At 43.0% G+C, this 114,345-nt stretch overlaps 3 protein-coding genes and 1 pseudogene across 4 annotated transcripts; 3 read left to right on the plus strand and 1 right to left on the minus strand.

The window, feature by feature from the left end:
* Positions 1–4,416: 4,416 nt before the first annotated feature.
* Positions 4,417–31,667, plus strand: LOC135531286 (oxysterol-binding protein-related protein 3-like; the record flags this gene model as incomplete). The annotated part of the gene is made up of 13 exons (XM_064959408.1): positions 4,417–4,527; positions 5,876–6,013; positions 7,021–7,111; positions 7,307–7,431; positions 8,074–8,193; positions 11,903–12,040; positions 12,161–12,224; positions 13,862–13,940; positions 16,346–16,490; positions 18,459–18,603; positions 21,721–21,847; positions 25,720–25,842; positions 31,031–31,667. Coding segments are annotated over 13 exons (1,503 nt in total), but the record flags the coding sequence as incomplete, so codon positions are not given.
* Positions 31,668–42,410: 10,743 nt separating this feature from the next.
* LOC135531284 (gasdermin-E-like) lies at positions 42,411–57,318 on the plus strand. 2 transcript variants are annotated; one of them, XM_064959406.1, is made up of 10 exons: positions 42,411–42,608; positions 43,224–43,479; positions 51,719–51,923; positions 53,869–54,043; positions 54,157–54,277; positions 54,565–54,690; positions 56,028–56,155; positions 56,339–56,510; positions 56,618–56,691; positions 56,786–57,318. In XM_064959406.1, the coding sequence occupies exons 2-10, from the start codon at positions 43,248–43,250 to the stop codon at positions 57,017–57,019; spliced, it is 1,467 nt and encodes a 488-aa protein (XP_064815478.1). In that variant the 5' UTR covers positions 42,411–42,608; positions 43,224–43,247; the 3' UTR covers positions 57,020–57,318. The 2 variants fall into 2 exon arrangements, with proteins under 2 accessions (XP_064815478.1, XP_064815479.1); XM_064959407.1 differs by lacking the exon at positions 42,411–42,608 and adding an exon at positions 42,750–42,918.
* Positions 57,319–59,153: 1,835 nt separating this feature from the next.
* LOC135531283 (DELTA-sagatoxin-Srs1a-like) lies at positions 59,154–70,627 on the plus strand. Its single transcript, XM_064959405.1, has 3 exons — positions 59,154–59,377; positions 67,789–67,941; positions 69,603–70,627. The coding sequence occupies exons 1-3, from the start codon at positions 59,313–59,315 to the stop codon at positions 70,018–70,020; spliced, it is 636 nt and encodes a 211-aa protein (XP_064815477.1). The 5' UTR covers positions 59,154–59,312; the 3' UTR covers positions 70,021–70,627.
* A 14,278-nt stretch (positions 70,628–84,905) lies between these two features.
* On the minus strand, positions 84,906–95,392 carry LOC135531285 (gasdermin-E-like; annotated as a pseudogene).
* Between the last annotated feature and the right edge of the window lie 18,953 nt (positions 95,393–114,345).

Below are 114,345 nucleotides of genomic sequence, written 5' to 3' on the forward strand. Positions count from 1 at the left end.
GAGGACTACCAGGTAGTAGGACTCAGAGGACTACCAGGAAGTAAGAAAACACTAGAGTTATTTATACTGAGACTCAGAGGACTACCAGGAAGTAAGAAAACACTAGAGTTATTTATACTGAGACTCAGAGGACTAGGACTCCAGGAAGTAAGAAAACACTAGAGTTATTTATACTGAGACTCAGAGGACTACCAGGTAGTAGGACTCAGAGGACTACCAGGAAGTAAGAAAACACTAGAGTTATTTATACTGAGACTCAGAGGACTACCAGGAAGTAAGAAAACACTAGAGTTATTTATACTGAGACTCAGAGGACTACCAGGAAGTAAGAAAACACTAGAGTTGAGTGTAGAGTTAGGTACTGAGACTCAGAGGACTACCAGGGGGTTTATACTTTTTCTATTGTTTCCCATGTGAAAGAGGTCTTCTGAGTTCAATGAGAGAACCTGGTTTTCTTTTTCTATTGTTTCCCATGTGAAAAAGTGAACCTGGTTCAAAAAAAAAGTTAACATTACAACAAAGTGCAAGATGATATATTTTTCCCTTTGCACAATGCTCTGCACTAGACACGTGTCCATAAGACTGCAGCTGTGCTTGGTTGGGGCATGTTCTCCTCTCTTATTTAACGAGGCAAGTCAGTTAAGAACAAATTCTTATTTTCAATGACGGCCTAGGAACAGTGGGTTAGCTGCCTGTTCAGGGCAGAACGACAGAGATGTACCTTGTCAGCTCAGGGATTTGAACTTGCAACCTTTCGTTTACTAGTCCAACGCTCTAACCGCTAGGCTACCCTGCCGCCTCAAATAATCAGCATCCAATGTTCTAAAATATAGATATAAGCCTTATGCAAGTTCTCATCTCGTCAACCGGGTACAGTGGGGCAACAAAGTATTTAGTCAGCCACCAATTGTGCAAGTTCTCCCACTTAAAAAAATATTTAATAATTTGCTATATAAATTCATAAATAATCCTACAATTTGATTTTCTGGATTTTTTTTCTCATTTTGTCTGTCATAGTTTAAGTGTATCTATGATGAAAAAATTACAGGCCTCTCTCATCTTTTTTAAGTGGGAGAACTTGCACAACTGGTGGCTGACTAAATACTTTTTTGCCCCACTGTATAGGTTATTCCAAACGTCATTTTTGGGACTATAAATTGACTGTCAACATTTATTTCCAATAGTATTGTACTTAATGAGGTAAAAACTGCTGAGATGTATTTATTTAGATTATATACCAGAAATCACCTAAATGGGTTTGCCCTGCCTATCATGAGCCACATCATTTAACATTATTTGAATGAACATTCAACATTGCCAAGGGAATTATTGCATCACAATACCAGGTAGCCATTGCGAGTGTACCAATTAGGTTATCAGTCAAATTGACCCTTTGCTCAGCCCTGCCCCATACTTTTGAGCAACCAATCGCAGCGCTCCAATGGATAGCAACTGTCGTTGAGTCCCGACTCCTCGGACAAGCTCATGTTGAAATCAAATCACATACAAGCCATTGAGGGCTATGACAAAAAACTGAGAGTTTTCTTTAAAAATAAATGGCAAAATAATGTAACAGTTCACCAGGGGCACCTGCTACTGTGATTCCTGAAACACAGAGCCTGTTAATGAAGTATTTTTCACATAAGAAATTATACTTTTGTTACATTGTTTGCTAGCTCAGCTGATTATCTAGCTAGCTCTCAGTCTCATTGACCACAAAACGTTGTGTCAAGCTAAAATAGCTCCTCTACAGGATTAACAACTCAACTCGAACCTGTCTACCTATAGCAATTAGTTATTCCTTGTTATGAATCCTCCAGACCTGATGGATGCTGCTCTGCCTTACAACTGAGCTAGTTTACAGCTAGGAACTGTTCCTCAACCTCAACAGTAAAGCCCTACAGTAAAGTGGGCTATCCTCATAGCCTAGTGTTTATGCTGCCTCACTCCCGTTCCACCTGGGGCCTTCTCAGGATCGTCCAGGCCAGAGCTTCCACCGTAGACCACAATACGATAAGAGGCCCCTATTTCCTGTGTTGACTCCGCCCAGAATCACCCCTCCTATGACTCCTTACCAATGCACTCAGTGCTACTAGTCTAGCCTCAAAGGCCCTTTACTCTAGTATCTCAGATTCCCAATTGACTAATAAACCAGATGCTTCGATTTAAAACCTAGAGAAAAACAGTATGCTCTTGATGACACAGGTTTCAGAACAATAAAGCAAGTTTATTCAAAATTCCCAAAAAAGACAAAGTCCCAGCTCAATTATGATAAGCTAAAATGGACCATGGATTAGATACCCCCACCGTCCTTATCTGAATCCCTATGAGGAGCACAGCATTTAATAACAAGAAGCATGGTCTCTGTCCTTCTACAACTACTGTATAAACAGAATTTGATAACCTTTATTTAACTAGGCAAGTCATTTAGTGATTCAAAACTCTAACAGCTACTTAAAAATTGTATCAATAAGGTAACCTTAATGATTCCTTCTGTGGAAAGGGTTCTTCATGGAACCCAAAAGAGTTATACCTGGAACAAAACTTTTTTTTTAAAGGGTTATCCGATGGGGACAGCCGAAGAAACATTTTAGGTTCCAGAGAGCCTCTGCAAAATATATATTGTACCAGTCAAAAGTTTGGACACACCTACTCATTCAAGAGTGGCTAGTTTGAAGAATCTGAAATATAAAATATATTTTGGTTTGTTTAACATTATTTTGGTTACTACATGATTCCATATGTGATATTTCGTAGTTGTAATGTCTTCAATATTATTCTACAATGTGGAAAATAGTACAAATAAAGAACAATCCTGGAATGGGTGTCCAAACTTTAGACTGGTACTGTATGTTTTTAAATAAATACATACAGTACCAGTCCCTTAACCCTACCATCCCTCCCCTATTTGGAGTAAATTAATGTACAATAACATTTAGGCTTCTACTTCCAGCTTATACATACTATATACATTTTACTGACACAGTATATTTTACATTAGTGTTGTTGTTTTTTGTCCCTCTACAAGATCTTGCATCTGTAATCCCGCTCTTAACCCTTAAAGGGGATTTTTCAGTCTTAAAGGGGCCTTTTTCAGTCAACCACTTACCACACATTTTTCCTTACCCTTTCTTAAAGCACAGGCTCCTGCGAGCCGTGACGCAAGTTGCCCCTAACCCCTGAAGAGGGTGTGGGTTCCAATACCAAATGATATGAGCATTATCTCATAATGATCCGAGCCCCCTATCACTGTGGTTACCTCTCCTCCTTTTAGAAGGAGTCTGACCTGGGGATATTCAATGTCCATTATTTCTCTCAATGTTCATACTCCTCTGTGCTCCGTTTGAGAGTTTAAGTGAAACTTCTTCATGGGTGTGTGTGAGATTAGGGCCTTCCTGTCAGCACTTCCTGCCCACGCTCTCTGCTTACTAAAAATGACTCTGAAAACTAGGCCTAAACAAACTTACTCTGACGCTAGCTAGCTAGCCACTTAATACAACTTGTTTTCTCTAGATGTATACTAACATTCAGAAGTTTGGGGCCACTGAGAAATGTCATTATTTTTTAAAGAAAAGCTATTTTGTTGTCCATTAAAATAAAATAAAATTGATCAGAAATACAGTGTAGACATTGTTAATATTGTAAATGACTATTGTAGCTGGAAACGGCAGATTTTTCTGCTGTTTCCAGCTGGATGAAGGCATTTGTGGGTGAAGGCTTTTCCATGTGAGAAATTGCCAAGAAACTGAAGATCTCGTACAACGCTGTGTACCACTTCCTTCACAGAACAGCGCAAACTGGCTCTAACCAGAATAGAAAGAGAGTGGTAGGCCCTGGTGCACAACAGAGCAAGAGGACAAGTACATTAGAGTGTCTAGTTTGAGAAACAGATGCCTCACAAGTCCTCAACTGGCAGCTTCATTTAAATAGTACCCCCAAAACACCAGTCTCAACGTCAACAGTGAAGAGGCGACTCCGGGATGCTCATCACATCTCCCCACAGCTCTGTGTTCATACAGCACCTGTTTTCAGTACATGATGAATCCATTGACATAATCTATAAGTGGTTGGCTGTATTTGTGCAGAATCAAAAATATTTATATTTTTGAATTGGTAGAAACAGTATTGCGGAAAATGTTTGATAGAAAATGTTTGATTAGGAAAATAAAAAAGTATGAATCATACCAATCAGTAGAGATAAGTGGTGTTTTGGTGTCCCAGGGTCATATTCACTATGCACCAAACAGAAGATAACAGACTGCAACACGGAGGATATGTCCAATAAGAAACACTCATTTTCATTTTTCTGCTGCAAAAGGTTTTGCTACGATGTGCACTAATGAATACGTCCCAGCATTCTGTGTGTGTGTGGCTGTGTGCTGAAACAGAACACTGGTTGTTTGTTGTTCCATCCAGGCTATAGCCCAGAACTCTGAACTGAGAGAGCGGCTGAGCAACATTCACGCTGAGTCCAGCTGCGTCCCAGAACCCTCCACTGGGCTCATAAACCTCTCTGGTCCCCTACAGGTGGGTGTGGGACGTGCATGATGACGTGCATGATGACACACCCTCCCTCCCACATCAGCATCATCAGGTTTACAAAATTCCGCTAACGTGTCAGAGGATTCTGGGTGTCAGAGGATTCTGGATTCCAGAGGATTCTGGATTTTATGAATATTCCCTCCCAATTCTAGGAATCTAAACTGTGATTTCTGGAAAAACCTGGAAACTTAACAGACTTTTACAACCGTGATCATCATCATTGGCATTATTATCCACTGAGAACAGGCTATATGATTATAATAGCATCTGACACATTTTATAATCTGCTGGCCTTAGTCCCAATACAACAGGTGTTGTCCCACTCACTGCTTGTTCAGCCCCTCTGTAATGATGAGTGGTTATCATCACAACATCTCCTTAGTTGTTACAGAGTAACAGGTTCAGCAGTGTTTTCTACTCCTAACTGTTACAATATGGATGCTTAGTGTTGACAGCTCCAACTCCTACTTATCAAGCTGAGTGTTGAGACAACAACTGATTAGACTGAGGGGATTGTTAGTTGTAAACACCTCTCCTTCTGTTCAGAGTCATAAGAGTCATTTGTTATCCTTAAGAGCTCTCTCTCACACACACACACACACACACACACACACACACACACAAACAAACAGGGAGTCCATTGGTACCCTCCGGAGCTCCCAGTACTGTCTGGGTCCCCCTCTGGGCCCTCTGTCAACAGTACTGTCTGGGTCGCCCTCTGGGCCCTGGTCAACAGTACTGTCTGGGTCCCCCTCTGGGCCCTGGTCAACAGTACTGTCTGGGTCCCCCTCTGGGCCCTGGTCAACAGTACTGTCTGGGTCCCCCTCTGGGCCCTGGTCAACAGTACTGTCTGGGTCGCCCTCTGGGCCCTGGTCAACAGTACTGTCTGGGTCCCCCTCTGGGCCCTGGTCAACAGTACTGTCTGGGTCCCCCTCTGGGCCCTGGTCAACAGTACTGTCTGGGTCCCCCTCTGGGCCCTGGTCAACAGTACTGCCCTATAACAGGAATAAGGTACATTTGAGACACAACCTGTATGTGTGTTCAATTCACACAGTCATGCTATTCTTTGGAAATGTACATGTTTAATCATGGTTTATTGTTTCAGACAGTAACAGAAGAATGAGTTAAAATTAATCTAAGCCTAAACCTAGCTGAATTAATCTGAGCCTAAACCTAACTGAATTAATCTAAGCCTAAACCTAACTGAATTAATCTGAGCCTAAACCTAACTGAATTAATCTAAGCCTAAACCTAACTGAATTAATCTGAGCCTAAACCTAACTGAATTAATCTAAGCCTAAACCTAACTGACATTATGTTCTCCTCTTATTAGAAGCAAGACTCCACCGATGGATCCCACCCCCTAGTTCACCAGGCGTCCAATGAGAGCAGAGCGTCCATCACAGAGTCTCTGTCAGAGTTTTTCGATGCTCAGGAGGTTCTACTGTCTGCCAGCTCCTCAGAAAACGAGGTCAGTGTCTGACTGGGCTGCTCTCTCTCTGTTGTTGAAACCAGTCAATACTGGAGGAGGAGAGGAGGAGGGAGCAGGAGGAGGGAGGAGGGGAGAGAGAGGAGGAAAGAGAGGAGGGAGGGAGGATCGGGGAAGAGAAGGATATAGAGGAGCAAGGGGAGGCTACAGGGTGGGAGGGGGATGAGGAGAGAGGATGAGGAGGAGAGGGAGGAAGATGAGGAGGGAGGATAGAGGAGGGAGGGGAATGAGGAGGATGAGGAGAGAGGAGGAGGGAGGAGGGAGAGAGAGAGGAGGAAAGTGAGGGTGGAGGGGGATGAGGAGGGAGGAGGAGAGAGAGGAGGAAAGAGAGGAGGGAGGGGGATGAGGAGGGGAAGAGAGAGAGAGAGGAGGAAAAGAAGAAGGAGGGGTTGGGGAGGGAGGAGGAGAAAGAGAGGAGGGAGGGGGATGAGGAGGGAGGAGGAGAGAGAGGAGGGAGGAGAGAGAGGAGGGAGGGGGGGGATGAGGAGTGGAGGAGGAGAAAGAGAGGAGGGAGGGGGATGAGGAGGGAGGAGGGAGAGAGAGGAGTAACAGACAGAGAACTGGAGGATACTTTGTCTGGACCCACTTCTGGCTTCAGACTTAATGAGGCACCTCCAGTCAGAGCTCTGAGCTACAGGACATGTTCAGTATGTTTTCTGTTCCTGTGTGAAAGTTAATTACCCCCATCTAAAAATAACATACCCTTACTGCAGAGAGGAGAGGAGCTGAGGTGTACATTAGTCAGTGTCTTCTCTGGGACCGACCGTCTCCCTCCCCCTCCGTTCTCAAACCCACTGAATGCATCCCAAATGGCATCCTATTCCCCATTTAGGGCACCATTTAAAGGATGTTCCCATATGTTGTGACAGGATGTTGAAAGGGACCTGACAGCTTCCTGTTTCCTGGTTCTCACATCTCTCAGGTGGGCGCTGTAAAAAAGGTATATTTGACCACTAATGATAATCTGGGATTTATTCTTTATCCTGCAGGCCTCTGATGATGACTCATACATCAGTGACAACGTCAGCGACAACATCTCCATGGACAACTTCAGCAACGAGACGGAGAGACCTAACTCGGGTAAGGGGACACTCTACCATGTGTGTTTCAAGTGGCGCCCTATTCCCAGTATAATGCACTCCTGTTGACCGGGGCTCATAGCTCTGTTCAACACTAGTACAATAGGGTGCAATTTGGGACATGTTTTCCTGGTTATGTATTGACATACAGTAGTTATGACCACTAATATCCTGATCATAACCCTCCACCCTCCAGGCTGTGAAGAGACCGGGGCCCTTCTGAGAAGACGCAGGTCGTGCCTCCCGTCGGCCAGCCCCAACACCAGTAACATCAGTCTATGGAACATCCTTAAGAACAACATAGGGAAAGACCTCTCCAAGGTATCCATGGACTTATAGCTTTATTTCTGTCTCCTGTGTGTTGGTTTATTTCTGTCTATTGTGTTGGTTTTTAGTTGTGTTTGTGATTTGTCTCTGCCTACTGTAACGGCTTTCGTCTGGTGGAAGAGAAGCGGACCAAAATGCAGCGTGGTATTTCTGATACATGTTTAATGACGATGAAAAAACGAACTATACAAAACAACAAACGGAAGGTGAAAACCTATACAGCCTATCTGGTGACAACAAACACAGAGACAGGAATAATCACCCACGAAATACTCAAAGAATATGGCTGCCTAAATAGGGTTCCCAATCAGAGACAACGATAATCACCTGACTCTGATTGAGAACCGCCTCAGGCAGCCATAGACTATGCTATACACCCCCAAGACAAAACACACCACAAAAACCCATGTCACACCCTGGCCTGACCAAATAAATGCAGACAAAAACAATATACTTCGACCAGGACGTGACACCTACGTAGAGCTCTAAACATTACTAAATGTCTTATTATGTTACTTACATTATTCTATTTGGTTTACGTGACATTATTACATAATTACTACATTTGTTTTCTTATGAAGGTGACCAAATCTAGCTTTGTGATTGCTGTGTAAATGTGTTCTTGTGATTATTCAGGTGGCTATGCCTGTTCAGCTGAACGAGCCCCTCAACACCCTGCAGAGACTGTGTGAGGAGCTGGAGTACAGCGAGCTGCTGGACAGAGCTGCTAACACACAGGACCCCTTTGAACGCATGGTGAGAGGGGATGTGTACACACACACACACACACACACACACACACACACACACACACACACACACACACACACACACTGGACTCCTTTGAGGGTATGGAGAGAGAATATGCTCTAAATACACACACACTGACATAGTAGCACTTTCACAATGGGACCCAGCACATACACACACCGAACAGATTCACACATCTGAGCACACAAGACTCCTTCTGCACAAATGGTGAATAATACACACTCTTCACGGTAGTGCTGTAATGTCCTATGGACATTTGAGGAGAAATTACATTTCATTCCCACTGGCTGGATCCTGATTGGACACTTCAGCTGTAGCCAGTAGTGTGCCTCGGCTCGCTCCGTTTTAAATACTTGGTACAAATGATCTGTTTGGTTTTCTGCTTTTGTGCATATAATTGTTTATCAGCAATTGTATATGACTCCTAAAATGGATTGAGGATTTAGGATCAGCACTTCGCTGATTTGATGGCACTTTGTATTCACTGACCAGTTTTTCTAAAGCGAGAGACATTTGATGAAAGCCTTTGAAGACATGGGACCTCACTGCGGTAATAAATCTGTGTGGAATATATTTCCTGCAGAGCGTTTGTTCCATTTGAAATGATGAATGTGTGTTACCGGCTGCAGTAGCTCAGTGTGAAGGACCAGAACGAGACCCACAGCTTCCAGACTCCCCGACCAATAGAAGTTGAGTGGAGTTTGTCAGTTTGTCAGAGAGGTGGGCGTCATAGCGATGATACATGAGGTGAACTAGAGAAAAGGGAAGAGGTGTCACTAAATACAGGCTGCGTTCCAAATGGCTCCCTAATACCCATTAAGACTCTGGTCAAAAGTAGTGCACTTGGGAATAGGGTGCTATTTGGGATGCAGCCTATATTTATTGACACCTCTGCCCTTTTCTCTAGTTCACCTCATGGATCATCGCTATGATTGTGTGTTCTCTTCCTCCTCTCACTGCATTATCAGCAGGCAGAGCCAAGCATCAATCAACAGTTAGGCATTAGTTACAGACAGAGGTACAGTAATGCTACATCAATCAATAGCTAGGCATTAGTTACAGACAGAGGTACAGTAATGCTACATCAATCAATAGCTAGGCATTAGTTACAGACAGAGGTACAGTAATGCTACATCAATCAACAGTTAGGCATTAGTTACAGACAGAGGTACAGTAATGCTACATCAATCAATAGCTAGGCATTAGTTACAGACAGAGGTACAGTAATGCTACATTAATCAACAGCTAGGCATTAGTTACAGACAGAGGTACAGTAATGCTACATCAATCAATAGCTAGGCATTAGTTACAGACAGAGGTACAGTAATGCTACATCAATCAATAGCTAGGCATTAGTTACAGACAGAGGTACAGTAATGCTACATTCATCAATAGCTAAGCATTAGTTACAGACAGAGGTACGGTAATGCTACATTAATCAATAGCTAGGCATTAGTTACAGACAGAGGTACAGTACTTGTGTTTAATTACAACATGCTCCCAAACCCAGTCCTCCTTGGCCCCCCCTGTGTGCACATTTAGTTTTTTCCCCAGGCACTACACAGCGGATTCAAACAACCAACTCATCATCAAGCTCAGATTATTTGAATCAGCTCTATAGTGCAAGGGTGATGACTAAATGTACGCTTCTTGGTGTCCCCAGGACTTAGTTTGGGAAACTGATTTAACACAACTGACGCAATTACGCGTGGTTTTAGTTCTCGGGTTTCCGAGATCACCACAGGTGTAAAGGACTGTATCATCAGCATACATGCGGGTGTCCACTCCCTTTCACATAGAAGACAGGTTGTTGATGTAGAGGCTGAAGGATAAGGACCTAGGATGGAGCCCTGGGGCTCTTCAGCGATGCACCTCCTTGGTACAGCTCAGTACATATACTCATATAGTAGATGACATTACATAGTTCTTAAAGATTTCTGAAAAACCTGGGAATTTTGCAACTATCATCTGTGTTAAAGAGGAGAGGTAGCAGTCAGTTGAAGACAGCTCTAATCTGTGTTGAAGAGGAGAGGCAGCTGAAGACAGCTCTAATCTGTGTTGAAGAGGAGAGGAAGCTGAAGACAGCTCTAATCTGTGTTGAAGAGGAGAGGAAGCTGAAGACAGCTCTAATCTGTGTTGAAGAGGAGAGGAAGCTGAAGACAGCTCTAATCTGTGTTGAAGAAGAGAGGCGAGTCAGCTGAAGACAGCTCTAATCTGTTTTGAAGAGGCGAGGAAACTGAAGACAGCTGTAATCTGTGTTGAAGAGGAGAGGCGAGTCAGCTGAAGACAGCTCTAATCTGTGTTGAAGAGGAGAGGAAGCTGAAGACAGCTCTAATCTGTGTTGAAGAGGAGAGGCAGCAGGCAGATGAAGACAGCTGTAGTCTGCGTTGAAGAGGAGAGGCAGCAGGCAGCTGAAGACATCTGTCCCATCAGGGTCTTTGTGGAGTGGAGGAGATGGTGATGATGATGATGATGATGAGTGCTTTTTCCCCTGGCCCAGTGTGGCCTATCAGAGGAAACATCCAGATCCAGACAGCATCCACTCAGCCAGCCAGCCATTCTGGCTTCCTCTCAAATGACACCCTATTCCCTATGGGCCGTGATTAAAAGTAGTGCACTAAATAGAGTTCCATTTGGACACAGCCTCTCCCATTCAGTTTCACATTACTGAGGTCATCAGGCCCATTCTACTCAAATGGAGAGGAAATTATTTACATTTTATTAATTTAACTAGAAAAGTCAGTTAAGAACAAATTCTCATTTACAATGACCAAACCCTAACCCGGACGACACGCCCTATGGGACTCCCAATCACGGCCAGTTGTGATACAGCCTTGAACCAGGGTCTGTAGTGACACCACTAGCACTGAGATGCTGCGCCACTCGGGAGCCCAATTATATCTATATATGTGGGAAATTGAGTGGGAATTTCACCAGCAATGATCAGATGTTAGAATGAAGGGTTATTGAATGGTCCATTGGACACAAACTCACTACAAACAGTTCTCCTGCGGACCCCCAGGGGTAATTATGGTGGGACGACCTCTTATCTCATAGAGATGTACCAGAGGGCTCATCTCCGGCTCGGGTCATCTTTGGAGAATGGAGAGCACAGACAGCGCCATTGAGGGCTGAAACAGGCTTTGGGCCAAGTCCTCTATCCAACTGGTTCCACTTTGCACTTTCTGTCATCCATAAAAACTGTCATCATGTCATTCTTGGGTTGATATGTGTTTTGACTCACTAACTACTGTGTGTGTGTGTCTGTCTGACTGTCTGTCTGTCTGTCTCTGTCTGTCTGTCTGTGTCTGTCTGTCTGTCTGTCTGTCTGTCTGTCTGTCTGTCTGTCTGTCTGTCTGTCTGTCTGCCTGTCTGTCTGTCTGTCGTTAACTGTCTGTCTGTCTGTCGTTAACTGTCTGTCTGTCTGTCGTTAACTGTCTGTCTGTCTGTCGTTAACTGTCTGTCTGTCTGTCTGTCTGTCTGTCGTTAACTGTCTGTCTGTCTGTCGTTAACTGTCTGTCTGTCTGTCGTTAACTGTCTGTCTGTGGTTAACTGTCTGTCTGTCTGTGGTTAACTGTCTGTCTGTCTGTGGTTAACTGTCTGTCTGTCTGTGGTTAACTGTCTGTCTGTCTGTGGTTAACTGTCTGTCTGTCTGTGGTTAACTGTCTGTCTGTGGTTAACTGTCTGTCTGTAGGTGTACATAGCCACGTTTGCAGTGTCGGGGTACGCGTCCAGCTACCACCGAGCGGGAGGGAAGCCCTTCAACCCGGTCCTGGGGGAGACCTATGAGTGTGACCGCCCCGACAAGGGCCTCCGATTTGTAGCAGAACAGGTACTATACACAGACCCACATGTCCTAAATATGACCTGGAAGTATTTGTCCCACATCTGAAGAATTCATAGGGTTTGATCCATCAAGTACAAGCCTGCCATTCTTTATCTCTGTTCTCAGGTCAGCCATCACCCACCTATATCAGCATGCCACGCTGACTCTAAAAACTACATATTCTGGCAAGGTAAGTCAACACCATGGTCCTCTACAAACTATTACCCTTTCACCTGATACTCACCCTTTCACCTGATACTCACCCTTTCACCTGATACTCACCCTTTCACCTGATACACACCCTTTCACCTGATATTCACCATTTCACCTGAAACACACCCTTTCACCTGAAACACACCCTTTCACCTGACGCTCACCCTTTCACCTGATGCTCACCCTTTCACCTGATACTCACCCTTTCACCTGAAACACACCCTTTCACCTGATACACACCCTTTCACCTGATACACACCCTTTCACCTGATACTCACCCTTTCACCTGAAACACACCCTTTCACCTGATACACACCCTTTCACCTGATACACCCTTTCACCTGATACTCACCCTTTCACCTGATACACACCCTTTCACCTGATACACACCCTTTCACCTGATACACACACTTTCACCTGATACTCACCCTTTCACCTGATACTCACCCTTTCACCTGATACACACCCTTTCACCTGATACTCACCCTTTCACCTGATACACACCCTTTCACCTGATACTCACCCTTTCACCTGATACACACCCTTTCACCTGATACACACCCTTTCACCTGATACACACCCTTTCACCTGATACACACACTTTCACCTGATACTCACCCTTTCACCTGATACTCACCCTTTCACCTGATACACACCCTTTCACCTGATACTAACCCTTTCACCTGATACTAACCCTTTCACCTGATACACACCCTTTCACCTGATACTCACCCTTTCACCTGATACTCACCCTTTCACCTGATACACACCCTTTCACCTGATACTCACCCTTTCACCTGATACACACCCTTTCACCTGATACTCACCCTTTCACCTGATACACACCCTTTCACCTGATACTCACCCTTTCACCTGATACACACCCTTTCACCTGATACACACCCTTTCACCTGATACTCACCCTTTCACCTGATACGCACCCTTTCACCTGATACTCACCCTTTCACCTGATACTCACCCTTTCACCTGATACTCACCCTTTCACCTGATACGCACCCTTTCACCTGATACTCACCCTTTCACCTGATACTCACCCTTTCACCTGATACTCACCCTTTCACCTGACACAGACACTGGGTTTATAACTAGGGGCAAGAGATTTTCCTTACCAGCTATTACAGCTAGTCTAAAGCTGGAGTCCCTAACCAACCATACCAGCTATTAGTCTAAAGCTGGAGTCCCTAACCAACCATACCAGCTATTAGTCTAAAGCTGGAGTCCCTAACCAACCATACCAGCTATTAGTCTAAAGCTGGAGTCCCTAACCAACCATACCAGCTATTAGTCTAAAGCTGGAGTCCCTAACCAACCATACCAGCTATTAGTCTAAAGCTGGAGTCCCTAACCAACCATACCAGCTATTAGTCTAAAGCTGGAGTCCCTAACCAACCATACCAGCTATTAGTCTAAAGCTGGAGTCCCTAACCAACCATACCAGCTATTAGTCTAAAGCTGGAGTCCCTAACCAACCATACCAGCTATTAGTCTAAAGCTTTAGGCCCTAACCAACCATACCAGCTATGAGTCTAAAGCTGGAGGCAGTTCCTCTTGGATGCACTAACCCTGCTGTTGTCTTTCCTGTGATGTCTTTAGACATGAGGTGGAAAAACAAGTTCTGGGGGAAGTCTATGGAAATAGTTCCTGTGGGCACCACCCATGTGATGCTGCCAGGGTGAGTGCTTTACTGTCCCTCTCAATTTCACTCTACCTGACCACCCGTACTGACCAACTAGCCACTGTCTCCATGGTCCAACCAGGCCCCCTTACTGACCAACTAGCCACTACATCCATGGTCCCACCAGACCCCCTTACTGACCAACTAGCCATTACATCCATGGTTCAACCAGACCGCCCTTACTGACCAACTAGCCATTACATCCATGGTCCCACCAGACCCCCAAACCTGTTTGTCAATGTCCAGATATCACTCAAATAAATAATAGACTGATAATAGACTGATAACAGACTGATAACAGACTGATAGTAGACTGATAGTAGACTGATAATAGACTGATAATAGACTGATAGTAGACTGATAACAGACTGATAACAGACTGATAACAAACTGATAGTAGACTGATAACAGACTGATAACAGACTGATAACAGACTGATAACAGACTGATAGTAGACTGATAACAGACTGATAATAGACTGATAATAGACTGATAGTAGACTGATAATAGACTGATAATAGACTGATAGTAGACTGATAACAGACTGATAATAGACTGATAACAGACTGATAACAGACTGATAGTAGACTGATAGTAGACTGATAATAGACTGATAGTAGACTGATAGTAGACTGATAATAGACTGATAACAGACTGATAACAAACTGATAGTAGACTGATAACAGACTGATAACAGACTGATAACAGACTGATAACAGACTGATAGTAGACTGATAGTAGACTGATAGTAGACTGATAATAGACTGATAACAGACTGATAACAGACTGATAACAGACTGATAACAGACTGATAACAGACTGATAGTAGACTGATAATAGACTGATAATAGACTGATAGTAGACTGATAGTAGACTGATAGTAGACTGATAACAGACTGATAATAGACTGATAGTAGACTGATAATAGACTGATAGTAGACTGATAACAGACTGCTAATAGACTGATAGTAGACTGATAGTAGACTGATAACAGACTGATAATAGACTGATAACAGACTGATAGTAGACTGATAGTAGACTGATAATAGACTGATAACAGACTGATAACAGACTGATAACAGACTGATAACAGACTGATAGTAGACTGATAGTAGACTGATAATAGACTGATAACAGACTGATAACAGACTGATAGTAGACTGATAGTAGACTGATAACAGACTGATAGTAGACTGATAGTAGACTGATTACAGACTGATAATAGACTGCTAATAGACTGATAGTAGACTGATAACAGACTGATAATAGACTGATAGTAGACTGATAACAGACTGATAACAGACTGATAGTAGACTGATAATAGACTGATAACAGACTGATAACAGAATGATAACAGACTGATAACAGACTGATAATAGACTGATAGTAGACTGATAGTAGACTGATAGTAGACTGATAGTAGACTGATAGTAGACTGATAACAGACTGATAACAGACTGATAACAGACTGAGAGTAGACTGATAACAGACTGATAACAGACTGATAACAGACTGATAGTAGACTGATAACAGACTGATAGTAGACTCATAGTAGACTGATAACAGACTGATAGTAGACTGATAGTAGACTGATAGTAGACTGATAACAGACTGATAGTAGACTGATAACAGACTGATAGTAGACTGATAACAGACTGATAACAGACTGATAGTAGACTGATAGTAGACTGATAGTAGACTGATAGTAGACTGATAACAGACTGATAGTAGACTGATAGTAGACTGATAGTAGACTGATAATAGACTGATAACAGACTGATAACAAACTGATAGTAGACTGATAACAGACTGATAATAGACTGATAACAGACTGATAATAGACTGATAATAGACTGATAGTAGACTGATAGTAGACTGATAACAGACTGATAACAGACTGATAATAGACTGATAGTAGACTGATAGTAGACTGATAATAGACTGATAGTAGACTGATAGTAGACTGATAGTAGACTGATAACAGACTGATAACAGACTGATAGTAGACTGATAATAGACTGATAGTAGACTGATAGTAGACTGATAACAGACTGATAGTAGACTGATAGTAGACTGATAATAGACTGATAGTAGACTGATAGTAGACTGATAACAGACTGATAATAGACTGATAATAGACTGATAGTAGACTGATAGTAGACTGATAGTAGACTGATAACAGACTGATAGTAGACTGATAGTAGACTGATTTAATTCTATTAAAGGTACTTTTGTTGTTTTATACAGTGACCTGCGTCTTATCTCGTGCGCATGCGCGCCCGCGCGTGCACACACACACACACACACACACACACACACACACACACACACACACACACACACCACACACACACACACTGAAACACAAACATATTGTGACACGCCCTCTCCCCGTCCTGCAGGTTTGGGGACCACTATGAGTGGAACAAGGTCACGTCCTGCATCCACAACATCCTGAGTGGGCAGCGCTGGATAGAACACTATGGAGAGATCTCCATCAGGAACACCAGCACTGATATCTGCCAGTGTAAGGTCACCTTCATCAAGGTGAGAGACGGGGGGTGTGTGTGGGGGTGTAAACCGGAGGGGATATTCCACCTGTTTAACCTGATATTTAGAGCAGTCAGTATCTGGGTGTGTGAGTCCCCCCTGGCCATGGCAGTAATAAAGCTGCTTTTCAGTGAGAGATATCCAGCCACTCTCCAGTCTAACTGGACACTGGAAAGCTGCAAGCTGAGTGGAAATGCTTCTTTATAAGTGATGCAGGTTGATGAAAGGGTTGTTAAAAGCTTAAATTAGTCAAAACTGTGTTCCACATACACACACACACACTGTGCATGGCCTTCCCCCTGAATGAACAACAACTCCATGCATCTCTGCGTTTTGAAGTTGAACTTCGTAGAGGCCATTCCAAAAGCTGACAGGTAATTGGTGTTCGTCTCTGAGGAGTTGAAAGGTCTACTGCAGTGTAGAAGGATGCCAGGTCAAGACATGTAGGAGCTCATTATGCAATATAACCTCTCCTGTCCTGTCCTCTTTCCTCTCCTCTCCTGTCCTGTCCTTTTTCCTCTCCTTTCCCCTCTCCTGTCCTCTACTGTCCTGTCCTCTCCTCTCTCCTGTCCTCTCCTTTCCTCTCCTCTCCCCTCTCATGTCCTCTACTGTCCTGTCCTCTCCTCTCTCCTGTCGTCTCCTGTCCTGTCCTCTCCTCTCTCCTGTCCTCTCCTTTCCTCTCCTCTCCCCTCTCCTGTCCTCTACTGTCCTGTCCTCTCCTCTCTCCTCTCATGTCCTCTCCTCTCTCCTGTCTTCTCCCTCTCCTGTCCTCTCCCTCTCCTGTCCTCTCCTGTCCTCTCCTTTCCTCTCCTCTCCCTCTCCTGTCCTCTACTGTCCTGTCCTCTCCTCTCTTCTCTCCTGTCCTCTCCTTTCCTCTCCTCTCCCTCTCCTGTCCTCTACTGTCCTGTCCTCTCCTCTCTCCTGTCCTCTCCTCTCTCCTGTCCTCTCCTCTCCTGTCCTCTCCCCTCTCCTCTCCTTTCCTCTCCTCTCCCCTCTCCTGTCCTCTACTGTCCTGTCCTCTCCCCTCTCCTCTCCTGTCCTGTCCTCTACGATGCTGTCCTCTCCTCTTTCCTCTCCACTCTCCCCTCTCCTCTCTCATCTCTACCCCCTCTCCTCTTTCCTCTCCACTCTCCCCTCTCCTCTCTCCTCTCTCATCTCTACCCCCTCTCCTCTCCCCACTCCTCTTTCCCCTCTCCCCTCTACCCTGTCCTCTCTTTCCTCTCTCCTCTCTACCCTGTCCTCTCTTTCCTCTCTCATCTCTACCCCTCTCCTCTCCCCACTCCTCTTTCCCCTCTCGCCTCTACCCTGTCCCCTCTTTCCTCTCTCCTCTCCTATCACCCCGCTCATCTCTCCCCTCTCTCCTCTTTCCTCTCTCATCTCTCTCCTTTCTCCTCTCCTCTCTTCTCATGTCCCCTCATCTCCTCAGTGGTTCTCATTGTAAACTACTGTACTCTACTGGTTCAGCATGTTGCGTTTGAACATAGATAACTCAACACTGCCATCCACTGGCTGGTATATAAAGATGAAAATAAAGATCTATTATGACTCTTCTTACCCACAGTGACTCATAGATCAGAACGACAGACAAACTAAACCTGATAACTATTAAATAAGATTAATTTAGGGCCTGTCCCCAATGGAAACCTATTCCCTATACACTCTTAGAAAAAGGGTCCAAAGTGTTCTTCAGCTTTCCCCATAGGAGAACCCTTTTTGGTTCCCGGTAGAACCCTTTTTGGTTCCAGGTAGAACCCTTTTTGGTTCCAGGTTGAACCCTTTTTGGTTCTATTTAAAAACCCTCTGTGGAAAGGGTTCTATATGGAACCAAAAAGGGTTCTCATATGGGGACAGCCGAATAACCCTTTAAGGTTCTAGATAGCATATTTCTTTCTAGGTGTATATTGCAATATTTTGTCCAGGGCTTGATATTCAATAACAATGTTATGCATTCCTCCCTGTGTACAGGCCAAGTACTGGAACTCGAGTGTTAACGAGGTGGAGGGCACCATCACAGACCACAAGGGGAAGGTCATCCACAGACTGTTTGGGAAGTGGAACGAGGGGGTGTACTGTGGAGACCCCCCCTCTGCCACCTGCATCTGGAGAGCCAGTATGTATGATTGTAATAACAGCCTGCACCTGTTATACTGAGCCCAGTGTCTTGACCTACACATGATACAGATCAGGGCTTTACATGTTTAGCCCATCGGTTGGGAGTATTCATACTTTTCTTATCCGTACAGTTGATTTTTAAATGATCTCTTTATCTTGATGTCTACTAGTAGATACAGTTCAGACCCCTTGTGTCTTTATCTTGATGTCTACTAGTAGATACAGTTCAGACCCCTTGTGTCTTTATCTTGATGTCTACTAGTAGATACTGTTCAGACCCCTTGTGTCTTTATCTTGATTTCTACTAGTAGATACAGTTCAGACCCCTTGTGACTTTATCTTGATTTCTACCAGTAGTTACGGTTCAGACCCCTTGTGTCTTTATCTTGATTTCTACCAGTAGATACAGTTCAGACCCCTTGTGTCTTTATCTTGATTTCTACCAGTAGATACAGTGCAGACCCCTTGTGTCTTTATCTTGATTTCTACCAGTAGATACAGTGCAGACCCCTTGTGTCTTTATCTTGATTTCTACCAGTAGTTACAGTTCAGACCCCTTGTGTCTTTATCTTGATGTCTACCAGTAGATACAGTGCAGACCCCTTGTGTCTTTATCTTGATTTCTACTAGTAGATACAGTTCAGACCCCTTGTGTCTTTATCTTGATGTCTACTAGTAGATACAGTTCAGACCCCTTGTGTCTTTATCTTGATTTCTACTAGTAGATACAGTTCAGACCCCTTGTGTCTTTATCTTGATTTCTACTAGTAGATACAGTTCAGACCCCTTGTGTCTTTATCTTGATGTCTACTAGTAGATACAGTGCAGACCCCTTGTGTCTTTATCTTGATTTCTACTAGTAGATACAGTTCAGACCCCTTGTGTCTTTATCTTGATTTCTACTAGTAGATACAGTTCAGACCCCTTGTGTCTTTATCTTGATTTCTACTAGTAGATACAGTTATCTTGATGTCTACTAGTAGATACAGTTCAGACCCCTTGTGTCTTTATCTTGATTTCTACTAGTAGATACAGTTCAGACCCCTTGTGTCTTTATCTTGATGTCTACTAGTAGATACAGTTCAGACCCCTTGTGTCTTTATCTTGATGTCTACCAGTAGATACAGTGCAGACCCCTTGTGTCTTTATCTTGATGTCTACTAGTAGATACAGTTCAGACCCCTTGTGTCTTTATCTTGATGTCTACCAGTAGATACAGTGCAGACCCCTTGTGTCTTTATCTTGATGTCTACTAGTAGATACAGTTCAGACCCCTTGTGTCTTTATCTTGATTTCTACCAGTAGATACAGTTCAGACCCCTTGTGTCTTTATCTTGATTTCTACCAGTAGTTACAGTTCAGACCCCTTGTGTCTTTATCTTGATTTCTACTAGTAGATACAGTTCAGACCCCTTGTGTCTTTATCTTGATTTCTACCAGTAGATACAGTTCAGACCCCTTGTGTCTTTATCTTGATTTCTACCAGTAGATACAGTTCAAACCCCTTGTGTCTTTATCTTGATTTCTACTAGTAGATACAGTTCAGACCCCTTGTGTCTTTATCTTGATTTCTACCAGTAGATACAGTTCAAACCCCTTGTGTCTTTATCTTGATTTCTACTAGTAGATACAGTTCAGACCCCTTGTGTCTTTATCTTGATTTCTACTAGTAGATACAGTTCAGACCCCTTGTGTCTTTATCTTGATTTCTACTAGTAGATACAGTTCAGACCCCTTGTGTCTTTATCTTGATTTCTACCAGTAGATACAGTGCAGACCCCTTGTGTCTTTATCTTGATTTCTACTAGTAGATACAGTTCAGACCCCTTGTGTCTTTATCTTGATTTCTACTAGTAGATACAGTGCAGACCCCTTGTGTCTTTATCTTGATTTCTACTAGTAGATACAGTGCAGACCCCTTGTGTCTTTATCTTGATTTCTACTAGTAGATACAGTTCAGACCCCTTGTGTCTTTATCTTGATTTCTACTAGTAGATACAGTGCAGACCCCTTGTGTCTTTATCTTGATTTCTACTAGTAGATACAGTTCAGACCCCTTGTGTCTTTATCTTGATTTCTACTAGTAGATACAGTGCAGACCCCTTGTGTCTTTATCTTGATTTCTACTAGTAGATACAGTGCAGACCCCTTGTGTCTTTATCTTGATTTCTACTAGTAGATACAGTTCAGACCCCTTGTGTCTTTATCTTGATGTCTACTAGTAGATACAGTGCAGACCCCTTGTCTTTTTCCACATTTTGTTACGTTACAGCCTTATTCTAAAATGAATTAAATAGTTTTCCCCCTCATTAATCTACACATAATACACCATAATGACAAAGCAAAAACACTTATTTTATTTTATTGTTATTTTTTTCTACAAAAAATGAAACTGAAATATCACATTGACATAATTACTCTCTATCTCTATATCTTTATTTATACCAGTAAATATCTTAGAACAATATGTGTCTGAAGCTAAACAATATTAATATACTGTAAGTAAAAAGTGAAAGTGAAAATCACCCAGTAAAAGTCTAACAGTATTTGGTTCTAAATATAATTAAGTATCAAAAGTAAATGTAATTGATCTAATATACTTAAATATCAAAAGTAAAAGTATAAATCATAAAATTCCTTATATTAAGCAAACCAGACGGCACAATGTTCTTGTTTTTTCTTTACGGATAGCCAGAGTCACCCTCCAACACTCAGACATCATCTAAAAACAACGCATGTTTGTCCCCCAGATCAGGCAGTAGGGATGACCAGGGATGTTCTCTGTTTAGTGAGTCCCCCAGATCAGAGGCAGTAGGGATGACCAGGGATATTCTCTGTTTAGTGAGTCCTCCAGATCAGAGGCAGTAGGGATGACCAGGGATGTTCTCTGTTTAGTGAGTCCTCCAGATCAGAGGCAGTAGGGATGACTGAAGTATTTTAAAGTATTTTTACTTCAGGACTTTACACCACTGTTGCTAATTACATAAATGGCATTCCTTACTCTGTAGTTTATAGAATCATCTCCCTGGGATGTAAAAGAGTGTCTCTGGTGTGTGTGTCTGTGTGTGTCTCTGTGTGTGTCTCTGTGTGTGTCTCTGTGTGTGTGTGTTCTCAGATGCCATGCCGGCTGACCACGAGCAGTACTACGGCTTCACTAAGTTTGCTATGGAGCTCAATGAGCTGGACCCTTCACTGAAACTGCTGCTGCCTCCCACAGACACCCGGCTACGGCTCGACCAGAGGTGAGAGACAGAGTGCTACTGTACAGTAACACACCGTTGTCTTAGTATGGTGTAGGGACCAGCATGGCGTAAAGACCAGCATGGTGTAGGGACCAGCATGGTGTAGGGACCAGCATGGCGTAGGGACCAGCATGGCGTAGGGACCAGCATGGCGTAGGGACCAGCATGGCGTAGGGACCAGCATGGTGTAAAGTCCAGCATGGTGTAGGGACCAGCATGGTGTAAAGTCCAGCATGGTGTAGGGACCAGCATGGTGTAGGGACCAGCATGGCGTAGAGACCAGCATGGCGTAAAGTCCAGCATGGTGTAGGGACTAGCATGGTGTAGGGACTAGCATGGTGTAGGGACTAGCATGGTGTAGGGACCAGCATGGTGTAGGGACCAGCATGGCGTAAAGTCCAGCATGGCGTAAAGACCAGCATGGTGTAGGGACCAGCATGGTGTAGGGACCAGCATGGTGTAGGGACCAGCATGGCGTAAAGTCCAGCATGGTGTAGGGACCAGCATGGTGTAGGGACCAGCATGGCGTAAAGACCAGCATGGTGTAGGGACCAGCATGGTGTAGGGACCAGCATGGCATAAAGACCAGCATGGTGTAGTGACCAGCCTGGTGTAGGGACCAGCATGGTGTAGGGACCAGCATGGCATAAAGTCCAGCATGGCGTAAAGACCAGCATGGTGTAGGGACCAGCATGGTGTAGGGACCAGCATGGCGTAGGGGCCAGCATGGCGTAGGGGCCAGCATGGCGTAGAGGCCAGCATGGCGTAGAGGCCAGCATGGTGTAGGGACCAGCATGGCGTAGGGACCAGCATGGTGTAAAGTCCAGCATGGTGTAGGGACCAGCATGGCGTAAAAACCAGCATGGTGTAGGGACCAGCATGGCGTAGAGACCAGCATGGCGTAAAGTCCAGCATGGTGTAGGGACTAGCATGGTGTAGGGACTAGCATGGTGTAGGGACCAGCATGGTGTAGGGACCAGCATGGCGTAAAGTCCAGCATGGTGTAGGGACCAGCATGGTGTAGGGGCCAGCATGGCGTAAAGACCAGCATGGTGTAGGGACCAGCATGGTGTAGGGACCAGCATGGCGTAAAGTCCAGCATGGCGTAAAGACCAGCATGGTGTAGGGACCAGCATGGTGTAGGGACCAGCATGGTGTAGGGACCAGCATGGTGTAAAGTCCAGCATGGTGTAGGGACCAGCATGGTGTAGGGACCAGCATGGCGTAAAGACCAGCATGGTGTAGGGACCAGCATGGCGTAAAGACCAGCATGGTGTAGTGACCAGCCTGGTGTAGGGACTAGCATGGCATAAAGACCAGCATGGTGTAGTGACCAGCCTGGTGTAGGGACCAGCATGGTGTAGGGACCAGCATGGCATAAAGTCCAGCATGGCGTAAAGACCAGCATGGTGTAGGGACCAGCATGGTGTAGGGACCAGCATGGCGTAGGGGCCAGCATGGCGTAGGGGCCAGCATGGCGTAGAGGCCAGCATGGCGTAGAGGCCAGCATGGTGTAGGGACCAGCATGGCGTAGGGACCAGCATGGTGTAAAGTCCAGCATGGTGTAGGGACCAGCATGGCGTAAAAACCAGCATGGTGTAGGGACCAGCATGGCGTAGAGACCAGCATGGCGTAAAGTCCAGCATGGTGTAGGGACTAGCATGGTGTAGGGACTAGCATGGTGTAGGGACCAGCATGGTGTAGGGACCAGCATGGCGTAAAGTCCAGCATGGTGTAGGGACCAGCATGGTGTAGGGGCCAGCATGGCGTAAAGACCAGCATGGTGTAGGGACCAGCATGGTGTAGGGACCAGCATGGCGTAAAGTCCAGCATGGCGTAAAGACCAGCATGGTGTAGGGACCAGCATGGTGTAGGGACCAGCATGGTGTAGGGACCAGCATGGTGTAAAGTCCAGCATGGTGTAGGGACCAGCATGGTGTAGGGACCAGCATGGCGTAAAGACCAGCATGGTGTAGGGACCAGCATGGCGTAAAGACCAGCATGGTGTAGTGACCAGCCTGGTGTAGGGACCAGCATGGTGTAGGGACCAGCATGGCATAAAGTCCAGCATGGCGTAAAGACCAGCATGGTGTAGGGACCAGCATGGTGTAGGGACCAGCATGGCGTAGGGGCCAGCATGGCGTAGGGGCCAGCATGGCGTAGAGGCCAGCATGGCGTAGAGGCCAGCATGGCGTAGGGACCAGCATGGCGTAGGGACCAGCATGGCGTAGGGACCAGCATGGAGTAGGGACCAGCATGGCGTAGGGACCAGCATGGCGTAGGGACCAGCATGGTATAACAATGTAGAAATGTGCATTTGCCAATGCAGTTTCGTATTACAGTGATCATTATTACACCATACACCAGACATGGGCAAACTACGGCCCGCGGGCCACATACGGCCCGTTAGGCTTTTTAATCCGGCCCGCCGAACTTGTCCAAATTATAGTAAAAACCTCCTTTTTTCCCCTTTCCCTGCAATACCCACGTTTCCCCAATAGATGGCGCACTCAAAACACATTGACCGTTGTTGGAGTGGCGCGTATTTCTCTTTATTTCACTTTAATTTTCACTTCGTTTCACGTCACCATTAAGCCCTTCTGTGAAAATGAGCGGACCAAAGAGAAGGAAAGTGGACAGCGAATGCCGAGTGTTTAATAAGGAGTGGACAACAAAATACTTCTTCACTGAAGTCCGATCAACGGCTGTATGTCTGATATGCCAAGAAGCTGTTGCGGTTTTCAAAGAGTACAATATCAGCCGTCACTTTGCCATGAAGCATGCAAACTATGCTAGCAAGCAGTCAACACAAGAACGGGCGGCTACAGCTCAGAGGTTGGCAGCTAATTTACAGAGTCAACAGAACTTTTTCACCGACAAACTGCAATTCAAGAGTCAAGTACCAAGGCAAGTTATTTGCTGGCATTCAAATTAGCAAAGGCTAGCAAGCCTTTCTCCGAAGGCGAGTTTTGAAAGAGTGCATTTTTGAAAGAGTGCATTATGAAAAAATGCATATGGAAAGTTTGGAAGTGCGTCTTTTAATTAAGAGCAATGCGCATTTACGCACAGCAGCGGTACAGTAGCTTAATTAACACGCCGCACATCGCTCTTAATTTAAATTTAAATTTTCAGCTGATATTTAATACAGCCTATGTCTGTGTGCTTGGCAACGATACACGTGTACTGTTTGCGCGTGAAGGCGAGGGCGTCCGTGGCGAGTTTGTAGAGCGCGCGGTCAGGACAATCCATCCATGATTTTGCGGAGTTTAACACAAGTAGATATTATTGAGCTTGAGTATTTCGTTGTGTAATAATATGTTTTGAATGTTGAAAGTGATTCCATTTTTCAATAAATGTTGATTTCTTTAACTTTGCACCTTCGATTGAAACTTATTAAAAACAGACGCAATCTTGATAAATCACAGTGCGTATGTTATTTTAATCTATTTACATTTCCTCCTCCCAGTATCTCCGAAATAGTATGTAAATGCCATATCTTGCATATTCCTTGAGACAAATTTATTAACTGATAAGGGCTATTTTTCACATTTGAAAGACAGTTAATAAATTGGGTTGTAGTGTTCTTACTGTGCTATGAGGTTTGCACACACTACATTTAATGCTTTAGTATATCCGGCCCAAACACTCCCTCCAAATGCTCCTGGCCCGGCCCCTCTGTCAAATTTTAGAACCCATTGTGGCCCGCGAGTCAAAATGTTTGCCCACCTCTGCCATACACAGTTGGGTTTGCTTTATTGTTTATCCAAATGAATCCATTTGTGTGTGTGTGTGTGTGTGTGTGTGTGTGTGTGTGTGTGTGTGTGTGTGTGTGTGTGTGTGTGTGTGTGTGTGTGTGTGTGTGTGTGTACCAGGCTGCTAGAGGAGGGCAACGTAGAGGCAGCAGAGGAACAGAAACAGAAGATAGAACAGCAGCAGAGAGACAGACGCAGAGTCCTGGAGGAAAACACCATGACACATCAACCCACATTCTTCAGGTGAACTCCTACAGCTGTATACAGGGCGATGCCTAAACTGTCACGGACGTGGCCATTTGACAGACAGGATATGAGCACTCTACATTTACATTACATTTAAGTCATTTAGCAGACGCTCTTATCCAGAGCGACTTACAAATTGGTGAATTCACCTTCTGACATCCAGTGGAACAGCCACTTTACAATAGTGCATCTAAATCATTTAAGGGGGGAGAAGGATTACTTTATCCTATCCTAGGTATTCCTTGAAGAGGTGGGGTTTCAGGTGTCTCCGGAAGGTGGTGATTGACTCCGCTGTCCTGGCGTCGTGAGGGAGTTTGTTCCACCATTGGGGGGCCAGAGCAGCGAACAGTTTTGACTGGGCTGAGCGGGAACTGTACTTCCTCAGTGGTAGGGAGGCGAGCAGGCCAGAGGTGGATGAACGCAGTGCCCTTGTTTGGGTGTAGGGCCTGATCAGAGCCTGGAGGTACTGCGGTGCCGTTCCCCTCACAGCTCCGTAGGCAAGCACCATGGTCTTGTAGCGGATGCGAGCTTCAACTGGAAGCCAGTGGAGAGAGCGGAGGAGCGGGGTGACGTGAGAGAACTTGGGAAGGTTGAACACCAGACGGGCTGCGGCGTTCTGGATGAGTTGTAGGGGTTTAATGGCACAGGCAGGGAGCCCAGCCAACAGCGAGTTGCAGTAATCCAGACGGGAGATGACAAGTGCCTGGATTAGGACCTGCGCCGCTTCCTGTGTGAGGCAGGGTCGTACTCTGCGGATGTTGTAGAGCATGAACCTACAGGAACGGGCCACCGCCTTGATGTTAGTTGAGAACGACAGGGTGTTGTCCAGGATCACGCCAAGGTTCTTAGCGCTCTGGGAGGAGGACACAATGGAGTTGTCAACCGTGATGGCGAGATCATGGAACGGGCAGTCCTTCCCCGGGAGGAAGAGCAGCTCTGTCTTGCCGAGGTTCAGCTTGAGGTGGTGATCCGTCATCCACACTGATATGTCTGCCAGACATGCAGAGATGCGATTCGCCACCTGGTCATCAGAAGGGGAAAGGAGAAGATTAATTGTGTGTCGTCTGCATAGCAATGATAGGAGAGACCATGTGAGGTTATGACAGAGCCAAGTGACTTGGTGTATAGCGAGAATAGGAGAGGGCCTAGAACAGAGCCCTGGGGGACACCAGTGGTGAGAGCGCGTGGCGAGGAGACAGATTCTCGCCACGCCACCTGGTAGGAGCGACCTGTCAGGTAGGACGCAATCCAAGCGTGGGCCGCGCCGGAGATGCCCAACTCGGAGAGGGTGGAGAGGAGGATCTGATGGTTCACAGTATCGAAGGCAGCCGATAGGTCTAGAAGGATGAGAGCAGAGGAGAGAGAGTTAGCTTTAGCAGTGCGGAGCGCCTCCGTGATACAGAGAAGAGCAGTCTCAGTTGAATGACTAGTCTTGAAACCTGACTGATTTGGATCAAGAAGGTCATTCTGAGAGAGATAGCGGGAGAGCTGGCCAAGGACGGCACGTTCAAGAGTTTTGGAGAGAAAAGAAAGAAGGGATACTGGTCTGTAGTTGTTGACATCGGAGGGATCGAGTGTAGGTTTTTCAGAAGGGGCGCAACTCTCGCTCTCTTGAAGACGGAAGGGACGTAGCCAGCGGTCAGGGATGAGTTGATGAGCGAGGTGAGGTAAGGGAGAAGGTCTCCGGAAATGGTCTGGAGAAGAGAGGAGGGGATAGGGTCAAGCGGGCAGGTTGTTGGGCGGCCGGCCGTCACAAGAAGCGAGATTTCATCTGGAGAGAGAGGGGAGAAAGAGGTCAGAGCACAGGGTAGGGCAGTGTGAGCAGAACCAGCGGTGTCGTTTGACTTAGCAAACGAGGATCGGATGTCGTCGACCTTCTTTTCAAAATGGTTGACGAAGTCATCTGCAGAGAGGGAGGAGGGGGGAGGGGAGGAGGATTCAGGAGGGAGGAGAAGGTGGCAAAGAGCTTCCTAGGGTTAGAGGCAGATGCTTGGAATTTAGAGTGGAAGAAAGTGGCTTTAGCAGCAGAGACAGAGGAGGAAAATGTAGAGAGGAGGGAGTGAAAGGATGCCAGGTCCGCAGGGAGGCGAGTTTTCCTCCATTTCCGCTCGGCTGCCCAGAGCACTGTTCTGTGAGCTCGCAATGAGTCGTCGAGCCACGGAGCGGGAGGGGAGGACCGAGCCGGCATGGAGGATAGGGGACATAGAGAGTCAAAGGATGCAGAAAGGGAAGAGAGGAGGGTTGAGGAGGCAGAATCAGGAGATAGGTTGGAGAAGGTATGAGCAGAGGGAAGAGATGATAGGATGGAAGAGGAGAGAGTAGCGGGGGAGAGAGAGCGAAGGTTGGGACGGCGCGATACCATCCGAGTAGGGGCAGTGTGGGAAGTGTTGGATGAGAGCGAGAGGGAAAAGGATACAAGGTAGTGGTCGGAGACTTGGAGGGGAGTTGCAATGAGGTTAGTGGAAGAACAGCATCTAGTAAAGATGAGGTCGAGCGTATTGCCTGCCTTGTGAGTAGGGGGGAAGGTGAGAGGGTGAGGTCAAAAGAGGAGAGGAGTGGAAAGAAGGAGGCAGAGAGGAATGAGTCAAAGGTAGACGTGGGGAGGTTAAAGTCGCCCAGGACTGTGAGAGGTGAGCCGTCCTCAGGAAAGGAGCTTATCAAGGCATCAAGCTCATTGATGAACTCTCCGAGGGAACCTGGAGGGCGATAAATGATAAGGATGTTAAGCTTGAAAGGGCTGGTAACTGTGACAGCATGGAATTCAAAGGAGGCGATAGACAGATGGGTAAGGGGAGAAAGAGAGAATGACCACTTGGGAGAGATGAGGATCCCGGTGCCACCACCCCGCTGACCAGAAGCTCTCGGGGTGTGCGAGTACACGTGGGTACAGGGGTTCCCAACCTAGTGGTCGCGGGACATTCCTTGATTTGAGGGATTTTTTTTCTTTTTTTACTATACAGTATATGCAGTATTTTTATTTTTATTTTTTACAAATGAGCAATTGTATAAACCGATCTATAATGACACATAACTCTGCGATGCTAGAAACAAGTGGTTGACTCCCAGAGGAAGACACTGATGCACATGGGGTTGTCTTTGTTTGGGAAGTCTGATACAATGTGCGATTCGGTTGCTATCAATTGGATCTATTCACTTTGGGCCCGATTCCGACTTTGTAAATGACCCGTTTTCTTACGCACACCTTTCCTACCCACCTCTCAGGCTTTTGCGCTGAATAAATGTAATCCCGTTTACCAACACATTTTCTTGTGGAGTTTTCTGTGAGAAAGTTAACATGTTGAAATGTTTCCGTTTGCTGCCATATGACTGGTTTCACATTCGTCTCCAGTGATTATAATGTCAAATAGATCTAAAAACAAGTGTCATTTATATTTACAATCCCCTCATCCAAACTGATTACTCATTTACCAAGCTCTAATCAATAGCTCTTATCAAGTACTCCTTTACCTAGCTCTAATCAATAGCTCTTATCAAGTACTCATTTACCAAGCTCTAATCAATAGCTCTTATCAAGTACTCATTTACCAAGATCTAATCAATAGCTCTTATCAAGTACTCATTTACCAAGCTCTAATCAATAGCTCTTATCAAGTACTCGTTTACCTAGCTCTAATCAACAGCTCTTATCAAGTACTCATTTACCAAGCTCTAATCAATAGCTCTGATCAAGTACTCGTTTACCTAGCTCTAATCAACAGCTCTTATCAAGTACTCATTTACCAAGCTCTAATCAATAGCTCTTATCAAGTACTCGTTTACCTAGCTCTAATCAACAGCTCTTATCAAGTACTCATTTACCAAGCTCTAATCAATAGCTCTGATCAAGTACTCGTTTACCTAGCTCTAATCAACAGCTCTTATCAAGTACTCATTTACCTAGCTCTAATCAAGTACTTATTTACCTAGCTCTAATCAATAGCTCTGATCAAGTACTCGTTTACCAAGCTCTAATCAACAGCTCTAATCAAGTACTGTTTACCTAGCTCTAATCAAGTACTCATTTACCTAGCTCTAATCAATAGCTCTGATCAAGTACTCGTTTACCAAGCTCTAATCAACAGCTCTAATCAAGTACTCGTTTACCTAGCTCTAATCAAGTACTCATTTACCTAGCTCTAATCAATAGCTCTGATCAAGTTGTAAATTACAGTGCATGGAGAATGGTTCTTTTTTGATTGGAAAGCAAAAGCAATCTGATGCTTTTTCCACTTGGAATCGGTAGGTTTGCTAGACCTTATTCATAGTTTCCTAGCGCATAAAAGTGGTCAGAATCCCCCGTATCTGCAGACACACCTCTGCCACACCTTCATGTATTCAATCTCCACCCAAAACGAATAGCAGGTGAACATCACGCTATTCTCATGCTTCAGTTCAAGTTCAGATAATTATGTTCCATTTACTCGCGCTTAACTCAGGTCGGAATCGGGCCCTTTCTGTAAAAGAGAATACGTACAATTAAATTGAGGGTTCATATAAATGATAATAACAAAACGTATTTGGTAGCAGAATAACATTGGGTCTAGACTTTATTTTTCTTATAAAGGGGCCCTGTTCTAATACATCTCCACAGCTAAACTCCACCTGCATTTATTCCCACTGGGTTTATTAAAGCAATAAGGCAGGAGGAGGTGTGGTATATGGCCAATATACCACGGCTAAGGGCTGTTCTTATGCATGACACAACGTGTCTGGATACAGCCCTTAGCCGTGGTATAATGGTCATTTTCAGCCAATCAGCATTCAGGACTCGAACCACCCAGTTTATAACACAATATGGATGTACCTGTATAGATGTACAAGTACCACAACAGACACACTAGTCACGTAACATGTCCATGGGAACATTAGGTTTCTCCATTTTCAGTAGCTGGTTCTCAGTTTCCATTCACTTCTGTTGGCAAGCTTGTGAGTGTTGAAGGCATAGTTACAAAACAGTCACATTTGAGTATTTTGTTCATTAGTCCACTGTTAATCCACACATGTCAACAGTCAAGGTTTCAAGAAAGAGCACTTATAGTAAAAAGCAAAAATGTGGTGATGATGATGAGGCTGATGATGATGATGAGGCTGTGTTTTGCATCATGATCTTTTTGTTGTTGATTCTTTTTAGAAGGTATTTCATTATTCAGTTCAGGTAAAGAATATATCTTTCTGTTGTCCACAGGAAATCAAAGGACGACACCTGGGTTAGCAACAACACTTACTGGGACCTGAGAAGGGATCCAGGCTTTTCCCACCTGGACTGTCCTGTGTTGTGGTGACCTGAGGAGGGAACCAGGCTATCCCCACCTGGACTGTCCTGTACTGGGGTGACCTGAGGAGGGAACCAGGCTATCACCACCTGGACTGTCCTGTGTTGTGGTGACCTGAGGAGGGAACCAGGCTATCCCCACCTGGACTGTCCTGTATTGGGGTGACCTGAGGAGGGAACCAGGCTATCCCCACCTGGACTATCCTGTATTGGGGTGACCTGAGGAGGGATCCAGGCTTTTCCCACCTGGACTGTCCTGTGTTGTGGTGACCTGAGGAGGGAACCAGGCTATCCCCACCTGGACTGTCCTGTATTGGGGTGACCTGAGGAGGGATCCAGGCTTTTCCCACCTGGACTGTCCTGTGTTGTGGTGACCTGAGGAGGGAACCAGGCTATCCCCACCTGGACTGTCCTGTATTGGGGTGACCTGAGGAGGGAACCAGGCTATCACCACCTGGACTATCCTGTGTTGTGGTGACCTGAGGAGGGAACCAGGCTATCACCACCTGGACTGTCCTGTGTTGTGGTGACCTGAGGAGGGAACCAGGCTATCAACACCTGGACTGTCCTGTGTTGTGGTGACCTGAGGAGGAACCAGGCTATCACCACCTGGACTGTCCTGTGTTGTGGTGACCTGAGGAGGGAACCAGGCTATCACCACCTGGAATGTCCTGTGTTGTGGTGACCTGAAGAGGGAACCAGGCTATCACCACCTGGACTGTCCTGTGTTGTGGTGACCTGAGGAGGGAACCAGGCTATCACCACCTGGACTGTCCTGTGTTGTGGTGACCTTAGTGTGACTTTTGTGGCCACTGGTCACACACCTGGGTCATGTTTATTAGGCCCAGGACTGAAACAGGGAGGGACGACCTGAACGTGTCCAGTAAGAAACACTTGTGTGTTCAAAAGGCACCAAACACAGAAAACAAGAAAACAGACTGCAACTTCCAGTCCAATAAGAAACTTCATTTTTTTGTTTTCAGTTGCAAAACGTTTTGCTACGGTGTGCACTTATGAACACGACCCTGTTTGGACTTCCTGTCTGTACTGTGACCCAGGCTGGTTCTGGGGGCTGGAATCCTGCTGCTCTATCCGTCTCATTGGTTACGCGTTAAATGGCACCCTATTCCCTACATAGTGTACTGCTTTTGACCAGAGCCCTGTGGGCCCAAGTAGTGCATCATACGCTAAAGGGAATAGGGTGCCATTTGGGACGTACGGTCTTGTACATGTCCATCTACTGTCCATCATTCACATGTCCATCTACTGTCCATCTACTATCCATCATTCACATGTCCATCTACTGTCCATCATTCACATGTCCATCTACTGTCCATCTACTGTCCATCTACTGTCCATCTACTATCCATCATTCACATGTCCATCAACTGTCCATCTACTATCCATCATTCACATGTCCATCTACTATCCATCATTCACATGTCCATCTACTGTCCATCTACTGTCCATCTACTGTCCATCTACTATCCATCATTCACATGTCCATCAACTGTCCATCTACTATCCATCATTCACATGTCCATCTACTGTCCATTTACTATCCATCTACTGTCCATCTACTGTCCATCTACTATCCATCATTCACATGTCCATCAACTGTCCATCTACTATCCATCATTCACATGTCCATCTACTGTCCATTTACTATCCATCTACTGTCCATCTACTCTCCATCATTCACATGTCCATCTTCTGTCCATCATTCACATGTCCATCTACTGTCCATCTACTATCCATCATTCACATGTCCATCTACTGTCCATCATTCACATGTCCATCTACTGTCCATCTACTGTCCATCTACTGTCCATCTACTATCCATCATTCACATGTCCATCAACTGTCCATCTACTATCCATCATTCACATGTCCATCTACTGTCCATCTACTATCCATCTACTGTCCATCTACTGTCCATCTACTCTCCATCATTCACATGTCCATCTTCTGTCCATCATTCACATGTCCATCTACTATCCATCATTCACATGTCCATCAACTGTCCATCTACTATCCATCATTCACATGTCCATCTACTGTCCATCTACTATCCATCTACTGTCCATCTACTGTCCATCTACTCTCCATCATTCACATGTCCATCTTCTGTCCATCATTCACATGTCCATCTACTGTCCATCATTCACATGTCCATCTACTGTCCATCATTCACATGTCCATCTACTATCCATCATTCACATGTCCATCTACTGTCCATCAACTGTCCATCTACTATCCATCATTCACATGTCCATCTACTGTCCATCTACTGTCCATCTACTGTCCATCTACTATCCATCATTCACATGTCCATTTACTATCCATCATTCACATGTCCATCTACTGTCCATCAACTGTCCATCTACTATCCATCATTCACATGTCCATCTACTGTCCATCATTCACATGTCCATCTACTGTCCATCATTCACATGTCCATCTACTATCCATCATTCACATGTCCATCTACTATCCATCATTCACATGTCCATCTACTGTCCATCTACTGTCCATCTACTGTCCATCATTCACATGTCCATCTACTGTCCATCTACTGTCCATCATTCACATGTCCATCTACTGTCCATCTACTGTCCATCATTCACATGTCCATCTACTATCCATCTACTGTCCATCATTCACATGTCCATCTACTGTCCATCTACTGTCCATCATTCACATGTCCATCTACTGTCCATCTACTGTCCATCATTCACATGTCCATCTACTGTCCATCATTCACATGTCCATCTACTGTCCATCTACTGCCCATCTACTGTCCATCATCCACATGCCCATCTACTATCCATCATTCACATGTCCATCTACTGTCCATCTACTGTCCATCATTCACATGTTCATCTACTGTCCATCTACTGTCCATCATTCACATGTCCATCTACTGTCCATCTCCTATCCATCATTCACATGTCCATCTACTGTCCATCATTCACATGTTCATCTACTGTCCATCTACTATCCATCATTCACATGTCCATCTACTGTCCATCTACTGTCCATCATTCACATGTCCATCTACTGTCCATCTACTATACATCATTCACATGTCCATCTACTGTCCATCTACTGTCCATCATTCACATGTCCATCTACTGTCCATCTACTGTCCATCTACTATCCATCTACTATCCATCATTCACATGTTCATCTACTGTCCATCTACTGTCCATCTACTGTCCATCTACTATCCATCTACTATCCATCATTCACATGTCCATCTACTGTCCATCTACTGTCCATCATTCACATGTCCATCTACTGTCCATCATTCACATGTCCATCTACTGTCCATCTACTGTCCATCATTCACATGTCCATTTACTATCCATCATTCACATGTCCATCTACTGTCCATCATTCACATGTCCATTTACTGTCCATCTACTGTCCATCATTCACATGTCCATCTACTGTCCATCATTCACATGTCCATCTACTGTCCATCTACTGCCCATCATCCACATGTCCATCTACTGTCCATCTACTGTCCATCTACTGTCCATCATTCACATGTCCATCTACTGTCCATCATTCACATGTCCATCTACTGTCCATCTACTATCCATCATTCACATGTCCCTCTACTGTCCATCATTCACATGTCCATCTACTGTCCATCTACCGTCCATCATTCACATGTCCATCTACTGTCCATCATCCACATGTCCATCTACTGTCCATCTACTGTCCATCATTCACATGTCCCTCTACTGTCCATCATTCACATGTCCATCTACTGTCCATCTACCTTCCATCTACTGTCCATCATTCACATGTCCATCTACTGTCCATCATTCACATGTCCATCTACTGTCCATCTACTGTCCATCATTCACATGTCCATCTACTGTCCATCTCCTATCCATCATTCACATGTCCATCTACTGTCCATCATTCACATGTCCATCTACTGTCCATCTCCTATCCATCATTCACATGTCCATCTACTGTCCATCATTCACATGTCCATCTACTGTCCATCTACTGTCCATCATTCACATGTCCATCTACTGTCCATCTACTGTCCATCTACTGTCCATCTACTGTCCATCATTCACATGTCCATCTACTGTCCATCATTCACATGTCCATCTACTGTCCATCTACTATCCATCATTCACATGTCCCTCTACTGTCCATCATTCACATGTCCATCTACTGTCCATCTACCGTCCATCATTCACATGTCCATCTACTGTCCATCATCCACATGTCCATCTACTGTCCATCTACTGTCCATCTACTGTCCATCATTCACATGTCCCTCTACTGTCCATCATTCACATGTCCATCTACTGTCCATCTACCTTCCATCTACTGTCCATCATTCACATGTCCATCTACTGTCCATCATTCACATGTCCATCTACTGTCCATCATTCACATGTCCATCTACTGTCCATCTCCTATCCATCATTCACATGTCCATCTACTGTCCATCATTCACATGTCCATCTACTGTCCATCTCCTATCCATCATTCACATGTCCATCTACTGTCCATCATTCACATGTCCATCTACTGTCCATCTCCTATCCATCATTCACATGTCCATCTACTGTCCATCATTCACATGTCCATCTACTGTCCATCTACTGTCCATCATTCACATGTCCATCTACTGTCCATCTACTGTCCATCTCCTATCCACCCCCTCACGCATGTTGCTGCTTTATAATTCATTGTTGTTTTCATTTGAGAGTTTCTCCAGTTCATTGCCTTAATAGACAACATTTATCCGAGTAGTGTATTAATGCAGCGTCTTTGCGAGCGTAACCCTTCGAATGCAGAGACTATTATGCAAAAATGGCGTCCTGTTTTTCCACCTGTGGTGTCTCATCGTGCAGAATAGAAGACATAAGAAATACTGTATACTTCAACAAGGTACTAAAGAATGAATTACTAGCCTTGTGGGTTCTGCAAAGACTGTCGAATAATCCTTCCCTTTTCGTATTGCCGCGCCTCGCTAACTTAGCTACTAGTCTACATTAACACAGCTGTTGACTGTACAACACTGTCTTAATACACGCGGTTTTCTACCTCTGAGATGAGATTCCATGGTACTTGTAACACCGTTGAGAAGGTGTACGTGTCAATATTTATTCTGCACCTGTCTAATGCCTTACTGGGTGAACTATATTACGTTTTACTCTAATTCCTGTTTGAAAACAAACTGAGATGTTTCAGAAGGGCACGTGTGTTTCGTGCGAGGAGGAATTCTTTAAAGGTGAAGTATGTCTATGAAGTTTCATTCTAAAATGATATATATCCATTTTCAGAGATGTTGGTGTTTAAAAGGTCATGAACAGTCAAAATCATGTTTTTCATGAACTTGGATGATATTTGAAGGGAACCAGATTAAAGTATTGATGACCAAAGTATGAAAATGACCGTTGCTTCTTTATTGATCAAGTTTGATCATAAAGTTCCTGGCCCCTCCCCCATGTCAAACACTGGTAACATTATATTCTCTTACCTCATTTACATAAGTACCGCCGGGGAACCAACGTTGGAGAAGGCGAGTTTGCGGAGGGGTGTGGTTTATATAGCTAGGCTAGATAGATACTGTAGGGGTCAGCAAATATAATTACAAGTTTACCCTATTCATCTATAGCAAAGATACAGTATTCAGACCCCTTGACATTCATCTATAGCAAAGATACAGTATTCAGATCCCTTGACATTCATCTATAGCAAAGATACAGTATTCAGACCCCTTGACATTCATCTATAGCAAAGATACAGTATTCAGATCCCTTGACATTCATATAGCAAAGATACAGTATTCAGATCCCTTGACATTCATCTATAGCAAAGATACAGTATTCAGACCCCTTGACATTCATCTATAGCAAAGATACAGTATTCAGACCCCTTGACATTCATCTATAGCAAAGATACAGTATTCAGATCCCTTGACATTCATATAGCAAAGATACAGTATTCAGATCCCTTGACATTCATCTATAGCAAAGATACAGTATTCAGATCCCTTGACATTCATCTATAGCAAAGATACAGTATTCAGATCCCTTGACATTCATCTATAGCAAAGATACAGTATTCAGATCCCTTGACATTCATCTATAGCAAAGATACAGTATTCAGATCCCTTGACGTTCATCTATAGCAAAGATACAGTATTCAGATCCCTTGACATTCATCTATAGCAAAGATACAGTATTCAGATCCCTTGACATTCATCTATAGCAAAGATACAGTATTCAGCTCCCTTGACGTTCATCTATAGCAAAGATACAGTATTCAGATCCCTTGACATTCATCTATGGAAAAGATACAGTATTCAGATCCCTTGACATTCATCTATGGTAAAGACACAGTATTCAGACCCCTTGACATTCATCTATACAACATAAAGTGGGACATTACAGAAGGGGGGTAGTTTATTAGGACCCCACTAGATAACACAACTTAAAGTGGGACATTACAGGGGAGGGGGGGGTTAGTTTATCCCTTGAACCTTGATTTGATCATATTACTCCAGTGCTAGCCTCCCTACACTGGCTTCCTGTCAAAGCAAGGGCTGATTTCAAGGTTTTACTGCTAACCTACAAAGCATTACATGGGCTTGCTCCTATCTCTCTGATTTGGTCCTGCCGTACATACCTACACGTACGCTACGGTCACAAGACGCAGGCCTCCTAATTGTCCCTAGAATTTCTAAGCAAACAGCTGGAGGCAGGGCTTTCTCCTATAGAGCTCCATTTTTATGGAACGGTCTGCCTACCCATGTCAGAGACGCAAACTCGGTCTCAACATTTAAGTCTTTACTGAAGACTCATCTCTTCAGTGGGTCATATGATTGAGTGTAGTCTGGCCCAGGAGTGGGAAGGTGAACGGAAAGGCTCTGGAGCAACGAACCGCCCTTGCTGTCTCTGCCTGGCCGGTTCCCCTCTTTCCACTGGGATTCTCTGCCTCTAACCCTGTTACAGGGGCTGAGTCACTGGCTTACTGGGGCTCTCTCATGCCGTCCCTGGATGGGGTGCGTCACCTGTGTGGGTTGATTCACTGATGTGGTCATCCTGTCTGGGTTGGCGCCCCCCTTGGGTTGTGCCATGGCAGAGATCTTTGTGGGCTATACTCAGCTTTGTCTCAGGATGGTAAGTTGGTGGTTGAAGATATCCCTCTAGTGTTGTGGGGGCTGTGTTTTGGCAAAGTGGGTGGGGTTATATCCTTCCTGTTTGGCCCTGTCCGGGGGTGTCCTCGGATGGGGCCACAGTGTCTCCTGACCCCTCCTGTCTCAGCCTCCAGTATTTATGCTGCAGTAGTTTATGTGTCGGGGGCTGGGGTCAGTTTGTTATATCTGGAGTACCTCTCCTGTCCAATTCGGTGTCCTGTGTGAATCTAAGTGTGCGTTCTCTAATTCTCTCCTTCTCTCTCTCTTTCTCTCTCTCGGAGGACCTGAGCCCTAGGACCATGCTCCAGGACTACCTGACATGATGACTCCTTGCTGTCCCCAGTCCATCTGGCCGTGCTGCTGCTCCAGTTTCAAGTGTTCTGCCTTATTATTATTCGACCATGCTGGTCATTTATGAACATTTGAACATCTTGGCCATGTTCTGTTATAATCTCCACCCGGCACAGCCGGAAGAGGACTGGCCACCCCACATATGCTCTCTCTAATTCTCTTTCTTTCTCTCTCTCGGAGGACCTGAGCCCTAGGACCATGCCCCAGGACTACCTGACATGATGACTCCTTGCTGTCCCCAGTCCACCTGGCCGTGCTGCTGCTCCAGTTTCAACTGTTCTGCCTTATTATTATTCGACCATGCTGGTCATTTATGAACATTTGAACATCTTGGCCATGTTCTGTTATAATCTCTACCCGGCACAGCCAGAAGAGGACTGGCCACCCCACATAGCCTGGTTCCTCTCTTGGTTTCTTCCTAGGTTTTGGGCTTTCTAGGGAGTTTTTCCTAGCCACCGTGCTTCTACAACTGCATTGCTTACTGTTTGGGGTTTTAGGCTGGGTTTCTGCACAGCACTTTGAGATATCAGCTGATGTACGAAGGGCTATATAAATAAGTTTGATTTGATTTGGTTTATTAGGATCCCCATGAGATAATACAACATTGTTCTCAACTAGCCTATCTGGTTAAATAAAGGTGAAATAAAAAATAAAAAAATAAAGTGGGACATTAAAGGGGGGTTAGTTTATTAGGAACCCCATTAGATAATACAACATGAAGTGGGACATTACAGGGGGGGGGTTAGTTTATTAGGATCCCCATTAGATAACACAACATAAAGTGGGACATTACAGGGGGGGGGGGTAGTTTATTAGGATCCCCATTAGATATCACAACATAAAGTGGGACATTACAGGGGGGGGTAGTTTTTTAGGATCCCCATTAGATAATACAACATAAAGTGGGACATTACAGGGTTTATTACAGTAGTTTATTAGGATCCCCATTAGATAACACAACATAAAGTGGGACATTACAGGGGGGGTAGTTTATTAGGATCCCCATTAGATAACACAACATAAAGTGGGACATTACAGGGGGGGGGGGTAGTTTATTAGGATCCCCATTAGATAACACAACATAAAGTGTGACATTACAGGGGGGTAGTTTTTTAGGATCCCCATTAGATAATACAACATAAAGTGGGACATTACAGGGGGGGGGGTAGTTTATTAGGATCCCCATTAGATAACACAACATAAAGTGGGACATTACAGGGGGGGGTAGTTTATTAGGATCCCCATTAGATAATACAACATAAGGTGGGACATTACAGGGGGGTAGTTTTTTAGGATCCTATTAGATAAAACAACATAAAGTGGGACATTACAGGGGGTAGTTTTTTAGGATCCCCATTAGATAATACAACATAAAGTGGGACATTACAGGGGGGGGGGGTTAGTTTATTAGGATCCCCATTAGATAATACAACATAAAGTGGGACATTACAGGGGGGGGGGGTTAGTTTATTAGGATCCCCATTAGATAATACAACATAAAGTGGGACATTACAGGGGGGTTAGTTTATTAGGATCCCCATTAGATAATACAACATAAAGTGGGACATTACGGGGGGGGGGTTAGTTTATTAGGATCCCCATTAGATAACACAACATAAAGTGGGACATTACATGCAGCAGCTACTCTTCCTGAAGTCCACATGAAACATACAAATGCATTACAAATTACAGAACGGTTATAGACAAGAACAGCAGCTGATATTACATTACATTAAAATAATAGTTATTCTCAGAGTGTACAAAACATTAAGAACCCCTGCTCTCTCCATGACATAGACTGACCAGGTGAATCCAGGTGAATGATCCTTTATTGATGACACTTGTTAAATCCACTTCAGTCAGTGTAGATGAAGGGGAGAAGACTGGTTAAATGACGATTTTCAAGCCTTGAGACAATGACGACATAGATTGTGTGTGTGTGTGTCATTCAGAGGGTGAATGAGCAAGACAGAAGACAGGGGTCCGACACATTGTCAAGTGACCCGCATGTCAACAACAGAAACAGAATCCTGTTCAAAATACTGTTCAACAGAATCATGACCAAAGAACATTCAAAAACATTTCTGTGAAGTCCGTTATCATTGTAGACTCATTTGAAAGTGTAAACGTTCTCACATTACTGTGCTACCAGGTTCAAAAAGTATAAGAGGAAGTCCAGCACCGTGGTAATCTTGATGTCTAGAATACCAGTGTGATTAAGTTGTTATTCTTTTTAATAATGATTCTTTACTCAAAGATAACATCCCCAATGCTGAATATGTGGAGTCAGTATGATGGTCCATTCCTGTGATGTCTGATTCACAGTGTTTGAACAACATAGACATGTTGTCATCAGAAACCCTGTACTACAGTATGTTATTACTGCTCGGCTCCTGGGTTTTGTTCAAACTGAAACGAACACTTGACCTTGAGAACTGTTACTGCACTTTGGAACTGATAAGTGTCTGTTGGTGTTGGACTCTCCTACAGTACAGTGGTGAAGTATATGGATGTGACTTTCTGACCCTGTAGTAACAGTTAGGCCCCGTACACACTCAGGTTGGACAACTGATTTACCACACGTTGGGACACAAAGGTTGTAAATTATACTTAAAAAATACAAATATATTTAACCTTTATTTAACTAGGCAAATCAGTTAAGAACAAATTCTTATTTTACAATGACGGCCTACCCGGGCCTCCCCTAACAAGGACGATGCTGGGCCAATTGGGCCCCTATGGGACTCCCTGTAACCACGTTCTTCGTTTGTCGCAAGAAAGTCGGACCGAAATGCAGCGTGTTGGTTACTCATGTTTATTAGTGAAACAAACAACGGAACTATACATGAAATAACTAATAAATACAAAACAACAAAACGGAACGTGAAACCTATTACAGCCTATCTGGTGAACACTACACAGAGAGAGGAACAATCACCCACGAAATACAAAGAGAAACCCAGGCTACCTAAATACGGTTCCCAATCAGAGACAACGAGAATCACCTGACTCTGATTGAGAACCGCCTCAGGCAGCCAAACCTATGAAACACACACCCCTAATCAGCCACAATCCCAATAACTAAAAAAAACCACTAAGAATACAACAAACAATAAACCCATGTCACACCCTGGCCTGACCAACTAATGAACTAAAACACAAAATACTAAGACCAAGGCGTGACAGTCCCGATCCCAGCCAGTTGCGAACCAGTGTTTGCAGTGACGCCTGTAGCCCTGAGATACAGTGCCTTAGACCACTGTGCCACTCAGGAGCCTTAAAATACAGTAGGCTAATACTGATATTCCTAAGAGGGTTCATCCACACAAAATATTTCACACAACCTTTGTACAATGTCTCCATAACACTGTTTGTGCAGAAACACTCTGTTGTATTAAACCAGTTTTACCAAGCTCATTGTGCATTATTAGTTCTACAACTTCAGTGTGTACAGGGCCTTAAAGGAAACATTCCTCATCAAATCAAACCTTATTTGTCACATGCGCCGAATACAAAACAGGTGTAGACTTACAGTGAAATGCTTATTAACAAGCCCTTAACCAACAATGCAGTTCAAGAAATAATTAAGAAAATGTTTATCAAATAAACTACAGCAAAAATGATAAAAAAGTAACACAATAAAATAACAAAAATGAGACTATATACAGAGGGTACCGGTTAGTTGAGGTAATTTGTACATGTAGGTAGTGGTAAAGTGACTGTGCATAGATAATAAACAGGAAGTAGCAGCAGTGTAAAAACAAAGCTGTGCTTCGGTAGCCTGAAGTGAAAGTGAAAGTGGATGAGTTACTGAGTTATTACATGTAAGACCAGGAGCATTATTCTCTGGTAACTGTAATAACCCTGAGTCTGTGTAGGAAATAGAGGCGTTGTTGGACACTGGAGCAGACACTCTACTTGGACTTTCCAGCGGTGCACATTCTTCATACGGACATCCAGGTACTTGCAGGAACTAACGTCTGCTTGGTTGAAGGATGCTATGAGGATGACAACACATCAAACAAGAATATACTTCCCAGTAATTTGTCATGTAGCTCTAACTACTTCTAGAGAAGTTATTTTCTCATTAAATAAAGCAGAAGTGAAGAGCAGGAATGTAAGAGTGGAACAGGACAGTTTCCCAGTAAAAGAGACTCCTCCTACTAGTATGTAATGAACTCTTAGCTGATGCATTTCACACATATTCCTATCTCATTCATAACGTATCTTTAAGTCATAAGGACCAAGAGGAAGAAGCAGTGGGAACCAGGTATTGAAGCAGTGTTGCGATCAGAATAAAGTACAGCATGCTTTGGATTGTCTTGAATGACCAACAATTTTGACAGAAATTATTTCCTGTCTGTATTCCTGTCTTGTCAAAAGCAATGCTACTCTGTTCTGATCCACTCTTTTCCCAGGGAAAGTGAACCGTGTGTTTTCATTATTGAGTGTCTTGCCAACTGTGAAATGTATTTAGAATGCTCTTCTGAAGCTGTTGTATTGAGTGTTCATGTTTTCATCTTAGTTTTGTTTCTTAGACATCTTTGTCATTTGTGTCTTTGTCATCTGCTGCAGCCAGAAACACGATCCACCACCATCATGATTTCCAAGGCCGTAAAATCCATGTTGAAGGAAGTAGATTCTAACGGTAGCCTGATTCCAGTGTCCAGTCTGAACGACAGCTCTGGTAAACTGAATCTCCTCTCACTCATTGTGAAGACCAGGCCCAGATGTGGATGCTTCTGGCAGGAACCGAAATACCAGTCCAGAGGCTTTTCCCTGAGTGATGTGCTGAAACCCGGAGAACCTGAAGACAAACCTTTAAACCCAGGTAAACACCAGAACATTGGACTAGCGTTTGACTATTAACCGAAAGGTTGCAAGATCGAATCCCAGAACTGACAAGTTAAAAATCTGTCGTTCTGCCGGCCGAACAAGGTAGTTAACCCACTGTTCCTAGGCCTTCATTGAAAATAAGAATTTGTTCTTAACTGACTTGCCTAGTAAAATAAAGGTAAAATAAAAATAATTAAAAAACAGCCCCTCTGGCAGGGTTGCCAGGTCTAGAAAAAAATTCCCAGGCGTTGACTACGCAAAACCCACCCAAAAGGCCTGAAAACTAGTCCAACCTTTATTTCCGTCAGCAATAAACCTTTTTTCCATTAACGTTATCGAACCAAATAGAAGGAATATTGACGATACTTGTAATGACGTTAGAAGCAAAATTCGGTTTTCATCCAAATAATATTTATTGCAAACTATAACATGATAAAATATAGGAATTTGAATATGTCGCAAGAGAAAATATAATTTGCCCTTATTAAACTCACCAGATAATTTTCCATCAATGGATGTTGATATTAAACTCAAAGACAGACCATATAAACAATACACGGCAGTACAATAATGACAAGATAAACAATAAACTCTTATAAGACAGGGATCAATAAGCGTGAGCGGGATGTGGTATATGATGTGGTATATGGCCAATATACCACGGCTAAGCCATATACCACAACCCCCCTGAGTGCTGTTCTTAGAAGCACGATGCAACGCCAAGTGTCTGGATACAGCCCTTAGCCGTGGTATATTGGCCATATACCACAACCCCCCTGAGTGCCTTATTGCTATTATAAACTGGTTACCAACGTAATTAGAACAGTAAAAATACATATTTTGTCATACCCATGGTACACTGTCTGATATAGCTTGGTGGTCAGCCAATCAGCATTCAGGGCTCGAACCCGGTTTATAATTGTAAATAAATCCATTTAGCGCATGTACATAATTATAGATCTTTTAAACCCAGGTAAACACCATTACAGCCCCTCAGGCAGGGTGCTTGTGTTAACCAATAGCCTGCTGGAATAGGCTACTGGGGAAGAGGTCATAATTATAGATCTTTTAAACCCAGGTAAACACCATTACAGCCCCTCAGGCAGGGTGCTTGTGTTAACCAATAGCCTGCTGGAATAGGCTACTGGGGAAGAGGTCATAATTATAGATCTTTTAAACCCAGGTAAACACCATTACAGCCCCTCAGGCAGGGTGCTTGTGTTAACCAATAGCCTGCTGGAATAGGCTACTGGGGAAGAGGTCATAATTATAGATCTTTTAAACCCAGGTAAACACCATTACAGCCCCTCAGGCAGGGTGCTTGTGTTAACCAATAGCCTGCTGGAATAGGCTACTGGGGAAGAGGTCATAATTTCAATCACTGAATTAAATATGAATAATATGTATATGAACTGAATATGCTTGTCAACAACAGCCAGAGTTTGTTTACCTGTAGCCTAATCTGACTGACTGTTACTGTCAATCTATTGCATTCTAACAATTGATGACAATTGCGATAGAGCTTTGATAATTTACAATTTAATAAACTAAACATGGCCATTAATAACTTCATAATAACACAAGGTTACAACAACATTAAACTGAAGTTACAGGCTATTTATTAAATCCGTTTTCCAGCTCCAAGTAGGCTACACAAGTGGCACAAATTGATTTGCATCGACTCCAGCAACTCCATCTCAACATATTTATTTTGTCAAATTATATTCTACAGTAGCCTACAATGGCATATCAATTAATAGGCTAATAGGTCAACGGATGCAAACGTGTCATTCTTCACATTTGTCTGTTTCATTGAGGACTTTTCCCAATCACAGAATCAGCGAGGGAGTTCCAGAACATCCATTTAGGATTTCCACTAGCACATCCCCGGAAACCCTAGAACTGAGCATGTGTAAAACACAGTCCACATTAGAAGGGAGTTTAAACCACCTCCACGTGAATTATTCTAATTTGCCCAAAGTGGTTATCCTGTGTTTTGTCACCGTTATTTCTTGATGCGCATCAGTTGTAGCATGTTAACATGTTTTATTGTAAAATGGTTGGAAAAAATAGGTGACTCCATAATGGCATTCTAAATAGCCTACCTACAACTGGTAAAAAGTTGTCATAAAGTGTGTGTGTGCTGCTTTGTCTCCTCTCACTCATGTGACTCAGCCAATAATGGACTAAGCTGCCTGCAGCAGTTATCTCTCAACTACCCTAATCCAGTGTCTCAACATACACACCCTTCCAGCACTCCCCTAACTCACTCACTCAGCAACAGCCTGCCTCACTGCCTGAGTCAGTTGCAGCAGGTCACAGTGAAATAAATATTATATATATATATATATATAGTCGTGGCCAAAAGTTTTGAGAATGACACAAATATACATTTTCACAAAGTCTGCTGCCTCAGTTTGTATGATGGCAATTTGCATATACTCCAGAATGTTATGAAGAGTGATCAGATTAATTGCAATTCATTGCAAAGTCCCTCTTTGCCATGCAAATGAACTGAATCCCAAGAAAACATTTCCACTGCATTTCAGCCCTGCCACAAAAGGACCAGCTGACATCATGTCAGTGATTATCTCGTTAACATAGGTGTGAGATTACAAGGCTGGAGATTACTCTGTCATGCTGATTGAGTTCGAATAACAGACTAGAAGCTTCAAAAGGAGGGTGGTGCTTGGAATCATTGTTCTTCCTCTGTCAATCATGGTTACCTGCAAGGAAACACGTGCCGTCAGCAAAGAAGCCACTTCTCTCCAGGAAAAACATCAGGGACAGACTGATATTCTGCAAAAGGTACAGCGATTGGACTGCTGAGGACTTGGGTAAAGTAATTTTCTCTGATGAATCCTCTTTCCGATTGTTTGGGGCATCCGGAAAAAAAGCTTGTCCGGAGAAGACAAGGTGAGCGCTACCATCAGTCCTGTGTCATGCCAACAGTAAAGCATCCTGAGACCATTCATGTGTGGGGTTGCTTCTCAGCCAAGGGAGTGGGCTCACTCACAATTTTGCCTAAGAACACAGCCATGAATAAAGAATGGTACCAACACATCCTCCGAGAGAAACTTCTCCCAACCATCCAGGACAGTTTGGTGACGAACAATGCCTTTTCCAGCATGATGGATCACCTTGCCATAAGGCAAAAGTGATAACTAAGTGGCTCGGGGAACAAAACATCAATATTTTGGGTCCATGGCCAGGAAACTCCCCAGACCTTAATCCCATTGAGAACTTGTGGTCAATCCTCAAGAGGCAGATGGACAAACAAAACCCCACAAATTTTGACAAACTCCAAGCATTGATTATGCAAGAATGGGCTGCCATCATGTGGATCAGAAGTGAATTGACAGCATGCCAGGGCGGATTGCAGAGGTCTTGAAAAAGAAGGGTCAACACTGCAAACATTGACTCTTTGCATCAACTTCATGTAATTGTCAATAAAAGCCTTTGACACTTATGAAAAGCTTGTAATTATACATCAGTATTCCATAGTAACATCTGACAAAAATATCTAAAGATACTGAAGCAGCAAACATTGTGGAAATGAATATTTGTGTCATTCTCAAAACTTTTGGCCAGGACTGTATATATAGTTGAAGTCGGAAGTTTACATACACCTTAGTCAAAGACATTTATACTCAGTTTTTCACAATATCTGACATTTAATCCTAATAAAAATTCCACTACTTTGGTGATTTAGGATCACCACTTTATTTTAAGTGAAATGTCAGAATAATAGTAGAGAGAATTAGTTATTTCAGCTTTTATTTCTTTCATCACATTCCCAGTGGGTCAGAAGTTTACATACACTCAATTCGTATTTGGTAACATTGCCTTTAAATTGTTTAACTTGGGTCAAGCGTTTCGGGTAGCCTTCCACAAGCCTCCCACAATAAATTGGGTGAATTGTGGCCCATTCCTCTTGACAGAGCTGATGGAACTGAGTCAGGTTTGTAGGCCTCCTTGCTCGCACACACAAACGTTCTATAGGATTGAGGTCAGGGCTTTGTGATGGCCATTCCAATACCTTGACTTTATTGTCCTTAAGCCATTTTGCCACAACTTTGGAAGTATGCATGGGGTCATTGTCCATTTGGAAGACCCATTTGCGACCAAGCTTTAACTTCCTGACTGATGTCTTGAGATGTTGCTTCAATATATCTACATCATTTTATTTCCTTCCACATAATGTTATGTCCAATTCCAGTACTTCCTCAAATATCATTATTATTGATAACCCACATCATCAAAATAATTCACACTTGTCTTCCTATTTCCACATAATCTGCAATGGTTTACCACCCCAACAGGGCACACAACTAACCTTCCATTCACACACACTTTCATGGCCAATACAACACACCCCGTTATAGCTATGCAGGGAACCAACCCCGCCGGGATTTACCCCCTAGAACTCACCCTTCGTAGGTTCCAAAATCAAAATCAAATCAAATTTATTTATATAGTCCTTCGTACATCAGCTGATATCTCAAAGTGCTGTACAGAAACCCAGCCTAAAACCCCAAACAGCAAGCAATGCAGGTGTAGAAGCACGGTGGCTAGGAAAAACTCCCTAGAAAGGCCAAAACCTAGGAAGAAACCTAGAGAGGAACCGGGCTATGTGGGGTGGCCAGTGTTCTTCTGGCTGTGCCAGGTAGAGATTATAACAGAACATGGCCAAGATGTTCAAATGTTCATAAATGACCAGCATGGTCGACCAGCATAATAATAAGGCAGAACAGTTGAAACTGGAGCAGCAACACGGCCAGGTGGACTGGGGACAGCAAGGAGTCATCATGTCAGGTAGTCCTGGGGCATGGTCCTAGGGCTCAGGTCCTCCGAGAGAGAGAAAGAAAGAGAATTAGAGAGAGCATATGTGGGGTGGCCAGTCCTCTTCCGGCTGTGCCGGGTGGAGATTATAACAGAACATGGCCAAGATGTTCAAATGTTCATAAAAGACCAGCATGGTCGAATAATAATAAGGCAGAACACTTGAAACTGGAGCAGCAGCACGGCCAGGTGGACTGGGGACAGCTAGGAGTCATCATGTCAGGTAGTCCTGGGGCATGGTCCTAGGGCTCAGGTCCTCCGAGAGAGAGAAGGAGAGAATTAGAGAACGCACACTTAGATTCACACAGGACACCGAATTGGACAGGAGAAGAACTCCAGATAACAAACTGACCCCAGCCCCCCGACACATAAACTACTGCAGCGTAAATACTGGAGGCTGAGACAGGAGGGGTCAGGAGACACTGTGGCCCCATCCGAGGACACCCCCGGACAGGGCCAAACAGGAAGGATATAACCCCACCCACAATTAGGAGGCCTGCGTCTTGTGACCGTAGTGTACGTGTAGGTATGTACGGCAGGACCAAATCAGAGAGATAGGTAGGAGCAAGCCCATGTAATGCTTTGTAGGTTAGCAGCAAAACCTTGAAATCAGCCCTTGCTTTGACAGGAAGCCAGTGTAGGGAGGCAAGCACTGGAGTAATATGATCAAATTTTTTGGTTCTAGTCAGGATTCTAGCAGCCGTATTTAGCACTAACTGAAGTTTATTTAGTGCTTTATCCGGGTAGCCGGAAAGTAGAGCATTGCAGTAGTCTAACCTAGAAGTGACAAAAGCATGGATACATTTTTCTGCATCATTTTTGGACAGAAAGTTTCTGATTTTTGCAATGTTACGTAGATGGAAAAAAGCTGTCCTTGAAATGGTCTTGATATGTTCTTCAAAAGAGAGATCAGGGTCAAAAGCAGCACTAAGGTCTAGGAGCACGAGGACAGATGCAGAGCCTCGGTCCGATGCCATTAAAATGTAATTTACCACCTTCACAAGTGCAGTCTAAGTGCTATGATGGGGTCTAAAACCAGACTGAAGCATTTCTTATTCATTGTTTGTCTTCAGGAAGGCAGTGAGTTGCTGCGCAACAGCCTTTTCTAAGATTTTTGAGAGGAATGGAAGATTCGATATAGGCCGATAGTTTTTTATATTTTCTGGGTCAAGGTTTGGCTTTTTCAAGAGAGACTTTATTACTGCCACTTTTAGTGAGTTTGATACACATCCGGTGGATAGAGAGACGTTTATTATGTTCAACATAGGAGGACCAAGCACAGGAAGCAGCTCTTTTAGTAGTTTAGTTGGAATAGGGTCCAGTATGCAGCTTGAAAGTTTAGAGGCCATGATTATTTTCATCATTGTGTCAAGAGATATAGTACTAAAACACTTGAGCGTCTCTCTTGATCCTAGGTCCAGGCAGAGTTGTGCAGACTCAGGACAACTGAGCTTTGAAGGAATACGCAGATTTAAAGAGGAGTCTGTAATTTGCTTTCTAATAATCATAATTTTTTCCTCAAAGAAGTTCATGAATTTATCACTGCTAAATTGAAAGTCATCCTCTCTTGGGGAATGCTGCTTTTTAGTTAGCTTTGCGACAGTATCAAAAAGGAATTTCGGATTGTTCTTATTTTCCTCAATTAAGTTAGAAAAATAGGATGATCGAGCAGCAGTAAGGGCTCTTCGGTACTGCACGGTACTGTCTTTCCAAGCTAGACGGAAGACTTCCAGTTTGGTGTGGCGCCATTTCCGTTCCAATTTTCTGGAAGCTTGCTTCAGAGCTCGGGTATTTTCTGTGTACCAGGGAGCTAGTTTCTTATGAGAAATGTTTTTAGTTTTTAGGGGTGCAACTGCATCTAGGGTATTGCGCAAGGTTAAATTGAGTTCCTCAGTTAGGTGGTTAACTGATTTTTGTCCTCTGGCGTCATTGGGTAGACAGAGGGAATCTGGAAGGACATCAAGGAATCTTTGTGTTGTCTGTGAATTTATAGCACGACTTTTGATGTTCCTTGGTTGGGGTCTGAGCAGATTATTTGTTGCAGTTGCAAACGTAATAAAATGGTGGTCCGATAGTTCAGTATTATGAGGAAAAACATTAAGATCCACAACATTTATTCCATGGGACAAAACTAGGTCCAGCGTATGACTGTGACAGTGAGTGGGTCCAGAGACATGTTGGACAAAACCCACTGAGTCGATGATGGCTCCGAAAGCCTTTTGGAGTGGGTCTGTGGACTTTTCCATGTGAATATTAAAGTCACCAAAGATTAGAATATTATCTGCTATGACTACAAGGTCCGATAGGAATTCAGGGAACTCAGTGAGGAACGTTGTATATGGCCCAGGAGGCCTGTAAACAGTAGCTATAAAAAGTGATTGAGTAGGCTGCATAGATTTCATGACTAGAAGCTCAAAAGACGAAAACGTCTTTTTTTTTTGTAAATTGAAATTTGCTATCGTAAATGTTAGCAATACCTCCGCCTTTGCGGGATGCACGGGGGATATGGTCACTAGTGTAGCCCGGAGGTGAGGCCTCATTTAACACAGTAAATTCATCAGGCTTATGCCATGTTTCAGTCAGGCCAATCACATCAAGATTATGATCAGTGATTAGTTCATTGACTATAATTGCCTTTGAAGTAAGGGATCTGACATTAAGTAGCCCTATTTTGAGATGTGAGGTATCATGATCTCTTTCAATAATGACAGGAATGGAGGTGGTCTTTATCCTAGTGAGATTGCTAAGGCGAACACCACCATGTTTAGTTTTGCCCAACCTCTGTCGAGGCACAGACACGGTGTCAATGGTGATAGCTGAGCTGACTACACTGACTCTTCTGGCTCTTCGGAAGTAAGGGATCTAAGGTTCCAGCCTGTGCGGGCTTACCTTCCGGGACTCACCCTATATTTATAGTAATCACAGTAATTAACCCACTGGGATTTACTATTGACTTTATAGTAATAGCAGGAACCAACCCACTAGGGAGTTACCCCCTAGGACTTACCCTACAGGTACCAGCCTGTATGAGTTTACCTTCCGGGCCTTACCATTTACTAAAAAGCTACGACCGGTTGTTACACAATGGGCTTATATAATTAACCTCAGGCTCTCCAGGTCCGTATCCCATAATTAGTTCAGCCAACGATTCTCATCTCCCCAAGATGTCAAAATGAGTGGAAACAGATATAGGACGTAGACTACCTTGTTTGTTGCCAGCTCTGCTCCACTGATGTGGACTCTTTGGTTTGATGACAAATCATGGTGAACTCTGCTCGCAGCGCCATCTGTTAGGTCCTTATTTTTCAGAGTAACTCGGGTCTGAATTCCCACTTTATGAAAAAATGATGAAAATGATCATGTGTCTATTCTAATGTTGAATGTTCCCTCAGATGTGAAGGAGTCTGACTTCGTGGACCACAGTGGGACATTTGCTGACAAGAAAGAAATGAAGGCAGGAGGAAATGTGGAGGGATTGTTGGCTGATTTAAAACTTAACTTGGGCTTAAAATGCATCAACGAACAAGAGTCGTCCTTTGGAAGACTGAAGAAGGAGGAGGTGAAAGTGAAGGAGTTGGTTAACTACTCGAAAGACAAGTGAGTTGCCCTACACTGTACATACACTGAGTGTACAAAACATTAAGAACACCTGCTCTTTCCATCACAGACTGACCAGGTGAATCTGGGTTGCAATTAGTAACATATCATACGAATAGTAATTCATAACATATCATACGAAATGAATGATGGACATCCACAAATGAATACATACGAAACGTAACTTATTACACTAAATGGAGAGAGACAGATTTACGTTCACTTCAATCCCTGAGTCCAGGTTGGTATGTTAACTACAATCATACAGTTCACCTGCCCAAGGAGTCCAGGTTGGTATGTTAACTACAATCATACAGTTCACCTGCCCAGTCCAGTATGTTAACTACAATCATACAGTCCAGGTTGGTATGTTAACTACAATCATACAGTTCACCTGCCCAAGGAGTCCAGGTTGGTATGTTAACTACAATCATACAGTTCACCTGCCCAAGGAGTCCAGGTTGGTATGTTAACTACAATCATACAGTTCACCTGCCCAAGGAGTCCAGGTTGGTATGTTAACTACAATCATACAGTTCACCTGCCCAAGGAGTCCAGGTTGGTATGTTAACTACAATCATACAGTTCACCTGCCCAAGGAGTCCAGGTTGGTATGTTAACTACAATCATACAGTTCACCTGCCCAAGGAGTCCAGGTTGGTATGTTAACTACAATCATACAGTTCACCTGCCCAAGGAGTCCAGGTTGATATGTTAACTACAATCATACAGTTCACCTGCCCAAGGAGTCCAGGTTGGTATGTTAACTACAATCATACAGTTCACCTGCCCAAGGAGTCAATATTTAGACCCAAGACCAGCAGGCAAAATGGGTTGCAATGTGGTCATGCTGGCATCTAATCTGACATCATGGTCAGGTTGTATACTGGTTGTAAAAAGGGCGTTTTCTGGTTGAGGTTCTGTCAGATGACAAAGAAGTGGAACTGTACTGATTTAGCAACTTCCTCATACTTGGAATACAGCTTAGAATCCTCACTGCTCTCGCAATCAGCATAACACTAAAGAATCGCAGGGTCTAGATTCAATCCGGACCATGGAAGGTCATTTACACTTGAGACGACATGTACAGTATGCAGCGTTTATGTCCAAATCTAAGGTCATTAACCTTTTAAAAAATAGTTTACTAAAGAGATATGATTAAGTATTTTGCTCACCATGTAATTTCCCTTCATTTAAATTGAGTAACAGCAAATACACTTTTTATTTAGACACACACCAAATGATCAATAAAATACTCAAATGTCTGACATACTCTACTTAAAGGGTGTGATTAGCTAGTATAACAGTTTGCCACTTGAGATAATGCTTAATGTCCTGTGATTTATAAGGTGGCAACACTAATGACATAAGGCTTAAGGACACATTATATTTGTTTAAAAAAAAGTATTTTAATAGCCTTCTTTGTTTTTATTGATCTATACAATATATGAAATACTTTTACTTCTATCATTCAAAATAATAGATAGATGTCTTTAAATCCCTAATCTCTAAACTCTACACATCAGTACTGGGACAAACCAATTTGCTTTCCTTAAGATCTTTAAACAATAAAAAACATAACAATAATGTTTTGCATTATATAGGACTTGTTTTCACATTGATAAACAGTTCAATATCAACTAAAACTATTTGTCATTTTAGGGCTGTACTCAATCCGGATCGCGGAAATTCATCTTTGCAGTGTGATTGACATGATTATTTCCCTGGTAAACGCTGCATATGACTTTTACATTTCTTTGGCGTAATCCGTAACGCTTCAGTGTTACAGACTGAAGAGAGCCTTTAAAGGGTTTTTCATGGTGGCAAAGGCGAGGGAAGTAAAAGACATTGCAGTTCAAGTATGACCTCTAGTAAGAAGCATAACTAGTACCTTTAAATAATATTTCCTCATCCACTGTATCATTTATTTGGGTCCCTCCTGCAGAGTTCTGGACATGACCCACCCTGTGATCAAGCAGACCCAGGAGAAGCCCAGGGCAATATTAGGGGTGTTGACGGAGAGGATTATGACATCACAACCTTGCCCGGTCACAAACAAAGTCCGTAAGCATGGCAATGCAGCAGCCAAGATGAGCTCCTGCGTGGCCCTGAGCGTTAAGGTAGTAGGAAAGATTACTAGGCGTTCTACTGAACTGAATTATGCTTTTATCATATTTTCATGAGTGGAAACGGGCACCAAACGTCTCTGACTGATTTGACATTTCCTCCACAGGCCTCTATGAAGCAGAGCGGCAGTACTCAGACAGATAGTGATGTGTCACTGAAGATTCCTGAATATACTGTCGTGGCCTTCAGTCTGATTGAACTCAAGGTCAAACGCAATGGAAAGTTTGGTGAGGAAGTGTATGGTTTGTCAATCTCCCAGGTATAGCTGCATGGTTAAGTACCATGGTAAAGTACACAGCCAGCGTCTATGTTCCTCAGTGTATTTAGTATATCCACTGTATTTAGTATATACACTGTATTTAGTACAGCCACTGTATCTAGTATAGCCACTGTATTTAGTACAGCCACTGTATCTAGTATAGCCACTGTATTTAGTACAGCCACTGTATTTAGTACAGCCACTGTATCTGTCTGTGTGTTACTGTTTATGACTGTTCTCTGCTCTTGTCCACAGAGCTGTGCCTCTTCTCCAACAATGGGGGCTTTGAAAAGGTTAGGTCAAATTACGAGATTGAAGAGGATGGATTTATGGACCTGGTAGGCGACTTTGATGCCAACAGCCCCTTAAATCTGAACAAAGGTAAAAATGCCAGTGGAGGGTAATGTCTCCTGTCTAGTGGTCACTGTATTTAGTATATCCACTGTATTTAGTATATTCTCCATCTGGTCAACATGTATTCTACTGAATACATCTGGTCAACATGTATTCTACTGAATGGAACATCTTATGTAGTCTACTATGGAACATCCACTGTATTTATCTGGTATATCCACTGTATGTAGTTACTGAATATGGTCAACCACTGTATTTAGTCTACTGAATGGAACATCCACTGTATTTACTGAATGGAACATCTGGTCAACATGTAATGTAGTCTACTGAATGGAGCATCTGGTCAACATGTAGTCTACTGAATGGAACATCTGGTCAACATGTAGTCTACTGAATGGAACATCTGGTCAACATGTAGTCTACTGAATGGAACATCTGGTCAACATGTAGTCTACTGAATGGAACATCTGGTCAGCATGTAGTCTACTGAATGGAACCACTAGTCTACTGAATGGAACATCTGGTCAACATGTAGTCCTGAATGGAACATCTGGTCAACATGTAATGTAGTCACTGAATGGAATGTCTGGTCAACATGTAGTCTGAATCTGGTCAACATGTAGTCTACTGAATGGTTACATGTAATGTTTACTGAATGGACATTCTCTACTGAATCATTGTCAACATGTAGCTGAATGGAACATCTGGTCAACATGTAGTCTACTGAATGGAACATCTGGTCAACATGTAGTCTACTGAATGGAACATCTGGTCAACATGTAGTCTACTGAATGGAACATCTGGTCAGCATGTAGTCTACTGAATGGAACATCTGGTCAACATGTAGTCTACTGAATGGAACATCTGGTCAACATGTAGTCTACTGAATGGAACATCTGGTCAAAGTCACTGAATGGAACATCTGGTCAACATGTAGTGTACTGAAATCTGAACAAAGTCTACTGAAAAATGCTGAATGGAACAGTGGATGGTAATGTCTCCATCTGGTCAGCATGTCTACTGAATAGTGGTCAACATGTAGTCTACTGAATGGAACATCTGGTCAACATGTAATGTAGTCTGGTCAACATGTAGTCTACTGAATGGAACATCTGGTCAACATGTAATGTAGTCTACTGAATGGAATGTAGTCTACTGAATGGAACGTCTGGTCAACATGTCTACTGGATGGAACGTCTGGTCAACATGTAATGTAGTCTACTGAATGGAATGTTCAATATTTAAGTTGTTCTTTTTGATTAGTAATTATGAAGTTACCACACTTTTGGTATATAAAAAAACCCATTGATCAATATTTTACAAAGTAACACGTTCTGGTCTGTCTGTTGTTTGTGTGTTGACAGAACTGGAGAAACTGAGTTGTCATTTCCAGCTGCTGTCAGTCCTGCCAGCAGACACACGTTCCTCTCTGCTCCAGCTCCTCAAGACAACCATGGAGGACAGAGAGGCAGTCAGTGCGCTGGAGAGTGTGGTGAATGAGACGTACAGAAACAGGGGCACAAACACACACACACACACACACACACACACACACACACACACACACACACACACACACACACACACACAACTAATAGCAGGAATGAATATCTCACCCTGAATATCTGTAACATTCTCACTGTCTTTCATATTCTCTCTCTCTCTCTCATCACAGCTGGATCAGTTGTGTGAAGGTGAGACTCCTGACCTGGGTGATCTGGAAGAGTCTGAGAGGGAAACAGTCCAGGCCATACTGGATCTTGTAGACCAATGTGTTGGGAAGGATGAGGACGAGATCCGATCCTCACTTCTCAGTGCCGTCCACCTCATTGTCAGTGCCATGGACGGTGAGATAGAGAGCAGTTTTCACAGGATTCTCCAGTTATTATTTGATCAGTTCCTGGGAAACTAGGTTCACTACTGTGGTTTTATGTGTGTATATTTATTCATTCAGGAATGACAGATGAAGGTCTCTCTGTGTTGGGATCCTGTTGCAGTCCTCCAGTCTTACAGGCCCTGCAGATCCTGGTGAGTTCACACCTGCTTGATTGAGCCTCCAGTCCTATATGGCCTTTTAGAAAAGAGTGCATGTAAGCTTATTCCTGTGCTGCTTGTCCTCCAGGTGCAGCATGTGGCAGCAGGGAGTGAGGAGACCCTCTCTCTGAGAGATGCAGGTCTGGCTGTTCTGACTGAGGAGGAGCTGTATCAGAGGACAGAGAGTCTCTTTGGTCACTCTGAAGTTACACTGAAGAGAGAGGAGGACACACTGAGGACAGAGATGAAGGACCAGCCTGGATACCTTCCTCTAGTCATGAGTATCGCTGTGAATGGCCTGGCCTCTTTAGGAAAGATTTAGCTGAATAGAAACATTCCTTGTGCTACAAAGTGGATATATAAACTGCACCGCCAGGGATGAATTTCAGAAATGTCACATTTTATAATGTATTGTTGACGATTGCAAAGATACTTGGAGCAGGAGTAAAAAGTATAAAAAACAAGATAATGCACGTGAAGAAAAATGTATAAAACAATATGTGCTATAGCTGGTATATTAGCGTCCATGTGTTCCTAATGTTATGGTTTCAGATGGTGTTACAGGAATTAAATTCCTCTGTTTTATAACCAATTAAAATTAATCACTCTGTCAATTCATAAGAGGTTGTAAGACTCTTATTGGTATAAAATGGACAGAGACCAGCCTTTGAAATCAACCAGCTGCGTTTATTCTCGTGAGTACTGCTCATTACACATTTTACCACAGGTTATAAACTGAAAATGACGTCAGCGTTTTCTAAATGTTCCGTCTCTTCTTGACACTGGTAGAAAGGCTCTATAGTTCTCAAGCCTTCCCACCTCGCCTAGAGCCTGTGTAGATAGGCATTCTAGCCAGTCTGGCGATATAGTTAATTCATTTCTACCAAGGAACAGACAGTCATTGTTCTAATTCTTGATTATATTTACACACATTATATTCAGTACTAGGATTAAAAAGAAAATTCATACATATACAGTAACATAATATTATTCTGATTAGTACATATACAGTAACATAATAGTATTCTGATTAGTACATATACAGTAACATAATATTATTCTGATTAGTACATATACAGTAACATAATAGTATTCTGATTTGTCAGTCCTGATTGAAATGTATACATAATTAGTCATTATTGATAAAAATCTCAACTTCAGGTCCACATTTGATCAAGTTGTTGTCATATAAATCAATACATAAATTCCAACTACTGTACATTAATTAATGACACATTCCTACGTCATACTTCCATGATAATGGCTTTCATCAAAACGCAGTTGTATTTACTTCTGCCAGATGGCTTTCATACATTTTTGCCCATTGAAGACCATTCAAAAAGCGTTCAAAATTCAAAAACTACAAGGCTATTTTCAGAGTCACTTGCATAGCTTATTGTTGTTATAATGCTTTTTAATGTATTGTTAGGTAGCCCATAACCCATAACGTTACATCTAGGGGTCCTAGACCTAGTTACATGGTCTGTAACCAGACACGTTACGTCTAGGGGTCCTAGGCCTAGTTACACGGTCTGTAACCTGACTCTGACCAAGGCCTTTCTCCCCGATCGCTCAGTTTGGCCGGGTGGCCAGTTCTAGAAAGAGTTTTGATGGTTCTAAATGTCTTCCACTTAGGTATGATGGAGGCCACTGTGTTATTGGGGACCTTCAATGCTGCATAAATGTTTTTGTACCTTTCCCAGATCTGTGCCTAGACACAATCCGGTCTAGGAGCTCTACGGACAATTTCTTCGACTTCATCACTTGGTTTTTGCTCTGACATGCACTGTCAACTGTGGGACCTTATATAGACAGGTGTGTGCCTTTCCCAATAATATCCAACCAATTGAATTTACCATAGGTGGACTCCAATCAAGTTGTAGAAACATCAAGGATGATCAATTGAAACAGGATGCAGCTGAGCTCAATTTCGAGTCATAGCAAAGGGTCTGAAAACTGATGTAAATAAGATTTGTATTTTATTTTTAATACATTTGCAAACATTTCTAAAAACCTGTTTTCACTCTGTCATTATGCGGTATTGTGTGTAGATTGATGACAAAAAAATACAACACATTTTTGAATAAGGCTGTAATGTAACACAATGTAGAAAAAGTCAAGGGGTCTGAATACTTTCCAGACTCACTGTATGTACAATGAGTTAAGTCCACCAAACTTTGTGCACTCTTTTTGTTACAGATTCTAGTTTTGGAAACAGAAAACTGTATGGAGATCAAATGTTTCATTGATAATAAAATTAGCAGAATATCGGGCAAAATCCATCTCGAGTCGCTCCATCTTCACCCACTGCCGGTCACTGGGCTTCCTCACCACCATAAACGCCAACCGGATGCTTCACGTTTATACATCCGGTGAAATATATGTCTAATAGCTCGCGGTCCAAACACTTAAAGACACACCCTCGTCCACTCACCCTCTTATTCCTTTGGGGAAATCGCCATCGCCATTTTGGCGGGCGGTCCCAATGATTAGCCAAGCAAGGGAAGTTTGCAAAGTAAGCCCCTCAGCCCTCCTTTTTAGTCGGCTTTGCGAGTGTACAATTATGTTCACTCCGGGACCTGAAACTCCCCATTAATTCAATTTGTGACGATTGTATGTCTGCTAAGAAAAGTCTGCAAAAACTTAAAAACAACATCAATGGAGAAGTCAACATACAAGTGTAAGTAAAAACAAATACAAATAAGTTAGAAACTGTGCTACTAATGCACATGACGGCACAAACATGTCTCGTAAAAAGTACATATGTTTTTGTTTGGTTAACTTTTGGAAATTGTAGAAATAAAACATTTTCCTTCAGAAGTTCCAGCTAGATAGGCTAACGTTAGTTTGCTAATTTATTTGCTAGCTATCATACAGTAGTTGTATATTAATATTTATATAGTTAATATAAGTAGACATGCAATCATAATTGACTGTAGCACATATGGGGCGGCAGGGTAGCCTAGTGGTTAGAGCGTTGGACTGGTAACCGAAAGGTTGCAAGTTCAAATCCCCGAGGTGACAAGGTAAAAATCTGTCGTTCTGCCCCTGAACAGGCAGTTAACCCACTGTTCCTAGGCCATCATTGAAAATAAGAATTTGTTCTTAACTGACTTGCCTGGTTAAATAAAGGTAAAAAAATATATATATAAAGCACCACAAGTACTGGTGGCTGAAAACACAATCATGGCAGGATGAACAAGTGAAGAATTTCAGGCCAAGGGTGGTCCATTTAAAAAGTCATTCCTTCCTCTCTCGCCCTTCGCCTTGCAAGTGTATCGTCGTCAGAAGTGTCCATTTGAGGGCTGAAGGGATGGGGTGCATCTGTTAAGCAGTCATGATGCATCAGAAGCTTCATTTGAGGGCTGGGGGGATAGGGTGTGTCTTTTAAGTGTTTCCTCCATCCTTTTTGCTTTCTCCACAGCTGCAAATTTTCAGTTTCATCTTGCGCTCTACACTGTGACTGGCAACACAATGTGTGTGTTTGATTTTCATTATGATTAAATCATCTACTCTTAGGGTGGGTTGCACCAACATGGTGAAAATTAATCTAGGATTAGACCTAATCTACTAGGATTTGTAAATCTAGTTTTATAATTTATCAGATATGTGTTGCACCACTTAATTTAAAATCTGGATCAGTAAATTTATGATTAATGGATTTAACTCTGAGTAGTGACATGTTACACCAATATATTAGGTATTTCATGAGTTGAAACGAAGGTGCTGTCCCTTGATTAAATAATAACAATTTAGAAGTACTGCAACTCCATCGTGAAAGGATCTCATGGGTTGGCTGATTTGAAATATATTCCATTATTTGCCAGTACTAGACAGAAAAGTCATTCGGTTAGCGTTAGCTACTGTAGCTAGCTAGATTATAAACTAAGCTAGCTAGCATGAAATATAACTTAATATTGTCATTACTTAACATTGTTGTTTAGTCATGTATTATTTGTCTGCTAGCCACCTGATCATGGCACGTAAAATATGTGATGGGAGGAATTTAGTAATGTACTGGAAGATAAAAAGACAGACAACATAACTGTCAAAAAGAAGGAAGACACGGGCCGTTTTATGCGACAGATCGACTCGGATTAAAGAGAAGAGGGATGAAGGCGTGCTGGAAAAACTTAAAAGCGAAAGGCAAAAAAAGATGCGGCAGAGAGAGGCGGGGGCTATTTCTGACGGGAGGGGGCCTCCGTCCAAAGGAATTGATCCTCTCTTCCAGAAGATATGTGAGATGATTCCCCAGCAGTTTGCCTCCCTTTGATGACAGTGGAAAAATCGACCCACCAATATTTAGTAAACATAAATAACTGGTAAATATGAATGACTATAATGCACGTTAAAACTAACGTTAATGCTACTTTACTACAATGTTACCGTAATCAGGCCCATTACAGCATGTTGCATAACATCATTTGTACCAAGGCTGGGCATATCATAAGCCTCAATTCAATTAATGTACCAAATGGTCACGTAAATAGCCTACGAATAATGAGTTAATTTTCTTTATTTCCTTTAGTTGAGCCTGTGCCATGGAGAAACAGCAGTGCGTGGATCTTGCAACATCAGCAAAAACGTCACAGGCCAAGGAGACGCCCCAGAACTGACAGAAATCAAACTCATATTGATGTTTTGGAGCTGGAGAGAAGAATCTACTGCAGATTAAGGTTCTGAATTTACAAAAAGAGCTACTGCAAATTCAGAAACAAAAACTCCTTCAGGGAAACAAATGCTTAATGCTGGTCTTTTTATTTATTTAAACAATTATTTATTAAAACAATCCTTTCCCAAGCAATTTGCTGTCCTCCAGTCTTGTCCCCACTCTTGTGTTCTGGTGCCTCCAGTTCCACCCTGTGTGGTATTGAGAATAAGTCTTAATAATACATTTTTAATACAGATAGACACATACAATTATAGACACGTACAATTGCTAATTAGGTTATCAAAATATAATATTGCTTTTTACATGTTACCAATGCTACATTATACACCTTAGACTGCAAAATGATTCTCAATCAAGATTTTCCTCACAGCATTCTATTTCCATTGTTGCACCTGGCTCTCTCCATTCTCCTCAGGTAGGTCCTCCTCAGTCTCCTGCCAACGTTATACAGAACTGCCACTGCAATAATGATTGTCATTGTAGTGTCCATCGTCATGCGGAGCCCCTCCTGTAGGCACGGGATTCTATTTTTCCACACTACAAAAACTCTGAGACCTCATGCCATCTAGCTACGATGTTGGGGAGCTGACATTTGTCATCACAGACAGCCTGCACGTTGATGGAGCAGTAGGATGTTGGAGAGCTGACATCTGTCATCACAGACAGCCTGCACGTTGATGGAGCAGTAGGATGTTGGAGAGCTGACATCTGTCATCACAGACAGCCTGCACGTTGATGGAGCAGTAGGATGTTGGAGAGCTGACATCTGTCATCACAGACAGCCTGCACGTTGATGGAGCAGTAGGATGTTGGAGAGCTGACATCTGTCATTACAGACAGCCTGCACGTTGATGGAGCAGTAGGATGTTGGAGAGCTGACATCTGTCATCACAGACAGCCTGCACGTTGATGGAGCAGTAGGATGTTGGAGAGCTGACATCTGTCATCACAGACAGCCTGCACGTTGATGGAGCAGTAGGATGTTGGAGAGCTGACATCTGTCATCACAGACAGCCTGCACGTTGATGGAGCAGTAGGATGTTGGAGAGCTGACATCTGTCATCACAGACAGCCTGCACGTTGATGGAGCAGTAACCTTTCAGAATACGGAATAGTTGGGAATAGGAATGTGTGTAAAGTCTATTGCCCCTAATACACCTGGGAATCTAGCTCTCTTGTAAAATCCAGCTGCCGTTTCCTCTGTAGAATTGAACGCTATGTACTGATTCTTCAGACCGGCAATAGCACTGGACACTGATTACAATCCTGCAGACGGTTGACTTGTGGAGTCCAAAAAGGTCCCCATCCACCATCTGGAAACATCCAGGTGTGTAGAACCCTAGGGCCACTAGGAGGTACAGCCGGGTTCCTTTCACTCCCATGCTTAATGGTTGGTTCAACCTTTCTTTCTAGTTGCATTACCGCTTCTCCAAGGACTCTGTATCTCCTTTAAAACGTATCATTATCATAAAATTTAACAGGATTCAACCTGTCTCCAATCATTCTCTGAGGAACTCTGTCGTTTGGGTCTCTCCACAGTAGATATGCTGACATTTGATCAGTTCAACCACCTCAAGTGGCAGTTTAGAATCTCCAATCTAAATTTATATTTTTATTTATTTATTTAGCAACAAGCTTAATATTAATCTAGGTTTAAAGTGAAAACTAAATTTAGATTAGAGGAAGGATTTAATTGAACCTGGATTAATTTAGAACCAGATTTAAAATTTGGTGCAACAAGATTAATTGATAAACCTGGATTTTAACCCAGTTTAAGAGTTATTCCATGTTGGTGCAACCCACCCTTAATGACAAGCTAAATATACCTGTCACGATCGTCGTCCTCCTAATCTGAGGAGGAGTAGTTGGCAGGATCCGAGGACCAAAATGCAGCGTGGTATGTGTCCATCGTGAATTTAATAAACAGGGAACAGTGAACAAAATATACAAAATAATAAACGAGCAACGAACGTGAAGTATCATAGAACTGTGCTGACACAAGCAACTAACGTAGACATACAACACAAAATTGGGCGTGGAGGTGATATGGTCCTTGACTAGTCTCTCAAAGCACTTCATGATGACGGAAGTGAGTGCTACGGGGCGGTAGTCGTTTAGCTCAGTTACCTTAGCTTTCTTGGGAACAGGAACGATGGTGGCCCTCTTGAAGCATGTGGGAACAGCAGACTGGTATAGGGATTGATTGAATATGTCCGTAAACACACCAGCCAGCTGGTCTGCGCATGCTCTGAGGGCGCGGCTGGGGATGCCGTCTGGGCCTGCAGGCTTGCGAGGGTTAACACGTTTAAATGTTTTACTCACCTCGGCTGCAGTGAAGGAGAGACCGCATTTTTCCGTTGCAGGCAGTGTCAGTGGCACTGTATTGTCCTCAAAGCGGGCAAAAAAGTTATTTAGTCTGCCTGGGAGCAAGACATCCTGGTCTGTGACTGGGCTGGATTTCTTCCTGTAGTCCGTGATTGACTGTAGACCCTGCCACATGCCTCTTGTGTCTGAGCCGTTGAATTGGGATTCTACTTTGTCTCTGTACTGACGCTTAGCTTGTTTGATAGCCTTACGGAGGGAATAGCTGCATTGTATGTATTCAGTCATGTTACCAGACACCTTGCCCTGATTGAAAGCAGTGGTTCGCGCTTTCAGTTTCACACGAATGCTGCCATCAATCCAAGGTTTCTGGTTAGGGAATGTTTTAATCGTTGCTATGGGAACGATATCTTCAACGCACGTTCTAATGAAGTCGCACACCGAATCACAGACAAACTGAATTGGTCCACCCACACAGACAGCATCGTGAAGAAGGCGCAGCAGCGCCTCTTCAACCTCAGGAGGCTGAAGAAATTCGGCTTGTCACCAAAAGCACTCACAAACTTCTACAGATGCACAATCGAGAGCATCCTGGCGGGCTGTATCACCGCCTGGTACGGCAACTGCTCTGCCCACAACCGTAAGGCTTTCCAGAGTGTAGTGAGGTCTGCACAACGCATCACCGGGGGCAAACTACCTGCCCTCCAGGACACCTACACCACCCGATGTTACAGGAAGGCCATAAAGATCATCAAGGACAACAACCACCCGAGCCACTGCCTGTTAACCCCGCTATCATCCAGAAGGCGAGGTCAGTACAGGTGTATCAAAGCTGGGGCCGAGAGACTGAAAAACAGCTTCTATCTCAAGGCCATCAGACTGTTAAACAGCCACCACTAACATTGAGTGGCTGCTGCCAACACACTGACTCAACTCCAGCCACTTTAATAATGGGAATTGATGGGAAATGTTGTAAATATATCACTAGCCACTTTAAACAATGCTACCTTATATAATGTTACTTACCCTACATTATTCATCTCATATGCATACCTATATACTGTACTCTATATCATCGACTGCATCCTTATGTAATACATGTATCACTAGCCACTTTAACTATGCCACTTTGTTTACATACTCATCTCACATGTATATACTGTACTCGATACCATCTACTGTATCTTGCCTATGCTGCTCTGTACCATCACTCACTCATATATCCTTATGTACATATTCTTTATCCCCTTACACTGTGTATAAGAAGGTAGATTAGGAATTGTTAGTTAGATTACTTGTTGGTTATTACTGCATTGTCGGAACTAGAAGCACAAGCATTTCGCTACACTCGCATTAACATCTGCTAACCATGTGTATGTGACAAATAAAATTTGATTTGATTTGATGTGTATGCCGAGGAACTTAAAACTTGCTACCCTCTCCACTACTGTTCCATCGATGTGGATAGGGGGGTGTTCCCTCTGCTGTTTCCTGAAGTCCACAATCATCTCCTTAGTTTTGTTGACGTTGAGTGTGAGGTTATTATTATTATCACCACACTCCGAGGGCCCTCACCTCCTCCCTGTAGGCCGTCTCGTCATTGTTGGTAATCAAGCCTACCACTGTTGTGTCGTTCGCAAACTTGATGATTGAGTTGGAGGCGTGCATGGCCACGCAGTCGTGGGTGAACAGGGAGTACAGGAGAGGGCTCAGAACGCACCCTGGTGGGGCCCCAGTGTTGAGGATCAACGGGGTGGAGATGTTGTTGCCTACCCTCACCACCTGGGGGCAGCCCGTCAGGAAGTCCAGTACCCAGTTGCACAGGGCGGGGTCGAGACCCAGGGTCTCGAGCTTGATGACGAGCTTGGAGGGTACTATGGTGTTAAATGCCGAGCTGTAGTCGATGAACAGCATTCTCACATAGGTAATCCTCTTGTCCAGATGGGTTAGGGCAGTGTGCAGTGTGGTTGAGATTGCATCGCCTGTGGACCTATTTGGGCGGTAAGCAAATTGGAGTGGGTCTAGGGTGTCAGGTAGGGTGGAGGTGATATGGTCCTTGACTAGTCTCTCAAAGCACTTCATGATGACGGAAGTGAGTGCTACGGGGCGGTAGTCGTTTAGTTCAGTTACCTTAGCTTTCTTGGGAACAGGAACAATGGTCGCCCTCTTGAAGCATGTGGGAACAGCAGACTGGGATAGGGATTTATTGAATATGTCCGTAAACACACCAGCCAGCTGGTCTGCGCATGCTCTGAGGGCGCGGCTGGGGATGCCGTCTGGGCCTGCAGCCTTGCGAGGGTTAACACGTTTAAAGTTTTACTCACCTCGGCTGCAGTGAAGGAGAGGCCGCATGTTTTGGTTGCAGGCCGTGTCAGTGGCACTGTATTGTCCTCAAAGTGGGCAAAAAAGTCTGCCTGGGAGCAAGACATCCTGGTCCGTGACGTGACGGGGCTGGTTTTCTTTTTGTACTCCGTGATTGACTGTAGACCCTGCCACATACCTCTTGCGTCTGAGCCGTTGAATTGAGATTCTACTTTGTCTCTATACTGACGCTTAGCTTGTTTGATTGCCTTGCGGAGGGAATAGCTACACTGTTTGTATTCGGTCATGTTTCCGGTCACCTTGCCCTGATTAAAAGCAGTGGTTCGCGCTTTCAGTTTCACGCGAATGCTGCCATCAATCCACGGTTTCTGGTTTGGGAATGTTTTAATCATTGCTATGGGAACGACATCTTCAACGCACGTTCTAATGAACTCGCACACCAAATCAGCGTATTCGTCAATGTTGTTGTCTGACGCAATACGAAACATATCCCAGTCCACGTGATGGAAGCAGTCTTGGAGTGTGGAATCAGATTGGTCGGACCAGCGTTGAACAGACCTCAGCGCGGGAGCTTCTTGTTTTAGTTTCTGTCTGTAGGCAGCTGTCGTGGTCAGCTTTTCCGAAAGGAGGGCGGGGCAGGGCCTTATATGCGTCCCGGAAGTTAGAATAGCAGTGATCCAAGGTTTTGCCAGCCCTGGTTGCGCAATCGATATGCTGATACAATTTAGGGAGTCTTGTTTTCAGATTAGCCTTGTTAAAATCCCCAGCTACAATGAATGCAGCCTCAGGATGTATGGATTCCAGTTTGCAAAGAGCCAAATAAAGTTTGTTCAGAGCCATCGATGTGTCTGCTTGGGGGGGAATATATACGGCTGTGATTATAATCGAAGAGAATTCCCTTGGTAGATAATGCGGTCTACATTTGATTGTGAGGAATTCTAAATCAGGTGAACAGAAGGATTTGAGTTCCTGTATGCTTTTGTGACCACACCACGTCTCGTTAGCCATAAGGCAAACGCCCCCGCCCCTCTTCTTACCAGAAAGATGTTTGTTTCTGTCGGCGCGATGCGTGGAGAAACCAGCTGGCTGCACCGACTCCGATAGCGTCTCTCCAGTGAGCCATGTTTCCGTGAAGCAAAGAACGTTACAGTCTCTGATGTCCCTCTGGAATGCTACCCTTGCTCGGATTTCATCAACCTTGTTGTCAAGAGACTGGACATTGGCGAGAAGTACACTGGGGAGTGGTGCACGATGTGCCCGTCTCCGGAGTCTGACCAGAAGACCGCTACGTTTCCCTCTTTTACGAAGTTGTTTTTTGGGGTCGCCGGCTGGGATCCATTCCGCTGTCCTGGGTGAAAGGCAGAACACAGGATCCGCTTCGCAAAAGTCATATTCTTGGTCGTACTGATGGGGAGTTGACGCTGCTCTTATATACTGTTAATACAAATGGTTGTTTTGGTTATTTATTAATTAAAATAATTAATAGAATTTTCAAATAGCAATGCAAATACATGTTGGAATTTGATCCAGCTCTGCATATAACTAACAATAATGTATTGTTAGAGGTTGACTTTACAGCTCTTTTCATTTATGCCATAAAGTGACTGATTTATAGGAGTTCTATACTAATAGGTGAAACGGTAGGTGTCAACAGGAGTTTCATACGGCTCGGTGAAACTATAGTTGTCAATAGGAGTTGTATACTGCTAGGTGAAACTATAGGTGAATGTGTAACTGAATGTTGTTGTGCCATTGTGCTGTGTCTGTCTCCACAGGCTAAGGGCCACCATCGCTATTACAACCGCCATCATGTCTATTCCTACCGGGGCTGAGTCGCTTATGTTGATTTCTTCAAGCATTCCGACTAACCGGAACTGCACCATTGAGACTACAAATTATTGCAGTTCCCATGTTCTCGTCAACCCAAAGTAACTACTTTTTTTATTCTGTGATCTCTAACCCCCAGTAGCATTTACTTTGCCTGGCCCAGCCTATGAATTGTTCATTCCTCCCCCTATTATTATTTTAATTGGTGATTCAGTGTATGACAGCACTTCAAACACGGAAGACTGCCAAATTGTAGACCCAATCAGGCCAATCGGCATTCTTTCAGAAACCGATAGGCTGGCCTAACCTACAGTGTATTCAGACCCCTTAACTTTTTCCACATTTTTCTTTCGTTACAGCCTTATTCTAAAATGTATTACAATCGTTTTCCGCACCTCATCAATTTACACACAATACCCCATAATTACAAAACAAACAGATTTTTAGACGTTTTTGCAAATGTATAAAAAAAACAAAATGGAAATGTGACACTTACATAAGTATTCAGACCCTTTACTCAGTACTTTGTTGAAGCACCTTTGGCAGCGATTACAGCCTCGAGTCTTCTTGGGTATTTGGATGCTACAAGCTTGACACACCTGTATTTGGGGAGTTTTTCCCATTCTTTTCTGCAGATCCTCTCAAGCTCTGTCATGTTGGATGCACAGCTATTTTCACCAGGTTCAAGTCCGGTCTCTGGCTGGGCCACTCAAGGACATTCAGAGACTTGTCCCGAAGCCACTCCTGCATTGTCTTGGCTGTGTGCTTAGGGTTGTTGTCCGGTTTGAAGGTGAACATTCGCCCCAGTCTGACGTCCTGACTGCTCTGGAGCAGGTTTTCATCAAGGATCTCTGTACTTTGCTCCGTTCATCTTTCCCTCAATACTGACTGGCCTACCAGTCCCTGCCTCTGAATAACATCCCCACTCCATGATGCTGCCACGACCATGCTTCACCGTAGGGATAGGGCCAGGTTTCCTCCAGACGTGACATTTGGCATTCAGGCCAAAGAGTTCAATATTGTTTTCAACAGACTAGATAATCTTGTTTCTCACACTCTGGGAATCGTTAAGGTGCCTTTTGGCAAACTCCAAGCAGGCTGTCATAGCTTCCGTCTGGCCACTCTACCATAAAGGCATGATTGGTGGAGTGCTGCTGAGATGGTTGTCCTTCCGGAAGGTTCTCGCATCTCCACAGAGGAACTCTGGGGCTCTGTCAGAGTGACCATCGGGTTCTTGGTCACCTCCCTGATCAAGGCCCTTCTCACCTGACTGCTCAGTTTGGCCTGCGGCCAGCTGTAGGGGGAGTCTTGGGGGTTCCAAACTTCTTCCATTGAACAATGATGATGGCCACTATGTGTTTGGAGACCTTCGGAGCTCTTCAGACAATTCCTTTGACCTCATGTCTTGGTTTTTGCTCTGATATGCACTTTCAACTGTGGGAGCTGTGTCCCTTTCCAAATCATGTCCAATCAATTGAATTTACCAAAGGTGGACTCCAAGTTGTAGAAACATCTCAAAGATGATCATTGGAAACAGGATGCACCTGAGCTCAATTTAGAGTCTCATAGCAAAAGGTCTGAATACTTATGTAAATAATGTAATTGTTTAATTTTTTATATACTGGAGAGAAATTCTACAAACCTGTTTTTGCTTTGTCATCATGGGGTAGTGTGTAGATGGATTTTTGCTCTTACAAAAAGTGTGATTGACTTCTATTTTGGTGCTTTTTGGAGTAACCTTGTGATGTTCTTTTATCATTAGGGTCCACATGCACAGTGGCTACAACTTAAGTCCCTTGGAGCCTACTGTAGGACCCTCAAAGAGAGACGTCAGCACGTTCACCAAGACCGCCGGTACAGCAAGGGGAGCTGTTGGTGTTTTCACCTATGAGCTCTTCAATCCCTCCAATAATAATGATACTGAGATAATAGCTGTCATGTTCTCTGTGCCCTTTGACTATAACTTGTACTCCAACTGGTTTGCAGTGGGAATCTTTAACAACTGCAAACTATGTGATCAAACTCTTTATCATGAGATGTATAACAGTGTGGAGAGAAAATTTGTTAGGGGTGAAGGAGATGGCTCCAGTATCACTTATAAAGGTGATCATGTGACCATCAAGGCCTCCATGTCATGCGGTAGTAGCGCAGTCATGAAGGTGGAGGTGTGTGACAGTTGAGAGCGTAGTCATTACTAACCTTAAAACACTGATGGTGTCTAACTGTATGACTCATATGTGAAGATCTGAAGTTCAATTAACAATTTCAATGTGATGTTTCCAGAATAACTTAAATACTAATCAATAAATGGCAAACTAAACTGAGAATGGGTTTGGTTCTGCCTTTATGAAAACAAGGCAAACATTATACTGAACTAATGAAATGTATGTTGTTTTTATTTTGCACAGAGTAGCTGACTTGACAACAATGTTAAAATGAATAAATTTATCCAGTTCAGATATACTGTAAAAATATGCATTTTGCTGCTTCATTCAAGTTCAAAGTTAAATTGCCACGTGCACAGGATACAACAGGTTTAATAGTGTGAAATTCATACTATGTGAGCTCTTTCCCAACAATGCAATGATAATAATAATAATAATAATAATAATAATAATAATATGAAATGGGAGGTTCGGATCCTGGATGCTGAATGGTTGATATGCAGGAATTGTTATGCAGTTGATATGCAGGAAAAGTACCATGTGTTAATCTCATAATTCTACTGTACCGGAGCAGCACTGTACAAGGCAGAACATGAATAAACTTATTCTCCCTCTGAAAAAAGCATCTATACATTATTTGCAACAGTTAGGGGTTGTGTAAACCTACCAGTTTGCCTCTGACCTGTGCAAAAATGTATTTACAAATGCGATCTCTCCCGTGCCAGTAGGATAGCAAGCCCAAGGATGAACATGGAACTAATAATTCACCAGGAAAACAGTAAGCAATCAGAATTCCTTTCATTAATTAACCAGTGCAGCATATTGGATATTTATTAAAATAATTATTTATTGAAGTTCTTCTGTCTCATCATTGAATCTCTTCTAGATAACTACATGTCAAATGAGTAAATAACATAAGACCAGCCCTCTTGGATGGCAACTTCAAAATAAAAAATAAATTTACTTGTTAAAATAAGGTTTTTAATGAAAACATTTAAGATTGTTATAAATATGTTGCAAACATTTTTATAAAAATAAATGCCCTCGAACCCAGGGATTAGCGTGTGATAACTCCCCCCTAAGAGTTGTCACCGACTCTAGGCGAACAGCCCTTAGTTGGGAGTTATCATACGTTATGCAATGGCATTGTTGAATAATCCTTTCTGATTGGCTTGAAGAGCATTCTATTCACCTCATTTTCAACGGAAATATGGGTAGGGTCTATTTATTTTTGTCGTGGGGGACTTCCGGGCCAATAGGTAGCTAGCTAGTGAAAACTAACTCAGTTCCACTCCTCAAAACGTGGTAAGGGGATGCCACAATAACTGGCAGAAACGGAACCTGAGCAAGAGTGTTTTGAACACCAAACTTTTTTGAGGAGCAAGTGCAGTTGTGAGGCGCCTCTTGATTTGCACTCACCTCCTAATAGGCTGGACACATGACATATTTTAGCAATGCATTTTTTATTTTTTTAAATAAAAAGTTAACTGCATCTGCCGTGAAGCCCAGTTTCATAATATTACCATATGTCCCAGCTGCTTGCCGTTGTTTAGAAGTAATCATTTTTTTAAAAACAGGCCTTATTATAGGGCATTTTTCTCCCTGCCAGCTCCTATGAGTTCTATTGAGCCCTGTGGCACCAACCCGCCTTCCAAACGTTCTATTCCCAGCCTATTGTTCTACTTCACAATGCCTGATTTGCTATTGTTGTATAGGAGACCTGCTCACATTGCTGGTAGTTTAAATCTAAACAAAAAATGTCTCATGGAACTCTGAGGTTGTCCCATTGTTTCCTATAAGGAAATATCGGTATGTCTGTCTATTTTGCCAAATATCTCGCAATGTGTATATTTAGATTTTAAATTGGACACCATTTTCATCACAAGAGAATCTCCTCTTTCTAATTATGTAAATTGGGCAGTGTATTCCGTTGACATCAAATGCTAGACTAGAAATAGTCAGAAGTTGCCATGTTTTTCCTCCTCCCTTATTATGCAGACATAAGCACCATCGAGGTGCGGATGTTTACTTTCTACACAACTTATTTCTCAGTTTCATCCTAAGAACAGTTGTGTGGGTTGAACTGAAAAGTTCAACCCACACAGACAGTGTGGTGAAGAAGGCGCAACAGCGCCTCAACCTCAGGAGGCTGAAGAAATTTGGCTTGTCAGCTAAAACTTTTACTGCGCAGAAGAGAGCATCCTTCGGGCTGCATCAGCTTGGTATGTCAACTGCACCATCCATAACCACAGGGCTCTCCAGAGGGTGGTGTGGTCTGCACAAAGCATCACCGGGGTAAACCTCCTGTCCTCCAGGACACATACAACACTTGATGTCACAGGAAGGCCACTGTCTGTTCACCCCGCTACCATCCAGAAGGCAAGGTCAGTACAGGTGCATCAAAGCTGGGACCGAGAGACTGAAAAATACCTTCCATCTCAAAGCCATTAGACTGTTAAACAGCCATCACTAACACAGTGAGGCTGCTGCCTACACACAGACTCAAAATCATTGGACACTTTAATAAATGGATCACTAGTCACTTTAATTATGCCGCTTTAATAATGTTTACATATCTTGCATTACTCATCTCATTAGTATATACTGTATTTTATACCATCTATTCCATCTTGCCTACGCCACTCGATCATTGCTCATCCATATATTTATGTGTATATATTCTTATTGCATTCCTTTACTTAGATTTGTGTGTTAGGTAGTTGTTGTGGAATTGTTAGATTACTTGTTAGAAATTGTTGCACTGTCGGAACTAGAAATGTGACCAACAAAATTTTAATTGATTGTTGTAAAATATAAAGGGATACATTTTTAGGTGCCATTTAGGCGAAATGGGATTCTAAATTTAACTCCAGTCAGACGAGGCTCTGCGAACATTCGATTCCGTTCATTTGCTATGGGCTCGCGCTAATGTTCCAGCTTAGCCGTTCTTTTGCCATTCGTCAGCCTTGGATGAATTTTGACTCGTTCTATTGTCCAGCCTACTCCTAAGGACAAGGACTCTCTTCGGCATTGGCTCAAACCGACCCTGTGTGTTCCTATCACTTCGTGGACAAGAGGCCGAGTGAAGAGCATCCATTCCCTGAGAAGCGGGTGAGCTAAGATGCTCCAATACAGACCAGGAGGCGACAGCTCATCAGGCCATCAACACATACATTAACGAGCTGCTACTCGCTAGCGATCGTAACAGATGGGTGTCCTGAATCATGCAGAAGTTAGCTAGCTTAGCTAGAATAGTTAGAATAGTCAATCACAGTACATAACACTAGTTTACATGATTTTCACAGCTGACTAATTTACAGTTTCCTTGTAACTACTAGGTTTAGGTTACGTTGGTAATTTCCTATTTGATTGTAAAACTCACCTTGATTCTGTACCATCTTTGTCATTCGAAAATAGACTGATATATTTACACAATGTACAATTGAAACCAGGAACCGTGTGTACATTTTGTAATAGTTAATGGTATCAGTTCTGGTGGTGTCATCACAATTACCTAGCTAGCTAAGTAACTAGCTAACGTCAAACGTATCAGTCATAGAAAGTGTTATGATAAACAAAAAGCCAGCGAGCTAGCTACCTAACATAGTATTGCAGCTGCATGACTGCAATACTTCCTCTGCCCTGCAACACAATAACACCTGCAGTCTCCACTGTGCCGACAGATGATACAAAAATCCAGGCAGACTGATGGTCTATTTTGCTCTGACTGGGCAGGACATCTGCTTTCAGGAACACCCGGTTGTCATCCTCAAGACAGGGAATACGCACCCGCCCAACTTCACCGCTATGGAGGTATTGAAATGCTTTTGTAGCGCCTCATCTCTGACCCATCCACACCAGAGATGAGACAAAATAATTGAAGATGTCTTCGTAGGTGATGTGGCCACACAATATGGGCTGACTGGATTCTAACTGCTCAACACCATGTTGCCTGACTGTTATCTTGCTGCCAAACACTGTATAGGCTGACTGTATTCTAACTGCCCAACACCATATAGGCTGACTGTATTCTAACTGCCCAACACCATATAGGCTGACTGTATTCTAACTGCCCAACACCATATAGGCTGACTGTGTTCTAACTGCCCAACACCATATAGGCTGACTGTATTCTAACTGCCCAACACCATATGGGCTGACTGTATTCTGACTACCCAACACCATATGGGCTGACTGGTGAATACGAAAACAAATAAAAAATAATACATCAACATTGACCTTCAACAAAACCTTAATTATCGCATAAACATTTGAGGTTGTAGCTATAGTTAAAACATAGATGTATAAGACTGTTAAGGGAATTTTTATCAATGATGACTAATTATGTATACATTACAATCAGCACTGACTAATCAGAATACTATTATGTTACTGTATATGTACTAATCAGAATACTATTATGTTGCTGTTTTTGTATGAGTTTTAATTCTTGATCCCAGTACTAAATATAATGTGTGTGAATGAATCAAGGATTAGAACAATGACGGTCTGTTCCTGGGTAGGAATGAATGAACGATATCTTCAGACTGGCTAGAATGCTTATCTACATGAGAAGACCTTGGCTTGTAAATTATATTAAATTGGTAGTGAGACGGATGTGGGAAGGCTTGAGATACAGCCTTTGTACTGGAACGGAAATGGCACGGGTTGGTGCTGAAACTAATGACGCCATTTTCAGTGGTAAACCTGTGTATCGTATTCAGAACTCTCGTGAATTGGCTTTAAGACCGGGCTCTGTCGATCTCTATAAAACAAGGGTCATACAAATTCTTATGAATTGACAGAGTGTTTAATTTTAATTGGGAATTAAAACAGAGGAATTAAATTCCTGCAACAATTGGTCCTTCGAACCGGGATCTAAAATACCCGTCTCTGCCATCTCGTGCACGAGCGGGTCTGGTCCCGTTATTTAAGACCTGGCCCCTAAATTGAGGTTAAAAAACAGGCTGGTATACACCCCAGACGGCAGGTACGGTGACTAGATCCAACGAACAATGCCTTTCCCAGTCGGCGGCAAGGTTAGTAGCCTATATTCTCGATTCTGGGGGGATTTGAGTCCTTTGATTGATGTTCTAAATTTTTTAGAATTCATCAATAATGGGAGCTTTGCTATTCCCACAGGGTTTTGTATGACCAACATACACAGGGTTTTGTATAACCGATATACAATGAGCAGGTTCGAAAATAACCTGTGGTAATGTGCACTACCGTAAATAAACTAAACTTAATCATGAGAAGCACACCTGCCCGAGATTAAGGCAGGATATTAAATAGGTCCTGGGGGATAGGACGGTGATCTTGTACAAATACTAGGCGTGGGGAGACAGGAAGGGAATGCTCAAGATAACTGGAATGGTCATTGAATTGTGGCAGTATTGATCATCGTTCCGATTCAACTAATACTACTGAAATATCCAAATAAGGAGGAGAGGGAACCTAAATCTAAAGGAATGGGATAAAAGCCAAATCTATAGACAAGAGGTTCCATGCAAGAGGGAAGCCTAACAATTAGTGGCGTGAGATAACGATTATTAGCGTTCTTTAAAAGCCCTCTGACACAACCGGAAAATAAGATATTAACTAGGGATTTACAAACCCTGGGCTAAGGTAAGACCTAATATCTGATTCAAAAGTCAAAGCTATTGATAAGATTTCACACACAGAGACACACACATAGTCAGACAGAAAAGCACTAAAAGTAATTAAGTAACGGTAAGTTGCTAATTTGTAGAAAGACACGCACATAGAATGTAAAATGAAATATAGAAAGGCATAGATAAGTGATTAAATACCATAGCTAAGTAACGGTAAGGATGTTTAGAAATTCCTCAAAATTAGTGTCGGAAACTAGCGGGAGATTACTGTTATCGGAGAACAAAGAGAATGGAAGGGAGGCGTCCAAAATCTGACTCAGACAAAGAACCTGAATGGAAGCTGATATTACTAATATAGCCAGGAAGGGTTTTAAATTAGGACGATTTTCTGGGAATTCCCGATGTCGAAGTTTTGCGACTACGGACAATTATAATAATATAATTATTGGCGGGGAAACACAATCATTTTAATAGAGGAACATCAAGGTACAGTATTTCAGCTTTGAAACCGATAGACTAAAATTGATTTTAGATTGTAATTCACCTATTTGCATGTTTTGCCCGAAAAATACAGTCGCCAGTGTTAGTATAAAATATGAACTGAAACTTAAAATGTGTTTAAGATAGAAAAAAGAAAGATGAAAAAAAAACAAGATACTCTGCCCTCTGCTCCCACAGCGGGAAAAAGTGGTCAATTGGGTGGGGGTGGGGATCAAAACCTATATTCTTCTCTAGTGAACCAGGCGTACAGAGATAATCCCGACGATGAGGTGGGGATGGCTCAGAGGAGAGTGCAATTGCCTCTCCATGCTGAGCCTCCCCCTGCTTATGATCTGGGAGTGGATGGTGTGAGTCCAGAGGGGCAGAAAGGCACAGAGAGAGAGCAGGAGCTGATTAGGGCAGTATTGAGGAAGGTGCAGACGGAAAGAGCATTGGTAGAGACTCAGATAGAGGAGGAAAATAGGTCGGGGAGGGAAAAATATCAGACACCTTCACCGAATCAGAACCGATCAGGGCTACTCAGAAAACCCTCTGATATAGGAGGAAAAAATAGACCAAGGCATAGGAGAGATTCCCAGTATTATAGCAGGGAAGAAGATAGTGTAGAGAGAGAAGAGCAATTTCCCCTGATAGAGCTACCCAACCCTCAAGCTGGGATGGAGGGCAACGAACCCACTGTTCGGGTCTATCGACCCTGGACACAGAGGGATATAGAACAGGCAGTAGAAGGAATTCCACACCCTAAAACCGGAATGGCAGGTTTTGAGAGAGATCTAATCGGACTGGCGTCCAGTTTCAGGCTAAACACAGGGGAGGTGGAAAGAGCAGTTCGAACCATAGTGGGAAAGGATTGGTTTGCTGTGCGCGGAGCCTGGGTGCCAACGGGGAATAATGGGGACATTATACAGTGGAGCGCGGGACTTGGGGAGCCATTTAGAGCAAAAATGACAGAACTCTGCGCTAACCGAACTGAACATTACCACCGACACGCCGACTTCTCTAAGGTAACTGAATGTAGACATGGAGAAAATGAGACAGTCAGTCAGTACCTAGAATGTTTAAAAGATGTATTTAATGCCAACAGTGGTACGCCAGAACCAGCCCCCAGGGGGGATCAAAATAATCCCTATCATCAGCAACTAAAAATAGCCTTATTAACTGGTATGCGCGTTGAAATCAGTAAGGAGGTGAAAAAGAACTTAGTGGGGTGGGGGTTGGCAACTCTTGCAGAGGTAAAAAGATATGCGGTCCACCACGAACAGCACGGACAGACAGAAAAAAGGAAAAAAAGATGTGGATGATATCCTGTTGTCCAACTCCTCACAGGAGGCCTGTAAAGAGGACACTCTTGCTCTGTTCCTCTTCTTAGCTGACCAAGGTCACAAAGTTAATAAGGGGAAGTTACAGCTCTGGCAGAAACAAGTTCTCTATTTAGGACACACCATAACTCAGGAAGGGAGGACTCTCAATTCAACAAGGAAAACAGCCATTCTAGAAGCACCCAAACCATTGAACAAAAAACAGATGATGAGTTTCTTGGGAATGATTAACTATTGTAGAGCATGGGTCCCACACTTTGCATTGCACACAGGGTTACTTAGTAAATTGATCTATGGTAAGGCTGTCACGAATCCCGCTTCCTGAGTCTGTGTTTGCCTGTGTTTCTGTCCTGGAGTGTGTTTCCGGTGTCCTGGAACGCACCCTGTCTGGTTGCCGGGCGAATTAGCTTGTTGGGAGATCGATGTTCACCCGCACCTGTATCCCATCAGTAATCTGCACACCTGTCCTGATCATCACCTCTCCCCTTCAAAAGCTCTGACCTGACATCCATTCCCTGCCGGATCGTTAGCCATGAACAGTATGTCGTTGATAGAGGAATTCTAAATTCCTATGTTTTGTAGCCAAAACCAAATTCGCACTCTTATCTATTTCATGATAAGTTGTAAGTTTATCATTTTGCATGAATTAGCAAGAGACCAGTCTTAAAAACAAGTTCAGCATTTATTCTTGATGAGTACTGACCCAAAATACAAAGAACATTACATTTTAAAGAGAGAACATAAAATGACGTCATCAGTTTCACACTCTCTCCCATCCTTACAATAGCGTAGTATACTCAGGCCTGCAGATCTTCTACTCCCCTCATAAAACAGACATTCCAATCTGTCTAAAAGATATACTTTTTCTCCCCTAATGGAACATAACCCAAACATTCTTATCTTGTCTGAAAAGCTATTTCATCTCTCCCCCTTAAACTTCCCAAGAGGCACAGACAATTAATTTGTTCTGCTTACATTTTCAGTAACAGCTTAACCAAAAACTCATACTTTTCATATCATAACATAATAGTATTAGAATAAATGATTCTAATCAATAATGTATACATAATTAATCATTTCAACTATAATTTTCTCTAACAGTCGTGCCATAATATCAGCCTCAAGTTAGATAGAATTTGTTTTGTTGTTTTTTACGTATTGCTTGCCTTAAACTTACCTCTGTTTGTTCTGTCTTCAGTTACTCACCCGGATCATTTATCCCATTCCCGCCTGGTCGTCGGAGAATTCCGCTACCCCATTGGATCCACCTATTTACTCTCATCAACTCACCACCGCTGCCCGCTACGCCACCTGGATATATCTACCCATTCATATTCACTTGTAAATAAATACTCACCTTCTTCCTACTCTCCTTGTCCTGGTCTGCTTCTGGGTCCGATTTTGAAAGAACGTGACAAAGGCTATGACAGCTAAAGACAAAATAGTATGGACAAAAGTGGTGGACGAACAGTTTGTGGCTATTAAACATCTATTGATATCTGACACTGTTCTGGCATTCCCTAGGTATGACCGTGAATTGACACAGACTGTGGATTGCAGGGAGGGGTTCATGACATCAGTGTTGACCCAGAGACACGGAGGGAAGAATAAGTCAGTGGTCTATTATTCCTCCTGTCTCGATGCGGTGGCACAAGCAATGCCCCTGTGTTTACAGTCAGTGGTGGCTGCAGCTCGGGCTGTGGAGGACTCTGCCTGTGCAGTACTATACCATGATTTGATGTCGTCTCAATTTTGTTATTGGAACATAAAATGGCGTACATGTCACCAGCAAGACATTTGTCTTGTATGATTATTCTGTTGAATATGCCAAACCTAACAATTGAGCGTTGTACCACTTTGAACCCCTCCACTCTAATTCCTATAGCCACAGATGGGAGCCCCCATGATTTGAGCCAGATCTAACTGATCTGCCTTTGCCAGATGCAGAAATAACTATGTTCGTTGATGGGTCTTCTAGGAAGAACCCAGATGGCTCAAATGCTACGGGTTATGCAGTAGTGACTCTCACTAAGGTGCTGGAAGCTGAAGCTTTAACAAAGAATGACTCTGCTCAACAAGCTGAAATTGTGGCCCTTACCAGGGCTTGTATATTAGGAAAGGGTAAATGCATTACGATACATACAGATAGTGCTTATGCCTTCAACACTGTTCATGTATTCTCAGCACAGTGGAGAAACAGGGGCATGATAACCACAGCAGGTAAACCCATTACTCACGCGCAACTAATCTTGAATTTACTAGAGGCAATTCTACTACCAAAATAATTAGCCATTTGTAAATGCGAGGCACATACTAAGGGCATGGACAGCGTCAGTATTGGGAATAGACGGGCAGATGAGGAAGCGAAGAGAGCGGGAGGGGACCACACTCACACATAGACTCACACGTAAAGGAGGAAGTTTATATCAACACCGAAATACTGAGGGAAAGTGGGCTTGGAGCCCCCATTAAGGAAATGACTAAATGGGTCAAAAAGGGAGCCGTAGATAGAGGAGGTATTTGGCACAAAGGGGATCTACCGATTTTACCAAAGTCATTGTTTAGATATGCTGCTATATTGTTACATGGGCAAAGCCATGTATCAACAGTGGGTATGGTAGGGTTATTTAAACAACACTTTTAGCATATGGAATAACTAACTATTTTAAAAACTTTTGCTCACGGTGCACTAAACGTAATTTGAGAGTCGTCAGGGTAGTCAGGAAAGATGCTAAAAACTAGTAGCTGATACGCTGGGTGGGCATCATAAGATTTGTGACGTTTGTTTGGATTGAATTAGGCTATGGGAGAGAGAGACTGGATGTCTGAATCGTAAAACATTGTGGTAATGGATTCCGATGGTTGTGATTCCAGGTTTGATTGTTTGTTTACTGGTTATGGTGAATTTTAGAGTTTGATTTTACTTAGTTAAACATTGTGTTCTGGCGTGTTTAGGTAGGATTCTTTGTTCCAGGACGGATGGGAGTTACCTAAAATAAGTAAATTAAAGGAGCCATGGGAGAATGCGAATGCATATTTATTAAATATCGGGGATTAAATCACTGAGACATGTAAGACATTTGCGGCAGAGAGAAAAAGTAATACATTGGATAATAATGTTATCAGGTTTAATTGTATCTAAGGGTAGCATGTTCATTTAAGTAAACATATACGTAGACGATGTATAAAATTTATGATTAATGATTTGAGTCAAAGGGGAATTAACATTGGGTTTAGTTATAGTTCACTTTTGAGTTTCTGAATCGAAGTAGCATAGTGAATGCTAGTTAGGCGTGTTGTGTCTCACTTTTAGAAGTCTCCTGGGATTATAATTTTGGGGAGAGTGGGGGAGAGTGCGGCCATAAACCAAATTGAAAAAGGTCTGCAAATATATACACATAAAACAATTGTTAGAACTATTTGTTTTAGTGCAAAGGTATTTTAAAGAGGACGCTCACATATAGAACCTTATGAGTTTTTATTTTATGAGTTTTAATTAAACAGGTGATTATTTTTATTTTAAGGATAAAGGGTTCTTTATGTCTAATATGGTATGACCTTTTGACCTTATCGTGGCTATCTTTTGGGGTCTGATCAGCCCCGGGGGAGAGCCATTTGTATAATGAATTGTGGTCAGTTGGGTTATTAATTTTAAGGTAAATTAGTTATAATGGAATGCTAGATTGGGGTTAGAATTATTGGTTGAATCACTGAAGCTGATTTACAATATTAGCTGGGAAGTTTTTGAATTGGCTATTATGGATTTGATATTACAACAGAAAATAGTTATCTTTATCATAGAGAATAAATAGGGGTGATAAATTACTGTAGATAAGGTATTCAATTTTATTGTCAGATAGAATACTGCGGATCCCTGAAGTAGAGAGCTGGTAAAGTGTAGGAAGGATTTCAATATGGTTAGCATTTGTTCAGGCTCTGGTTAACCATTAGGAGGTCTTTTTAATAGTATTAAATTTGACAGGAATATAGGACATCTGTGGTGATTTAGGATTATTGTAAGGATTAAGATTGATTGATTAAGGAAATGTAAGGACTTTAGAGATTGCCACTTATAGACACGTTTTTTTATTCTTTCTCTAAAAATCAAGGATTTTAGATAGTCAAACAGTGAGACGCTTAGTGGCATTTTGAGAGATAGCAGAGAAAGGAATTGCTGTTTAAATTGGTAAATATATATATTTAAGAACATATATAAATAGCACAGATACTATTTAAACTAGATAAACCACTGGACAGAGAATTGATACAGGATTGGGATGAATGGATGCCCAAGAGAGAATTGGACATACATGATAATGTCAGAAAATAAGGATCATTTACTAATCCTACCTAAGTCATTATTTAGGTTATATAAGGTTGTTACCTGGGCAGAGCCAGGTATCAAAAGGGGGAGGGGGGGTAAGTTAGTGGCCTATTGGATAAGAAACTAATAATAAAAAATAAATCAAAACATTTTTTAGCTATCAGATAAAACATATGAGGAGCTGTTTGTTAACCAAGCCTGTATGTCCAGGATTTTATGCATTACAGGTGAACTACAGGTGAAGTCACTCAATCCAGTCCCAGAGGCTTGTTGGGGGGACCATAACAAGGACTCCTGGTGACAGCTAGCTGAAAGAGCTACCCGGATTCATATCGCACTGCGGGAGGGTATGACACACTGACACTTCAAACAATAAACAGTGTTCGAGAGGAGAACTGGAATTAACAGAATTCCGGGGGCCATCTCTCGAATGAAAAAACCCTCCCTGTCTTTTCATCCCTGTTGTTGTTCATAGAAGTGAAGATGTGTCTGGCATTTTCTAAGTGATGTGTTCTGGGGAGAGGGTGGGGCTTCACATGGAAGCTGTTCGTTTGAGCTGTCTTATAGTGGGTGACATATTCCTGATACAGCACGTCCTACCTGAGTATGCGGAGAGTGGTAATTTGACCCATGGTTTAGACGATGAGGATTTTGTTCCAAAATAAGCATAAGAGATCCCTAGATCTGGGTAGACAGGAGGTTAGAGTAGAGGTTGGGAAGGATCTCTCAATGGAGTGTTATGTAGACCAAAATGGAGTCTCTAACTACATGGCAGTCTAGGACTCTGAGCCATTATGGCATATATCGGTGCAGGTTCCCATATTGATCGTGGACGCAGGTCATAGCTCATTTGGAGAGAGAGGGCTATATGAATCCACTCACCCAGTATGGAAGGAGGTGGAGTATAGTGAAGGTGAGAGTTTTTGATTGTAATCCGGGGAGAGGGATGCATTGCATAACGATACGCCTAACCATTTAAACAGTAATGAAGGAGAATCTAGGGTTGTGGTATGATGGAGATGACCAGGTCTTGGTCGACACCCTAGTACGGTTCTGGGTAGAGGAGTTTAGGCCGGTATGGTAAAGCTGTTCACGAAAGCAGGAATGCCAGATAATGACAGTTGTATTGATTTGCACTATTTAAATCCCCAGGTTCCTCCCTTCACAGTGACCGGAGGAGATTATTACCGTTTGGCCCGGTACAGTACTCTTGGGAAATTATGTCAGGGTGAGGTTTTACCGACAGATTGGACAGGATTATGCTCCATTGTAATGCCTTTCACACTCATTCAACACCAAGACATGAAGTATAGCCAAATGGGAGAAAAGAGCTATTCCATCCGGATCTCTTATTGACTAAGTATACATTGATAACATTGGGGTTCCAAGGTGGGTGTCAGATGAGTCAAAGCAAGAAATCAGATCCTAGCAGGATTAGAGTTAAGCATTTCCGGGGGGTCTACTCTCAATAAGAACATGGACTGGATTAATTATATTTATGATAATCAACAGCGCTTTAACAAGTATACCAGAGATGCTGTTTTTCAGAACAGTCTGAAGCAACCAGCTGGATGGCTTGGCAGAATAGAATTGCATTAGATATGTTAATGGCTGAAAAGGGAGAAGTATGCGTGATTATCGGGACCATGTTTGTGCTTACATCCCAAATAACACAGCTCCGGACGAATCAGTGCCCGAAGCCTCAGCTGGTTTGACCACCCTGGCTCACGGTTTGGCAGAAAACTCTGGGGTGGATACTTCTCTGATGAATTGTTTTGATAAGTATATTCGGAAAATGGATAAATGTTATGATCACTGTGTTATGGGCTACATTCACCTGTGTGACTGTTTTAGTTTTAGGGGGCTGTTGTCTAATTCCCTGTGTAACAGTCCTCTTCTTGTGTTGTGTACAATCAGTCATCGACACAGAACTCCAATATGTAGCACCAGTCATGTAGCTTTATTCTGATAGGAACCACACAAAATTGCACGTCATGCAATGCACGTCTCACCATCCAACTCTGCACTCACGCACTGTACAAAATATATGAACCCCCCCCCCACCAGACACAGTAAGTTGCTAGCTAGTACTGGCGGGAATTCTTTACAACAAACTGCACAACAAATATTCTCCAAAAACCGCTGCATCTTATGTGTGATGTTCGAATAACATTTACAAACAATTTGATATAAATTGTACATTTAAATCATCACCTGAGAGTATAAAAATCACTTTTGATGTACAGTGCTTGGCAACCAACAACTTACCGCTGGTTTGGTGCTTGTTCACTGGGACGATTCTAACTGGAACATCCCCCCTCGTAAGCAAGCTACGCAAACCAGCCAATAAGATGCCATGTTGAGTAGGTGAAGGCAAGACAAACTCAAACCAAAAACCCATTGGCTTAACAATAAAGTGGCAAGGGGAATCACCAATATAACCCTGTTACACCTGTGTATGAGGCCTTATTTCCAGGACTCTGGAGAAATCTATGACAATAGATGGTATGGGCCCATTCCAGGTTCTGACCCGTGGAGGACTGAATGCATGTCTACAGAACAAGTGGACGAATCTGGATCTTTTATTTGTGGGGAATTTATATTTGATGAGATCATTTTTGGTGTTTAGGGAGGCTAGGTTGTATCCCATCTCAATATTAGACTGTTTTTTAATAAAGATTGTAACGAAAATCCTGATAAGAAGAGTTATGATTCTGATGTAGGTCTGAGAAACAGTTATGGTGAATGCAAGTGTTGGGGTTATGTTTAGGTGATGTTTAGATGACAAGAAATATCTCTAATAAAAATAGAAATGGGCTTTTCAATATTACAATATAACTACAATGTGTGTTTGGATGTATAATATTTAATCAAAGGGTGGATATGTTAAGGGAATTTTTATCAATGATGACTAATTATGTATACATTTCAATCAGGACTGACTAGTCCAAATGCTATTACAGTGCCTTGCGAAAGTATTCGGCCCCCTTGAACTTACATTTACATTACATTTAAGTCATTTAGCAGACGCTCTTATCCAGAGCGACTTACTTTGCGACCTTTTGCCACATTTCAGGCTTCAAACAAAGATATAAAACTGTATTTTTTTGTGAAGAATCAACAACAAGTGGGACACAATCATGAAGTGGAATGACATTTATTGGATATTTCAAACTTTTTTAACAAATCAAAAACTGAAAAATTGGGCGTGCAAAATTATTCAGCCCCTTTACTTTCAGTGCAGCAAACTCTCTCCAGAAGTTCAGTGAGGAAAACATTACAAGGATACATTCACTGTTGATCACTAGTTCTTCAGCTCAACTAGTGCAGGAGTAAGACATGGAATGGAATACTGAGTGTATCAGTTCAAACAGGATTTACAAGTTGCATGTTCTCTCTCTCTCTCTCTCCCTCCTTACACTAAAGAGGCCAGGCCTTTCACAGTGATACTCATGACTAGAGGAAGGTATCCAGGCTGGTCCTTCATCTCTGTCCTCAGTGTGTCCTCCTCTCTCTTCAGTGTAACTTCAGAGTGACCAAAGAGACTCTCTGTCCTCTGATACAGCTCCTCCTCAGTCAGAACAGCCAGACCTGCATCTCTCAGAGAGAGGGTCTCCCCACTCCCTGCTGCCACATGCTGCACCTGGAGGACAAGCAGCACAGGAATAAGATTATATACGGCTGTATTATGCCTGTATGGCTGTGTTTAGATAATCAGATCAGTTCTGAAAAAGATCTGATTTGATTAGTCAGAAAAAAATTGATGATTGGGATTGGGACATACAGTAAAGTATTGAATACAGACCTGTTTACCAGTGTAGCAAAAGGGGAAGTGTGAACTCACCAGAATCTGCAGGGCCTGTAAGACTGGAGGACTGCAACAGGATCCCAACACAGAGAGACACCCATCTGGCATTTCTAAAAAATAAATATGCACACTTTTTTAAGTTGGGAGCACCGGTGCTACTAATGAATGTTTCTTCATTTGGAGCCGTGTGAACACATGACATGAAACTGGAACAGGAAGTGTCGCAGTTGACATGGTCAAAGGTTAAGTTACGTCAATATCAAAAAAGTTGTTGAAACAGACTTGATCCACGTAATGATAAACTGATGATGTAATGTAATTCTGCTCCATTTCACCATTCATGGCGCTGACAATGAGGTTGATGGAACAGAGCAGTGAGGGTGACTCGTCGTCTGTCTGGCCCTCATTTGTTCCATCAGACTCATGTAAAAGGTCAGTATGGTCTGGACTGTCTGCTTCTCAGTCTCCTCCATAAGATCATCCATGTCAGGTGTCTCATCAACCAACATCTGATCCAGCTGTGAGGAGAGAGACGGACATACAAGAGTGTAGATGAGAAACCGAAGGGAGGTTTTAAGGATAGAGCTCAAGACAGGAACTGAAATATTGAGTGGTATAGTACCTCAGAGACTTTTCTCTAAAGCTCCACTGATTTATTTTAAGTGCTTGTAATCAGTAATAGTGCCTCACCACACTCTCCAGTACACTGACTGCCTCTCTGTCCTCCATGGTTGTCTTGAGGAGCTGGAGCAGAGAGGAGCGTTTAGCTGTTGGCAGGGATGACAGCACCTGGAAATGACCCCTCAGTTTCGCCAGTTCTGTCAACACACAACAGACTGTAAACAAAAACAGGTTGAAACAACATTTTGTGTGGCTCAGTCGGTAGAGCATGGCGTACGTGGGTTTTCTGGGACCACCCATAAAAAGTAGTACTTGTAAGTCGCTTTGGATGTAAATGGGATATATTATATATATTATAAGTACTTTCAACAAAAAATGTACATGTAATGATGTTGAATAAAGTGGGAAAATCATCAAGGTAATAGAATGTAGTATTTTTTTCAACCTACTTTTGACCTAAATCCAAAGACATGGTGAATGTGTTTGTTGAATTCATGTTAGTTTACAGCCTCAATCAAATGTAATTCAAAACTAGACGTTGAACTGACTGGCATCTGTGCCCAGTGGTAAACAACACAAAGTTTATATCCAGATTGAGAGAATCACAGGACTCAACTGCCACTATTTCAAAGTATGTTATTTTCTATGAATTACTTAAAAAGTTACAACAAATTTGCTGCAATTGTAACTAAAGGATAGGCTTGACATTTAGGGATTCTGCTTCACCCAAATAACAACAGTAGTCGATTCACTACAGCATCACTAGACTTACAGTATACAAACAATTACCACATCAATCAAATCACCAGATTCATTTAAACTACAACTGTAAGGAAAATGGGGAAAGGAGAAACATAGCTGCTCTGTCAATCCAGTGGCATCATTACCTTGACGAAGGATGCATTCCTTTGGGAGTGACACGACCTTGAGGAAATTGCATGCACCTACAAGTTTCCAGGCTCTTTCAAACCCACCCTTTCCAAAGGAGCGCACCTCTATAGCCAAGAGAACATGGTATTAGACCAATGATGTACTGTAACCAGTGAACACAGAAGGGTTAGATCATGGTTTTAGACCAATGACGTACCAGTGAACTTGAATCTACACTTGTACACTAGGACTTTGTATAGTTTATTTCCTGATCTGGAGAATGTTATCATCCTAATTGTGTTATAGCCTTTGATTTATCTCCTGGACTAGCAAGGCTGTATGAATTTAAGTGATGCTGGCAATACCTGACCTCCATTCCTCACTAAACCACATCTCTCCACCCTTATCAGTGACTCAATACAAACCAAGCTTAATTTATTTTATTGGTACCTTTATTTAACTAGGCAAGTCAGTTAAGAACAAATTCTTATTTTCAATGACAGCCTAGTGGGTTAACTGCCAAAGTGGGTTAACTGCCTGTTCAGGGGCAGAAAGACAGATTTGTACCTTGTCAGCTCGGGGGTTTGAACTTGCTCTAACCACTAGGCTACCCAGCCGCCCCGTTAATAAGCATTAACTTCTGGTTTAGAAACAGACTATGGCACTCAATATTTCAATAGGATACCTGAAATTAACAATATTTAGAAAAGTCAGAACCCATCAACACAAACTGACCAGGTGAAAGATATGATCCCTTATTGATGTTACTTGTTAAATCCACTACATCAGTGTAGCTGAAGGGGAGGAGACAGGTTAAAGAAGGATTTTCTACCCTTGAGGAAATTGAGACATGGATTATGTATGTGTGCCATTCAGAGGGTGAATGTGCAAGACAAAATATTTAAGCGCCTTTGAACGGGGTATGGTAGTAGGTGCCAGGCCCACGTCGTTTATGGTAAGAACTGCAATGATGCTGGGTTTTTCCCGCTCAAAGGATATCCAGCCAACTTGACACAGCTGTGGGAAGCATTGACATCAACATGGATCAACATCCCTGTGGAATGCTTTCGACACCTTGTAGAGTCCATGCCCTGAACGAATTGAGGCTGTTATGAGGGCAAAGACTCAATATTAGGAAAGAGTTCACATCAATAAGGGATAATAGCATCACCTGGATTCACCTGGTCAGCCTGTCATGGAAAGAGCAGGTGTTCTTAATAAAACTAGGAGGCAGAATTTTCACTTTTGGATAAATAGAGTGCCCAATTTCAACTTCCTGCTACTCATGCCAAGAATATAAGATATGCATATTATTCATAGATTTGGATAGAAAACACTCTGAAGTTTATAAAACTGTTGAATCATGTCTGTGAGTATAACAGAACTTATGTAGCAGGCAAAACCCCGAGGACTAACTGTTCAGATTTTTTTTTTGCCCCTCTCTATTCCCTATATGGTCTTTGCCATTTCATAAGAACCTATTTTCAGTTCCTACCGCTTCCACTAGGTGTCGCCAGTCTTTGGAATTTGGTTGAGGTTATTCCTTTGTGCAATGAAGAAGTAGACCAACTCGGAACTGGGGACACTTTTGTGAGTTGCGCAAGATGTGAAAAGCAGTGCTGGTTTCTTTTCTTTCCTGTATTGAATACAGATTGCCCCGTCTACAATTTGATCGATTATTAACGTTTAAAAATAACTAACGTTGTATTCCAAAAGTAGTTTGAAATATTTTGGCAAAGTTTATAGGCCACTTTGAAATATTTTGTAGTGACGTTGCGTTTTTGTAAGCTGTTTTTTTCTGGATCAAATGAGCTTTATAAATGGACATTTTCGATATATATGGATGGAATTAATCGAACAAAAGGACCAATTGTGATGTTTATGGGACATATTGGAGAGCCAACAAAAGAAGCTCATCAAAGGTAATGCATGTTTTATATTTTATTTCAGCGTTTTGTGTAGCGCCTGCAGGGTTGTAATATGCTAGCTCCTTTGTTCACTGCTGGTGCAGATGGTGCAGGCTATCAGATATTAGCTACTTATGCTTTTGCAGAAAAGCATTTTTTAAATCTGACATGTTGCCTGGATTCACAACGAGTGTAGCTTTAATTGAGTATATTACATGTGTGATATAATGAAAGTTTGAATTTTATAGCATTTTATTTGAATCTGGCACTCTGCATTTCCCCCAGCAATTGGCCAGTTGAGACTTTAGCGTCTCGCCTACCTGTAAGAGGTTAATGTTTTGTACACTCAGTGTATATATTATATATTTTGTTTATGTTTAGCTCACATATAATTTAACAGTGTACATTAATGTGTCTGTAATAGAATATAACCAGTTATAACCACAGACAGACTGGACAGCGTACTGGATAAGCACATTGAAGGATAGAGTGGCTTTGTACTAGTAGATCGATGAAGGTATACCAAAGTGAAAACCAAAGAATCCAAGTTATTTTAATGAACTACTCCCTCACCAAAGTGTCCATCGAGTTGGACCATGATCTCATCAATGCTATAGGCAATGACAGTGTTTTTAGGAATCTCCAGGAACACATCTTTGACTTCTTGTACTTTGCCTTTCCCCTTTACAGACACCTGTAAATAAACCAAAAACTAGAGTTAATCAGAAACAAACCATATATGTTTCTACAACAAAAATTGACTTAATTGACTTCCACTTTAAATCTGTGATACGCTATCGTGATTTGGATATCGTCATACCACCATGTTGGCTACCGACACATGGGTTGGATATCAGCTTGCCTGCAGTGGTGTGCTGCCTCAGTCACCAGTTATTTGAGAAGTGCTGGCTGGCTGGTTACTCTTGTTATCACACCTACCGTGACTCCAGTGACCTTCCCTCCAGCACCACATTCTCCAACCTGATGCTTTTTTTCTCTTATCGAGCACGGCTCACTCGTCACAATCCTCTCCATCACCACCCCAAACACAGACCTACTATTACGGGCCTCCTGGATCAGATAGTGGGACATGTCCAGAAGCCTGCAGGAGAGACACAAATAAATGATGCAACGGGGATACTTAATCAGTTGCACAACTGAATGCATTCAACTAAATGTTTCTTCTGCGTTTAACCCAACCCCTCTGAATCAGAGAGTTACGGGTAGCTGCCTGAATCGACGTTCAAGTCATCGGTCTCCGGGGAGCATGTGTTTTTGGGTTGTTACCTGCCTTGTTCAAGAGAACGGCAGATTTTTCCACCTTGGGTGGATTCTGGGGGTTCTAACCAGTGACCTTTCAGTTACTGGCCCAGCTCTCTTAACCTCTAAGTTAACTGCCATTGAATCAGTTTAGACAAAAATCTGGAACTTTCTCCATTAGGGTAAGTTAGGGTTGCCGGTAAGTTTTTTTAAGTCCCTGAAACTGTCTCTCGCTCGACAGAAATACAAGGTTTTGGAAATGGCATGAAGTTGACTCGCATCAAATTGATTGTTTTTACGCTTTTAGCTGGAATTTTGTGTGAGTTATGTTGTTCACTTCAACTCCCAGGGGCACAGTCACATTATGTTACAAAGGTTTCAGCATGTTTCACTGATCATAGTGTGTGTTTACACATGGACAAAGACCCACTTGTAACTTTCCTTTCAAACTTCCTCTTTCCCCATTCTGATATCTAACCATTGACTCTGATCTACTTTATGACTCTATATAAAAAGGTAGTTTACTTGTGTTTTGAGTTGTTTTGTAACCACTTCAGGTCAACCTCTTCTTTCTTCAGTTTGCCAAGGGAATACTTGAGTGTGGAGGCGTGTTCTGCCCCGATGTTAAAGTTTACATTAACTGCATCTGCCGCCAATTTTGTCTCCACGTCTACGCTGGCATCCCGGCTGTCACTAAATGTCCCACTGTGGTCCACAAAGTCAGACTCCTTGACAACTGAGGAAAAGTTCAACATTTGAATGGACTCTATGCTATTATACCACAGCACATATCTATAACAGACACATCCATCACATATCTATAACAGACACATCCATCACATATCTATAACAGACACATCCATCACATATCTATAACAGACACATCCATCACATATCTATAACAGACACATCCATCACATATCTATAACAGACACATCCATCACATATCTATAACAGACACATCCATCACATATCTATAACAGACACATCCATCACATATCTATAACAGACACATCCATCACATATCTATAACAGACACATCCATCACATATCTATAACAGACACATCCATCACATATCTATAACAGACACATCCATCACATATCTATAACAGACACATCCATCACATATCTATAACAGACACATCATCACATATCTATAACAGACACATCCATCACATATAAAGACACATCCATCATAATGACACACATCACATATCTATAACAGACACATCCATCACATATCTATAACAGACACAATCACATATTATAACAGACACATCCATCACATTATAACAGACACATCCATCACATATCTATAACAGACACATCCATCACATATCTATAACAGACACATCCATCAATATTTAACAGACACATCCATCACATATCTATAACAGACACATCCATCACATATCTATAACAGACACATCCATCACATATCTATAACAGACACATCCATCACATATCTATAACAGACACATCCATCACATATCTATAACAGACACATCCATCACATATCTATAACAGACACATCCATCACATATCTATAACAGACACATCCATCACATATCTATAACAGACACATCCATCACATATCTATAACAGACACATCCATCACATATCTATAACAGACACATCCATCACATATCTATAACAGACACATCCATCACATATCTATAACAGACACATCCATCACATATCTATAACAGACACATCCATCACATATCTATAACAGACACATCCATCACATATCTATAACAGACACATCCATCACATATCTATAACAGACACATCCATCACATATCTATAACAGACACATCCATCACATATCTATAACAGACACATCCATCACATATCTATAACAGACACATCCATCACATATCTATAACAGACACATCCATCACAATCTATAACAGACACATCCATCACATATCTATAACAGACACATCCATCACATATCTATAACAGACACATCCATCACATATCTATAACAGACACATCCATCATATCTATAACAGACACATCCATTAACAGACACATCCATCACATATCTATAACAGACACATCCATTATTATAACAGACACATCCATCACATATCTATAACAGACACATCCATCACATATCTATAACAGACACATCCATCACATATCTATAACAGACACATCCATCACATATCTATAACAGCAGATCTATAACAGACACATTCACATATCTATAACAGACACATCCATCACATATCTGGACACATCCATCACATATCTATGACACATCCATCACATAATGACACATCCATCACATATCTATAACAGACACATCCATCACATATCTATAACAGACACATCCATCACATATCTATAACAGACACATCCATCACATATCTATAACAGACACATCCATCACATATCTATAACAGACACATCCATCACATATCTATAACAGACACATCCATCACATATCTATAACAGACACATCCATCACATATCTATAACATACACATCCATCAAATTAGACACATCCATCACATATCTATAACAGACACATCAAATAATATGTACCTATACAAATTTATTTATTTGGCCTAGTAGCTGTTATAAATCAAATAGATTTATAAATAAATATACAACAAAAGTTTGCTTTTATAAAAACTGAATTTATTTCAAGTTTTGCTGAGCCATGGCGTTAGTGAGAAGAGTGAAAATCTGTGTTTTATTTTTGGAATTTAATCATAAATAGGCTATTTATTTTATGTGCAGATTTATTCCTCACCTTCTCTGGCTGTAATGGGTTCATATACCTGAAGGAGCCATACATCAAATTAGCATTGATCTCTCATTTAATTTAACTAGTAAATAGATGCTATTTATTTCAAGTTTTTTCCATTGAAGTATATATGCTAGCACTGTGAGGAAGCTGCTGTGTATTTTCTTTGATTTGTTCTCCTTTACAATGTCTCAGAATTAGCAGGTAGTCCAGTCAATGCAAGACATGTTGAATTGAAATGCTCTGCTGACAGGTCCACCACCATTTACCATTGTCTTCTCTTTCAGAAACAGTCGTTTGCCAAATACAGAATAAGTTTAAAACTTTCTGCCAACATCTCCAAAAACAGTTGATAAAATCTGCCATTGCTCTTTCTTTTAGAAACTGCTGTTGCCTAATTCCAATAGTTCCAAATTATACCGCGTTATTGTCACCATAACAGGTGAATGGAGGACTTTTCCAACTTTTCCGAGTTTTAATACAGGTCTGATTTATAATGGGAAACATGCATATCTGCTTGTGTCAAGTTTATAAATATCTATATTTTTATACATAGTATTCTTTTCAGAAATGGTGCAAGCAGATATATAGTGTGACATTTACGCAATAGTTATAAATGAGGCCCATTTGTAGCAATTGCATCAATTTCACACAAAATATTTGCTGCGTGTGCAATTTCTGAAACAAATATGTCGGCCTATGGTTAAAAATAGAGATTTAAAAACTTGGCAGACACCATACATTCGCAGTTCCCGTTATACATCAGACCTGTTAACAAACTTTGTTTGAGTGAACAGGCATTATAACTCTGCCTGGAAAGCACGCTCTCTATTCACCTTTTATGGTGACAATAATGCTGTATCATTTGGAGAATATTGGAATTAGGCAACAGCAGTGAGCAACGGCAAATTTGATCAGATGTTTTTGGAGGTGTTGACAGAATGTTTTCATATTTCGCCAAAGGACTATGCCAGTTTCTGGGTGGCAGGTATCCTAGGGGTTAGGAGCATTGGGCCAGTAACCGAAAGGTCACTAGTTCAAATCCAAGAGCCAACCAGGTGAAAAATCTATCTGTGCCCTTGAGCAAGGTACTTAAACCTAATTGCTCCTGTAAGCTGCTCTGGATAAGATTGTCTGCTAAATTACAAAAAACAATGGCAAATAGTTTTGGACCTGTCAGCAGAATTTTTTAACTCAATGCTTCACTGTAAAATATAATCTATCTGTTCAACTGTTACATTTTACGATATGTTATAATGGTTACGAAAATACTTTATCAATCAACTCGGCTTTATTAAGCTACTATTGTGATAGCCTACTGTAAAGAAATGACATTGACAGCTGATATATAATTCTGAAACTCAATCCAGTTGTTAAATGAATAGGATTTTGTTGCATTCATGCATTGCTACACCGTTTATCATTATCCCTAGCCTATACATAGTATTGGCACTGATAGTTAAACTTATCAGCATTGGCGCTTTTAACAACACATTACAAAATTCCAGACATAACAATGTACAATCAGTCTATTTTCTGGCAATTTATTCTCTAATTTGACCGGCATTGCTCCACATAGACGTGAGAAAAATAGACTTCCTTTCTAATTTGACATCTTATGACACCATTAATGCTTGTAAACCGTCTGTTTTCTCACATTCACTCATATGCATTCTATTTCATTATGAGAAATAAACGTTTGTGTGATTTCGACTTTAATGCTCATTCATGAGCACAGTTTTAGGAAGTGACATGCGCCAAGTTTATAATTCTCAATATTTTCATGTGTACGTATTTTAAGAAATGTCGCACGCTGATATTTACTGTGAAACATATGGTTATAAATGAGGCATCAGGAGTTTACCTGGATTTAAGGGTGTATTTTTGGTAAACACATCATCGAGGGTCAACTTAGTAGGCGTGTATTTGGTTTTCATAAAGAAAGGTGACTGTTTGAGAACCAGTGAGAGAGGGTTCAACTTGCTACAGTTGTTCAGGGAGGACACAGGTATCAGGTTGCCATTAGAATCCACGTTCTTCACAAATTTTTCTGTTGCTGAGGCAAACGTGGCCATAGCTATAAGTCCAAAGAGGTCAAGGAGACAGATGAGGAGATGGTTGAGAATGGTGTCTCAGGCTGAGGACAAACAGAAAGGACAAAGACAAAAAGTAATAAATGCAAGTCCAAGCAAGCCTTCTCAATAGCATCAATTCAAACTACTGTAAACTACATTTCACTCAAAGCATGAAATGTGACATTTTCTATCCCATAATATATTTATCCAGTGTATCCTGAAGAGCAGTATTTCATATTTCTGTTAACGTAATCTGCAAGAGCTTCTATAGCTACCAGGTTCTCACCGTTTCTTCCTCCAGGTCCTTGGGACTCAGTCAGTGCTCAATCTCTGAAGGGGCTGTGTCAGTCACAAGCCTATAAGAGGAGTGTCTTTGCCACACCCCCTTCTCACAATGACACAGGAACTGCATTCCAAATACACCCACAGTTTGTTTCCTAGTTTAATTAAATACAGTAGCGTCCTATTACAGCTGGAACCAACTATGCCAACCAGTCCACAATCACAATGCATTGTATAAAAAGCAGATTTCTATGTGAATTCTATGTAGGTTTCTCTCTACCACTGCACACTGTGCTGTAACAGTGGACTAGCCGCTAGCATGTCACTGTAAGGTTCTCATGTATGTGGTTTCCAATAAAGGTACAATAAAAAGCTTATTCAGATTCTGTCAGGATTTGGCCAGGGTTGTTCCGGGTTTTGGTCACTAGATGCCCCCATTGTGCTTTTTGACCTTATGTTTTTTCCCTTGTTCCCCATTATTATTTGCACCTGTGCCTCGTTTTCCCCTGATTGTATTTAAACCCTTAGTTTCCCTCAGTTCTGTGCTCTGTGTTTGTATGTTAGCACCCAGCCCTAGTGTTCTGTGTATTCTTGTCGATTCCGGTGGATGCTCTTGTGGAATTCTGTTTTTGTTTTTGAGTATCTCTTGAGGCTTTTTTGTGCTATTCCTACCACCTTTTGGATTTGCCATTTTTGTATTGAAGGACTTCTCCTTTTTACTTTATTAAATACACCGTCTTAAGTACTGCTGTGTCTGCCTCATCTTCTGGGTTCTGCTGACTATTCGTGGCTCAGTTGGTTAAGTGACTGTTTCTCACTCCGGAGACCCAGGTTCGTAACCGGGTCCTGACAGAAACACAGAGCCAAAAATGAACCCAGAGGCAGCCAGTTCCCAGGACCTTTTTGCCATGCTGTCCCACCACCAGGAGACTGTCCAACGCCACGAAGCCGCCCTGGTTCAGCAAGAGGCCTTAATGGCTAGACATTCTCATCTTCTGTCGGAGATGCTGACTTCCATTAAGCAAATATCTGATCGTCTTACCCCGGCAACAGTTCCCGTCCCAGTACCTCAGATTCACGTACCCATGGCAGTTAACCCCCTGGCTGAACCTCGTCTTCCACCTCCCCAACGGTTCTCAGGTGATCCAAGTGCTTGTAAAGGGTTTCTCACCCAATGTTCTCTCTCCTTTGAGCTACAACCCTCGTCGTTTCCCACCGACCGGTCTAAGATCGCTTATATCATCACCCTGCTGTCGGAAAAAGCCCTGGCCTGGGCTACTGCTGTGTGGGATGCCCATAGTTCCTGCTGTGCCAGCTACTCTGCCTTTGCTGAGGAATTCAAACGAGTGTTTCAAGGCCCAAGCAGTGGTTCTGACTCAGCCAAACAGCTCCTGACTCTCCACCAAGGTTGGCGCAGCGTGACGGACTATGCCATCCAGTTCCGCACGGTGGCAGCAGCAAGTGGCTGGAACAACGAGGCGCTCACGGTGTGCTTTCTGAAAGGCCTTTCCGACACTATCCAAGATGAACTGGCCACTCGGGAACCACCGGACAATCTCGAGTCCCTGATCAAGTTGGCCTCACGCATTGACCAGCGTCTGAGAGAGAGAACTCAACCGTAGACCTCTAGCCCCTATCAGTCCCAGCTCCGAGTCCCCACCTTTATCCTCGCTGGCTCCATCGGAACCCATGCAGATTGGACGCATCTCCCAGGCTGAGAGAGACCGCCGGATGAGGGAGCGACGCTGTCTATATTGCGGCAAACCGGGCCATTTCCGTTCCTCGTGTCCCGGGCTCCAGGGAAACGCTCTGTCCCGTACAGACCGGGGGAACTGTAACGGGAAACATAACCTCCTCCCATCCGTCCAACTCCCGTCTGCTCATTCCAGTCACCCTCTCCTGGGACAACCACAAGCTTCACCTTCAAGCCTTGGTAGACTCTGGAGCCGCAGGTAACTTCATGGATGGTGTCTGGGCGAAGGAGAATGGCGTTCCCTCTGAACCTCTAAGTGAACACATGAGGGTCACTACATTGGATGGAAGCCCTTTGGGATCTGGACTTGTCACTCATGTCACTACCTCCTTGCGACTTTCAGTTTCACAACACCAGGAATTGATGAACTTTCATTTGATCTCCTGTTCCGAGTTCCCTCTCGTCCTTGGATACCCCTGGCTTCACAGCCATAACCCTCACATAGACTGGTCTGTGGGCACTATCAAGCAGTGGGGTCCTACGTGCCAAGCTACTTGTATTTTCCAGAATTCCCGAGTTCTACTCCCGAGTCTTTAGAATCCATCGACCTGACCCGAGTTCCCGAGTGTTACCATGACCTCAAACTGGTGTTTAGCAAACAGAGGGCCACCATGCTACCACCCCATAGACCTTACGATTGCCCCATCGACCTGTTTCCGGGCACTTGCCCCCCCAGGGGTCGGATCTTTTCCCTATCTCCACCCGAACGAGCTGCTATGGATACCTACATCAAGGACGCTCTGGAAGCAGGCCTCATGCATCCATCCACCTCCCCAGGTGGGAGTAGGGTTTTTCTTTGTGGCCAAGAAAGACGGTGGATTACGTCCTTGCATCGACTACCGGGGACTCAATGCCATAACCGTCCGTAACCGTTACCCGCTACCCCTTATGGCCACAGCCTTCGAGCTGCTCCAGGAAGCAGTTGTTTTCACTAAGCTTGACCTGCGGAACGCATACCATCTTGTGCGGATCAGACCTGGTGACGAGTGGAAGACCGCTTTCAACACGCCTACTGGTCACTATGAATACTTGGTGATGCCCTTCGGCCTGACCAACGCCCCAGCGGTGTTCCAAGCGCTCATAAACGATGTGCTTAGGGATATGCTTAACATATTTGTGTTCGTTTACTTGGATGACATCCTCATCTTTTCGAGCTCCCTTCAAGAACACACTAAGCATGTCAGACAAGTACTCAAACGCCTCCTGGACAGCCATCTGTACGTTAAGCCGGAAAAATGTGAATTCCATTCATCCCGAGTACAATTCCTGGGATTTGTAGTGGAACCCGGTCGAGTCCAAATGGACCCCAGGAAGGTAGGGGCGGTAGCGGATTGGCCCACCCCCAAATCCGTTAAGGAAGTTCAGCGTTTCCTGGGCTTCACAAACTTTTACCGCAAGTTCATCAAGAACTTCAGCTTGGTGGCAGCCCCTCTCTCAGCTTTAACCAAGGGTGGCAATGCAAGGTTTTTGTGGGGAAGAGAAGCTGAGACGGCCTTCCAAGGACTCAAGCAGCGCGTTCTCTCTGCTCCCATCCTGATACTACCGACTACGGATGAACCATTTGTGGTGGAGGTAGACGCATCAGAGGTTGGTGTTGGAGCTGTCCTGTCTCAGAGGGGTGAAGACAAGAAGCTTCATCCGTGCGCTTTCTTCTCACACCGGCTTACCCCGACTGAGAGGAACTACGATGTGGGGGATCGTGAACTCCTAGCGGTTAAGATGGCATTGAAGGAATGGAGACACTGGCTCGAGGGGGCTTCTCACCCGTTTCAAGTGCTTACGGACCACAAAAATCTGGAGTATATCCAGCAGGCGAAGCGGTTGAACTCTAGACAAGCTAGATGGTCTCTTTTCTTCAATCGATTCCAGTTTATCCTCACCTATCGGCCCGGGTCGAAGAATCTCAAACCGGATGCCCTGTCCCGAGTCTACGCTCCTGCCATTCGAGATGACACGGACATGCCTGTCCTTCCTGCTGCTAAGATTGTGGCTCCGATCTCGTGGCAAGTTGAGGATACCGTGAGACGTGCTCAAGATAGCGAACCGGACCCGAAAGGAGGTCCTGCCAATCGGTTGTTTGTCCCCAAGGCAGTGAGGACTCAGGTCCTTCTGTGGGGGCACTCCTCTCGCCTCACCTGTCATCCGGGCGTAGGTCGCACCTTGGAGTTCATCCAGCGTAAGTTCTGGTGGCCTACCATAAGAGAAGACGTTGCCACTTTCGTCAATGCCTGTCCCGTGTGCTGCCAGGGCAAATATTCTCACCTCCGCCCTCAAGGACTCCTTCACCCTTTACCTGTTCCCCACAGACCCTGGTCCCATATCTCATTGGACTTTATTACTGGACTTCCTCCATCCCATGGCAATACTACTATCCTAGTCATAATCGACAGGTTTTCAAAGGCGGCCAGGTTCGTCCCTCTGACTAAGTTACCTTCTGCCAAGGAAACGGCTGAGTTGGTAATTAATCATGTGTTCCGAGTCTTCGGCATTCCTCAAGATATGGTTTCTGACAGAGGTCCCCAGTTCACCTCAAGGTTTTGGAAGGCCTTCTGCCAACTCATGGGCGCTTCTGCCAGTCTATCTTCAGGGTACCATCCGGAGTCCAACGGCCAAACAGAGGATGAATCAAGAGCTGGAAACCACCCTCCGATGTATGACTCGTGACAACCCGTCCACATGGTCATCCTTTATTGTTTGGGCCGAATACGCGCACAACACCTTGCGCTCCTCCTCCACTGGTATGTCCCCGCACGAGTGTCAGTTTGGCTATGCTCCTCCATTGTTTCCGGACCAGGAGGCAGAAGTCAGAGTGCCTTCAGCCTTGAAGTTCGTCAGACGCTGTCGGCTTATGTGGAGGAAGACCCGTCTTAATCTTATGCGTTCCTCACAGAGGTACCAACAACAAGCCAACAGACGTCGCCGTCCCGGGCCTACCCTGCGCCCCGGCCAGAGAGTCTGGCTCTCCACAAGAGACTTACCTCTACGGGTGGAGTCTCGCAAGCTGTCCCACAAATACATCGGTCCCTTCAAGGTTGCCAGGAGAGTTAACCCAGTTTCTTATCGCCTACACTTACCCAGATCCCTTAAGATTAATCCCACATTTCACATTTCATTGTTAAAACCTGTTGTTTTTTCTCCCCTTGTCCCGGCAGACAGACCTCCCCCTCCCCTTGTATGTTAGCACCCAGCCCTAGTGTTCTGTGTATTCTTGTCGATTCCGGTGGATGCTCTTGTGGAATTCTGTTTTTGTTTTTGAGTATCTCTTGAGGCTTTTTTGTGCTATTCCTACCACCTTTTGGATTTGCCATTTTTGTATTGAAGGACTTCTCCTTTTTACTTTATTAAATACACCGTCTTAAGTACTGCTGTGTCTGCCTCATCTTCTGGGTTCTGCTGACTATTCGTGGCTCAGTTGGTTAAGTGACTGTTTCTCACTCCGGAGACCCAGGTTCGTAACCGGGTCCTGACAGATTCAGAGGGGTTCTGTGTAGAATTCTAGGATTCTACACCTTTCTTCCAAAAATGGTTTGCAGGATATAAAACGTTCTAGGTAGAATCCTTTACCTTAAATAACCATCATTTTCCAAAAAGGGTTCTTCAGATGAAAACGGCTCTTGGTAGAACCCTATGCAAAGAACCCTTTTGGAACCCTTTTTCTAAGAGTGTAGCTACACGTATTTGGGTTGGTATCATCAATTGAATCAATCCATGCCCATTTTCAACATCTCTTTCTAAAAAAAAAAAGAATTACAAAAATATAATTAATATAACTAATTAGCTTGCTTAAGAATGATATACTTAAATGTCTTAAATGCATTAGCTAAGAATTCATTACATAATCATAGGATTGTCTTTAACCCCTTACTGGTAAACTGTCCTGTTCCACTCTAACATTCCTGCTCTTCACTACTGTTTTATTTCATGAGAAAATAACTTTACGAGAAGCAGTTAGAACTCAAGGAGCAACATGCCTGTTTTGTGTTTAAGAGCAGGGATTGGCTGTCATCCATTGTTATATCCTTGGTACATGCCAAGTTGCAGGGAAGGATAATGTGGTTCTAGTGTTGTCATCCTCATGACCTGGATAAACAGTGAAGGAGTAGTTCTTAACATAGCACAGTTTAGTTTGTACAAGTACATGAGTGTACACATGGCCAAAGTGCTTAGCTGGAAGGCCCAAGTAGAGAGAGTGCTGGAGGACCAAGTAGCTGGAAGGCCCAAGTAGAGTTGTGCTGGAGGTCCAAGTAGCTGGAATGTCCAAGTAGACCAGGGATGGGCAACTTTGATGGGGGTGGGGACCACAAATTCTAAACTCATCATGAAGAGCCTCAGTTACTCGCAGGTCTGTGTATCCACATGTGCATGGCACCCTATTCCATATATACGACTCCAGCCAAAATTTGTTCACTATATAGTTGTAACGCTCCCCAGCAAGAAACCAAACATTTTGGCTCAAACAGAAGGGGGTAACTAACAAAGAGTCACTGACAACAACCAAAACAAAACAGGTTTAGGAGGGGTTCTGAAAGACAGTCATGTGGGTGTCCACTGAAAGTTGTCTCGCAACAACAACTGGAACCTAAAAGACCCCCACCATGAGACCCACTAAATTCACCCAAGAAGAGGCAAAAAAAAACACACAAAAAAAAAACTTGGAGATAGGAAGTAAACCATAAAGTAGAGCAAAATGATAACAGGGAAGATCGGTTAAAATATTGATTTTCTACAACTCAAATGGGGAGAGACAACTAAGCCCTCCACATCTCTCAAGACAACTGGAGCATCTGGGCCAACACAGGTGAAACCCCTTTTGACTAACGAGATGGACAAGCCAGCACAATAATTACGATTCCACTTTCTATTTTATAAATGGATAAGAGAGCACTCGACGAAAGTATAATTAGCTAAATAATACATCTTCAAATAAGGAACTGGAACACAAAAGTACTGAATCAACATGGGAGGTATGAAACACAGCAAACAAAGGAGATAAAAGGCAAAGTATGTGGGAATGTGTGGGTGTTTGGTGATGGAGGGGAATATATGGGTATGTGTGGTTGTATGATGATGAGGGGAGTATATGGGTATGTGTGAGTGTATGGTGATGGAGGGCACAGTATGTGGGTATGTGTGGGTGTATGGTGATGGAGGGCACAGTATGTGGGTATGTGTGGGTGTATGGTGATGGAGGGGAGTATATGGGTATGTGTGGGTGTATGATGATGGAGGGGAGTATATGGGTATGTGTGAGTGTATGGTGATGGAGGGCACAGTATGTGGGTATGTGTGGGTGTATGGTGATGGAGGGCACAGTATGTGGGTATATGGTGATGGAGGGGAGTATATGGGTATGTGTGGGTGTATGGTGATGGAGGGGAGTATATGGGTATGTGTGAGTGTATGGTGATGGAGGGCACAGTATGTGGGTATGTGTGGGTGTATGGTGATGGAGGGCACAGTATGTGGGTATGTGTGGGTGTATGGTGATGGAGGGCACAGTATGTGGGTATGTGTGGGTGTATGGTGATGGAGGGGAGTATATGGGTATGTGTGGGTGTATGGTGATGGAGGGGAGTATATGGGTATGTGTGAGTGTATGGTGATGGAGGGCACAGTATGTGGGTATGTGTGGGTGTATGGTGATGGAGGGCACAGTATGTGGGTATGTGTGGGTGTATGGTGATGGAGGGGAGTATATGGGTATGTGTGGGTGTATGGTGATGGAGGGGAGTATATGGGTATGTGTGAGTGTATGGTGATGGAGGGCACAGTATGTGGGTATGTGTGGGTGTATGGTGATGGAGGGCACAGTATGTGGGTATGTGTGGGTGTATGGTGATGGAGGGCACAGTATGTGGGTATGTGTGGGTGTATGGTGATGGAGGGGAGTATATGGGTATGTGTGGGTGTATGGTGATGGAGTGGAGTATATGGGTATGTGTGAGTGTATGGTGATGGAGGGCACAGTATGTGGGTATGTGTGGGTGTATGGAGATGGAGGGCACAGTATGTGGGTATGTGTGGGTGTATGGTCAGGCTCTGATCAGGCCCTACACCCAAACAAGGGCACTGCGTTCATCCACCTCTGGCCTGCTCGCCTCCCTACCACTGAGGAAGTACAGTTCCCGCTCAGCCCAGTCAAAACTGTTTGCTGCTCTGGCCCCCCAATGGTGGAACAAACTCCCTCACGACGCCAGGACAGCGGAGTCAATCACCACCTTCCGGAGACACCTGAAACCCCACCTCTTCAAGGAATACCTAGGATAGGATAAAGCAATCCTTCTCACCCCCCCCCCCCTTAAATGATTTAGATGCACTATTGTAAAGTGGCTGTTCCACTGATGTCAGAAGGTGAATTCACCAATTTGTAAGTCGCTCTGGATAAGAGCGTCTGCTAAATGACTTAAATGTAAATGTAAATGTATGGTAATGGAGGGCACAGTATGTGGGTATGTGTGGGTGTATGGTGATGGAGGGGAGTATATGGGTATGTGTGGGTGTATGGTGATGGAGGGCACAGTATGTGGGTATGTGTGGGTGTATGGTGATGGAGGGGAGTATGTGGGTATGTGTGGGTGTATGGTGATGGAGGGTACAGTATGTGGGTATGCGTGGGTGTATGGTGATGGAGGGGAGTATATGGGTATGTGTGGGTGTATGGTGATGGAGGGCACAGTATGTGGGTATGTGTGGGTGTATGGTGATGGAGGGGAGTATATGGGTATGTGTATGTGTAAGGTGATGAATGGCACAGTATGTGGGTATGTATGGGTGTATTGTGATGGAGGGCACAGTGTGTGGGTATCTGTGGGTGTATGGTGATGGAGAGCACAGTATGTGGGTATGTGTGGGTGTATGGTGATGGAGGGGAGTATATGGGTATGTGTGGGTGTATGGTGATGGAGGGGAGTATATGGGTATGTGTGGGTGTATGGTGATAGAGGGCACAGTATGTGGGTATGTGTTACTGTAATTTAATTATGCCAATGTGCTTTCATCAATTGAAAACCCTTAATCTATTTTATGAGAATTTATAAGATTCTTGTTTGCGTAAAATAGATAATAGGTAACAGAATTTATTCTCGGAGCGCGCTGCCACTTAACCACGAGCAACAGTTTATATACAGATCATGACGTCATTTCATTGCTTTAACAGAATCCCCTCCTCTCGACCGGGACAAAGTGAGGTGAAAAGTTCATTCTAACTTACTAACACACTCCCAGATAACTTTTGACCCCTCAACATTATCGATCACCACTGAGCTGACAGTTCTAATTAACAGAAAACCTAGGAATGCACTCACTGTCTTATCTAAAAACCCAGAGCTAAGTTTCTGTAGGTTCAACGTTAGGTTAACGACCTTATGTGTTTACACAGTCCCCAACCCATTTGTTTCTTCCTAGTTGGAATGGTGTTCATTAACTTTAATTACTCCTTGTCCGTCTAACACAATCCAAAATGAAAATAGAGAAATTATTTTTTCACTTCACGTCAAAGTCAAGGAGCCTCCGGTGTCAATAAAAAAAAATCTGCCATTTATCTATCGTCATTTAAGAGAAATCGTACAATGACAGATTGGTGATGTTCAAAGATAGGTTTTTTTATTCAACAGTTACAGATTCAGTTGCAGGGTGTTCATACGAATCTTTTTAAAGTGTGCTGCGGAGCTCTGCGAGATTTCTGTGATTTTCTATGATTTTCTGAAATAACACACACTCACTAAACCCTCCGTAAATAACTCAGTTCTTAACGTAAAGACTTAAAACTCAGGATTCTGTAAAGGCATACCCCAATGAGGATATGTGTTTATTTATAGCTTCCTGTGCCAACAGGACGTGCCTTAAATGGTGTCATAGTGGCTGTATCCAAGGGTTAAAAAGGTCAGATCTTTTCAAAACTTCATGTGTGTGATTAGGCAACCCTCCTGAACTGTAAAATCAGTCATTTCTCCCAACAGATGTCAAAGAAAAGCTCTCACACACACACACAGCAAGGATGGAGTGACAAAGTGCGGTGCTTAAAGACACAGAGAGCAGGCAATGGCATTACCATAATCCCTAGGCCGTGCCGAGTTCAATGAGATATCCCGCTTGACCGTAGCTCGCTCAGTCTAAGCACAGCGACCATTAGAACAGTAGGCCCAAAATGAAGCCTGCACCCACAATGTCATTTGCTTTTGGGTGACAGTGAGAGAACCGTTAGGGTGAGAAACACAATTCGACCTCAGGTATGTTCTTAAGGTCCCCCCGATCCGTGCAAGCCTAACCTTGACCGTGTGGCATTAACCCTTCACAGTTAAAAGAAGGTGTTTACATCAAACAGTTTGCATTGACCTCTCTCCCCATAGGAATACATTGCCTGCTCCTCTAAACTCAACCTGAGGCCTATGTGGGTTATGAATGCCTTATGAATCTGTCTTTGATGACAGTCCATCAGGACACTATGAGGTCTACCTGTGTCAATTCTAAGCTTCCTGGACCAACCGGAAGTGCTTAAAATCACCCTGAAAGTGTATATCCATACCCTGCCTGCAATTTGATAGATATAGTGCATTGAACCCTGTGTAAATTAGTCAATTTTTAACGTAAAGACTTAAAACTCAGGATTCTGTAAAAGCATACCCCAATGAGGATATGTGTTGACTTATAGCTTCCTGTGCCAACCGGAAGTGCCATAATTGGTGTCTCAGGGGCTGTTTGGAAGGGTTAAAAAAATCAGATCTGTCCAAAACTTCATATGTGTGATTAGGCAACCCCCATGAACTGTAAATCAGTCATTTTTCCCATAAAAATTAAAAGGAAAACTAAATCACACAGATACACAACTTGGAAGGAGGGACGTATTGGGGTGCGTAGAAACTTTAGAAACCTGTTCTAGACCTCAGGTCGATAGTGAGTGGTGAGTTAGGTGGCTCTAGAAGGTTCTCGGACCGAGAAACAGCCTCGTACATTTGCAATGACTTCAATTCATTTTGACCATTACAAAAAAGGCAACATTTAGAAAAGTCTCAGAGACACAAGACTAGGTGCATTGAAACCGGCTCGGCCCATAGACACGGACCCCAACGTTTCTGTCCGATAGCTCATTCAAGGACCCCATAGCAAAGCATGGAAAAAAGTGGATTTTCAGCACCAATTAGGGTTTTACTCGGGCACCGAAAGACCTATCGAGCCGAAACTCGGGATTCGGGGTCGCCTCAGCTAGGCCTACACATAACACAAGAAATGGACCCGCAGCTAGAACGTAACTACGTGTTTTATGTTTTTTTTATGGTTTGAACCGAAGGCGTTGTGAATTTTGGGCCAGCTCTGAAGTATGTGATACTTGGCTACTAAACGAGTTGGGAAAAGTGGGTTTGGTGTCAGTTTGGTGTCAGAATGATATCAAATTGACTGATGGACGGTGACTTGCTGGTGACTCTTGTCCATTTGCAATATGTTTAAACAGTGAGGTACCATCACCAAAAGTAACATTCTGAAATCAACCCTAACGAGCGATGGAGAGGTACCAGAATCACTGCCCAGCCATCCCGAGTTCATCGGGCCAGTCAATTTCGCATTCCTGCACAATTTTTATAGCATGACAAATTCGTGATGGTGAATGCCAATTGAGCCATATTGCAAATGCAAAGTGACTTTGCAAAAGTGAGAAAACATCACCAAATGGACTTGATGAAATCAACACCACGAGTGATGGAAAGGAACAACAATCACTGCCCGGCCATCCCGAGTTCATCAGGCCAGTCAATTTTGCATTTCTGCAGGATTTTTGAGCATGTCAAATTTCTTATGACATTTGGCCCCCACAAAACATATGCCTTATGCACAAGTAAAAAAAATATAAAAAATTTATGATAATAAAATATGACTAAAGTATGTTGATACAGTTCTTATATGTGTGTAATTGACATAAAATTTGAAAGAATTTTAAAAAATGGTCCAGAAAGCACTTTTTAAGGGTGTGTGAAGTTTTTTATAAAATTTAGCTATTTTTGACTTTTGACTTCCTATGAAATCATATTCCAAATGGAGAAAACATATGCCTAATGCACAAGTAAAAGAAAAAAAAATTATGATAATAAAATATGACTAAAGTATGTTGATACAGTTCTTATGTGTGTAATTGACACAAAATTCGAAAGAATTTCGAAAAACGGTCCAGAAAGCACTTTTTTAGGGGTGTGTGAAGTTATGAAATTTTGCAATTTTTGACTTTTGACTTCCTATGAAATCATGATGCAAATGGACAAAATATATGCCTTATGCGCAAGTAATTTTAAAAAAATGATAATAAAATTGGACAAAAGTATATTCATACAGTTCTTACACATGTGTAATTGACAAAAAAGCGAAAGAATTTCGAAAAACGGTCCAGAAAGCACTTTTTTAAGGGGTGATAAGTTTGACAAAAAAAATCATTTTTTCAAAATTTGTCTTTTGGATGTTGACTTGGGGTCCATTTCCTATATGAAAAACCACGGTGGAGCGCACACGCCACCTGTTGGATTTTTGAAGTGTTACAACTGGCAATTGCCATATGGCATTTGAAAAACATTTTGCATGAATCAACGCCGATTTGGGTGGTATTGGCCATCGTGTACATGGTTTGCCCTATGCCAATGTTTTCCCATTCATTTTTGTCCATTTCAGGGGGGTATTCCCTTACATTTTCCACATCTCCCTTGGGCGTCCATTCATGTCAATCCTGTACCAATTCTCCGTCAAGTGTCTTATCTACTTTAAGAAGTATCTGTGCTACTTATATATTTTCATAAATATATATATTTACCGATTTAAACAGTAACCCTTTTCTCTCCTATCTCTCAAATACCACAAAGCTTCTCACTGTTTGACTTTATCTAAAATTATTGATTTTAGAAAAAACATGTCTATGAGTGGCAATCTCTAAAGTCCTTACTGTAGAAAGAGTTTTGCAACAAAAGCTGAGTTTCTTACTGGACAAATTCAGGTAGGTCCCTCCTTGTTTTGTCCCGTTTGGTTCGTAGTTAATACACCCCAGATGTGAGGTTTCTGTCTTGTCAACCCACAGGTGTCTGTGAAGGAGAACAGCAGTCTGCTCAATGACAGCAGTGTGTCTCTGGAGATTCCTGCCCATACTGTCATCACTTACTGCGTTATTGAGATAGAGATCAAACTCAATGGACACTATGGTGAAGGAGCATATGCCTTTATTTTCCAGTTTCTCAGGCAACAACACACATTTTAAACTGTAAACCCTCACCTGAACCCATCAGACCATGTAGGTTGTATATTACAAAGCCTTATCAAGTGCATGGTCTCTGTTAATGTTCAGTATGTCCAATGTATTTGAATGAGTGTCTGTATTAATAGGTTCATACTACTGTATCCTTGTCTTGTCCTCAGAGCTGTGCCTAATGTCCCACACTCTTGGGGGGTTTGAGGTGGATGGGCCTGTTAAGAAGAGCGTCACCCCAAAGAAAAGCTGCTTTCAGAGAGGTAACAAGACCAATGAAAGAAGGCAGTGTTTCCTTTGGCTTTTTCCCTTCAATAGAGCCCTATGGACCCATCAAAAGTAGTGCACTATATAGGGAATAGGCTTGGAATAGTAGAATACACAAGGTGCAGTCATCAGCAGTCTTCTTCTTATTTCAGTCACTGACAGTCACTTACCCATGTCAGCAAACATGTTTTAGATTAGTCAATTAGTCTAGACAGCTATCTAAACTTGTAGTAATCATGGTCTGAATTACCGACCAGGGGGCCATCATTGATTTAGCATGGGCAACCGAGAAAATCTAATTGGTACAATTTCAGGCCAAGTGGCAAACATTAATGCAGACACTAGGGATGTGTGAGCATCCGGGTCTGGGTAGATGAGATGTAGTCATTGTTTGTGGGCATCTGTAATTTGTTGTTCGTATATATACGTTTCCTATCTGGAAGTGGAATAAAAAATAATAATAATATGAAAACAAATAAATATATACATAGTACCAGTCAAACGTTTGGACACACCTACTCATTCCAGGATTTTTCTATATTTGTACATTGTAGAATAATAGTGAAGACATCAAAACTAGGAAATAACACATTTGGAATCATGTAGTAATCAAAAGGTGTTAAAGAAATCTAAATATATGTTATATTGGGGGCACTGCCCTGGGGCATTGGGATATTTTTTTAGACCAGAGGAAAGAGTGCCTCCTACTGGCCCTCCAACACCACTTCAGGCACTATCTGGTCTCCCATCCAGGGACTGACCAGGACAGGAGTCCTGCTAGCTAGCACACAGTGTCCCCCTGCCTGCTGTGTACCGGAGTCCTGCTAGCTAGCACACAGTGTCTCCCTGCCGGCTGTGTACCGGAGTCCTGCTAGCTAGCACACAGTGTTACCCTGTCTGCTGTGTACCGGAGTCCTGTTAGCTAGCACACAGTGTCTCCCTGCCTGCTGTGTTCCAAAGTCCTGCTAGCTAACTAGCTAGCACACAGTTTTGCCCTGCCTGATGTGTACCGGAGTCCTGCTAACTAGCACACAGTGTCGCCCTGTCTGCTGTGTACTGGAGTCCTGCTAGCTAGCACACAGTGTCTACCTGCCTGCTGTGTTCCAAAGTGTTCCACAGTTTTGCCCGGCCTGATGTGTACCGGAGTCCTCCTTAGTAGCTAGCGGGAGGCACGGGTGACACTGGTTGACAGTGTTCTTTGCTCCCGCCTGCAGAACATCTGTCCTCACCGTCGCTAACAGAACTGCGGGGGAAACACTGCCAGACAGGCACAGGCAAAGGACACTGTCTACTGTTGTCTCCGCTTCCCACTAGTTTTTCCGATACACAACGGGCAGGAGGCTGGGGCATCACTGTGTTCTAGCTAGCTTGCGACACCATGAGCTAGTTAGCTTGCTAGTTATCTAATTAGCTAGCACACGGTGTCACCCCAAGCCTTACGCTTGCTGTGTACCGGAATCCTCCACGGACTAGCTAATTAGCACAGTGTCATTCGCTCATGCCTGCCAAACACCTGTCCTTGCCATCATTAAACTTGTTATGGCAAGGAGTTCCCTAAAGGGAACACCCACTCCCATTCAGCTAAAAAAATATATACACATTAACAAGTCCAATACAGCAAATGAAAGATAAACATCTTTATCTACCCATTGTGTCCGATTTTTTAAAATGTTTTACAGTGAAAACACAACATATATTTATGTTAGATGACCACCAAATTCAAAAACACACAGCCATTTTTCCCAGTCACAAAAGCAGAAATATAGATAAAATGAATCACTAACCTTTGATTATCTCCATCAGATGACACTCATAGGACATCATGTTATACATGTATTGTGTGTTTTGTTCGATAATGTGCATATATATATATATATAAATCTCAGTTTACATTGGTGCGTTACGTGCAGTAATGTTTTGATTCCAAAACATCTGGTGATTTTGCGGAAATACATAAAGATGCAAGTGTTATTCACAGAATTAAAGATAAACGTATCTTCTATGCAACCGCTGTGTCAGATTTCAAAAAAACTTTTTGGAAAAAGAATAATCTGAGAACAGCGCTCAGAACCCAAAGAAATAGCCGCCATTTTGCCGTCAACAGAAGCTACAAAAAACACTATAAATATTCACTTACCTTTGAATATCTTCATCAGAAGGCAGTTCCAGGAATCCCAGTTCGACAATAAATGACTGATTTGTTCCATAAAGCCCACCATTTAGCCACTTGTTGTTAGCTTGTTCAGCCCAGCATTCAATCCTCAAAAAGCACAAGCAATTCCTCCAGACAAACTCAAAAAGTTCCGTTACAGGTTGTAGAAACAAGTCAAATGATGTATGCAATCCATATTTAGGATGTTTTAAACATTAATCAGCAATAAGGTTCCAACAGGAGAATTTCATTATCTGAAGAAATGCATTGGGAAGCAAGAGCACTCTCTCGTGACCGAGCGCAATGAGACCGAGGCTTTCTGCCAGACCACTCAGTAAAAGAGCTATCATGAGCCCCTCCTTTATAGTAGAATCATACAACCAGAACCAGAAGACGGTGACATCTTGTGGAAGCCCTAGGAAGTGCATGCTCATCCATATCTAAGATGGACATCAAATGGCACTGTTTTCAATATTGAGTTCTCACTTCCTGTTTGGATTTATTCTCAGGTTTTTGTCTGCCATATGAGTTCTGTGATACTCACAGACATAATACAAACAGTTTGAGAAACTTCCGAGTGTTTTCCATCCACCAGTAATAATAATATGCATATATTCCCATCTGGGAAAGAGTAGGAGGCGGTTTACTCTGGGCACGCCTTTCATCTAAAAGTGAAAATGCTGCCCCCTAGCCCCAACAGGTTTTAACAGGAAAAACAGTGCCTGACAGGCGTGAGCGATTAGTCGTGTAAAGTACTTTAGTCAAAATACTTGGTTGTTGCTATAGTTTTTTTTAAATAGAGGTATAAGACCAGTAAATGTCGTAATGAATCTGAATACAGCTGTATAAGTAACCTGGAGAAATCCAGTCTGTCTGTGCTAACATTACACTCCTTGCCACTGCTTGTCATGTTTAGCACAATGAGGAGTGGCAAGGAGTGGAATGTTGGCACAAACAGACTGGAATTCTCCAGAATACTTTATAATCATCCAAGAATAATAATATATTTGAATCATCTTTGGCATACGAGAAAAACACGTTAAGGGCCAAGTGGCAAACAATCATGCACACACTAGGGATGGTGGTGTGAGCTTGCAGGTCTGGGCAGATGAGATGTAGTCATTATCTGGGTGCGCCTGTTAGTTGTTGTTTGTATGTATACATTTTCTATCTTGAGTGCAATAAAAAATATATATAATATGAAAACAAATCAATATACAGTACCAGTCAAAAGTTTGGACACACCTACTCATTCAAGGGTTTTAATAAGTTGTACTATTTTCTGCATTGTAGAATAATAGTGAAGCCATCAAAACTATGAAATAACACATATGGAATTATGTAGTAACCAAAAATGTGTTAAACAAATCAAAATATATTGTATATTTGAGATTCTTCAAATAGCCACCCTTTGCCTTGATGACAGCTTTGCACACTCTTGGCATTCTCTCAACCAGTGCCATGAGGTAATCACCTGGAATGCATTTCAATTAACAGGTGTGCCTTAAGTTCATTTGTGGAATTTCCTTCCTTCTTAATGCGTTTGAGCCAATCAGTTGTGTTGTGACAAGGTGGGGGGTATACAGAAGATAGCCCCATTTGGTCAAAGACCAAGTCCATATATGTATATCAGCACCTGCCCTCCTTGTCCTCTCTTACCCACCAGACCCAGTTTATCAGCACCTCCCCTCCTTGTCCTCTCTTACCCACCAGACCCAGTTTATCAGCACCTGCCCTCCTTGTCCTCTCTTACCCACCAGACCCAGTTTATCAGCACCTCCCCTCCTTGTCCTCTCTTACCCACCAGACCCAGTTTATCAGCACCTGCCCTCCTTGTCCTCTCTTACCCACCAGACCCAGTTTATCAGCACCTGCCCTCCTTGTCCTCTCTTACCCACCAGACCCAGTTTATCAGCACCTGCCCTCCTTGTCCTCTCTTACCCATCAGACCCAGTTTATCAGCACCTCCCCTCCTTGTCCTCTCTTACCCACCAGACCCAGTTTATCAGCACCTGCCCTCCTTGTCCTCTCTTACCCACCAGACCCAGTTTATCAGCACCTGCCCTCCTTGTCCTCTCTTACCCACCAGACCCAGTTTATCAGCACCTCCCCTCATTGTCCTCTCTTACCCACCAGACCCAGTTTATCAGCACCTCCCCTCCTTGTCCTCTCTTACCCACCAGACCCAGTTTATCAGCACCTGCCCTCCTTGTCCTCTCTTACCCACCAGACCCAGTTTATCAGCACCTCCCCTCCTTGTCCTCTCTTACCCACCAGACCCAGTTTAACAGCACCTGCCCTCCTTGTCCTCTCTTACCCACCAGACCCAGTTTATCAGCACCTGCCCTCCTTGTCCTCTCTTACCCACCAGACCCAGTTTATCAGCACCTGCCCTCCTTGTCCTCTCTTACCCACCAGACCCAGTTTATCAGCACCTGCCCTCCTTGTCCTCTCTTACCCACCAGACCCAGTTTAACAGCACCTGCCCTCCTTGTCCTCTCTTACCCACCAGACCCAGTTTATCAGCACCTCCCCTCCTTGTCCTCTCTTACCCACCAGACCCAGTTTATCAGCACCTCCCCTCATTGTCCTCTCTTACCCACCAGACCCAGTTTATCAGCACCTGCCCTCCTTGTCCTCTCTTACCCACCAGACCCAGTTTATCAGCACCTCCCCTCCTTGTCCTCTCTTACCCACCAGACCCAGTTTATCAGCACCTCCCCTCCTTGTCCTCTCTTACCCACCAGACCCAGTTTATCAGCACCTGCCCTCCTTGTCCTCTCTTACCCACCAGACCCAGTTTATCAGCACCTCCGTCTTTCCCCCATCCCTTCTTCTCAAGCACATCTACTGTACACCCCTCTATACACCTACTTCCTCATCGATTCTCCTTCATTCACACACAACATATAGCGTAGTCCTCCACACATCCATTCTCTCCCACCCTCCTACACATATTCATATTCACCCTCCTTCACTCTCCTATTCATATGCACAGACACATACCCACACATACACCCACTCATACCCCCTCTCTCTCTCTCTCACACACCCCCACACACACACACACACGCGCACATCACATCGGTGATGACAAAATGTCTATGTTGTTCAAACACTGTGAATCAGACATCACAGGAATGGACCATCATACTGACTCCACATATTCAGCATTGGGGATGTTATCTTTGAGTATACAATAATTATTAAAAAGAATAAAATATTCATCACCCTGGTATTCTAGACTTTAAGATTACCAGGGTGCTGGACTTGTTTAAGAAGTACACTTTTTGAACCTGGTAGCACAGTAATGTGAGAAAGTTTACATTTTCAAATGAGTCTACAATGATAACGGACTTCACAGAAATGTTTTTGAATGTTCTTTGGTCATGATTCTGTTGAACAGTATTTTGAACAGGATTCTGTTTCTGTTCTTGACATGTGGGTCACTTGACAATGTGTAGGATCCCCTCCTCCCTCCCTCCCTCCCTCCCTCCCTCCCTCCCTCCCTCCCTCCCTCCCTCCCTCCCTCCCTCCCTCCCTCTGTAATGTGCCTCTATGTTGTATTATCCAATGGGGATCCTAATAAACTACCCCCCTCTGTAATGT

Source organism: Oncorhynchus masou, unplaced genomic scaffold (genome assembly GCF_036934945.1).
Source record: "Oncorhynchus masou masou isolate Uvic2021 unplaced genomic scaffold, UVic_Omas_1.1 unplaced_scaffold_1572, whole genome shotgun sequence".
NCBI lineage: Eukaryota > Metazoa > Chordata > Actinopteri > Salmoniformes > Salmonidae > Oncorhynchus > Oncorhynchus masou.

Bases quoted from the DNA above. Each gene is read 5' to 3' on its own strand.
- LOC135531284 (XM_064959406.1), top strand. From the start codon at position 43,248: ATGATTTCCAAGGCCGTAAAATCCATGTTGAAGGAAGTAGATTCTAAC. The intron at 54,278-54,564 runs GTGAGGAAGTGT...TCTTGTCCACAG, and splicing joins CAAACGCAATGGAAAGTTTG to AGCTGTGCCTCTTCTCCAAC. The intron at 56,156-56,338 runs GTGAATGAGACG...CTCTCATCACAG, and splicing joins TCAGTGCGCTGGAGAGTGTG to CTGGATCAGTTGTGTGAAGG.
- LOC135531283 (XM_064959405.1), top strand. From the start codon at position 59,313: ATGTCTGCTAAGAAAAGTCTGCAAAAACTTAAAAACAACATCAATGGA. The intron at 59,378-67,788 runs GTAAGTAAAAAC...CTGTCTCCACAG, and splicing joins GGAGAAGTCAACATACAAGT to GCTAAGGGCCACCATCGCTA. The intron at 67,942-69,602 runs GTAACTACTTTT...TTTTATCATTAG, and splicing joins CATGTTCTCGTCAACCCAAA to GGTCCACATGCACAGTGGCT.